General features: G+C 32.8%; 6 protein-coding genes across 11 annotated transcripts; 3 read left to right on the top strand and 3 right to left on the bottom strand.

Annotated features, from left to right (window-relative positions):
* Positions 1 to 7799: 7799 nt before the first annotated feature.
* On the bottom strand, positions 7800 to 8563 carry LOC11440896 (uncharacterized). The gene has a single exon (XM_003627494.3). The coding sequence runs from the start codon at positions 8515 to 8517 to the stop codon at positions 7894 to 7896; it is 624 nt and encodes a 207-aa protein (XP_003627542.1). The 5' UTR covers positions 8518 to 8563; the 3' UTR covers positions 7800 to 7893.
* A 21522-nt stretch (positions 8564 to 30085) lies between these two features.
* Positions 30086 to 33035, top strand: LOC11446172 (protein TILLER ANGLE CONTROL 1). Its single transcript, XM_003627475.4, has 5 exons — positions 30086 to 30172; positions 30334 to 30382; positions 30518 to 31164; positions 31486 to 31615; positions 32797 to 33035. Exons 1-4 carry the CDS (start codon positions 30167 to 30169, stop codon positions 31612 to 31614), a joined length of 831 nt encoding a protein of 276 aa, XP_003627523.2. The 5' UTR covers positions 30086 to 30166; the 3' UTR covers position 31615; positions 32797 to 33035.
* A 6119-nt stretch (positions 33036 to 39154) lies between these two features.
* On the top strand, positions 39155 to 64540 carry LOC11445694 (cytochrome b5). Of its 6 annotated transcripts, none has more exons than XM_024773268.2 (6): positions 39155 to 39313; positions 39473 to 39568; positions 43748 to 43814; positions 44273 to 44543; positions 47788 to 47849; positions 64318 to 64540. In XM_024773268.2, the coding sequence occupies exons 2-6, from the start codon at positions 39482 to 39484 to the stop codon at positions 64494 to 64496; spliced, it is 666 nt and encodes a 221-aa protein (XP_024629036.1). In that variant the 5' UTR covers positions 39155 to 39313; positions 39473 to 39481; the 3' UTR covers positions 64497 to 64540. The 6 variants fall into 6 exon arrangements, with proteins under 6 accessions (XP_024629036.1, XP_013444579.2, XP_039685301.1 ...); XM_013589125.3 differs by having other exon boundaries at positions 64338 to 64451; XM_039829367.1 differs by lacking the exon at positions 47788 to 47849 and having other exon boundaries at positions 64338 to 64466.
* Positions 64541 to 70191: 5651 nt separating this feature from the next.
* LOC11444024 (cytochrome P450 78A3) lies at positions 70192 to 72123 on the bottom strand. Its single transcript, XM_003627469.4, has 2 exons — positions 70997 to 72123; positions 70192 to 70813 (listed from the first exon to the last, which is right to left on the bottom strand). Exons 1-2 carry the CDS (start codon positions 72020 to 72022, stop codon positions 70199 to 70201), a joined length of 1641 nt encoding a protein of 546 aa, XP_003627517.1. The 5' UTR covers positions 72023 to 72123; the 3' UTR covers positions 70192 to 70198.
* A 31129-nt stretch (positions 72124 to 103252) lies between these two features.
* LOC11446916 (disease resistance protein RPV1) lies at positions 103253 to 103738 on the top strand. The gene has a single exon (XM_024772851.1). The coding sequence runs from the start codon at positions 103253 to 103255 to the stop codon at positions 103736 to 103738; it is 486 nt and encodes a 161-aa protein (XP_024628619.1).
* Positions 103739 to 117368: 13630 nt separating this feature from the next.
* Positions 117369 to 118857, bottom strand: LOC11441913 (homeobox-leucine zipper protein ATHB-12). Its single transcript, XM_003627463.3, has 2 exons — positions 118327 to 118857; positions 117369 to 118064 (listed from the first exon to the last, which is right to left on the bottom strand). The coding sequence occupies exons 1-2, from the start codon at positions 118711 to 118713 to the stop codon at positions 117705 to 117707; spliced, it is 747 nt and encodes a 248-aa protein (XP_003627511.2). The 5' UTR covers positions 118714 to 118857; the 3' UTR covers positions 117369 to 117704.
* Positions 118858 to 144179: the final 25322 nt, after the last annotated feature.

Below are 144179 nucleotides of genomic sequence, written 5' to 3'. Positions count from 1 at the left end.
TTTTTGTCTTCATTGTATCTCCTTCTTTTCATTTAGATGGAACAACCATACAAAATCACAATGAAATTGGACAGAGAAGAATAATGGCTCTTCCACTTCCTCCTCAACCTCTCCCTTTCTTTCCTCTCAAATCTCATCTTCTTTCTGTTTTTTATTTTTTATTGGTTGATGATTGATGATATAGATCTAGATATCAGATTGTTGATCCTGGTTTTTTTTCCTGAGCTTGCAAACAATCTTTGTTAATAGTTATGTTGTACCCGCATACACCGACCCGCGTAACCCGTAACCCGTGTTACCCGAACCCGTCTAAACCGAAACAGAAAAATGGGCAGCGAGGGGTCTGCATATGTCAACCGCGGGTTGGGCTGGGTGGGTGCTTTGGACCCGAACCCGCCCGAACCCGCCCGATGTCCACCCCTAGTGGTGTGGGTTGAATTCGTGATGATATCAATGAACTTCTGATGATTATAACGAGAGAAAAATAAAAAACTGACATGAGAATTGACCCATGGTACTAGCTAAAGACAATGTCAATGATTAAAAAAAAAAGCGCAGCAATCAAATGGTTGAAATCTGCGCAGCCGGTAAAGTGCAATAGGAATGCAGCTTTCAGTGACAAATGTATTCGCCTTGGTATGTGTCTTAGAGATGAGTACCGGCAATTTTTAAAAGCTAAAATTATTTCCATGGTAAAGAAGGGGGTTAAACTGAGCTAGACTACATTATTCAAAATTGTATTACACTAAAAAATAGCTAAAGTTGTATTCATTATATTGTGTTAGTGGGACAATTTCACACCTCTTTTATGGAGTGCCATCGGTCAAAACAGCCTCTTTAGATGTGATATTTAATTCGCATGATTCCAGGTACATTCCTTTTAATAAGTGGTTAGAGGAAAATATCATTGACGTCGATGAGGATATTTATAGTCCATGTTTTAGCCTTGTGTTATGAGATATGGTGTGCTAGAAATAAGAAATGTTTTGAGGGGATTGATGTTGATGTGGCTGCCACTATTCAAAAGGCACAAAGATCTATTGTAAATTTTAAGAGTGCTGGTACAATGTTGGTGGAGACGCTAAGTAGAGGTCCAATTTTGCCAATATCTGACGTTCATTGGACACCTCCTTTTAGTGGTTTCTATAAGCTAAATATTGATGCAGCAGGTCCGATAGAGGGTGATAAAGGGGGTATTGGTGTTGTGGTGAGAGATAATGAAAGTGTTGTCCTTGATGCTAGTTCCTGACAAGTCTTTTCATTACCAGATTCAGGGGTTGTAGAAGCTTTAGCTATGCGAAAGGGTTTGAAATTTGTAAAAGACGTGTGTTTTCTGAATCTTATAGCAGAATCAGATGCTTCTAATGTTGTTTTAGCGTTGAATGCTCATCAACAATCTCCCAATTATGTTGGCTCTATTATTCAAGACTGTATAGTTTAAATTTTCTGCATGTTAGGCATGAAGCCAACCAAGCTGCACATTATTTAGCTAAATATGCTCTTAAGAATTTAGATTGCATATGGATTGAAGAAACTCAGCCTTGTATTTCAGTAGTCTTGGCATTTGATTTATTACAAGACTTTCATTAATGAATTTCCTGCCGTGAGAATATAGCTATAACGTTTATTAAATGATTGTAGTGCTTTAATATATTAATTTATTACATCATGCTAAATTTCATTCTTTATGGTGGCTTAAGGCTAACAATGTCACATTTGTGTACGTTCTCAGAGATGGTGGTCGGACCCTTTAGTTTGTTTGAGTCTTGACTAATGTTGTATCTTGTATATACTTTGTAAGACGGTTTGTCTTTTGGGGTGGTCTCTTTGGTACATCTTGTACTAGGGAGTTCTCTTCGCCATTCTTAATATATCCCATTTTGAATTCTTAAAAAAAAAAAAAAAATTTAATTTATTAAAAAAGAACTGAAAAATTCACCATTAAAAAAGTAAAAAGAACTTGAAGGGGTGTGTGTTGTACATGTAAAAGATACTCCGATGTCAAAGGTGTGATAGTGGATAGAAAACAGGGCCGTCCTTGAGGGGGTGCAAACAGCTCTACTGAGCTGGACCTTCAAATTTTAGGGGCCCAAATGTTATTTTTTTTGTATACTGCATACAAAAATATAATATATACAAGTAGCGCGACAAAAATATCACAATTGTTTTCTCGTCCTAGCGGTATGAACGTGCGATCCACCAGGATACCTATTTTTATTATTATTAATTTTTTGTTTCCTTTTCTTCTTTGATTAATTTTTTTTTTTTAGCTTTTCTTCTTCTTTTTTCTTTGATTGATTTTTCTTTTCCTTTACTTAGTTTTTCTTCTTTGATTAATTTTTCTATCCCTTTTGTCTCTTTCCTTTTTTTTTTCTTTTATTAATTTTTTTAATTTGAGTCTCGTCTATCCTCAATACTCTATTTTTTTTTTGTTAAATCAGAATACTCTATTCAATTCAACCAAATTCTCCTTAACATATTACATTATATATTTACAAATAAAAACACAATATAATTTTTTTAGAGCATTACTTGTAATTTTTCGTCCATACTTATCGTATAAAATAGCAAAGCTTTAATTCTCTAACAACAATCATCATAATTTTTTTTAAAGAACAAACAATATAATTATTCTCTCAAATAAAACATTATAAACCTTTTATTTTTACATGTGTGCAAATTAACTAGAAAAATTAACAACCTAAAAGATTGATAAAGATTTTTTTTTACAAGTACAAGATTGGTAAAGATATTAGCTTGCAGTTGTATTTTTATTTTTACAGATCTTATTTTCAATTTAAAAAGATATTGCTTTTTTAAAAAAAGAATTACATTTTTATTTTATTAGAGGTCTATTTTTGATCGAGAGCCGAACCTCCAAATATATAGGGACGGCCCTCGTAGAAAATGAGTAAAAAATATCATGATCATACATGAGGAGAAGATCCTCTATTTATAATGTCTCTTCAAAGTTATACGCTCTTTTTACTCATTAGTTTGCTTCGGATATATTCAGTTTGTTATGCAACTGAATCCAAAATGGGAGGTGGAACTTGTCTAATTTGAATGTGTCCCTCGATGCTACCAACAATGTTGTGCCTATCTGTCAGTGCTTCTAGAATTCTGAGTTTTCAAGGATGATGTTAGGGGGTAGATTTCCACAATTTATCATCCTTTATGCTACTATGGTCAAAACCTCATACAAGTTTATATTTAGACCTTGATATGGGGCCATTCTTGAACTTTCTTGCTAGACAATATTTCATGAGATAACTAGGTTTGGCCTTTTCTGGTCCATACCATTACAATACCAAATTCAACTCTATTTAATATCATATTGTTCGAAGTTTTTCCTTTTATTCATTTCTCAATTTTTTTAAGATGAGGACATAGTTTCAATAAAAAAAATGAATTTGAAATTATTAGAGTAACCGGTATTTTTCTTATAAAAAAAAGAGTAAATGATAATTTATTTTATTTTATTTTGGTCAGTAGTCTAATACCTAAAAATTCATATTTTTAAGGTAAACTAAACATTCGACCCGTGCGACGCACGGGTCCTATCGACTATAATAGAGACATATATATTTTTATTGATGTTAAATAAGTCATGGTAAAAAATTGTATTACCATTTTTTTAAGAAGCGAACCTAACCAACCGAAATTGACAAAAATGAGAATAGACCTTGTATTACCATTAAACATTAATTATTATAAGTTACGAAATACTTCCCTATAGACCACATTGAAAATTACAATTGCATCTTCACCGATTATCAATAATGAATTGGTGATTGAACTTAGATGTCGAAAACAAAAAGACACGTGAATTTGGTAATAAAGGAATTTTATACTATTATGAAAGATAAGTAACTACAAAATAAGGAGTACTACTATCCTTTGTGCTTGTCATTTGATTTTTCTCCATTTTCAATCCTCGCCATCAAACACATCATCCACATGAAAAAACTTAAGGGTATTTTCAATGGAGAGAATTCATTTCCATTACATATTCATGAAGAAATTTGAACCATGAGAGGTGAAAGCTTACAAACTTAGTAAATCACTAAGAAGCCACATATAAACTTAGCCTTAAATCATTATCATAAACACAATTTAATACCCTTCTCATATCTATTTCCACGCATGAAAATAGTCAAATTTAAAGCTTCGATTATTTTTACCGGATTTTAGGAGAAAGATTATACCACAGTATAGATATCAAATAACCTACCAGCTTCAATATATATATTTTAGAGGAGCTTCAACATATTTTGTTAGGTTCTTTGCAATATATTCAATCATTTATCTTAAACAATTGGTAACAGGTCCATTTTTGGTATGGAGCCCTACAGTTCTTGCATTTGCATCACATGCGCTTGTTAAATAATAGAAAGAAAAAGATGACACAAAAACAGAAGCTGACTTTTACTATTAGAATCAAAATAAAACTACATGATACATGAATAAGAATAAACAATCAAAATGCCACCCCAAACTCCTCTGCATCAGCTGCCAAAAATCACCATGACAAAATCAGTGTGTAAGAAAATCAAGAATTATCAACAAAAATGAATGACAACTATTGCACAGAAATATAAGTATATGGTAGTTCTATTGTCTACCAAAATAGGGCGCTCATAATTTTTTTTTCCTTTACACGGGGTACCATCACAAAGAGACCGATCCATGAGTCTTGGATATGTGAATGACAACTATTTTATGATGATATACTTTTTTCTTTTTGTTTTTAGTTTATATTTAATGTTATCGTTGTTTATGTGTAACCATCAAAACTTATATTATAGGTATATCTGAAGAATAGGTGTCCAATTTCCACCACATCTCAACTATGGGATCACCACCTTAGAGATGGTACAGGGCCCTATGAGTCTAGATATATCCATAAGATGATTATTTATAATAAACACAATCGTGTTGCAGGTAATGTGATAGTCGGAGACAATGATGTGGTGATAGTTAGAATACCTAAAAAAGGATAAAGATAATAAGAATGTAGTAGATGATGGGAAGGGTGTAGATAGTACAAGTTGAAAATAATAATAGTCTTGAAAGTGATGCTTGGGGTAACATAGACCTTGCCTAAGATTAGTTCAAATGTATATCATTAAGGAACTAAACACTAATTATACATACAATTATTTTTTGATATAACTATAGATGTTTCAGTTGGTTAAATCTTGTACTTTATGAATATTTTCTAAATCTACATAGATATATTTTGCTCATTTTTTTTTACGTATATATACATACATTTTTTGTTGTTTGCTGGACTCTGGTTGTCATTTGGATTATATAATCTGAAAATACCAAAACTAACTTCTGATTACATAATCTGAATGGAGTAAAATTGAAATTTTGGAGGATGCGCGAGGACAGAGGGTTGGAAAAGAAAATCTTTTTCTATTTATTTTGATAAATCAATCCAACATGTTTTTTTTATTGAAAATTGCTCTTCTTCCATCAAGATTTGCTTACTCTCATACAAACTGACGAAAATATCCTCAGCGTGACTTAACTCACTCAGGTTGTAATCCCAGCGTGAGTTAAGTCACTATGAGATTACAATCTGGGTGAGTTAAGTCACCCTGAGTTACAACCCGAGTGAGTTAAGTCACTCTGAGTTAACTCACGTTGAAAGTATCGAGCGTGACTTAAATCACGTATGTTGTATCGCAGAGTGACTTAACCCACTCAGGTTTTAATCCCAGGGTGACTTAAGTCACGCTGGGGGTATTTTCATCAGTTTGTATAGGAGTGAGCAAATCTTGATGGGAGAAGGGCAATTTTCTTTTTATTGTGCCATTTGATTTTGGACCTAATTTCTTCTATTTTTAAAGGAAAAAACTACAAATTAAAAATAAAGAATTTGAGACTTCATTGTGTTAGAGTAGAAACTATGTTTCTGATGCGCAAAAGTGCTTATTGAAATAAACAGTTGTGAGTAAGATTGAGAAATAACAAGAATATAATAGAAAATATGAAAAGAGAAGAATATAATGATTTCTATGAATTGTGTACTCTCATTAAGACTTGAAGTTTCACAATACAAAGCCTTTTATAGACACAATATTACTTGCTTGTAGAACAAGCTATCTAACTAACTAACAAATTTTGAAATAAACATAACTAACTTTTAGTTACAAGCCAGTTATTGATTAATATTCTAATACATTGCAATCCCTCTCCATAGCCAAAATTAAATTCTCCCAACTTGCATTTTGCTTCAACCAACAAGTTTTCTGAGCATTAAAAAAATGTTTTCTATAAGCAGCTCAATTTAAAATATCTAGTTGCGTTATGATATTATTAACAGAAGAGATTCAATGAAGGAAAAAGGGCATATATGAGATGACTGGATTAGTACAAAATTATCTAGTACAAAATATTAAATAAGCATTGAGATGATTTGTCACATATGATTATTAATTAGTAATACTTTTTAGATTTAATTGCAATTTTAGTCCCCCATTTAATCAATTTTTGGATTTTAGTCCTCCAATTTTTAAATTCACGATTTTGGTCCCTTGATTTTTCTAATTTTTAAAATTGAATCCAACATTTCAATTGAATCATGCTTATGAAATTTAGAGTTATCATGCAAATACCGACAATATGCAAAATGTAAACAAAGTACCGATGATTCCATCAAACCACAGTCGTAGTAGATTACATTTTGCTAAGTAATCTCATACTCCAAACATCTTGTAATTTTTTTGAAAATCAAACGACTTATTTAAAATAAGAAATATTATGTTGAAGGAGAAGATATAAAATATTTGTTAAAAGAAACCATCAAAATCCCATGGAAATCCTTATCGTAATCTCTCTCACTCTCCGTCTGTTTCTTTACCTTTGTTGTTTAATTCTTAAGTATTCTACAATGGTTTTATGACCTTTTTTTGTTACAAAATAGTTTTGATCACACATATATGTTATGTGTAGTTTAAATAGTTTTGGTTATTCTGTAGTTTGTTAGAGGGCTACGATTTTATCCAAACTCTCCTTCACATTAAAAGTTGTACGACCTTAAGATAACATATATAGGTTGCTACTTACAAGTGCTTTGCAAAACTGCTGCTTGAATTGGATTCTATGAATATTTCACTATGATACCACCAGAAATAACAAACCAATAAAATATGGGTGGTAAGAACATAAATACTTTGAATGTAACTTGAAGGAAAATGACAAGAAATCTCATGCTATTAACGAGATCAGGTATACTCCATTTATCTCATGCTCCATTTAGTCCATTTAGGGTCAATGAAAGACATTGATAAAAAAATTCAAGGGTTGAAGTTTAAAAATAAATTAATATGTGATGATTTTAAAATACAGATCAAAAGAGATGCAAAAACCAAATAAAAAAGAAATAGCAGCGGTGAGACAACGGTTAGAGGAAGAAGGGGCAATGAAAAGAAGACGGGAGAGGAGTGATCTTGTTATTGAGGGATGAACGGCTGCGATCGGGATGAACGACGGTACGATCGATGGATCTTGAAGGTGATGAGAGGGTAGAGGAAAAGTTTTTTATTTTTGGTTATTTCTGACGAGGAAGGTGAAAAGAGGGAAAGTGTTATGACTTTTAAAATTATATTTTATTAAAAAAAATACATGTTTAATTTATTTTTAAATCTCAACCCTCGAATTTTTTTATCATATTTCTTTCATTCATGACCCTAAATAAACTAAATGGAGCATAAGGTAAATGGGCCATAAACTCGCCATTAACAATACTATAAACCATATTAGTATAGTAGAAAACACAACAGATTCCAATGCAAAAGATAGATTATTTCACTACTACTTGTAACAATACTATAAACCATAACAATACTTGAAACACCGCCTCCAAATCAATTAATTTCACTACCACTTGATATAGCCTTTACCAAATGGCTTCTTTGAAAGTGTAAGTTGCACCCCTGGATCATGGTGGGTACAAGAAGCATGTAATAACAATGAATTATTCACACACTGCACATTGCTATTCATGTACACACCAACCATTGGTGGTGAAGATATTGTTCTTACTTTCTTACTTTGATCATCATAGCCTTTGATCTTTAAATTTTCCATTTTGTGAAGTTGATTTGGTTTTTTCCTAGTTTGGATTATTTTCATACAAGCACCTTTGTTTTCACCACCAATTGTTATCTTCCTTATACCTGAGTACTCCTCAGAATCAGAAGAACAATTTTTGTTAGGAACCTTTTGCAATGAATCATTTCCATTGACATTAGAATTTTCGATTTTTGAGTTTGGGATATGAATATGTTCTGTTGTTGTTGGTTGAGATTTTGCGGCATTCGAATTTGAATTGTTGAGAATAAAGGAAGTGTTTTTTTGTTGGGATTGGGATGTTTCGAGAGAGGGATCAGCTACATTTTGTGCTGAAGAAGGTTCAGGTGTTCTGCCCTTTGCCTCAGTGACAGAGCGCAATGAGGCAAAGCGCGACCATGGTCGAAGTGAGGGTTGATGGTTATTAGCCATGTTTTTTTAAGAAATGATAAAATCAAACCTTAGTTGAAATGTATAAATTATGTAGCTTATGCAAATGTATTTATAGATACATCGGTGAGTGAATGTTGATGATCTCATAGGAAATGAACTAATAGTGCAGTACAACTTGTAACAAAATGGAATTTTAATTACACGGCAGGAGAAAATTTTAAAAAGGAATCAGATTCAATAAGCATTTCATTTTCATATGAGATTCATTTTAACTTTGTTTTCTTAGGAAAATAATCAATTAATAATATTGAACCAAATATTCTGTAGTTTTGTCATTCATTTTAACGGTGCATTGTGCATTAATCTGATGCTATGGTATCCCATTTGGGTAACACAAAGGGTGATAAAATATGCATGTTTTGGAATAAGTACTGCATGGTTTAATTGCAGTCTTAAAAAGTTTTATGCAAGTAACAAATCAAGAGAAAGTGTAATTTAGTGGTTAGATTAATTTCAGAACACAATCTTATCATACACTACTTACTAACACTAGAATTTTTTTTTTTTTTTACACCTTCCACCACTCTTCTCTCTCCTTCCTCCCCACCACCAGCAACATCTAACTCACCACCGGATGTTTTCTTCTATTCCGAGCAACAAAAAGGTTTGTGTCCTGCTGTGTTTCTAACCAACTTAGAAGCAAATTGGTAATGCTCTTGTGAAAATTAACTATAATGAGTATCAAATAGCAACAAAAATAGAATATCTAGTACTGTATTTCAACAAGTGTTCACTTCTAATACTCAATTTATATACCAACCCTTCAAACCTTTTATATACAGTGATTAGTCATATCTCTCCTATAAAACACCAACACAGTACACTGAAGTACACATTGGACATGAGTGAGACCATCATAAGCATGTAATAGTTTAACAAATTAAATTAAATGTAATCACCACCAGATGGGTCTCTTGATTTTTTAATCAAGAAGTATAAGATCAATTTTTACAGCTTATAGAATTTTTACATGTTGTTTGATGTTGCTGTGGTGGGGAGGAAGGAGAGAGAAGGGTGGTTGAAGGTGGAAAAAGAAATAATCTAGTATTGAAAGTGTATGATAAAACTGTGTTCTTCATTTAATTTAATGGTTAAAGTAAATTTTTTTATGGTGGGAATGTTTTATACCTTCCAATGTGAAATGCCACCCAAATCATATTTCAGCACATAGATATTTAAAAAGGTTTTTCAGTGATAACTAAATAACAACGTACGTGTACCTCTAAAAAAGAAATATATATATATGGGTTTGCTAGGATACGCCCATTAATTTTTATTAAAGTGTGTTTTGGCAAATATATAACTAAAAAGTTGTTAAATACACCTTAAGGTGAATGTTGCTAAAACACACTTTCTAAAAAAATAAGTGGGTGTATGTTAGCAACTCCTATAAGCATTTGTTAAGATATACCCACTTATTTTTTAGAAGATGTGTTTTAGCAAGTTATAACTAAAAAATAGTTAAATACACCTTAAAGCTTGCTAAATTCTAGCAAATCATATATATATATATATATATATATATGGGGTTTGCTAGAACACACCCACTAGTTTTTATGTGGGAGTATTTTAGCAAAGCTACACCTTAAGGTGTATTTAACCACTTTTTAGTTATTCACTTGCTAAAATACTCCTTCTAAAAAATAAGTGGGTGTATTCTAGCAAATGCCTATAGGATTTGCTAGAACACACCCACTTGTTTTTTTAGAAGGTGTGTTATAGCAACATACACCTTAATGTCTATTTATTAACTTTTTAGTTATAACTTGTTAAAACACTCCCACATAAAAACTAGTGGGTGTGTTCTAGCAAATCCATATATATATATATATATATATATATATATATATATATATATATATTGTAAGTAGTGAGTGAAAAAAGAGAGAAAGTTTAATAACACCCTCTAAAAAATAATTCAATAAATAAAAATAATTTTATTTATCATTTAAAAACTAGTTTTTTCATTTAATTTGTTTACTTTATTATTTATTATTTTATTAATAATAATGATTGCGATGGAATATGACCGGACGATGTAGCTCCGCCACCGAACACCGTGATCAACTACCGTCAATGATGTGGTGTCAAATCGGATAAAAGAGTAAAGGTTGAACACCTTATAAGTAAGAGGACCCATAAACCCATTGTCTTAAGGTTTTGGGTAAGAGTGTGGTGTCTCTTTTGCTCGTGCGGTTGTTCTAGCCTCGATGTGGACGGTTCCCATAGCTCCCCTCAGTATCCCAACAATGGTCAGAGCCCCTTTGGACGAAGGGTACAACCGAGGCAGTCGGTCCGTTTGCGCAGAAAGCAGCAACGGCGGTACAAAGCAGTGTCGGTCCGTTTGCGGAGAAACCATCAACGGCGATATAAGCAAGTAAGAGCCCATTCTGGAGTAAGTGTCCTAACAATGGTATCAGAGCCCCGTTCGACGAAGGGTACGACCGAGGCAGTCGGTCCGTTTGCACAGAAAAAAGCAACGACGGTACAAAGCAGTGTCGGTCCGTTTGCGGAGAAAGCATCAACGGCGATACAAGCAAGTAAGAGCCCATTCTGGAGAAACCAGCAACGGCGATACAAGCAAGTAAGAGCTTCCGCTTGAAGGGGGCACAGTGAATTGTTGGACTCACTTGAGGGGGAGTGTTGTTGTGTACAAGTGAGTTATATGTTCCACATGGGATAAAAGAGTAAAGGTTGAACACCTTATAAGTAAGAGGACCCATAAACCCATTGCCTAAAGATTTTGTATAAGAGTGTGGTATCTCTCTTGCTTGTGCGGTTGTTCTAGCCTCGATGTGGACGGTTCCCATAACTCCCCTCAGTGTCCCATCAATTATCATGTGTCCATAGTGGCTAAAGTTACAAGGGTTAAGTTTTTATTTTGAGACCAAAGTGGCCTTGCATTTCATTCGAAGTAATATTTGCAATGTAAGGTGGAATATAATCAAACTTGACGTCATCGATGACTTTTGAATCACTTTATTAACTTGTCGCCTAATAAAACTTATCCGAAAGTTATTATTGAGATTAAGAATTTGTTTACGAATCTTAATTAAGCCCCCAAACTTGGAGACAATCCGTTTCAACTGAAACCGGGAACAATCAAGATTTTGGAGCCATTGTAGTGCCATCAATTGCTTCTGCTTCCTTTGGTTTTAACGCACCTGGTTAGCAAGCTCCGAAAGCTTGGACCAAAGCTCCTTTCTCATTGCATAGACAAACTCCTACCCCAAACCTATTTGTGAATAAAACTCTCATTGAGTAAACCCTAAACCTTATCTATGAATATAGTAAAATATTTGGTGTGTACCTTGAGAGAGAAAGAGATAAAAGAGAATGATGTAATAGATATAATATGTTGATTTTTTTTAAAGAAGATGTAATATGTTGATGATATGGTAAGAATATAGATAGGAATAAAATGAGACGTTGAATGATAGTAAGAGAATATAAAATGTTCAAATATAATAGTCAATAAACATAAGATTGTTGAATTTTTTATATGTCACTTTTTATAAAAACCCATTTCAGGTTTCCAAATGTATTAACTAAGTTACCAATAAATTTTTAAATATGTTACATCTTTCTCTCAAACTTATAATAGATCAAACTACTACATTAGACAATAATTTATTTAAAGACAACATATTAGTTACAAAAGTCACACTAATAGACATTACTCAAAACAAAACAAAAAAGTCACACTAATAGATTATTAAAATAAGGAAAATATTTTGTGGACATTGGTAATCAAGTGACCACTTGAGCGATAAAAAAAAATGTGATGCGATAGATTTTATATATTGATGATGCGATAAGAATGTAAAAGATTAAAATGTTGAATACACATATAAAAATAAGGGGTGTCAAAATAAAAGAGTTTCAAATTAATGAATACGACATATGTTGTCATATTCCAATCCAATCCAACTTTGGACGTTACAATGAAGTTTTGTTAATTGACATTTGGCAATCCGTGATTAAGAATATTATAATCTTAATAAAGTATAAGTAAGAGAGGTTAAGTTAAATTAAGTAAAGAATGATTGAGCCACTTCTAGCACAGTAAGCAAAATGAAAAGCTATGATGTGAATTGACAAATAAGGCACTCAACAATCCATCGACTTATATTGATTGAGGTATATTGAAATGATTTCTCCTATAGTATAGGAACTGTATTTTTACATGAAAAAATTCCTAACTTTGTAAACAAAGCCAAATGAATCTCAGCTAAAAGTGAAGTGCCTATTGAATCTGATTCCTTTTACAATTTTCTCTTGATGTGATTGAAAAATCTATTTTATTTGTTACACACTGAACCAAAAGTTGCACTGCACTGTTAATTTTCTATCATCAACATTCATTTTCCTATGTATCTATAATACAATTGCATACACCTCATAATTTCGTAATGTATAAATGTTTACCATGTCTATTCTACAAAAAGGTTGTTTAGTTGTGTCTAATTATTCTTCAATGATATCTTAGATACTATTTAGAACCATTTTATGGCTACTGTGAAATACGTAGAGAAAAGAACAAAAATGAAAGAGAATATTAAATTGTGTTATTGTAAGGATGTTAAATTATTGTCTTATGGAGGAGGGTAAGAAAGTGTTACAACATATAGTCCATTATATAGCTAGAAACCCGGTCTAGATTCAATGATATATATGATTGTGTTTTGCATAATAGTGTTAAATTTGAGGGAAATATTTGCCTATTATTATAATCACACAAATTTAAAATTTAGATAAAAATAAAATAAAAAAACTATAAAAAAAAAAAAAAGTCAATTACCGGCATTACATCCAGTCTACATGGAGATGTCACGTGTACAGTTAACTGTCACGTTGCTAAAACAAATAGAGGGGGTGATGACTAACATTTGACAATTTTAGAGGGTTTTGAAGTTTCTTAAAAGTTAGTTATGGAGTTTTTGACGAAAGTTACAATTTTATGAGAATTTTTGCATATTCACTTTTTTAATATATAGTTTAAATTTAATTTTTTATTAAAGTATCATGGTCGTATCGTATTTTAAATTTTAAATTTTTGCCATATCAATGTTTCAGTGTCGTATCATATCTATATCGTATCATATATCTATATCATTAGATAACAATTTACAATCATTTTACCTTCTACTGTTAAGCTGGTGATTGTGTAATGTGATTGAAAGATTTTGACATAAAAGTTAATGAACGTCGGCATTAATGTCAAGAAAATGGGAAGAAGAAAACACAAGGAGGTCAAATCAAATATGTAATAATTTATCATTACTCTCATAATTTTCTTCTTAATTAGGAAGAAAACACAATTTCGATGTCGTTTAATTTGTAGGCAATATTGGACCATATATTCAATGGCAAGGTAACCACCTACGACAAATAACAGTATCATATTATAAGTTTCTTCAGAAAAACAGGTTAAGAAAGTAATCAACGAGAGTAGTTCAAATAGTAACACCTACAGTTAAGAAATTTGCTTGTCCTGTGCACAACAGATCTCACTCTCTGGCTTCCTTTAAGTATATGATTGTTTTAACTAATACCTAGATCCATGCATGCACTAAAACGTGATTATCTTAATGATTAATATTTGTGAGATTATATCTTATAAAAAATAATAAGATTAATCCATCACATCTTTGAATCATATATAATTTTGTTATTATAATCATTATCCAAAAGTTAAATAAAATTCATAAGCGTAAAATAAGATTGCGTAATACTCTCAAGGGAAATTGCTTAAAAGACGGTATTTCTTTAAAGGGAAATTGATTAAACAACTTTTATACACACACAGAGAATTTTGCTAGAAGCCGGTTATGAATGTGTCTTTTAACAACTCACCCCTTAAATTGTGATTTCCACTTTTTAGTTATAACTTTGTTAAAAGACACTTTCATAAAAATTAGTTTGTGTCTTTTAGCAAATGCTCATAGAATAACTTGCTAAAAGACACCTTCATAAAATGTGTCTTCTAACAAAACCCATATATATATATATATATATATATATATATATATATATATATATATATATATGTGGGGTTGCTAACTTACACCCACCTAAAAACACTAAGGTGCAAGCTGCACCCACTTATAATTTACTAAAACACCATTTTGTTTATATTCTAATTAATTTTAAATAGAAGGGCAATTTTGTAACTAGCTTAAAAAAGATCCTTAAAAAATGAAACAAAAAAGACAATGACATGCTTAAGGTATAAAACATATGATAAAGACAGACTTTTAAGGAAACAATATTTGGAATGATGAAAGTGGGTGTTAATTAGTGAAGGTTGCTAACTTGCACCTTTATAATACTTATAAAAATAAGTGTAAATAATAAAATGGGTGAAGGTTGCTAACTTGCACCTTAATAATTTTAGGTGGGTGTAGCTTGCTAACTTGCACCTTAGTGTTTTTAGGTGGGTGTAAGTTAGCAGCCCTTATATATATATATATATATATATATATATATATATATATATATATATATATATAGGTTATGCTAGAAGCCACCCATGAAGATATCTTTTAGCAACCCACACCTCAAAGTGTGATTTCCACTTTTTAGTTATAACTTTGTTAAAAGACACCTTCATAAAAATTAGTTGGTGTCTTTTAACAAATGTTAATAGAATAACTTGCTAAAAAACATTTTCATTAAAGGTGTCTTCTAACAAAACCATATATATATATATATATATATATATATAATGTTAACCATGATAAATTTGTGTGGTATCAATAACGCTTTTTTTAAAGAAGTTATATAATGTTTGAGCTCAGAAATAGGGTGATAATAATATTTTATTGATATTTGTTGCTCATATGTCATAGAAGAGTTATTTTGTTGCACCAAAGGAGGTTGATAATACCACTTGAGCTGGAGAGGAGATTGTTAGTGATGGAGTATAATATCGTGATATTGCTCCTCTATTAAATTCCATTTTCAAAAATTCAAATGAGATTGAGGAAACTGATAATATTCATTAAGTTTTTTGCAGCAACAACTCATATTGTGAATCAAAACTCTTGGAAGATATATTCATATAACGAAGAAAAATCATCTAGCCAAGAGAGATGAGAGGCTACATGGAAAGGAACAAACTTCCCAATATGCACATTGTTGGTTCTGAAGTGATGTGGTGACAAAAGATAACAATCAACAAGATTATAAAAAATGGTAGAAAAATCCTTAACGTGAATGGTACCGATGATATGCGCGATTTGGAAGAATTTTGTAGAATTGATCAAGATTTTATTGAAGTAGTATCAAACTCTAAAATCAATATGTCCTCGTGAGTTTAATTCAGTAGGGATGGACAATGCATAATGTATGCAAGGTCTGGGGATCAAACCCTGACCACCACTGTAAAAAAGACTCCAAAATCAAAAACTCAGATGAAGAAAAAAACCCTAATATGTTTGGTTGTTCATAATACCCGTTGTATGAGAGATCTTCGTAGTACTCTAGTTTTTTTCCTTATTTTTTATGCTTCATATTTTTGTCATTTTCTTTGCTTGAGTTATGGCTATGTCCCCGATCAATTTTCTGCTTTTTCCTTTTGCTTATAAAGCTAGACCTAAATTTTTCACTCCAAACTTCCATGTAGGTATTGTAACCCTATTATTAAATTATATTCTCTTACATAATTCATATAATTTTGAAAGTGATTGATAACACTTTGAAACCCTGTAGTGACCTGGACTGTAACATCCTAGATCCCACAAATTACCTAATTTTGTCACCACTACATGCTCCTAGACCCTAGTGGTTATCCAACATTAAGATGTTGTTTATATACAGAGAATACATTCCAACTACATATATCATGCCACGAACCAATTACTATCAAGATTTCTATGTGGGTCTTATGTGATGTGAATAATCTTGCATATCCATTGAACAAGATATAGAAGAACACATATTTTAGAAGGTTCATACCTTCAAACTCTATAAGATATAGAGTGGGATAAAAAGATAGGAAAGTGCATTGCTTTACTTCCATTATATGGTCAATGATTATGATATGCCAACGTGACATTCATTCTTATGGATCATTGAACTTGAACATAATCACTTAAATGATCTATTGAGAATCATATCTTGATTTTAACATTCTCACTCTTCAAATAATTCAAAATCCATTTAGGGCTTTGTCAACTTAGCCAGTTTTTCTTTTATAAAAAAGTTGCACAATTTTTTTAGCAACAAAATGATTAAGCACTTTTTAACATGTTATATGATATTGAAATGATATAAGGTAATGCATTTTCAGTCGAGATCTATTGACAACAAATGTAAAACTTATTATACTTATTACTTTAAAAAATCTTTGTAGAAGGCAATTAATCTATCCAACCGTTAAATTAAAAGTTCTCGTTAAGTTGATCAAGTCTAGAAAATTTCATCGAATTTTAAGACTTTGATATTTCATCTCGCATCATCTTATTTGGGTTGATTTAGTTCGTATTCTACAAAGAAATATTGTATAAGTATACTAAGTAAAACAATCGGTGTCAAATAATTTCTAAAAACTAATAATTTATAATTCTTTTTTAATCTGTTAAATACGAACCTATAATTAGTCTTTGCAATCCTTTCAAATTTTGTAAATTAGTCTCTATTTTTTAAAATTTTCAAATTGATCCCTATGAATTTTTAAAGCATTGTAATTTGGTTCTATACATTTCCAAAATTTGGAAATTGATCCCCAACATTTAAAATGTTGTAAATTGGTCCGTTAACCTTTTAAATTTTCAAATTTAACCCAAATCTCTTCACATTTAACCTAACAAAAAAATGAATATTGTTTTCCTTAAAAAAAATGAATATTATGTTGGACTGAAATTAGTTAGAGGTAAATAGGCATGGCAATGGGGCGGGATGGGACGGGTAACCCGTCACCATACACACTCCTATATACTTACTTATTACTCCACCCATATCCAGCGGGGATGAGAAATCGAATCTCATCCCCGTCCCCAACGGATTCGGGTATACTCACCTAATCCCCACCCCCGCAATGGATAATGTTTTTTTTAATAAAAATAAGATTATTTTTCAGTCCCGAGCGCAGTGTTGTAATGCATTATCCAGGACAGAGATGATAGCGATCGGTAGCAATGGTGATGGAGAAGAGAGAGGTCGAGAGTGTGAGATGTGGAAGTAGATAAGAGAGAACTATGATAAGTGTGTGTGACTAAGACTCTGACTGTGTGAGTGAAATAATTTAGAGTTTCAATTTCTATTTATATATAAGGGGTAATAATTTAATTTTCTACATTCGGGATGGGTTTGGGTATGGGTTCGAGGTGGGTATTTATATCCCCGTTACTTGTCCCGTATCCGTTTTTTGAAATCGGGGGAAAATCCATATCCATATCCAAATTCAATCGAAACAAGAAAAACTCGTTAAAATGGGTTTGGTTCGGACGGATACCCAGAAGTATATGTTTTGTTGTCATGCCTAGAGGTAAACCTTGATGCCTTTTGAAGGCAATGGGTAAAAGTGAATGGGATGTGTGCCAAAGAGCTGGAAAGTGATGAGGTCCATGTGTTCAAACTTTAAACCACAAGAAGTGAACAACAATTGCATGTGTACGTGGATATAGTGTCTCTAAGTGTCTTTGTCCCATCATTAGTAAGATTACACAATTTAAAATAATGGAATCCAATAATATTAATTATAATTGTTTATGCATTTACACCATGTCCCTAATTTTTTGTTATTCAATGCATAATTGCATTGAGGTTAAATTAGGAACACTTAACAAAATTGATCTTAAACGATGCCCCACTTCTCCTTTGTGAATACTATTTAACTTTTTCATTAGATATTCCCTTTTGTGCACAAAAAGTTACAAAAAAAATTAAAACATCCTTCTTAAGGGGTCATTAAAATGTTGTGTCCAAATTTATACAATTCCAGTTATCACCATAGAATCATGTTTCCTTCCAACCATAGATTTTGCTTTGGTAGTGACTAAAGTTTGTATGCTAGTAAAATGGAAGCTAGTATTCTGCTCATATATATGGACCCACTTGACATTATATACATTATGTGTGACATATCCTTTCAAATACTCAAAGATAATATACCAATTAGCTTTAACAAGAATCCAAAGCATTTTATTTGTTTTTAAGGCAACACTAAGACCCATTGAAAGACAATATATCAAAGGTGTCATCCCTATTGTTGCATGGAATTTACTCAATGCTTGCAACCTGACAATTAGCTAAGGTTCAAAACTCAAAACAATGTAGCATGATCAACTTTTTCAATTGCTCATCACGAAAAATAACAGCTTGTGTTATAAATCATATGATCAAAGAGATCAAGATTTATCTAGTAGAAAATTAAATTTGAGAGCTTGATAGAGAGAAAAACTCTTTAGAATTTGTATTGATTGGTAAAAGATAGTAAATGTTTACATGAGATTCAGACATAGAACTTGTGGGAAAATAACAAACTAACGACCTAACTACTTATTAACAACCACTAACTAACTCTTAAGAGAGGTGTAACTAACTTCTAAGAAAGTGGTAACTAATTCACTAATTAATCAATATCTTTATTAGTTTGTTCAAATTCTACTAAGTAATTGTGCGATAACACTGTTATAGCGGCTATTTTATAATATTATATACTATAAATAGTATCGTGGAACAATAGCGATTTGGAAAGAGAGAAATAGGCTTATTTTCCAACATAATGAGGAACATATTCTTTCCATGGGAGTTCAGGGTTAAGCTTCTTGTGTTTTTGTGGTTTAAATCGAAATTTGTTTTATTCAATTTTGACTACAATTTTTGGAGGCAAAATCCTATGTTCTGCATAAATCCTATGCTCCTTGTTTTTGTTTTGTTTCTCTTTTATGGTTTTGTAATTTGGATCTTTTAAGTCTTTCTTAGCACCTTTTGTGCTAGATGACTTTTTTATAGTGATAATATACTATTTTAGCCTCTTCAAACAAAAAAAATAACGATTTCCTCAAATTCCGATATTTAACAACGGTGAGCAACATTAATTTGAAAAGCATTCAAATTTCCCTCAACTTTGTTTCCTCTTGGTTAATCTTTCTTTGAAACCTTTTGAAGCTAAGCTTTCACTTTTATGGAACATTCTTTAAGTGAATGTCTAGTTTGCCCTTGTGGAGCTATGCCAGCAATATTATCCCTCTTTTGCTTAGTTAGCACTTTATATAATCAATTAACTTTTAATTCCTAACTAATTATAAACCCGAGCTTCGCACGGGTTGAATAACGTATTTTTTTTAAATTTAGTTTCGAAGGAGAAATCTTATAAATTACGGAAAATTGTTGTCCTTTATAAATGTGAAAATCAAAGCTGCGTAATCCAAAATTTTACAACACAGAGCCTAAAACACTACATAAAAAATAACATAACAACTATTATAATATCTTATTCCTTAAAGTTAACCCGAACACAAAATTTTGCCCAAGATTTAACCTAACTTCTTTGCTTAATTTTACTGTATTAACCCTATTTAATTTAATCAAAATGTTAACGTTAATTGTTAGGGAAATCAAAATAAACAAATCGCTTCTAATTTTTCTCCTTAATTTTACTAAACAAATTATATTAACCCTAGATTTAATTTATGCAAAATGTCATCTCTTATTTATAAACGTTAACCCGTGACGCAATATTAACCCTAGATTTAACCTAATTTTTTCGTGTGACTTTACTATATTAACCCTAGATTTAATTTATGCAAAATGTCATCTCTTATTTCTAAATGTTAACCCGTGATGCAATATTAACCCTAGATTTAACCTATTTTTTCGCGTGACTTTACTATATTAACCCTAGATTTAATTTATGCAAAATGTTATCTCTAATTTTAACCTAATTTTTCCCTCCACACTTTTGCATTTAATGTTTATCTAAAGTAAAATAAAAGTATGTTCCCAATTATATGATGTTTTTTTGGAAAGGAATAACCGTTAACCCGTCTAGCTATACTTAACTTAATCTCTTACTTATAAATGTTAACCCGTGTTGCTATACTTAACCTATTTTATTTTATTTCTTAAAGTTAACCCGGACGCAAAATTTTGCCCTAGAATTAACTTAACTTCTTTGCTTAATTTTATTGTATTAACCCTATTTAATTAACCATGTTTAATTTGATCAAAATGTTAACGTTAATTGTTCGGGAAATCAAAATAAACAAATCGTTCCTAATTTTTCTCTTTAATTTTACTAAACAAATTATATTAACCCTAGATTTAAGTTATGCAAAATGACATTCTTATTTCTAAATGTTAACCCGTGACGCAATACTAGCCCTAGATTTAACCTAATTTTTTCGTGTGACTTTACTATATTAACCCTAGATTTAATTTATGCAAAATGTCATCTCTTATTTCTAAATGTTAACCGGTGATGCAATATTAGCCCTAGATTTAACCTATTTGTTCTAAAAGTACTTTTTTTAGTAAGTACTTAATTGATATTGTGTTTGACCTAACTTCTCCTTAAAAATGTAGAGAAGTTTGAAAAATGTCGGGTCAAACGATACCTTAATCTTCCACAACGGCAATGTAGAAGCAACTGAATTTGGGAGAAAAAATTGAAAAAGTTAAAAATATAAAAATTGGAAAATAATTAAAAGTTATTAAAAATATAAAAATTAGAAAATAATTAAAAAAAATTGGTTAGGGGCAAAAATGGAAATTCATAGGCCATTGTTAAAAAAAAAATATAATATTAAAAAATAAAGAAAAGGTTCTCTGCGTAAGTTGAAAGGAGGTGTTTGTGAAATAAATTGTCGAGAAGTAGTTTTTTAAAGTCACATTCAACATCTTCTGGTCAAAGCTCATTCTATTCAATTTTATGCGTTCAAAAAAAGTATTTTTTTTAGTAAGCATTTAATTGATATTGTGTTTGACCTAACTTTTCTTTAAAAATGTAGAGAAGTTTGAAAAATGTCGGGTCAAACGATACCTTAATCTCCCACAACGGCAATGTAGAAACAACTGAATTTGGGATAAAAAATTGAAAAAGTTAAAAATATAAAAATTGGAAAATAATTAAAAGTTATTAAAAATATAAAAATTAAAAAATAATTAAAAAACATTGGTTAGGGGCAAAAATGGAAATTCATAGACCATTGTTTAAAAAAAAAACTCAACCAATAAGTAGATTACCAAATTGCCCTTATAGAGGCAAAATGGTAATTTCAAGGGACATTTCTTTTCTTATTAGTAATAATAAAGTAATATAGATAGATGGGCATTAATCTTGGCAGGAATGTAAATTCAAAATTGTCCTCCTAAAAACTACAAATTAATTACATTGCTGTTAAAGACATGGTAGCATTGATAAGACATTGTTGGCCTATAGCTTATATTGTTGTTATCTTGGACAACTAGAAAATAAGAAAATGAAGACCTAATTCATGTAAGCGAGCAATAGTTTCATTGAATATATAATTATTAGCACCTTCTGTTTCTTAATTATTTGCTTCCACATGATTTTCAATATTACTAATATCTATGTGAAGAAACATTTTTCCACAAAGATAAAACCAAATTATTAATATCTATGTGAAGAATTTTTTACCCACAAAGATAAAACCAAAAATTGAAAATTAAGTATTGATGAGGCCTAGTTGCCCTTCAATAATAATCTGAAGGATGAAGCCACAAATTGTATTAATTTTGCACATGATCATAGTGAAGAAAATATCTTACTTAAATCCACCGTGCAAGTTCGATAATTCATGGAAGGAAAAAATATTTTTATGTTGTTCAGCATATCCTTGTGAATGGAAAAGGAACACCTACCATGTGAGCTTAACTTATTTCATAGAGGAAATTGCATTATATATTTAGGCATCAGGGTTCCAATATCAGATTCTTCAATTATTCACTTTAAGAGTGAAAGTATATAGTCACTAAACCATTTGACAAAATAAAAACACAAGATTACCTTAATTTTGCATTATCTGCAAATGCTGCTAAATATTTTTAATTTAAATAGATCTTACACTATGTGTCCTGTGATATCTTAGCAAACTTGGTGGTATTGAAATTTTATTACAAACTTATGACATTGAAGTTAGTGCAAGGTAATTTTAAAATATATATATATATTTGAAGAAGAGGGAAAATTGTAGAGATGAAAAATAATTTTAAATAAATTATAATATTTAAAACAGCTACTTCAAGCAAATAATCTTTATAAATATAATTTATAAAAGGAAAAAAAGGTAAACAAGCATGTACTTTTACATTATTTTAAATTTATCTTATTTTTTTTAACGGTTAATTCTACCACCTCCATCCCAAATTGTATGATGTTTTGGGCATTTCACACATATTAAGAAATGCAATTAATATTGTATGGAAAAGAGATATTATGAGTTGTTTTACAAAATTGTCCTTAATAAATAATATAGGAAAGATAAATGAAAGAATTGAAAGAAGAGAGGGTAATAAATAATTAAGGTTATAATAGGAAAAGTAACATTAATGTTGCATTGGTATTTTAAAGCGACATATAATTTGGGACAATTTTTTTTCCTAAAGCGACATACAATTTGGGACGGAGGGAGTATAACTTTTCAGCTATCATCCATCAGTATAAGTTAACTTTTAGTTTATACTTATTTTTACCAAACATGCAAACATTAATGACCTTTATTGTGTAAGGTGAATAAGTTGATTTGGAGGAAGAGAGATAAGAATTGAAGTGATAATGTAACACACTATGTATGTGCTAAACTTTGCTATTAAAAAAACCAGACAAAAAAGTTCTCATACAATGCGATAGAATAGAAAATAACAACAGCAATAAGTTCATCAAAGTGACTGTGCACCAACCAGCAATATCTCATGGTCGGATGTTCTTTGGCAACCACATTATAAGCTCAACATGAAATTGGTCCTTGATTTAGAATTTGTTTCTGCTTAAATTTAATTCTTTGTCAGTGTAATTTTTTTATGCTATCAAGCAATCACAATCAATCCTATATCTAAAATTTAACATCACTACATTTTTTTCTTTGGAAATGCTAACTTGTGATTATCCATGTCAAGCTATGATATTAATTAAACAAATTAATTGTCTTTTAGTTATTCAAATAGAAACTTCATTATCAAGATTATCATAATTGTAATGTTTTAGATAAGTTTTAAGATATTTAAAACAAAATTTCTAGTCATTATCAAAGTGATATAAGTATTTTAATACTAAACAAAGATTTTAAAATTTCCACATATGTCTCATACCACTCAAATATTACATTAAGTGATTAGAAATGGGAGATTAGTGAATTTCTTTTTTTGAAGAAGACTAGTGAATTTCTTGATTAACCAAAAAAAAACTTCCTTGAGCCATAGTATTTTCTTCAACCACTGCTATATACAAATGGGAGATATCTCGCGTTTAAACCCAAAACATCACAAAAGTTTTCCACTATAAACTCAAATATAATTTAAATCATATAAATGTTTTTATCTTCCTCAAAAAAATATTTTTTTAGCATTGTCTCCATTGTTTTTGCCAAAAACAATTTATTTATGCATACGAAGTAAATGTTTTGTGGTGTTCTTGAAAAAACGGGGTCATTGAAAGTCGTTTATTCAAACTGTAAGACCACCAATACACAACAGTACATACAAATTAAAATTAATCTAATTACCATCAAAATGTTTAAAAGTCATTGTATAGTCTATACCAAGACAAAGTTTATGTCATTGTTGGATTATCACAGAAAATGACGTTTAGAAGGACTGATTTATGTCCATGAGTTTTCAAGAATAAATTTTATGTTTTAAAAAAATTGTAGATTAAATTAGGGATTTGTTCTATATACAATTACTGTTTTTGTAAGGAATCTATTCATTGAAAAATTTCAAAGATATGAATCCAAAGACTCTTCATGACTCCTTCCCCATAGCTAACTATACGTGATAAGTGTTTCTATTGGTTTAAATGAGTCAAGTTATTCGTCAATTTGACTTGTTAAATGTTTTTTTGAGGGATCTTGTTAAATGTTTGGTCATGATCATTTTATTATTTAAATAAACAAAACTATACCTAAAGTTCCCCTCAACAAAAAAAAAAAAACTAAACCTAATGTTAAACTAACTCTTTTTTTTTTTTCTTTTGGTAAAGAAAAGAGGGCAAAACTCAGAGAAAAACCAAATTAAGAAATTAAACGAACATTTCTAGGCATGCAAGCTCTAGAAATGTCCTCAAATAAAATACTTTGGAGCTCCCATGAAGGGACCTTTAAAACAATGGGCACAAAAGAATTTTGTGTAAGACAATATGCAGCTAACCAAACTGCACTTCTGTTTTATTCACGCAAGGTGTGGTTTATCTGAACCTCCCCAGGAAGTTCAATGAGATCTCGGATTCGACGGATCAGAACGGGGATAGCCCCATTAATCTTGCAATTTCATGTTACCATGTCCACTAGCAGTTTGGAATCGCTTTCCACAATGAGTTGGGAAAAACCTTGTCTTTTGGATATCCTTAAGCCCTCATATATGCCCCACATCTCAGCATAAAGAGCATCACATGTTCCAATCTTCCGAGCATAACCTTTTAGCCACTGACCATTAGAGTCTCGAATAAGGCCCCCAAAGTCTGCGATGTCCACTGACTCCTTATAAGCTACATCACAATTCAGTTTCACCCAATCTCCATGTGGTCTCTTCCAACCAATGTAGATAGTATCAAAGTTTAGTGACACTTGTGGCATGTGAGGATGCTCGTCCCTACCAATGGCTTGGACAAGTTCAAGAATGATACGAATAGGATCAATAGGTCTATGAAAGTCCTCCTCATCATGTGCTTCGTGCTTCTCACGGGTGAGGTTATTGAAGATCCAATCCCTACAATTCAAAGAAAAGAAATTAGTAATATGGTTTTATGTCACTAACCTGATCCAAACCTGGGTTGCATAAACACAGTCACGCAAAACATGGATGACTATTTCATCTCCATTGCCATAAATAAGGCAAATGGGTGAAACTCCAATTCCTCATCTACTTCGACGGTAGTTTGTTAAGAGGCGTTCATATGTCGTTATCCACATGAAGGTTTGGATTTTATGAGGACCTTTCCAATCCCATATCTTCTTCCAATCCCCATCAATATGATGATAATTTTCCCCATTGAAGATCGTACGCACTTTGGATTGTGAAGTGGCGAGTATTAATGTTTTTCCATCCAATAGTCTCAGGACCATCATCGTCCATGTGAGCTGGAAGGGTCAAAACCTGATTAGCCTTGTCTAGAGGAAGATGGGAATTTAGAAAGTCAATATTCCACGACCCATCAACCGTAAGAACATCTTTCATACCGAGAGTTGTGTCAATTAACTGATTAGTAGCATTCAGAAAAAGAGATGAACCACAAGGAGCCCATTTGTCGAACCATAAATTTATGTGGTTCCCATCTCCAAGATGCCACACAATGTGGTTCTGGAACTCCTCCCAAATGCCAGCAAGGGCTTTCCATAATGGTGAGTCATAGGGCTAAGAACTAATAGCGCTTCAAAGATCATTGCCTCTTACATACTTACTATAAAGAACCTTACACCAGAGGTCTTCAGGTCTATTGATCATGTTCCAAAGTATTTTCATGAGGAATGCTTCATTCATTTGATGTGGGCTCCTGATCCCAAGCCCTCCATTCTTCTTAGGCAAGCAACAAACATCACAACTAGTCAGATGAGGTTTACAAATTGATTAAATTAGATAAGCTCAAGACATTAAAAAAAAAAAATTAGATACCACAAAAAAATTGATTTACAGATTCGACATCAATAATTCACGAATAGTGAGTTATAGACCTTTAAATCCTCAAAAAAGATTCAGGCTCTTAAACCTCCAAAAAAGAGTCCCCTCTTTTGGTTCCTCAAGATTCATATTTTTCACCTCTCGTAGGAACTAAAAATCCTTGCCTTGTATATATATAGGTGATAGATATTTGGCAAGTGTACCAAAAGCTATCGAAGTAGTAATAAAGTTCGTATCCACGAGGACCGTTGTTAATTTCTTCTTAGCAAGTTCGTTAAAATAAAGGATGTAGTAAATTTATCAATTGCCCTAGGCAGTTGGATTTGGATGCAGTAATACAAAGTAAATAAAATGGTTTGATAAAGGGATTAAAACAGATGATCAAGACTTTCGAGTCCTCTATTGCTCACTCTGAGTAATTTGGCTCTCTTATCTTTTAAAGAAATTAACCTAGCTTTACGACAAATTAACTAAGTGTTTTTGATCAATCTCTTGACTCAAACATGGTGAGAACATTAATCCATAAGTCATAATCCTCAATTTCCTATCTCTAGGTTCCTATGTTGAATTAAACAGAATTACTATTTCAGGATTAAAAGCTAGGGTTAGTAGTCATTCAATTCCTAAGATCAATTTATGTGATTGAAAGAAGTTAGGGTTAGTAGTCATACAAACAATCATAAGAAAAGCATTAAGCACAAATAATTATGAATAAAGACTGGTTTTTCATTGATGTCAAAGAGAGTTCTTAACAAATTACATGCTCAAAGATCACAAAGATTCATCTCATGGCTTAATCAATTTAAGAGTTTAGCTACTCATAACTAAACAATCAAATACATAGAATAATATAACATACATAAATCAGAAGCAACTATGAGTTGGGTGAGATCCACTGTGTGTTCTTCAGCTTCCTGTTGCCGTCTATGCTCTGTTTAGGTCTCCAAAATCGCACCCATAATCTCTGGTCGTTTCTGACTTTTATAGACACAAAATTAGGGTTTCAAAAATCCCACCATCGTGGCACGATTTGCTCAGTAATCCTATGTGGCAGCAAATTTACTTAACCATCGTGGCACGTTACACATCCATCGTGCCACGATTTTTCCAGCATCTTTAGGTAAATTCCACGCTTCAAACGTGCCACGATTCAGGTCCATCGCGGCACGATTTCTCTAGTAGCTAAATTCCTGTATTCTTATCCAATTTGTGCAAAACTTCTCTTTTGTGAATCTTGAACTGATTTATCCATGTATTCAAACATTTGTTGACGTACTGTCATCAATAGGCATCAATCAACTTGTGTTGCATTTCAAGAAATAGCCTTGCAGCTCATATGCCTTGCCAAGCAAGAAAACACCTTATATTTATGTTTTCTTGAGAAACAAGTAGTGTTTTCAACTTTCTTTAGAAAAAGCAAAAAAAAAAATCTCCAACAAGATTTTGAGTCACACAACACAAAGAATAATGGAAGATTGAATAATTAAGGAATACTCATACTCCCTGACTCTTTGGAAGTGTAACTCAATTGTATGGATAAAAGCATTGTAGAAATACTATGTAGAACATCAAGTTCAATCTCTATTTTCTCTTATTAAATTAACTAATAACATTTCTCATTTACCAAATGTCCACAAGAACTATACTATAGATGACTACATTTTCTAAAGTGCATATGTAGTACATTTAATTGCATTTTTTCCCTATCTTTTGTTAATTGTGCGATTTTGCACCCCCTCTTTTTTTTTGAGCAATTTTGCACCCCATTTTTTGCCAATTGTGTTTTGTTCAAAATCATCATTAAAAGAGGGGAAAAGGGGCAAAAGATGAGGTGCAAAATCGCTCAAAAAAAAGAAGTGGGGGTGCAAAATCGCACAGTTAGCAAAAAGATAGGGGGCAAAAGTGCAATTGAACACAAAGATAGGGTGCAAAATCGCTAAAAAAAAGACGGGGTATAAAATTGCACAATTGACAAAAGATAGGAGGAAAAGTGCAATTAAGCCTTTTCGTTATTGATGACTTGCATATATAATAGTACATCATATGTTAAGTACATTTTTTTTAAGAGATAATTTAAGTATTGTTAAAGAACTAAATATTATAGGATCAAATGTACGGAAAATGAATTTTGTATAGACATAACTGAATTTCGTTATTCCGTATAAAATGACATATTTTAATCCTTGCAAAGGAGAATATGAAATTTAAAGATCAAGATTTGAGATCAGGAATATAATGTGAAGGCTAAAGTATGTTTTTAGTTCCTGCAAATATAGTGAATTTGGGTTTTAGTCTCCGGTAAAAAAAAAAAATTGAAATTCATCCCTACAAAATTTTTTGTTTTTTAAAATAGTCTCTGACCCCACTTTATTGATGATTCGGCACATTTTTGTATACGTAGCATTAGCTGACTGCGTCATTTTGTCCACTTGACATTTATTTCAATTAATTAATTAATAAACATTTTTAAAAAACAGAAAAAATATTTTTCGATTTTAAAATAAAACAATTAAATTTTAATTAATTTAAAAAACAATAAAACTGTAGAAATGAGAAAAATCTTAGGGTTCCCCTATTTTCCCCCTTTCCTTCCCTGCTTATTCTTCGATGGAACTCATTCTTCTTCCTTCATCATCATTCTTCTTCCTCTACGTGTCAAGGATGAGAGCTTCACCATAACCCCACCCCATTTTGGTTGAATGTGCTTCATCTTCCTCTGCGTGTCAATCTTCTTGTTTTCAGATTTGGGTTTGAACCGGCGGCGGCGATGAACAGTAGCCACTATCCCTTCATCAGTAGCGACAATACCTTCACATAAATACATCACCGGAGCTGTCCACGACTCCAGCGATGGTCACATCTTCCTCCCTGGTGACGCAGTTTTTGTGAGTGGTTATTGAAGATGGAAAGAACAAAGATTTGTTCACATATGAATTTGTTTGTGATTTGGTACCGAAAATGTTTTTGTGAGTGGAATTCATTTTTTTGGGAAGATGAATGTATGTGTGAAGGTTTTTTTTTTTTTTTTTTTACAAGGTGTGTGAAGGGTTGTAGATGCAGACCTGGGAATTGGAATTTGGGAGAGGAGGATGAATTTTTTATTCTGTAAATTCTGGGCAGCAAAGATATGAATGAATTTTTATTAATAATTTTTTTTAAGGATTAATAAAATTTGCTTGTTTTATTTTAATTGCAAAAATATTTTTTCTGTTTTTTAAAAATGTTTATTAAATTCGTTACAGTGAGCTAATGCCATGTATGCAAAAATGTGCCAAATCATCCGTAAAGTGGGGTCAGAAACTATTTTTCAAACATTTTTTTTATTAGGGACCAAAAGCATATTTTAGCCTAGTATGAATTCTCTACGGCCGAGTGCACCGTAAATCACATTTATTCATGCAAAAAAAAAATGCATAACTGGACCAATGCCAATTGGTTAATATATTGCACACCAATTGCTTGATAAAAAAGATAAACCCATGATCATGAAGGAAATTAAGCAAATTCAACTTCCATCTAATTGAGCATTTTCCACATGAGAATGTGCAACTTAAACATAAAGAATAAATGACTATAACAATGTGACTAAAACACATCACAACAACATTGTTGTGACATAAACATTGCCAAACTACAAAATCCAATTGTAAGGGGTCAGTGGGGTCTAATGACCACGTGGCAAAACCTAATTCAACAACCCATGTTGGTCCCCCATTGTAGTTTTCCCTTTTTTTTCCTCATTATTTGGACCCCCTCATCCCCCCACTCTTCATTTCAAAAACCTTCACCACACCAAATTCTCTTGCCAACTTTCTAAGGAAATTAAACCATGAAGGTAAATCACACCATGCACATACAACACAGCCATTATATTTCTCATGCATATGCATTTTCAATTTACTTTACTTTTTTCCTTTATTGTCTTAAAAATTGTGATCATAAATAGTATACACTTCGATATAAATTCATGTGATCATATTGAATTGTTTGTTACAGATCTTCAATTGGGTGCACAAGAGGTTTCATCCTAACAACACTCTCAACGGTTTGAATTCTATAAATTAATTAAACTTCATTCCATTTACAACTTAGGCTCCAAATTTTGTGTCGAAAATAAAATCAATAGTGCATTTTCTTCACTTTTTTATTCTTTTATTTAATCGATTGTTGTTTTTCTTAGATGGATTTGCTTCAAACATGAAAAAGAATGAACCTTCAATCAACAACACTGATAATCAAGCTTTGTTGAAACAAGTTGCTTTGACCGATATGCTCGGTGATTGGAAAGACGGAATTCTTACCATTGGTACTCTTGGCTATGATCCTTTGAAATCCATGAACAATCACAAAGAATACTTTGCTTTGGAAGCTGAAAAACAACATGATATAGTTGTTGATGATGATGATGTTGAAAATTTCTATGATGTTGAACAAGAGGAACTGAATCCATTGATCAACAATACATTTGATGAGAACAACTTTGAGGTTGTTATTTGTGAAAACCATGATGTAGTTGATGATGATGCTAGAAAAGAGGAAGAAATGATTATTAGAAACTTTAAGGAAATTGTTGAGGTGCCACCTATGATTTGTCATGAAATCATGGAGGCAAATGATGTTGAAGCTGATCAAAAGAAAAGGATCACATTAGCTGATCTATTCCTTGCTGATTCTGATGTTAAGACGAAACTTGATTATTCTGCAGCCAAAGTCTTGGTTGAGTCAAGTGAAAAACCAAAACTTAAAGCAAAAAATGGATTTTCTTTTGCTAAGAAGATTATTCCCCTTGTTAAGGAAAATGCACGTCCAATGAAAGACATCAAGAAAGTAAGTTCTACTACTAAATCATGCACTTCCTAAATGCTATATATGTAGTTAAAGATTATTTCCCTTGTTAAGGAAGCTATGCAACATTGACACCGAAGACATGTCTATTGTCTGACACGACACTCACACGTGTAATTACGTTCATTAACTTCCATTTTTACAATGGTGTCAATGTCGTGTCTGTGTCAGTGTTTCATAGTTTGATTAGTGATGAGACTTTTGTAGATATGATAGTGTTGAATGTTGAATTTGAACTATGCCATTAATTAATTATTTGCTTGAAATTAATTGGTTAGGTTTAACTGATTTGTAATGTTGTAGCTGATGAAGAAGATGCTAAAGAGGAAAATTCATCCAGATATTGATCTCAAGAATCACAAAGCAGAAGAAAACATTATTAATAACCACATGAATGAAGGCAATGGCTCAAGGTCTTTTATCGCAGTTTAAGGTATAGTAGCTTCAATTTTCCTTTTCATGAACTGTCTTTTTTATATTATCATTTGCTTGTGATGGAAGGTTTGTGGCAAACAACTAAGTATGACTAAACTGATGCATGTCTCAAATTAATTTGGTTTTCTTCTTTGTTTATTCATTACATGACAAACACATACCTTAGGTTGAAAAGGTTATCATTAGAGCACTTTTTCTCACATTTGTCTTTTGCATTTATCTTTACACTAAATAATCATTTGATTTAGGTAAACTCTTAGATACTTTAGGGTTATGGGTGTAGACAAATTTCATTCAAATTTAAATTTATTCTAAAATAAATTGATATAAAAATATCATATGATATTGAATGATAGTCAAATAGATACATATCCAATTAAACTTCAGGATACTTAAATGTTCATCTTAATTTTATCTTCCTTATGTGTTTACGATAAATAGATATGTATACAAAGAAAACAAATTTTCTCCTTTGTAAAGAAAAAAAAACAAAACTCAAACAATGTCCACTTATCAGCGAATATAAATCATTTTTTTAAACTCTTTTTCTTAGACGGTAACATCCAATCAATTAAACAGTATACATCATAGTCTTAGTGAGTGTGTATTTCGCACTTAGATGTCTTAGAAATGCTTTTCAAGTGCCAAAAACATTCTAGCTCTATAAAATCATGTTTGACATTTTTTTTTATTAATCAATTTTGAGGACTAAAAGCAATATACTTTTTTTTTAGATCTAAAAGTAACTATACTTGAAGCTACTGTTTGTTATAATTCAACTCACTTTTATATGAATGTATCCAAACACAAATCACTTTAGTTGCAATTCATTTTAGTCAGAATCAATTTTAAATAATCAATTAACTCAAAATCAATTTTCGTCGAAGTAGAACCAAACATTCACTTGGTATTATTGTATACAATTGCACGCACTTTCAGTGAAGATAGATGCAGGGATGAAAAACCTGTTTCCCAAATTAATTTTTTTCAATTCATGGTTCCATCCCACGGAATTACCCTAAAACATCCAAACAAAGAGGTCAATATAACACGTGCTAACCAATCTATAGACACTTAATTTAAACTCTTGATATTTATATGAATAGTTTTATTTTAATTAGCATCATATATTATGAAATTTTTGGGTTTATTTGGATTAACCTTTCTGGTTTGTTGCAGGTACTAGCTAGTGTTGAGCCATGGGAGTGTCACTGTTATCTGGACATGTATATTTATTTATGATACGTATGAGATTAAATACTTAGGTTTTCTTTGTGTCTCATATGACCAAAGAATTGAACCATGTGATTTTGTAATTTGTGTGTTCATGTTGTTTCTGTTGGCTTTAGTTTACGTAATTAAGAACATGTCTGTTATCTGTGACTAAATATATATGGTTGATGTTTAATTTGGCACTATTTTTTACAAATAATTTGGCACGCCACTGTTTTTTTTTTTTTAAATAACAACGAGTGTCTCAGAGACATTCTTTAAGACTTTAAAATAGTAACTTTTTATAAAAGTTTGTCTAATTGGTAACATTAAAAATGAAAGTATTTAACTTTTTTATAAAGAATTTTCTTATTTTAAAATCCTTAAAGAATGTCTGAGAGCACTAATTAACAAGAACTTTTTTTTCTTTTGAAATTTAGCATACCACTAATTATGTATTACTTTGGATAATTTTAATGCACGTTAGTTGAACACTAGTATTTTGCAAATAAAGAACAATTCCACCAAAATTTCGAAGGGAAATGTTAACGAATGCCCCTCGGGGCACTCTTTAAGGACTATAAATAGTAAATTAATGTATTGAAAATCGAAATGTTTGACTTTTCTAAAGAATAATTGCTTGTTTTGGTATGCTTAACGAGTGCCCTCGGGGCACTCGTTAACAAGACTCAATTTCAAAACATACAAAGAATATCAAATTCAGTCCGCATGTAGATAGGTAATCACACATTTGAGATATCTTTGGCTGATCTTGATCAAACTGACTAAAGAATGCACTTTTAATTTTTAATTTGTGATACCTAGGTTGATTAATTTTTAATTTATGATTCAATATACCTAGGTTGAATATGAACCGTCCGACATACTTGACAAAATCATGATCCCACTAATATTGTTTAGGTATTGAAAAAATGTAGATCGAATAATCATAACACATATTGTAAGATCCCATCGAATAAACGAATTAAAAATAACTAACAAAAATAACTTAAAAAATTTAGCTTAATTATGCAAATGGGGCTTGTCCGTGCTAACTATGTTTTGCATTTGTTGGCTCGTCTAATTTCCTAATGGAAGGGCAAATAATTGAACCTAAACCTAGAAATTCACCATCTCCTTCAATCCAAAATCAAGAAATTCATAAAATAAAACCAAAAATCCAGAACCAAATATCATAAGGCAGCAAACAAAATACAAAGAGGGACTAGCCAAACACTTTGAAACCGAAGTACCACCCCAAACTCAAAACACTACACAAATAAACGTCAGCTAGGAAACCAAAAATCATCTCACCTTTGCTTCCATTCAGATTCTTCTCTAACCTTTTTTCAAAAAAAAAAAAATGTTGAGAAAACGAACTAAGAAAGATGATGAAAAGAACACTAGATCCAAAGGAAACAAGCCGATCAGTTGTTGGAATTCTGCTCTCCATCCAGCACATTTTGCTCGCGTCTTGCAGCCCTTCCAAATTTACCTCTTCCAACGGTCCTTCTTCGTTGATCTAGATTTTTTGACACCATTATTGTTACCTTTTTAAACTTTTTATCAAGGTTACTGTTTTTTTATTATTGGTATTATTAGTTGGGTAATGTTTCCCGGTGTCTTAGCCTCAAGGTTTTAATTAAAAAAATAAAAAAGTTTTAATTAATAGAAAGCAATCTCTTTTTTAAAAAATTTAATGCAATTCTAATATATTTGTTTCTTTGACTAGTGTATCCTGACATAGTTAGCATTTTCCTTATTACTCCATCCGTCCTATATTAGATAACATGTTTGATAATGTGCATTATTGATGTGATAAAGTTTGATTATATTTTTCTACTAATATATAAAGATAAATAATATCATATAAAATATTGTTAGATTCGTCTTAAATAATATTTTCAAAAGAGGCAGGATCCGTTGACACCAGTGTAAGTCTAATAATTTACACTAAATCTAAGCCGTTAAATTAATTTAATCCAGCGGATCCTATTTGTCAAATTCAATGAGGCATATGCAACTCCTTCGTTGATTTTGCCTTCAGCCAAACCTAATCTTCTCAACAAAAAAAAAAAAAAACCTAATTTTTCAAAGTGCAGATCTATTCAATCCATTACTAAAGCCAGTGCTTTGAATTTTAAATCATCTTTAAGAATAATATTCACTCACGATTATCTAATACGATCCAAGTGATGTGAATTTACTCTATTCATTGAAATCTAAATCAAAGACGTGTCTAATTGAAGATTTCAAATGGGCATGGACATTGGGATATGAAGAACTCCAAGCAATAAAACAATATATGATCAGGGAAGAAGAAAGGAAACCATCAAATGATGGAAAACATTATATGAACATCCAAACAAGAAAATATTTTCTGTAAATTTGGGAAGAGCCAGGAGAAGAGGATCGAGATGGAATTGTATGTAGCTAGCTTTTTATTTCTTTTAATTTGACATATGTATGCCATTGGATTAAATTAATTTAACGGCTGAGATGGTATAAGTCATTAGAATTAGGGGGGTGTATTGGATTGAGATTTTAAAAGACTGTTTTGATAGAAAAAATCTTGAAGATTTTAAAAGACTTTGTTGGATTGTATTGATTTTGTGGGATTTTAAAAGACTTTTTTTGAAAGACTTTTTACAATCAAGATTGTTTGCAAGATTTTAATGGATTCATGATATAGATTTTAAAGGATTTTAAAGATTTTAAAAGGGTCAATAAATTTAAAGATACAATACAGACAAAAAAAATCTCAAAAACAAAAGTACAGTTATAAATCAACCGAAAAAAAATATTGAATCAATGAGTGTAATATTTCTTAAAAAAAAAAGACTATTAGATAATATACTACTAGCAGGTTGGTTAATCTTAAAAATCATGGACATATGATATCAAAATAAATAGACCTAAAAATAAGTTATGTTAGTTTATTGATTATTATAATTTAATTGAAAAATGCATGTTGCATTTAGAAAAATGCAAGTAGAAAAATTATTATAATACCAATGAACGTAAAGTTGTGATTTTTATAATAATTTGATATATAGGTAGATGGTAAATTAACCACAAGATTATACAGTACATTCTTTTTTTTATTGAACGTAAAAGTTATGTTAAGAAAAGTGCAAGTTAGAGGCATGATGATTTCGACAAAAGTTTGCCAAACAAAATATATATCCTGCCATTGTTACGGTAGAACAGAAAAGAATTTGGAAGAAACGTAAAAAAAAAAAAATGAATTTGGAAGAGTATTACAAAATCTCAAGGTTAGGTGTGAGATTGTTAGTAGGTACATTTTACACTAAACAATCTCATAAAATCCATTACTCACAACAATCCATTAAAATCCGTAGAGTTTTGAATACCGATAGACAATTTTTAAGTTATGCAAAATCTCAATTGAATACCACTGGATTTCATTGGACTCATTAAAAAATCTTGAAAATTCTAAATGAATACCACAAGAATGTTTTACATTCCTTCAAAATCTTGATTGAATACCACAAGACTTTTATAAAACAAAAATGTCTTTTAAAATCCTTTGAAATCTCAATCGAATACACCCCCCTTAGACTTAGTGTCGGATCCTGCCTCTTTTCAAAATATTAAATTTTTATAATTCTTTTAATAGATAAATAAAGATATTAAAGCATAGTTTTAAAAATCGGATCGGACCGGGCGGTCGAACCGGTCCGCCCGGGAACCGGATAGGCAAGCGGTTCGAGGCAGCTAACGGATCGGCTAAGCAATCAAATCGGTGTGACCCGGCCAGAACCGCTAAAAACCGGCGATTCGGAGGTTTTCGAACCGGACCGGTTCACTGCTTCGAAAAGAGAGAACAGAAGAATGAAGTGTGAGTGTCAGAAGAAAGGAACCGACATTATGAAGAAGAGCATTCAGATCCATCTTTGGAAGGATAAAATATGTATGAAGAAGAAGAAAAATTAATAGGAACAAAGAAATGTGTCGCAGGCAAAGAGAAAGAGAGAGTGTTTTATCAATGAAAGCTTTTGAAACGATGAATAGGGTTTGGAAAACTAATTAATTAAGGTAGTAGTGTATGTTTTGGGAGGTGTATATTTCTTGGAACTATGTAAAATTGGTTAATTTTTTCTTTGAAAATTTCACAGCAATTAATTGGTAGTAGTAAGGTTCGGTTTCTACAAAAAAAAAAAAAAAAAAAAAAGGTTCGGTTCCCTCAAAAAAAATAAAATTGGTAGTAGTAAGGTTCGGTGTATATATTGTTTTTGCTTTACAATTGTGTATCTCTAGTCTAGAGTAATGTGCATCTCATTGGTAAAAAAACTCATCAAAATATGGTAATCCCGTTAAATGCAAAGTGATTTTGTGTTTAGAAATTCACTTATAAGTATTTATAAATTGCACAAGATAAAGGGTTATTAATGCACCATTTTATGAATTTTTCCAAATCTTATTAATTAGTTAATTAATTTATTTTTTTTTAAAACTGGTTTTCTCTCTCTCCTGCCTCGGTACTGTTTCATTCTCCATCCGCTTACTCTCTGGTTAGTAAATTTCACTCCAGTTTCTTATGCTGCCAAATTTTCTTCCTTTGTGTTTCTTCTTTTGGTCATTTATTTTGTTTATTGGCCTGAATTTATTTGTTGGGATTTTTGTTGATCACATAGAATAGCTTCCAACACTGAAACAGAGTTTCAAATCTAATATGATCTTCAAGAGATGTATTTTGCCACTTTAATTACTTAACTCTAAATACAAACTTTTACATAATAATTCTTCTTTTATTTTGAATTGGCTAATTCTGCTCTATCCAAAACAATATATTACTTACATTACAAAACTGGGCTCAATTAAGTACACTTTCATAAGGGATTAAGATTCCTCAAACTGCACTAACCAATGTAATACTATATGAGTACAACATATATATGTCGAGAACAAAATAACAACAACTAACTATACGAGTACAGATGGATGGTTCTTTTTCACCTGCCATATTCTTGATAAAAAATTTCAAATTTGAAGGAGAAAATGACGTGAGAGAATAATAAAAATGTTTAGTCTTAGTGTGTTATGGGTTTGTAGAATATGACTTTTGACTTTCTTTGTATTTAGTGGCACTGCAATAGTTAATAGAGGAGAGAAGGAAAAAAAAAATTCCAAGGAAAAATCTCATTAAAAAGATTTTGAAAACTCATAAAATAGTGAATTAATTACTCATTATCCTATGCAATCTTGCACAGGTTAGAAAAACCCTTATAAATTTACAAATTAAATATATTGTTTTGTCAAAAGATAAATAGTAGTAAATGTTATTTACAATAGCAAATAAATAAATGTTGTGAGATTTTATAAGTAATTTTATTAAAAGAAAATTAGACATCAATTCAGTTTAATACATAACAATTATTCCCTCCGTTTCTTTTTAAGTGTCATTTTAAAATTTTAACACAAAAATAGCAAAGTGTATTTTTGCACACTTTTTTCTATTATACCCTCATTTTAATACACTAATAATTTCTTACTTTTTTGCACACATTTTATTTTTCCAATAAATTTAATATGTAACAAACAATTGTTAGTTACTACTCTCTTTCTCCAACAAATTTTTATTTTTTTGCGCGCTTTATCTTTTTCTCATAACAAACTATTTTCAATTTTCTAAATATTGTGCATAGCTCTTGAAATTTTAACAAGTACTACTAATGTTATTTATAGAATTTTAATTCTTCATGAAATTATTATAAAGGTAACAAAATTGTTTAAATTTGAAGATAACAAGAAAATAATTTGTTTTAAAACGAAACAAACAAACTTTATTTTTTCAAATATATAGCATTAATTAGTTTTATTGAAAAATATAAGAATAATTGACAAATGGTATAATTGAAAAAATCATACATTTAAAATACCAAAACGACAGTTAAATAGGAACAAAAAATTCAACCTAAAAAGACACTTAAAAAGAAAAGGAGGGTAACTGAACCGGTTTTTAAAACTATGTACTACTATTAAAGATCAAAAGATATGCATGACTATATTTAACAGAGTCAAACCCAGCCATCCAACACCCTCGCTGGTTGGTAACTGAACCGATTTTTAAAACTATGTATTAAAGATCAAAAGATATGCATGACTATATTTAACAGAGTCAACTGTATCGATTAATATAAATCAGATGAAATATGGATGGCCGGTGTCAACCTCATACACCAACTTATTCAATTCTAATTCTAATCACGATATTTATTTATTTTTTTGTATTTTTAATTTTGGTCAAGAAACGTATAGTTTTAATGTTCAACTAAAAAAAATATTCAAGTCAAAATTCAATGAAACGAGCGCGTTATAAACGAGGTCGACTAAAACGACATCGTTTCCCATGCATAAATCTAGTAATATTTGTACTTTAAGATCAACAAAAACATAACATAACATCATCGTTGCAACAACTACCGTCTCAAAACTCATCACCAACCTCTGTCAAAATCTTGTAAGCAAAATTTCCTCTTCAATTCTTTTTCTTCATTTTCGTTTCTTAAAATCTGAAATTATTTTTGGGTTTTCACTGTTCAACATTTTTTTGTTCATTTTTGTGTGTTATATTTAATTTTAATTAATTAGATGAATAATTGTGATAATAATCTTGCAGTTGAAGAAGATGGGTTCAAAATCAGAGACTTTAACCTTTGAGGATGTGGCTAAGCACAATCACAAGAACGATTGCTGGATCATAGTCAACAAAAAGGTCAATTTTTTGAGTCAAACTTGAATTTTGTATGCGTTTTTTTTTTATTGATCTGTTTTTGTTATTTGATCTGTTTTAGTTTCTGGGCTGAATCTGATTTTTGCATGTTATACATTTTTATTTAGTAGAAGACTTTTTCTTTACTTGATTTGACCGAGAATGATTATGATATATGAATATGAATGTGATTCATGGTATTAGGGTTTCAAATTGTGGTTGCAGTAACGATTGTGGTCACATCACGAGCGATCTAATGGAGCTGATGTGGCCTCAATTGTTGTCGCATTGCTGTATCGGCAACATAAAAAAACATTATGTTACGGTCTAGTTTTGGGTCGCAGATCTTTATTCAATACCCTGGATTCAATGTGTATTCTAAATATTTCTGCTTCAGCCACAGTCCACAAGTGTATTTTGATCTGTCAATAACTTTTATGGTTTTGAATTGACATCACAGTAATGATTGTGACCATATCGTGACACGATTAATGCAGCTGATGAAGCCTCAATTGTTATCGCGACACGATCTAATGCAGCTGAATTAGATGATCTGTCCATAACCTTTTATTCCAATTTAGTTTTTTTCTTCTCAATTTTCTTGGCTTGGTATGATATTGTCTTTTGATCAATTTCTTCTATACTCAAAACTTTCTGATCCTTGATCTTAATACAAATTAGAATGACTACATTTTTTAAATCTTGTCATATTAATTTTCACCCGAAATCAAGAAACTTTAAAAAAAGAGTAGTGCTAGCAACACTCTCTTTAATACTCACTCTCTAATTGGGTTAAATCTATGTGGGTCATACATTTTGAAAAGGGAACCCACGTAAAGTGATGGGACATGCATTGGTTTCATCCAATAAGAGAGTAAGGGTGCGTTTGGCCCTACTTTTTCAAGGTCTAAAAGTTACTTTAAGAATAAAGTTAAAAATTAGAACTTAAAAGTGAAAGTTAAAGTTGTTTGCTATTTGTTTTTTTCAATTTTATTAATACTTTTAAGTTAAAAACTGTTTGGTAAATATTTCTAAAAGAGCTGAGATTTTACTATAAATTATCATAAATAAAATAATGTCCATTTTCTTAAGATCAAACTAATGTTTTATTTGAGTACATATAATTAAATTAATACTAAATAAAAACAACATTCATAAATAAATCTAAATACACAAAATATAATCTTAAAAGTATTTTAACCAATTCATTTGATCAATAATGAGTCATTTGTTTTTCTACTCTTAGGACTTTTTTATTTTTATAAAAATATTATTTATCATATTATATTATCTCTATATATTATATTTATCATAAAAATACTGTCCAACTACCCTTTTTTTTAGAACACTGTCAAACTACCTATCATTGATATTTTATCTCTATATTGTAAATATGTAAGTAAACAAAAAAAAAAAAAGAACGTAACCAAAATCTTAGAAAAAAAAAAAAAAAAACGTAAAAAATAATATTGTAAATATGTAAACAAACAAAAAAGATAAAAGAACTTCAACAAAATAAAATAAATAAAAGGAATCTGGTGTGGGTGATTTACACAATAAATAATAAAATAAAAGAAAAAGTGTCCCATGTGGGAATCGATGGGTGAACCGCTGTTGCCTAACCTCCGTGTAAGTTGTTGTAAAGTTCATTTCTACAACTTATTTGAAAAGTCACTTCTACATGATTTTCTTCTATACAATTAAGAGACTTCTTTTGATAAGAGCTTTTTTAAAATTGTGTTTGGCCCTACTTCTCCTTAGAAGTAAAAAATAAGTGGAAAATAAGGAGGGCCAAACATGCTCTAAGTATATGAGAGTGTTGAAAAGAGAATGTTGCTAGCATTCCTCAAAAAGAGTAAAAATTTCTAGAACTGCTAACCTCATTTCCTACAAAAATCCATCAAATTTCCATGATGTTAACCATTATAGTTTTTTTGCATCCCAATCCAAATGTCTATTAACCCCCTGTTATGAGAGGTAAGGAACTATAACGCACGGACACCTTAGCATTAAGCGTGCCGCGTTATCCGACACTCTTAATATGTACGCTGTGGTGTTGTGTCAAATGTTTTTTACATTAGCAGTGTCGTTGTGTTCTGCTGTGTTGGATTCCGTGCTTGACAGGTGAGGATATTGGGAGTTTTAGGCACAAGGTTATTTTAGTTAAAAAAAATTGGGGGACCAACATTTTGCTTTAATATTGTATGTGGCATCTAATTTTATACTAATTGGTTTAACTTGTTTGCATTAAAAGGTTTCCCCTGATATAAATAGAGTTTAATTTGAATTTGCTGTAAAAATTGGATAAGTTACATGGTTTTAGAAGGAATACGCTATCAACTGATTTAGAGAGTTGCTTCGTCTAATTATCAAAACATATTTATACTGTGAAAATTGGATTGTCCTTTTTTTTTCTCATCAATTTGACATGGAAACATTTGCAAGTGTGGAAAATATAAAGATAGATCACATTCTCAGCTTGTTATGGGAGATGGATCTTGATCTTAGTTTATTACAAACCTATCTGTACCAAGTTGAATCTAGCTTCAATGAGTCGGACCCAGTCACACCGTTCTTCACCTTTCAGCAATTTAAAGCCTTGTGATTTGTCAATTTGTCCATTGATTGTTTAACTAGTGCATTTTTGTGTGATTAGATATGAAATTGTGATTTATAAACTTGTTAATCAATGAAACTATAATGCTAGGTCTTGTCTGGTGAGGTCAGGTTTTTTTAAACATTAGTATTGTGGTTTGTTTCATTACTAAGTTGGAATGTTGGATATTTACTATACACACAATAAAATGTGTTTAAATACTATGGTAGATGTTTTAAACACTAATTCTATATTTAAATTAGTAAACTCTTGTGGGTAGTGTCTGAAATTTTTTTGAAGTTATATAGACTTGAGTTGATAACCTTGCTTTGGAGAATCTAATCTATAAAGTCAACATTACAAGCAACCAGCTGTTAATAGATTAATCATGTTTTGTCCAGTAGTATGGTGTCCGAAGTCGCTCCCACACCGTTTAGAGTAGCAAAGTCTTCGATATCCCTGGTTAAATCTTTTCAAATTCAGTCCATAACTTGTCCTGTAAGAAGCCCTGTTCACTGAAGTGAAGGAGTTAAAACCAAAACAATCTTCATAATCAGCTGCACCAACCCACCCACTTCAGTAATAGAAGATGATGAAATCTTTGAACATATGATGCATTTGTATTATGATCGGTTTGGCACAATGAGGGCATAAGTAATGCATGAAGTCATCTCCCTTCTCATCTCAAAACTTTACATCAAAATATTTGTTTATGTTCAAATAAGTTAAAGTGTAAAACCTATTTACTTTTTAAAATCTCTTAGAGGAGGATAATGTAATTTACTCTGAACACTTGGGGAGGGTTCCTTCCCTTAAAGTGTGCTGTCTAGGGGGAACAACCAAGCCACTGAAATATGCCACGTAGTATTTCATATTACTCAGTGTGGGAATTTGGCACATCATGGTGCTCAAGTCCCTACATTGCTACTAATAAATAACTGCCACTAAGCAGTTCTACCACTAATTATTTGTTTAAGAACTAGCATCAGGCAGTTTTGCATTCCCATGTCGCCAACTGTGCACCTTCCAAATGGGTGGATTGGCTAGTTTATAGATCAGCGGATCTGCCTCTTTGGTCCCCTCAGTAACATGATAAATACGATCTTTCATAGCTATGCTGTTGTTTGAAATTGAATGTTATATTTAGACCATTTTAATCCTATAGAGAAATATGAACTCGTCATTGGTTACTTCGGCAAACTTCGGATAGGTAATGATATCTGGCTTATAAATTTATGTTGTAAGATGACATAAACTACATTGGAGACTGAAATATCCGATTGGGAATTGGCTGACCAATCAAATATTTGTCTTTTGCTTTACGGGCGTTTATTTAAAGTAATGAAATTTATATTTAGGAATAACTTCCCCAGGAACGCAATGATGGGAATTCTATTTTTTATATCCGAGAGTGAATTCTCTAACACCCTATAATAAACTTGGGAGTACACATTTGCTACCCATTTATTCATGTGAATGTGTTTAGATAAATTGAAACAAACACTCTTAGATTTTTACTTTTATTGTTAGTAGGAGTATATACACACATTGAGATAGTGTACCTAACTTGCATTCCATTGTAACAGGTATATGATGTTACCCCATTTTTGGATGATCATCCAGGAGGTGATGAGGCTTTACTGTCTGCTACAGGTAATTAATTTCTCTTGTTTGGTTCATGTCATTAATCTGCAAGTTTAAAACTAGAGCGAAGACCCATTTTATTCATGAGAAAAACGGCAATGTCCAATTTAGTCTATGAGAAAAATAAAAACTTAGTCCCTGGGAAAAATTAACCAAGACAACTTAGTTCATACCAGGACAACTTAGCCTCACATCTTTAAAGATGGTGGGGACTAAGTTGTCTCAATTTATCTTTTTCTGAGATGAAGAGTTGTTTTTATTATTCTCAAGGTTTAATTTCAGTCTCGTAGTTTACTTCAGTGACTCAGTTGGGTCTCGCAGTTTTCTCATGTATTAAAATGTGTTTTCATTCTAACAACTATTACCTCTGTCATAGCCTGTGTAAGAAGAGAGCAAGAAAAAATTAATCAATAGAGAAACATAGAAAATAATACATTCAACCAACAATCTTGTGGTGTTTTACACAGGGAAGGATGCTACCACCGATTTCGAAGATGTTGGTCACAGTGACTCAGCAACAGAGATGATGGAAAAGTACTATGTCGGGGAGTTTGACGCCAACACTCTTCCAGTAGAAGCTAGGAACAATCCAACAGCACCAATTCAAGCATCTACCATAAACAGCAATCAATCTTCTGGAGTTTTGTTGAAGTTCTTGCAGTACTTGGTGCCATTGCTGATATTGGGTGTTGCATTTGCTCTTCAGTACTATGGAAAAAGAAGCAAATCCAATGAATCGTAAGTAATGATTTTGAGCTTTGGCTATAGTTTTAGACTCTTTGGTATACTTATATTATCATCATTCATAATAATTTATATCAACATAAGACGGTGTTCTTTTTGGAGTATTATTTTAATAATGTGTTTCATTATCATGTAGAGGGATTTTATGTTCTTGATTTTCTATGGCCTCTTATTCATGCTAAGATTGTGTCCATGACTCAGATTTAATATCTCAAATATTTTGAAATGGATTTTTGTTAAACTAAGTGACTGATGTAAAAGGAATATGATGTTATCTTTTTGTATGTCACTAGTCTGTATCTTTGTGCGATGCACCGGTAAATTTTTCTTCATATCACTAAATTATATGTTTTGCATAATTTTTTTGATATTCCGTATCCACAACTAAATAAATTTCAGAAAAATAAATGTTTATGGTTTCTGTTTTTTTTTTTTTTAACAAGTTTATGGTTTCTGTTAAGTTATTACATTGAGCTAATGTTATTTTTGGCCTGCGGAATTTCACAGTATTCACTATTATCATATAAAAATTAATGGTTTGTATTATTTTTATCAATTCTTTTGAATGAAAATAGACTGTTATTAGACATAGACTTGGTGTTGTAATAAAAAAAAAAATAGATTTATGCTCATTATCCAAATGGTTTCACTCATTCTCAAAGTAAAAGTCCAAAATGCCCCCTCCTTGAATTTAAGAACATCATGATTTTTTTTTTCCAGAAGAAAGTGGCTTTATAGCAAAGTCATTTATTCAGAATAAATAACTATGGAGGTTTCACGATTGATACATAATTCCTTGACGAGATCACCATGACTTTTGTTGCTTATTGCATTTGGATTAGGTTTTCCTCAAAACTCTTGTGCTGCTTTTGCTTCAACGTGACTGTGAGATTTTGTTTGTTTTTTAGCGTAACTTAAGTCACGCTGGGCATATTTCATGCGTGAGTTAAGTCACGCAGAGGTATACACTAGCGTGACTTAACTCACGTAGCGGTATTTTGGTCATTTATCTTGGGAATGATCAAAACCTTTTGGGTAAAGAGCAAAATTCAAAAAAAAAAAAAAAAGACATAGACTTGGTGTGCAATAGCACTAGGAGTCTGTTTTATCCATGTGGGCCTTAAGTTTTCCATTACATCCCACATGACTAAAATTATATTTTCCGCCCTCCATACTCTTCGTACACCCTCCAAAATTTCAAAAATGACCCCAGGTTTTTTTAAGAAATCATACTAGTTTATCGAAATTGACAGCGGAAACAATCGAACTTGATAATTTGATAGGAGTTCACTCTAAGGTTTCGATCCAACACCACAAGAACTTTAGTCACAATTGAACTCTGGTTAAAATGTTTTTTTCTTCTTGAGGATTTTTTCCAATTCGGATCCTAAAATCCGAACAAACACATGTACTTTAGATTTTAGAATCCAAACTTTCCATTTACATGTTTCAAATCCCTCTTATGCCAAAAATAATCATCGGAATAAAATGTGAAGTTAATTTTGACCCAATAGGAGTTCGAAACATGTAAAATTGGTGTTCAGATTCTAAAATCTGAATGTTTAAAAACACTTATTTTATGTCAAGAAAAACCGATTTCATATTGTATGATGTGAAAGTTTGTAGGACATTTTGGAAATTTAGGATACCGAGAAGCATGAATGATGGGAAAAGAAGTTCCCCTAAAATTAGTGTAAGTAAATAAACATGTCACTTCTTCTTTCAAAAAAAAAATAAAATATGTCCTTCTTGAAGCAATTTTGCTGTGGTTTATGAACTACAAACGCGGGAGAAGATTCTCTCATGTGACATTTTCCTCTAGTGGAATCTCATCCACTCATCTTTTTTTACCAATTACAATTTTAATTATCAAAAAAGTTAAAGGTGGACTTAGCACTAAACTCCCTCCGGTGAATAATCTCACATGAGAGGATCCTATTCAATACAAACTATTTCCCCTCCATAGAATGAAAGGCTTTGACCCCCTGAAAGAAATTCTTCTCATAGATTGTCCCCTTAAACCTTTTCCATTTTTGGAAAGTATTTTACTTTTCTTAAGGAAATCATTTTCCATATTTAACGATTACTTTTGTGTTGACCTTTTGGAAGCCAATAATAGAGCTATGGATAGATGAAAGCAGGGGGCGGCTGTGAGGGTGGACTGGAGGTGTGGCCACTCAGGGCCTCAGTTTTTCGAGGCACCAAATATTTTACTTAGTGTGTGTTTTAAAATATACTTGGTTAAATGTGCCGATTCGTTACTTGTTTCACTCAAATCGTATATGAATATGCATGTATGTGTGATTTATTAAATAATAAAACACCGAGTTCAAACTTTTCACATACATGATATTCATAATTTCAAGGATAAAAGCTTATATTTAGTTCTAAGATTTGGTCCCCCACCCTAATGCATATCCATGACAATATGTGTCATTTTGTTATAGACATAATTGGACCCCCTCTCCCTTTGCAAAGCTAGAGAGCAATAGGTAGACGCAAAATCTTGTTTGTCCCACTTTGTTTGGCTCAAATATCAACTCATAATCATAATCATAATTAGTAACAACACAATCCACGAATGAATTTGTCCCGCTTGTTATGTATCATCATCAAAATATTTTGTTGGGGTCATGTTGCTATTTCAACTTTATATTGTTCCCATAATATACATTTAATAATTCTAGGTCTTTTCATCATAATACATAGTTCCTTTTTTCTTTTTTATCTGTATGTTTCTTTTACTCACCTTCCTTTTTCTTTCACAATATAAAAGATTAAAAAGAGATGGATACGGTTTTAGATTTTTGTGAATGAAATAGGAACATGATAAAGACTAATGACAATGAGTGAGACTGTTTTTTATTAGACGAATGAGTGAGACTTTGTTGAATATTAGACACAAAATTATACGAGTTTAATAATGTATAACAATCTTACACATGTATTTAATAATGTTCTACCAGATTAATCAATGAATACGACAACTCATGTATTTTTATGTTTATTAGTTAGCGTGACAACATATCATTGGATATGTGTAAAATAATTTTACAAAGACAAAGTATACTAATTAATTCAAATTATATAACGTATGTAGCTTACTGAATGATTGATAATATACATTCGTATTCTTATTGAGAAAAAAAAGAATACTTGTTATTATATCAGAAGAAAAAAAAAATGTGTTAATTTAGATATGTTCATGGATAGTGATTCACTACATTTTTTTAATTAGGGAGATGATTAGGCATTTTCGCAAAGGCACAAGACAAAGAAAAGGATACAAGATAAGTCTTAGTAATACATTTTCTTTAACATATATGTGTCTATTAGTTGAAATTTAAATGAATTTCATAAAATTAAACCGTCTCCGCATAAATTTAATTGGATCTAAATGAATTTTAATTAATAAAAAAAGTGTGTTAGAGAGTGTATTTTTTTAGCTCTTAGAGAGTGTGTTTTTGTTATAATTAATAGAATTCAAAAGAAAAGTGAAGACAATCCTTCATGACATTAGAGTGTTAAATAATTTGTCAAACTCAAAATAAGTGATCTAGGTAATCAACTCACACATATTAAAACTACGCAATTAAATTTAAGTGGTTGATAAGTTTTACCAAAGAATAAATTGTTGAGGAGAAACCGCGTTCCATTTGTGGATGGAGCAATTATTTATCAAATTTTACTTATCAATATCTCTTTCACATGAGAACGGATGGTTAATAAAAAAAATCATAAATTGTATAAATGAAAAAGAAAGAAAAATATTGTTACTGAAGTAATATTATCACCCTTGGTGTATTCACCTTCATCATAAATGTAAGAGAAATAAAATTGAATTTTTTTTTAACAAGCAAAAATGGATTATATTAACACCGTTAAAACAATCTTCTCAGCACGAGATATACCAAAAAGACTTTAAAAAACCAGTGGATCACAGAAAATACAACAAAAAATCTAGTCAATGCCTAAACACGACAATGGACTCGACCACCACAATTGTTCACAAAAAACAAAGACAATCTTATTGGCTTTCAACCACCACAAAAAATAATATTTTACTTTGTCTAGTAGCTGAACTATTGAACATTCCTTTTTAAATAATCTATTAGTATTACTCCCTCTAAAATGAAAAATAAACAAAAATGGTAGGAGAAAAGGTGATGTATGTAGACAAAATTTTTAACCACGTATATTTATTTTTTAACTACCATTTTTCTTATATTTCATTCAAGAATTAAAGGATAAATGCTTGTTGTTTTGGAAACAAATCTAACAAAGGCGGACAAATACATCTCAACCGTCAATTCTATTTGCATAGCTTCCATGTTTTCCACCACATATCTAAATTTAATTTGATTCATGTTAAAGAACAATTCTGGCATTTCTTATGGGAGATAGGAGCACCTTTACTACAATTTTTGGTATAAAAATCACATAAATGCATAATATATGTCACATGTTTTATTTTAAAGTATGGTATATTACTTATACAAATAACACGACATAACGACATCAACTTCATACTTCTCATTTGTCAAAAAAAAAAACTTCATACTTCTCACCTTTTTATAAAAAACTTCATACTTCTCACATTTGTCAACAAAAAAAAAACTTCATACTTCTCACAGATAACTCATTATAATTTTTTTTCAAGCTTCATCTCTTTTTAATATGGAAAAGACAATATGTAGGGTTGTTATAAAATTCTTTGGAAACCAATTATGATTAGTCTGTGAACATGTGTGAACAAGTAAAGCCACATTTTGTTGAATTGTTACAGCATGCATGGCAGTAAAATCATGTGGACAATATGACTTTGTCTTTGAAAGTAATTTTTCGGTGCACTATTGTCAACAAAATAGGTTGGTTGTTGTTCTAAAGTCCATGGTGCCTTAAATGCAAGTTGTTGAGGCAATGGATTTTGCTCCTATAAATAGCTAGCCGTGAATCATTGTTCAGCATCCCAAATCAGTAACAACACAAGAACAAGTAAAGCTTGTTTAGATAGTGAGAGAAAAAATATAGAGAGGAAAAATAGTTTCTCCTGTGAGGTTTCTCCTAGTTTGTGTTAGTTAGTATTCTCCTATTTATAAGAGAGAGTGGTATTTGTACTCTCCTTGTAGTTAGAGAGAGGTCCTGTAATTTCTTCCACTTAGTGAAAGTTCTCTACTCTTGCCCCGTGGTTTTTTCCCCTTATTTGTTGAGGGGTTTCCACGTAAAATATTGTGTGTTCAGTTCCTCTTTTCTCGTCTCTTATTTTAGCTGCGTGATAATATTTTGTTACTCTGGTACCTAACAGTGGTATCAGAGCCGCTGGTTCGTAGCTGTTATTCCGCTGTGATAAACTAGTGGAGTGGTAAGAAAAATCTTAGTATGCTCTGTGGTTGCGGTTTAAACTGATCTTCCACATCAGAAAAGAATTCTTATTATTCCGGTCTAGTTTGAAAGAAAAATATTTGGTGTAAAACCATGGCAGCGAAATTTGAGATAGAGAAATTCAACGGGAGAAATTTTTCCCTATGGAAATTGAAGATAAGGGCAATTTTAAGAAAAGATAATTGTCTAGACGCAATAGATGGCAGACCTACAGATATCACTGATGAAAAGTGGAAAGAGATGGATGATAATGCCGTTGCCAATTTGCACCTAGCAATGGCGGACTCGGTATTGTCAAGTATTGCTGAAAAGAAGACAGCAAAGGAGATCTGGGATACACTAATAAAATTGTACGAGGTCAAATCACTCCACAACAGAATATTCTTAAAGAGAAGGCTCTACACTCTTCGAATGGGTGAATCCACATCCGTAACAGATCACATCAACACCCTGAATACGCTATTTTCTCAACTCACAGCTTCTGATTTCAAAATAGCGGAAAATGAGCGTGCTGAACTTCTACTTCAGAGTTTACCAGATTCGTATGATCAACTCATCATCAACATTACAAATAATAACATAGCTGATACTCTTCACTTTAATGATGTCGCCGGTGCAATCCTTGAAGAAGAATCCAGGCGCAAGAATAAGGAAGAAAGGTCAGAGAGTTCAAAGCAAGCAGAGGCTTTGACGATGACGAGAGGCAGATCAACGGAACGTGGCCCCAGTGGGAGTCAAAATCATGGTAGGTCAAAATCTCGAAGAAAGAAGAATATCAAATGCTACGGTTGTGGCATGAAAGGGCACGTAAAGAAGGAGTGTTGGAATATCAAGAAGAATGGAGAGAAGAATTCTGAAGCTTCAACATCTCAAGGATGTGTTGCAAGTACCTCAGATGACGGGGAAATCCTGTATAGTGAAGCAGCAACCAGTTCTAAAGGCGAAAGACGACTCAACGATGTCTGGATAATGGATTCAGGTGCAACATGGCACATGACTCCACACCGAGATTGGTTTTTCTCTTATGAGCCTATCTCAGAAGGATCTGTGTACATGGGAAATGACCATGCCTTAGAAATTGCTGGAGTCGGTACTATCAGATTAAAGATGCATGATGGTACTGTTCGAAAAATACAAGGAGTGCGTCATGTAAAGGGGTTGAAGAAGAATTTATTGTCTGTTGGACAATTGGATGATCTCGGGTGTAAGATCCACACTGAAAGTGGAATCTTGAAAGTAGTGAAAGGCAATCTTGTGGTGATGAAAGCAGAAAAGATCACAAGTAATCTATACATGCTTCTGGGAGATACATTGCAAGAGGCGGATGCATCAGTTGCAGCAGCAAGCCAAGAAGAAACAACGATGATGTGGCATCAAAGACTAGGCCATATGTCTGAACGTGGCTTGAAAGTCCTTGTGGAACGCAATCTCCTTCACGGGCTCAAGACAGTAAATTTACCATTCTGTGAGCACTGTGTGATAAGCAAGCAACATAGATTGAAGTTTGCTAGAGTAACTACTAGAAGCAAACACATACTAGACTTGATACATTCTGATGTGTGGGAGTCACCAGAATTATCTCTGGGAGGAGCAAGATACTTCGTGTCATTCATTGATGACTATTCCAGAAGATTATGGGTGTACCCAATCAAGAAGAAGTCAGATGTGTTTCCAGTATTCAAGGCATTCAAAGCACAAATAGAGCTTGAAACTGGGAAGAAAATTAAGTGCTTGAGGACAGATAATGGAGGAGAATATGTAGATGGCGAGTTTCTAGCATTTTGTAAACAAGAGGGTATTGTAAGGCAATTCACGGTTGCACATACACCTCAGCAGAATGGTGTGGCAGAGCGGATGAATAGAACTCTCCTAGAAAGAACAAGAGCTATGCTGAAAACAGCGGGAATGGCCAAGTCGTTCTGGGCAGAAGCAGTGAAAACCGCCTGTTATGTAATAAATCGCTCACCATCAACGGTGATTGATTTGAAGACACCGATGGAGATGTGGAAAGGAAAGCCAGTAGATTATTCTTCTCTGCATGTGTTTGGTTGTCCTGTGTATGTGATGTACAACTCCCAAGAAAGAACGAAGTTGGACCCAAAGTCCAGGAAATGTATCTTCTTGGGTTATGCTGACAATGTTAAGGGGTATCGCCTGTGGGATCCCACTGCCCGCAAGGTTGTTGTTAGCAGGGATGTAGTCTTTGCAGAAAATGAACTGCAAAGTAAGCAGAAAAATGACAGCACTTCTAAAGAGACTGCTATTGTGCAGATGGAAGAAAAATCCAAAGAAAGTGATTCTTCTGAAGCTGAACCGGTGCACGAAGAACAAGAACCAGATGATGTCAATAATGGTGTTCGTCGATCAACGCGTCAAACGCAGAAACCATCTTGGCAATCAGACTATGTTATGACGAGCCACGATGCATATTGTCTTATAACTGAAGAAGGTGAACCGTCAACTTTTCATGAGGCGTTGAATGGTTCGGATGCTTCTCAATGGATGACAGCAATGCATGAAGAAATGGAGGCCTTACATAGGAACAAGACATGGGAGCTTGTTGAACTTCCAAAGGGTCGGAAAGCCATTGGAAACAAATGGGTATACAAGATCAAACGTGATGGCAATGATCAAGTGGAACGGTATCGTGCAAGGCTGGTTGTAAAAGGATATGCTCAGAAAGAAGGTATTGACTTCAATGAGATATTTTCTCCGGTTGTCAGACTTACTACTATCAGAGTAGTGTTGGCGATGTGTGCTTCGTTGGATTTACATCTTGAACAGCTAGATGTAAAGACTGCTTTTCTTCATGGAGAACTTGAAGAAGAAATTTATATGCTCCAACCGGAAGGATTTAAGGAACAAGGAAAAGAAAACTTGGTTTGCAGGTTGACCAAATCTCTGTACGGTCTAAAGCAGGCGCCCAGATGTTGGTACAAGAGATTTGATTCTTTCATAATTAGCCTCGATTACAGCAGACTTAGTTCAGACCATTGTACGTACTACAAAAGGTTTGATGGTAATGATTTTATCATTTTGCTGTTGTATGTGGATGACATGTTGGTGGTAGGCCCCAACAAAGATCGAGTCCAGGAATTGAAGGCACAGTTGGCTAGGGAGTTCGATATGAAAGACTTGGGACCAGCAAACAAGATTTTAGGGATGCAAATTCACCGAGACAGAAAAGACAGGAAGATTTGGCTTTCTCAAAAGAATTATCTAAGGAAAGTCTTGCGCCGCTTCAACATGCAAGACTGTAAGCCAATCTCTACCCCACTTCCTGTGAATTTTAAATTATCCTCAGGTATGAGTCCTAGCAATGAAGCGGAGAGGATGGAAATGTCTCGAGTACCGTATGCATCGGCGGTGGGAAGCCTTATGTATGCCATGATATGTACAAGACCAGACATTGCACAAGCAGTGGGAGTGGTTAGTCGGTTTATGGCGGATCCGGGTAAAGAGCATTGGAATGCTGTTAAGAGAATCATGAGGTACATTAAAGGAACCTCAGGTGTTGCGGTATGTTTCGGAGGATCAGAGTTAACTGTCAGGGGTTATGTTGATTCAGATTTTGCAGGTGATCATGATAAAAGAAAATCTACTACTGGTTATGTGTTCACGCTTGCAGGAGGAGCAGTAAGTTGGTTGTCCAAGTTACAAACGGTTGTAGCTCTGTCAACGACAGAAGCGGAGTACATGGCAGCTACTCAAGCATGCAAGGAAGCTATTTGGATGCAAAGGTTAATGGAGGAACTCGGGCACAAGCAGGAACAAATTACTGTGTATTGTGACAGTCAGAGTGCCTTGCATATTGCAAGGAATCCAGCTTTTCATTCAAGGACGAAACACATAGGCATTCAATATCATTTTGTTCGCGAAGTAGTAGAGGAAGGAAGCGTGGATATGCAGAAGATTCACACTAATGATAACCTAGCAGATGCAATGACAAAGTCGATCAACACTGACAAGTTTATATGGTGTCGATCTTCGTATGGCCTATTGGAAACGTAGCAACTGGAGTTGGCAAGGTAGAGAGACTTTGAATACTCACAAAAGTGACTTTAAGTGGGAGATTGTGAACATGTGTGAACAAGTAAAGCCACATTTTGTTGAATTGTTACAGCATGCATGGCAGTAAAATCATGTGGACAATATGACTTTGTCTTTGAAAGTAATTTTTCGGTGCACTATTGTCAACAAAATAGGTTGGTTGTTGTTCTAAAGTCCATGGTGCCTTAAATGCAAGTTGTTGAGGCAATGGATTTTGCTCCTATAAATAGCTAGCCGTGAATCATTGTTCAGCATCCCAAATCAGTAACAACACAAGAACAAGTAAAGCTTGTTTAGATAGTGAGAGAAAAAATATAGAGAGGAAAAATAGTTTCTCCTGTGAGGTTTCTCCTAGTTTGTGTTAGTTAGTATTCTCCTATTTATAAGAGAGAGTGGTATTTGTACTCTCCTTGTAGTTAGAGAGAGGTCCTGTAATTTCTTCCACTTAGTGAAAGTTCTCTACTCTTGCCCCGTGGTTTTTTCCCCTTATTTGTTGAGGGGTTTCCACGTAAAATATTGTGTGTTCAGTTCCTCTTTTCTCGTCTCTTATTTTAGCTGCGTGATAATATTTTGTTACTCTGGTACCTAACATAGTCAAGCTATTGATACTTTTCCATCTTTAGGATTATATAGATCTACAAAATTATTGATACTTTTCACTTGCTGAAAATAGGCATGCCATTCACATGCGTCTGTCTATACAAAGCCTAATGCAATTTACATCTTTTCATTTCAATTTTTGCACTCTTAAGTTTATGCAATTTAGTTTTTCAAAGTCATTTACATTGTTGCACTTTTATTTTCATCTTAATTTACATTTCAAAGTCATCTGCATTTCTTGCACTTTAAGATTCTGTCAAATTACTTAACTTTACTTTCAACATGTTATATTTTTCAGCTGTTTAAATTTAAGTTAGTTCGCTTGCAAAAATATTTTACGCTCAAATCATTTAAGATGTTAAATATAAAATTTAATCAATTATTATAATTTCTACTTCATTTTTATGTATTTTGTTACAATATTCAAAATAAATATTTAGAAGTGATTTCAAGAACTACAAAGTATGTAGTTATTTTTATTTTATTGTATTCTTAATGTTCCTTCAAAAAATTAATTGGTTTTTATGAAAAACAGTATGAACAAAAATGAGATTTAGTAACACTTGAAAAATGTTACTATTTAAACTTAGTAACAGTTGAGTAAATATTAGGTAAAGCCTCTATAGTTAAAAATCAGTCGGGACCGTAGAAATTTCTTAATGATGTCTTTACACTTCCCCTAAATAAATGATGTCTTTATAGTTCAAACTTTACTATTAAAAAAAAAAAAAAAAAAAAAACTCTAGAGATATGCCACATTAATTTGTTAGAGGCCAAATTAGATTAGATTAGTCAAGTTCACCAAACAGACAAAAAGGAAAGAAGAAAGGTTGTCACGGGATGATTATGTTAAAATCAGCAAGGGAACAAAATCATTAGTACAATCCATCTTGATCATGTATCGTAATTAATAGTAATTTAGCTGAGTTAGGGTTGAGAACAATTATATAGTACTAGTACAATTATACATGCATATCTTTTAGTTATTTTTCTGATTCACTGTCCTAATGAAATTTCATTCACCTACGTATTAATATACAGCTGCAAAGTACATAAATAAACGCTGCATTATTATTGTTGAACTACCATAATACCAAGTTTCAATAGTACAACTCAGATGATAAAAGACTGCATGAACATTTGATATGTTAGAACGCAGGTTTCAACGCACAATTTTCTATTTTTATGCACTTATTTTGTGAATTTCGCTGCTAAGTTCATTGAAACCAAAACAAATTCTTATCAAATTGCATCCTCTACTCGATATCTATATCACTTGTTTTGTCGTAAAGTCAATTGAGGTCTATTGCAAATCAATTGTAATCATGTTTGATTTTTTTGGTCAGTAGACCTCAAGCGGAACGTTGTCTTTGAAGATTTGGTAAGACTACCTAAAAACACACAAATACTCAATGAAAATCAACGAGTGGTTGAAAAGAGTGACAAGTAGTAAGAATATAACTTTTTTTAGGATTATTTATAAATGTAATCACATTTGATTTTATTTTTGTAAGAACTCGATCATTTTGACTTAGACCTCGCTTGGATAAATATCGATTGGGTCTTAGTCCAGTTCAGAACAAGAATATATTTGAATGCACCTTTATGTACTAAATTTAAACTAACTACTCAAAATACTTAGCAATAGTAGCTAATCCAAAATAATATAAATTGTAATACATCAATGTCCAATGATAAGTGATCCATAGGCTCAAAACCCTTCATAATTAACAACAATTAACCTGATCCGCATGGCCTAATAGACAAATATTTGAATACATAGTTTAATTAAGATTATATTATCATTAAATTAAAACAATAAAATGACCACAAGCATAGTTATCAAAACATCTAGTCTAGTCTAGTATATTAAAATTGAAATGGACTTAGAACTGTACATGGAATATTGAAAAGCATCTCAGTTTAAGTTCCCTTATCCAAAAAATGGAATTTAATTAACAATTTGTTCCTTACTCAATTGGATTTAAATTCATGTCAATGTCTATGTCTAGTGAAATTCATACCCTTCCCTTAAATAAAGGTTAAGGCTTTACTCAAGGCTAATTTTAAATTGATGTTTTTGGAAACAGTTGGTAAGTCTTTATCAAATTTCAAAAGAAAAGAGCTAATTGTCTCTTAGATCATTATCATGGGCTCCATTTGTTCCTTCAACCGTCTTAATAACATGATCCAAATAGGAAAAACAAGTTGCTAGCACGGCACAAGCAAGGTCTCAATGTTTAATTATTGTTTGATTTCACTATTAATTCAAATTTTAAACATCATCAAGTGAACTAAGTTTAGACAACACTACTTATCATCAATAATATTTAATATAACAAATGGTGATCAATGTCTCACTTGATTCATTTTACTTATCCTGATAAGTAGAGCAGAATATGATTTTCATGACTAAAAGTGAACAAATAATGTTTTTCTAGATTATATTATGTTTTTATGATACTTGAGGTATTAGTTTAGTGATAAGAGTTTAACCTTGTAATTCTATTCTCCTTTAGACGGGTTCGTTCCTTTGAATTTGGATGTCATGGGAAAATCATGAGAAAAGTGCCCAAATAAGGTTGTTCTAGAATATATTATGTTTATATGATACTTGAGGTATTAGTTTTGTTATAAGAGTTTAACCTTGCAACTCTACTCCCCTTTAGACGGATTCGTTCCTTTGAATTTGGATGTCATGGGAAAATCATGAGAAAGGTGCCCAAATAAGGTTGTTCTAGATTATATTATGTTTTTATGATACTTGAGGTATTAGTTCTATTATAAGAGTTTAACCTTGCAACTCTACTCCCCTTTAGACGGGTTCGTTCCTTTGAATTTGGATGTCATGGAAAAATCATGAGAAATGTGCCCAAATAAGGTTGTTCTAGATTATATTATGTTTATATGATACTTGAGGTATTAGTTCTGTTATAAGAGTTTAACCTTGCAACTCTACTCCCCCTTTAGACGGGTTCGTTCCTTTGAATTTGGATGTCATGGGAAAATCATGAGAAAGGTGCCCAAATAAGGTTGTTCTAGATTATATTATGTTTATATGATACTTGAGGTATTAGTTTTGTTATAAGAGTTTAACCTTGCAACTCTACTCCCCTTTAGACGGGTTCGTTCCTTTGAATTTGGATGTCATGGAAAAATCATGAGAAAGGTGCCTAAATAAGGTTGTTCTAGATTATATTATGTTTTTATGATACTTGAGGTATTAGTTCTGTTATAAGAGTTTAACCTTGCAACTCTACTCCCCCTTTAGACGGGTTCGTTCCTTTGAATTTGGATGTCATGAAAAAATCATGAGAAATGTGCCCAAATAAGATTGTTTTAGATTATATTATGTTTCTATCATACTTGAGGTATTAGTTCAGTGATAAGAGTATAATCTTGCAACTCTATTTCCCTTTAGACGGATTCGTTTCTTTGAATTTGGATGTCATAGGAAAATCATGAAAAGATGCCCAATAAAAGAATTTGCCAAAGCCTCTAAAACTATTTAAATATCATCCTCTTTGCATCTTTCGATGGAAATCGTTAATAGTTCATTAATAACTGATGTTCTTTAAAATTTAATAATTTCGATTCAGATAAATTCTTTTCAGCAGATGCAACTGTAATAGGAATAATTAATATTATTCTATATGATAGGCATGCATTAGGAAAACAATTAAACATAATTAAAGAACTCAATATCATATAATTTGCTTTTTGATTCAACCGTTAAAACTTCTCTAATGACTTTTAATTCTTTAAATAAAATTTCACCATCAAGATCAAGAGATAGAAAGATTTGAAATAAAATATTGGAAAGAAAAAAAAAATCACCTATTAAGGTAAAAATAATCTGACTTGTTAATACTACTGTATATATAAGAGGTGAAAAAAGAATCATACTCTTCAATGTCCATGTGAATGTTGTTCTAATTTATGTGCCCAAATTTGACCCTCCAATTGTTAAAGTTGTGGTTGTAACGAATTAAAACATAAATTTTGTATTGTATATATTTTTTTTAGTAAGTATTGTATATAATTTAAATAATACAAAATTTTATTTTAATATCCATTTATAATATCTAAGCCAAAAATTATAATTACTTTTTTGTCCCTAAAAAATGAGGTCCTAGGTTGTTATATGGCAACAATACCCGTTCCCATGGGTATCCGCCCAAATCCACCCCGATTTGACGGGTATTCCCCGCTTTAATTGGATTTAGGTATGAGTTTTCTCCGATTTTAAAATACGAGTATGGAACGGGTAACGGGTAACGGGGTTATATGTACCCATCCGAACCAATACTTATACCCATCCCAAATGTAAAAAAAATTATTTTTTTACCCCTTTTTATATAAATAGAAACACAACCCTAGATCATGTTATGTTATTTGGTTTAATAATTCCCATGTTATAAAAATTGCCTTTGATTTTTAAAGGAGCAACCAAATCATTATGTTGAGGAAATGTTAAAAGGAACATAATGCTTTACAAAATTATCATTGGGGTTGGAAAAAAAACTTTTTTTTATTAAAAACTAATTCACTATGGGTACGGGGATGGGATCCCCGAACCCGTCGGGGACGTGGATGTGGTTTGATTTCTTATCCTCGTTGGATGTGGGTAAGGTAACGGGTAAGTATATGAGAACAGGGTATGGGGATGGGGAAGGTAAAACTCGTCCCCTCCCCGCCCCATTGCCATGCCTTGTTGTTCGCCTCAACCTTGCTCAGTGCCACTACTGCCGTTAGGGACAGTTGAGGAAGAATCACTAATAATTATCATCTCCCCATATGAAGAGTATTTGAGACATTAAGGGTGTGTTTGGATTGAGGGTTTACGAGGGAATAGATGGAAGAGTTCACTTTTATTTTTTAAATTAGGAACAATGTAAAATGTTTTTTTTTTAATAAATTAAGTGGTTTTGAAGTATTATATTATCATTTATCATGTTGTTAATTCAATTTTTTAAAAATTATTTTTATAATATCCGTAATTTTTTTAAAAAAAAAAAAGGTAAACTCTCTCCTCCCCTTCCAAACCCTCCATCAAAACACACCTTAAGAGTACTGGTTAAGGATGAACACAAAAGTCGTCGCTATCTTTTATCGTATGTTTCATATTACTTTTGAAAGACCTTTCATCTTTTGTAGATCTGTTCAAATTCAAGCTAAATAGTTTCTTCGCTTCCACTATGGTTATTGAGACCTAATTCCAACATTTATTTATATATATTAAACTTATAACGTTCGAAAAAAATAATATTAAACTTATAACGTTCGATAGAGTTTAGCTTATGACATGTAAAACTGTTTTTTTGTGAGTATTTTAAGACAGCTTATGAACACAGCTTACAATTTATACGAAAACAAACCATCTCTTAATAATTATCAAAATAGTTTAAATATAAGTGCTTATACGATAATTGTTTATTTAATAAGTGCTAACAAGCCCCAGGTTAGAAGGCGATCCATTCTAGTGATTAGTATGTGACAAGAACTGCTTTAATGTTGTCATAATCTGTAGTTGAAAGGAACCTTTTTTTTTTTGTGGTTCTTGCTTTTTCTTCTCTCCATATTGTTCCTTGCAAGCTAGAAATAGATGGCTCAACTGCTTAAGTGAATTCTTCTCACGAAGAACATGCTTTTCAAGGTCTCTCATATTTTGAGAATAAAACCAAGCTTGGCTAACAAAATAGTTTTTTTTATGAGTTTCAAGTGTGAGTGGTTAAGTCTCATATATTTTATCAATGTAGAAAATGTTTGATATATTAGAGATGTGACTCATATACGTAATATTTTAAGGTTCTTGGTGGGGATGTGATGTCTCCTCCTTTATGGTCCTGGAGTATTGGTTTGTAGTTGCTCTCAGGTTCCCGCATACTCTCTTTTAAGTGGTATCCGAGTCCTCATTCGGTTTGCTATAAAGGAGTCGGAATCATGTGTTGGACCGTGATATTGGAGGGGGTAATTCACACTTGACGAAGAAATTGTTGGGTTTTAAGTGTGAGAAGTTAAGTATCACATCACATATAATGAAAAGTGTGAGAAATTAAGTATCACATCACATATAATGATACAAACAAGTAAAATGTTGGATGGAGATCTAGTCCATATAAGAGATAAAGTCCATACAGTTTATACTTTAAGATTTTAGATGGAGATGTATCATTTCGCTCTTTTGTGGTTGTGAATCATCGACTTTTTATTGACTCTCCAGCAAGGGTTATATATGATGGAGTTTCACCTCAAAATGTTTTAGGGCGGAATATTTACGGGATTTTCATTTAAATAATCTTTTTCTTGTGTTTTGTTTTATATCTTTCATTGCTATATATTTTTCTCTCTATCTTATAATCTTTAATATTTGGGTGTGTTACTTGGCTAGTGACGGTTGAAGTGTCAGCCTAGTTTTGATTTTAATTATCATTGAATATTCAACATTCCTTTTGGTTTCTTTTAAAAGAAATAAAAAGTGTTTTTTTGTCAAATAATTCAGAAATCAGATTTACACACTTTAAGAATCAGAAAATGAGGAATCTTGTATTCGACTTCCAACCATTACAGATAATATTTTTGATAACTATGAACTGATCTAAACTTACGACCATTACAAACAATATTTTTTATAACTACGAACTGATCTAAACTTACGAGACAAAAAAAAAAGTATTTTAATGACAATTATAAAATATTGTAAATGGTATGCTAGTTAACAGCATATATAAATACTAGTATTAAACAACAAAAATATTCTTCCGTGTTGGACTAGAAATACGATCAAGCTGCAGAAAGGGACTCATTACATAGAGTATATTAATGCATTATTAAAAATAATTAGTCGTTAAATACTAATAATGGGAGGTGTTCTTTCTAGTAGTGGTGAAAATTTTAATCAGGATTTAAATAAAAGTTGATGTGACAATTTGTCATTTTAATATAAACATATATTAATGCTATTGTCAAGTTTTTGCTTATTTAATATTGATGTGTTTTAACTGTCCTTAATCAAACTTGATTTAAGCTAATTCTACTATGATCAACTTTTCAAACAAGCATCATTGTAGTCCTAATTCATAGAATACAGTAATGAGTAAATAAGACATGTTAATATATTTATTTTGTATAAAGATAGAAAAAATCTCAAGGCAGACAGAACAAAACATGAGTATCTTTTTCTATGTCTTGCATAAAATTGGAGTTGTCATTGCAATATTCATTTGTTTCCTGATATGTGGGAACCTAGTATTTAATGGATTTGGAATTTTTACCCAAGACAAGTTTCCAATATGGGCCCATTTAATATCACAAACGTGCTAGATTTGATGAACTAGCCGTATAGTTCTTATCGTCTCTCTACTAGTTAACAAAGTTGATGATAGTGTTGTCCCAATGTGTCGATTTGTTTAGTCCAAAAGGTTTCTTGTTATGGTTCAAAGGACTTTGAATTCCATTTCACATTCAAGAAGAAGAAATTTTGTTTATTTAGATGACTTTTTTCCTTAAAAATAATGATTGAGAGTTTTGTTAGTGTGTTGGCATAGAGTTTTAAGGTGAGGTATCTCATTTGATGTACGGACGAACTAATTTCATTAATAATGATGGTGAAGATACCAGCAATGTCGAGACACATGATAGTGTCTACTTGTAAAGACTTCAACACATAAGTCAATCTAGGTTTTTTAAGAGATATTTATGTACTTCGACTTTAGATCAAATTTAATTCATATAGATACTTCTTCGAATTGTTTGCCAAGAATCCAGATTGTTTACCATTATTAGAAAGTCAGAGATAAACCATAGTACGAAGTTAGTTGCTATAATTTGAACCAGCTAAACTTTGTACAATTGAGATTATAATGGAAAAATCTCACAATCTCTGAAGGAGTTTATAAACGACGTCTCTTATAAATGATGTAATCTTTCATGTAAACACATTTTCCCATTTTCAATAATTGATATGAAATCCAAATTTCACATTATTGTCGGAGGAATTTAGAAAAGAGAAATGATCTTTGTACAATCAATTTCTAACAATTTTTTGACAACTTTCTCTCTCATACTCACATTACATTCTTATTATCTCTCTATCTTTTTCTCTCTCTATTGATTTTGACCAATCAAAATAGAGAAAAACAAAATTGTCATAAAAATTGTTTAAAAAATGTGTACAAATATCACTACTCTTTAGAAAATGAAGTTATTTACCCTAAAAAAAAATTCACAAACAAAGAAAAAGTTAGAGAAATAGCAAAAAGTAATCGACAAGAATGAGATTATTGAAGACCATGGTCAAAAATTCAAAATTGAATTGACTTCAATGCTTATTAGTTAGTTAACTATAGGTACAGAAAATTGCTGCTAGTAATCATTTTTAGTCACTTTTATCTATCATATCATCACGATGGAAACCATTTTCATTGAAATAGGGCAAAACTCTTTTACATGAAATCAAAGTGAAATTGACAAAAACAGGAAAATAAGATTAATAAAAACCATTGTAATAAATAAAACATTCCCCTCATGTATATGCTAAATGGAGTAAAGTTGTACCTCAACCCTATCAATTACAATTATAATTACATGTAGACACACACTCGAGGTGGCTACGCACACATATCTTGAAATTTTTTTATTTATATATTATTAGTATCGGTATTTGGACACAAAATTTGACACCATATAAGATAGACCCAGCTTCAATGTATTTGAATTCTAATGAAAAAAAATCATAAACATTATAAAATATGTTGAAATATGATGTCCGAAGTCAAATTTTAATGTTTGAAGAACATTTTTTTCATATATTAAACATGAACAGTTCTTAAATAGTTACAACTTAAATCAAAAATATTTAAACACACAAATAAAATAAAAAAGTAAATTAAACACCTCAACGTTTTTACTTTTATTTGTAAAAGAATTCATTTATGTGTGTGCCGTAAGTATTTTTGTTTTGTGTTTATGACACCGTATAAAATAGACTCAGCTTCAGTGTGTTTGTATTCTAAGAAAAAATAAAATCATAAACGGTGTAAAATATGTTGAAATACGATGTCGGATGTCAAATTTTAAAGTCTGAGAAACATTTTTTCATATATTAAACATGAACAGTTCTTACTTAGTCACAACTTAAATCAAAAATATTTGAATACACAAATAAAAAAAATTAAACACATCAAATTTTTAATTTTATTTGTAAAATATTTCATTTATGTGTGTGCCCTAAATATTTTTGTTTTGTGTTTATAACACCGTATAAAATAGACTCGGCTTCAGTGTGTTTGGATTCTAAGAAAAATTAAAATCATAAACGGCGTAAAATGTGTTGAAATATGATGTTCGATGTCAAATTTTAAAGTTTAAAAAACATTTTTCAAATAATTAACATGAACAGTTATCACTTAGTCATAATTTAAATTAAAAAAATTTAGACACATAAATAAAAATAAATAAAAAGTAGACTAAGCACATCATTTTCTTTTACTTTCATTTGTAAATTTTTCACATTTCTATGTGTTAGTTTTTTTTTGTCAGATAGTTTATTGGTAAGATTCACACACATTATATATGGATAAGTGGAAAATCTGAGGTTTAAATCGGAACCCCTACATATAATATCATTGATAACTACTAATTGAACTACACTTACCAAATTACGTAGTTTTTATTTGTGTTTATGACCGAATAAATTAAAGAAATATATCAGTTATTGTGGTCCAATTTGTGACAGAGAAAGAGGTTGTGTTACAGAGCGTCAAAGGTGGAAAGAGGACAAGTAGAAAGGCAGTGGTGGTGCCCCCATCCACAGTAATGGAGATGTCGTTTATGTGTAAGAGTCACAATTGCCAAGAAACTAGAAAGCTGAAGAAACCATGTACTTTGTGTAAAGCTAGATTTTTGTCTGTGTGACTTAATAGTGCCAAATTGCCAATATCATTCAAAATATTGTTTAATTGACAACTCTTGCATGATTGATTTAACACTACCCAAGTTGCAGACACTAGCACACATGATCAAGTACTTAATCTTCTGTTCATGACAAAAAATAAGTACTTAATATTCTGTTCATCAAATATAATATTATTTATATATTGCTAAAAGGTAATCAAATTTTAGTTAATGTGTTTTTAATTTGGCTTTTGTGGCTCCAAAAGAACAAGGTTGAAACACATGTAAAAAAACGTAAATATCCTTCTACAGTTAACAACTGTCGGATGCTTTTTCCTCGGCAATTAGTTGCTGTCAGTTTTGTTATTTCTCAACAGTTAACTATTGATGCGTCCTATGTCTTTGCATTGGAAGAAGTTTCATTTTCTGAACCTATTATGAGTTTAAAACACATAACACAACATGTTGAAATGTTTTTTTGCACATAATTAAGCCTAAACACAACCGACGGCATTTAACTACCGATATGATATTTGCGTATTTTATTGGTGTTTTTCAACCTTATGTGAAGTGTCAACAACAATTTTCATATGCAATTCTATTGTGATTTTGAAAAAGGTATATTATTAAACTTTTTAATAGACGTGGAAAATTACTGCAGTTTAGTGGATGTTTGGAACAGCGGTAGGACTAAAATTCATATGTTCCGATGTATATTTGTCGTGAAAATATGGAAGCTTCAATTTGTAGCTTGACATTGGACGTATATTTGGGGCCATCTAAACGTGCAAACAAAGTGCTTAGACGAGTGCAAGTTTTGTTTGAAATAACTTTTGTTCAAACTTTATTTATCTTGAATCAAACTTCAAATTATGATAGAAAATGCAAATTCACTTATAATAGTTAAATGTTGTAAAGTTACTAGTCCTATATAACTGATCATGTATAATTGTAAAGCTAATATAAAATCATTTTATATATCATTTAATATGCCAACATAAAGGTTTATCCCAAACATGAACGGAAGCAAAAAAATGAAGGGGAAAAAAAAAAGTAACTTCTGTTTGTCCTTTAGAGTAAAGGTTTATCCTAAAGATGAATGGAAGCAAAAAATGAAAAAAGTAACTTTTGTTTGTCCTTTAGAGTAAAAATGAAGTTCAGGAGTCGTTTTCTTGTAGAATGACCCTTTGAGAGAACAAAGGGGGATGCAGAAAATTAGTTGTAAGGATACCAATCATGATAAGAGGTGAACATAAGTATTATATTCACTCTCGTCACATTTATAAGAAAAAAATATTTTTTTAAGTACATTTAATAATTAATGTATTTAGTCACATTTATAAGTTATATATTTAATTATTCAATGTATTTAAAAAATTATTTTTTATTTATAAATGTGATCAGAGAAAATAATTATTATTTTAATTATATTTTTTGTTCAAAAAGTCTAGTAGCGAAATTCATGTTAAAAAAGTAAGGATTTACATATTCTATCTTAACATATCAAATGTATTTTCAATTTTACCATTTGAATTTTATGTATATTATTTTTAAATTTTCAAACAACATAAGGAAAGAGATAAAAAAAATTGGGGTTCAATATAGTAAGCATATATATTAACACACTTAAACGATTACGTTATTTGATATGAAGCATCAAAGAGGGCTAGAGATTTTAGACAAAATAAAGTGTAGACTTTTGCATGATAGTTCAATTTATTCAATCAAATCTTAATCGTTGAATATGGATTGCATCCAATTTCAACAAGCAGGATTTGGTTGAATGACCGCAAATGAAGTGAGTTTCTTTTATTGATAGTTTGAGTAAATTAGTAGTAATTCATAACTTCATATTTCTTTTAATATTTATTTGCTTGTGAGCTTGCTTAGGACAAAGTATGAACTAGTTTGAGGTCAAGATCTAGTACATATAAGTTGTTAGTGAGTTTGCTTGGGACAAAGTATGAACTAGTTTGTAGTCAATTATCTAGGACAAGGTATGAACTAGTTTGCAGTATCTAGTACATATAAATTGCTTGTGAGCTTCCTTAGGACAAAGGATGAACTAATTTGTAGTCAACTAACTAGTACTACTAGTACTTTTTTATTTATCGAGAAATGTTAATTATACTTCGAGGATACTGATTAAAGAATCAAATACTTTCTTCGATGTTAATTATAAATAAATTTTGATTTTTTAGATTAATTCAATTAATAATATATATGATCAATACTATGGATCATATACATCATTGATTGAATGAATCTAAAAATTAAAGTTTGTTTATAATTGACAACCGAAGGAGTATAGCAGTATTGTATTGAAAGTTGTGCCGATAATTCATAAAAAAAATGTAAAATGTTACATTTTTAACTTAAAAACGTTCATTTTTAGTTTTTTTTAATCAGCATTCAAGATGCATAGGTTAACTATATGGGTCTTGCTAGCAGGTGTCATGAGCAATGGCGGAGACACCACCCGACGACCCCAGGCACTCGTCCAATAGTCCATTAACCCACTTAAAAAAAAAGGCCAAACTCTAATATTTTTCCATTACGCACACACAACACAACAAAAGCCGGAAAAATGCCTAGAATCTACAAAATTCCTGACTCCGTTACTGATCATGATCATGAGGGCAATGGTTTTGATAGTTTAGCCAATACAACAAGGACACTGTTTAGGATTCTCCTAACTTTATTTATATCTTTATTTCTATTGTGAGGTTAGGATAAAGTATGAATGAATCAAGTTGTAGTTATTGGATCTATTAAGACATTAAGTCGGTACAGAATAATCAATAGTCCACTAACCCATTTATAAAAACAAAAAAAATGGCCAAACTCTAATATTTTTCCATTACGCACGTACAACACAACAAAAGCCGGAAAAATGTCTAGGTTCTATAAAATTTTTGACTCCGTCACTGATCATGAAGGCAATGGTTTTGATAGTTTAACCAATACATCAAGGAGATTATTTATGATTCTCTTAACTATATTTATATCTTTATTTCTGTTGTGAGGTTAGGATAAAATATGAATGAATCAAATTGTAGTTATTGGATCTATTAAGACTTTAAGTCGGTACAGAATAATCAATAGTCAATAGTACCCTATATTTGGTGTCTTCCTTGGAAGGATAGTTGTAGCAAGTCCTACATCCGACAATGAAACTCATTCAATTGTGCATGTACAGTAGTTAGACACATTAAATTTTTTAGTTGGTCTGAAACTTCAAAGATTTACTAGTATTCAAACAAACAAAATAAATTCTGAGACCAAAGCAATTAAACATGTCTCAGATAGCAATTCGTCATTCTGACATTAGTGTGTGAAAATCACGTGTGCTAACTTATGAATGGCTAAACACGTCATTGGCAAATGGTATGTACTATACTCCATCAAGTACAGTAGTGTATTAAATAACGTGCCAGATATTAAATTAATATTAAAATATTAAATCTACTATTCATGAAAGAGAATTATATTATTGTTACGTTATTTGAACAATCATTTCAACGATAGCTCATTAGGCAACCATAATTTACAAAGAAATTGAGGTATTAATAAAAAAACCAAAACAATATATAAAGAAAGTAAAAGATATGATGTGAGTATAAGATAAATTTATCACAAAAATTATTAAAAAATAATTTATAAATATCATTTGTTATTATATAATACGATGATTCATTCGTTCTTAAATATAATCAAAAGTTAAATCAACAAAAATAGATTTTTGTTAAAAAATATGTACACTAATTTTGAAACAAATATATCAATTTTTGAAAATAGATGTATAGTATAGCTAATGAGTATAATAAATACAATTAATTTCTTTTGAAAGAATCGTATAAAATGAACAAAGAATATTCTTTTTAGTGTCTTATCCAAGAAGGGAGGGGTCTAACTTCTCAAATAAAGAGTAGAGATATAAATGAACATCATAATTAAATTTTGTATAAATATTTAATTAATGTCACAAATTCTACAAAAATATGCATTTATGTCGGTTAATTAATTTTAAAATTATAAAAAATATTAAAAAAATGTGCATTTATGTCGGCTAATTTATTTCAAAATTATAATAAATTTCTTTCGAGAAATGAAGATGATTCTAATCTATAAGTAAGTGATGCATGATTATTTTACACAAAAATGTATAAATTAGATAGTAGAATTGAAAAATAAATACTTCATCCGTCTTTTTTAACAAGAACATTTTACAAGAAAAGTTGTTGAATCATAAATTTGTTTGAAATATGAGTGATTATTAGTAAATTACTGCTTGTATATACATTCAATATTATTTAGTCCGTGATTGGATTGGAGTATCTAGGGCTGATCCGTATAGGATTGCTGACCATTTCCTTCAATTTACTTATTCGACAGGTTGTTCGGTAACTAGAAGCTCTTTTATGCAACTCGTTTGGCTTGTATGTGTTTGGGTGGTATGGAACGAACGTAATAATAGGCTATTTGGAAACAAGGCAACCAATATTTATACTTGTTGGAAAAAGTCAAAATTCACTTGGATTGGTGGATGAAGGCAGCTAATGATGTTTATGTTTTAGGGGTTCATAGTTGTTTGACATGCTCGCTCGCTTGTTTGGACATTAGCAAGCCATGTCTAATTTCGGTTTGGACTCTCTTTGTGAACTCTAATCACACTATTTTGACACGTCTTGTGCTGGAGATGCAACCTTGTTGTTGTTAATCTATATTCCATTCTTGTTTGTAAAAAAAATATGTATTGAAAATTGTGTTGATGTATTGTTTAAAATGTTTGATATTAATTTTTTTTTAAATAAATTATTACCATTAATGAAATGTTTAACATGTATCATAAGAGTACAAGTTAGCATAACACTATTTCTTTTGATCGGGTCTATAGTGTCATTCTATTAAACAGAAAGTAAACATAAGTGATTTTTAAACCAAGTTAAATTTAACTGAAATGATTATGTTTCAAATAAATTAAGATTCAAATTTTTCAAAAAAAAAATATTTATATTTAATGTCTTACACTCTCTAATAGAATTAATCAAGGTAGTAATTCGATTGACCATAAAAACCGTTCTACGACAAAACTGGGGAGTGAACAGGAAAACCGGTGAAAAATTGGCAATTTGGCCGGTTTCACACGTTGAACCGTATCCCTTTTTCTTTCTTATAATGAAGCCAGTTTCACATGTTTTTGCTTCATATTAATGTGTTTTCTTTGAGAGGAGTGGGAGAAGAGTCGGTCTGCATAGGTTCAAATGAAAAAGGAGGCTTACGCAAACACATTTCGGTTTAAGTAATAAGATAATATGACTATAGTAGTAAACATAAAAGTTGTATTAATATCAGGCAATATTTACATGGGCAACAGATTTTTCTTTGAATTATCGATGATAATAACAACAATAATAATAAGACAACTTAGACTTAAAACTTGACTGTCAAATGAAAAAAACTAAAAAACAAAAAAGTAGAAAACCTGATGACCCATTATAATTAAAAGAGACAGGGCAAATCCAATCTAATCTAGCTTGACTTGTTTCTTTCATTCATTCATTCACTTAATATTTAGTGGCTCCAATTCATTCGTATATCTGCCACCAAGCCCCCTCCACATGCTAAAGCTTCTCATTTTTCACCTCTCTTTTTCATTTCTTTTTGGTTTTCACATAACAAAAGAAACGGTTTTTTTTTTTTAAAATTAACTAACTAAATAACTAACGCCTCGGGCGCACTTGAACGGTAAGAGGGTTAGCCATTTCACACGAAAGCCTCAGCACCTCCGTTAAATCAACTCCATTCACTTCATCCAACGGTAACCATTCAAACTCGTGCAAGAGTTTAGCTACCCAAAAAGTCACGGTAGCTAAACCTAAATTCTTCCCGGGGCAACTTCTCCTACCCGATCCGAACGGGGCCAACCTAAGATCTGATCCAAGTACTGAAAACTCAGCTCCTTCGCTCACAAACCTCTCCGGATTAAATTCAAGTGGGTTCCTCCAAACATCGGGGTCCCTAGATATGGCCCACATATTAACCATAGCAGTAGTCCCCGCTGGCACATGATACCCATCAATTGTCGTATCAGTGATGGCTAATCGGGCCCACGATAGAAGTGGACCCGGTGGATGCAACCTTAAAACCTCCTTAATTACCGCAGGCAAATAAACCATTGCCGCCACATCCTCCTCCGTTATAGCACATGATTCACCACTTGCCACCTCATCAAGCTCCGTTTGTACCTTCTTTTGCACGTCAGGGTGAATCACCAACCTTGCAAGTATCCACTCTATTAAAACAGCCACCGTGTCGGTCCCTCTAAATATCATTTCCTGCCAAAAAAAATATTTTTAATGTCTTTTGTTATATTTTTGTCACATAAGAACCAATGAATACATATAAAAGTGTAACATTTTTTTATGTAACAGAATAATAATTTAATTGAAATTCCTTCAAAAAAAAATAATTTAATTGAAATAAAAAAATTGTGTACTATATTTTTTTAATGAACTTACCCAGAGGACAGCAATCATGTCGGAGTCAGACAATTTATCTGGTTCTTGAAGAGAGAGCAAAACATGAACAAAATCCTTGTTGGTTTGGTTTTTGTCGGCTCGGTGGTCGGAAATAATTGAACCAACGAACCGGTTCACTTTAGGAACTAATTCAGAACAACTGAACCGGATTTTCTGAACATCAAAATCTTTCAAAAATGGAAGATGATCACCCCAATTAAGACCACCCAACAAATCATAACCTTGTTCAACCAACCCACTAAGTTCCATCATTCTCTCATTAACTTCATCAATCTTAAACCTCTGTCCAAAAACAGAGCACATCATGTTATTAAGCGATGCTTTTTTCAAAACATCTCGAACACAGAAACCGCCATGCAAATGACGGTTTCTGAACAAGTCAATCATCTGGGTCGCAATTTCACTCCTCTGCGGCCCAGATGATTTGATTTGCATGGGTGAAAAAAGATGATTAGTAGAAATTTTTCTAAGGGTTCGCCAATAAACACCGTAAGGTGCGAATCCTATGGCACGGTTGAACATAAGAGAATAAGCTGATTCTTTGATAGGACGATCAGCAAAGACAGAGCTATGGAGAATTTCTTTAGCAACATCTGGATTGCAAGTAACCATGGCTCTTGTGTCACCAAGACTAAAAGCCATGAGTCTTGTTGCTTTGCATGTTTTTGCTGTGGAAGCTATACGGTGGTGTGCTAGTGATGAAGACATAAGATTCATGCTTCCAAATAGAGGATACCCTTTTGGACCAGGAATGAATATTGAAGAGGAAGTTGTTGTACTAGGTTTTGTAGAGGAATTAAGGTTGTTTTTGTTGTTTGTTTTTGTGGTGGAATAGTTAGAGGAATAATAGTACTTGCCCCAAGCAGGACCACCAGGGTGAGACCAATAAAAGAAAGTCATGGTTATCCAAAGTAAAGCCATGATCAAAAGAGAGTAAGCAATGTTTTCTTGTGTGCATTTGGAAGCAAGAGCAAAAATCCAGAGGTTGTCAATGTTGGTTGACATGTTTCAGAAGCTAGAGAGAGAGAGAGTTTGGTTATTGAAGGGAAGAAGAAGAAGAAGAAGAAGAAGTGTGGTGAGGTGAGTAAGTAAGAGGTTGGTTGAGGGGAATATATATAGGGAGAAAAAGAAGAGAAGAGAAGAGAGAAGGTTGAAATGAAAATGAAATCATAACCGTTATAGTTATGTAATGTAAACATACTTTACACATGAGATTAAAATACTCTACTAGGACCGTATGTAACGGATAAATAATAGGTATTATGGTTATTAATTGGTGGTAATGATTTTGTTTAGTGGGGGGGGGAGATAAATAAATGGGTAAGTTTTAATTTTTGTTGTTTTTGGAGAAATCATTGGAGCTCCGCCGCCACGAATGCATGACGAAATCTTGGAAAAGTATGCTCCTATAAAGTTTTTGTTGCACGCGCTATCATGCTTTGCTCTTAAATGTTCACTTGATAACTTTACTATATAGAAGACTCTTCATATACTGTATAAAAAAATTAGAAGACTCTTCATTTTTCTCTATCGTTGTTACTCTATTCGTTTTTAAATATAAACAAAATTAACTTTTAAGATTTATTTATTTAATGATGTATGTGGTCCGTATTATTAATCACATACATTATTATATTAATGAATCTAAAATATCAATTTTAGTATGTTTCTTGTAACAATCATTTTTCTAAAATATCACATGTAACGTTGGAAAATAAAATTGAAATGAATGCCTTAGGGAGATAAAATAACATAGAATGAAATAAGGGCATATTAGGAATAATAGTATTAAATAGTTTAAAAGTGGTTAAGTTTTGTTTATAATATTGACCCAAAATTGAGGTGTGTTTTTTGCCTATAAATATAATCAGAGAGAGTAGTAAGGATTTTTTAAGCAACTAAATTCATTTCATTAATAACAAGAACATCAATATGAGGATGAATTATTGGGTTATTAAAAATTGATGACACTCTAAATAGGAAAGGTATTATGGTTCAACTAGTAATTCAATATAGGGAGACTGAACACTTGGAAAGTTGAAAAGGTGGATATTAAGTGCTAAAATAATGACTTGTTTTATTTTTCTGGTTAACATTGAACACTTGGAATAATATTCCCTCTGTTCTATAATAGATGATCTATTTGAAAATGTGCATTATTGATCTAACATATTTTGATCATGTGTTTTTACTAATATACAAAGATAAATAATACTCCCTCCGTCCTTATTAGGTTCTTTGAATAATTAATGTACCTCGTTATAAATATAGACCAGATACATTACTTATACAATGAATCTAAAACGTCAATTGCTGCTTATAATAAGGACCGGAGGGAGTATTATATAAGATGTCATTAGATTCGTCTCGATGAATATTTTCAAAATATTAAATTATTATAATTTTTTTTAATAAATTAGTAAAGTTATTTAAAATCAAAATTATATATTAGTATGTGTGAAAATGATACGGAGGGAGCAGTACTATGTGCCACAAAACGATGCCCAACAAATAAGAAGTGGCTAGTGTAGGGAATTTAAGAATTGACAAAGAATTGAAAAAATTTGTAATGTGGCTTTTTTTTTTTTTTGAGCAAATTTGTAATGTGGCTATATTAGATAATGTTTTATGTCATTGTGTCAATGCCTCCGTTTCAAAATGAGTATCATTTTAGCAAAATAAAATTATTTTAAAATGAATATCATTTTTACCTTTCATTGCATTATTAAATACTACTTTTTTTCAATAGTACCATTTAATTATTATTATGCGCACTACTTTCAAAGTACCACATTTTACTTTAATTTATAATGATGGGAAATGCACCAATAGTTAACAAGGCTATTTTAGTAAAAGTGTCATGTTTATAGACAACACTATTGCATTTCTTAATATGTGTGGAACAACTTTAAACGACACTCATTTTGAAACGGAGGGAGTAGTTATTTTGATTTAACTCAATTAATTATAAGAAAAATAATTTTTAGAGGTCGGGTTACTATAAGAACGATAATTTTTAGAGACCAAATTATATGACCGAGTTAATCGATCTAATATGGTTTAGTCATGCAGTTCGACCAGTAACTCAATGGCCCAATGGCCTTATCGAGTCGATTACTGAGCCGGTTTTTAAAATTATGCTCATAACAAACTCCACACAAGTAACTCAATTAATCATAGTAAAAGTCTACAACATAAACAATACAATGTATTGATCTAACTACATAAATAAATAAATAAATATTGAGTATAACTCGTGTAATTCGAAAGAGATTTGAAAATAGCTCTTGTAAAAATAAAAACACAAATTTCACCACTATAATTTTGGATTCTTCATATTTCAACCCTTCATAGTGGCTATTTTCATACATTTTACCTTTTATATGGACCATTTTCAAACTTCTCCCAGATAAGTTTCGGATTTACACTCAACTCGTGTTTGAGGGTGTGATGATATGAACACACTCACAATATGTGATCCACGAATCTCTTATGAGCTGGAGTGTGTTATAGATGAAGAGATTATGATATTTGCACTTGAAAATGAATTATGGTTAAAATCAATCCCTTAGCCTCAAAGTCTTCTCAATTCATGTTTGAGATTATGATGAAAAAACTCTTGATATTGATCAAAGATATAGTGAGAGAGTTGAAGTTTGTTTATATGTGAAGAGTTTTTCACAGTAGTGATGATTTCACTTGAGAGATTATTTCTTTCTTGTAAAACTTTTGATTTTTGTCTTAAAAGTCTTCCTCTATTTATAGGAATGAGAGATTTGGTGACCACTTCATAAAATAGTTGTTGGGATACGTTTTTCCATGTAGCATGTGTTTCCTTTGGTTGCTTGGAGAGAAAGCATGAATTTTTGCACTTGCAAAACGTTCTCCAGAACGTTATGGAATTTCCAGCTAGCACAAAGAGGAAGTCCACGTGTGATTACACATTGTAATGAGTTGTTCTCTTGATTGTAGAAGCTTGGAGGCCACTTACGATGATGTAATCTTGATGTCATATGATAGTAACTTTGGAGATATATTCTTTAATGGGCTAAAAATAATGAAGGCCTTTTTGCTGATTTTATTTGAATTCTGTTCATTATCCAAATGGTTCCGTTCATTGTAGGTTTTGGTGCATGCTTTGTACCAGATTTAGAACCAGCGTGACTTAAGTCAAGTAACATGACTTAAGTTGCGTGTCATTTTGCACTAGCGTGACTTAAGTCACGCTACCTGTCTTAAGTCACGTTCCAATTTGCACTTGCGCATGTTAAGTTGCGTAAGGGTAAAATGGTCTTTTACTTTGGGAATGAGCGAAACCATTTGGGTAATGAGCAGAATTCATTTTATTTTCTTGTAGGTTTCATGGCCCATGTGCAATAATGCCTTGATTTGTTTTTTGATGTAAATGATTTATTTGCTTTGTGAAACCAGAATGTTCTCGTAACATTGACCATAACATTCTCCATATCATTCTCACTGAAACATTCTCACAAAATACATTACCGGATAACAAAATAATAATTGTAATATTTTTGTTATCTTTTAAAACATCAAATGAGGATGTTTTCTTCACTTTATATGAGCAGAATGATATTTGTAGGAACATGATAAACCTTTCTTAAAGTCAAAATTCCTTTGATTGATTTCTATTCTCCAAATTATATCTTGAATGTGATGGAAGATTCTTGGACCATCATAAATATTTTATGATAGAATCTCCAAGCATATGATCATGAATTTTCTTCTTTGATATTTCTCCAATCAATATCATTAATGAACGACTTAATAAATAATTCATTTATGAATTGGTTTCTCTTCAAAGTTGATTCTAATCATTTTGATGAAATGATTAGAATAATTTCGAGTGTAATATGCATCTTCATCATGAGAACATTCTTTCATCGGAGTTGATAATTTTCTCTTCTATATGATATGACAATACATTCTCGGTTAATTAACCTTGAATTATTTTGTTGATGATGCAATTTATCTCATAATTTTTCTTGGTGATTGCACACAATGTTTCTTGTCCATTGAGTACCTTTAAGATGTTTTAGTTTATGCATGCCTTTTCTTCCTTGAATCTTTAAGGCATTGTTGAAAACCATGCGGTGATGATGATGAATAAATTACTCATAAAGTTCGTCTTCTCGTGGAATCTTTACTGCACACTCTTTTGATTCAAACAATTGCTACATCTTATGTGAAAAGACTCGAGTGCAAACATCTGTAGATCACCATTTATAAAACTTAGTGTCTATTTCATAAGGTTTGTTATCATTAAAACATTCATCAAAAAGATTTTTGTTTCAACGGTATCAATACTAAAATATTTAACTAAGTGATTGAAAGAATATAGAAAATCAAGATTTGTAAATTTTACTGTTAATGCAAAAAAAATTGTCAATCAAATAAAGAACGACCGTCTTCTCTAAAAAAAAACATGAAATGCATTGAAAGTATAATTCCTCAAGAACTATTTGCAAATCCTTTTGATTTAACTTTGGAGTCGATTCTCTTGCATAACAATCCGTTTTTAGTTAGGATTATTTTATTTATTTTATTATACGTGTTTATTCGCTTGTTTGTATATTTGACTTGGGATCAATGAATTTTTAGCCTGGAAGGGTATTTTGGTCATTTTAAGGCTAAGGATATTCTTGTCATTTGACAAGTAGGGTAAATTAGTAATTTCACTGGGAAGGTTATTTTTAGTGCCTTTCGAGATGGCAATTATTCGATTTTGGATTGGTGTATCCGGTGTTGATCATTATAATCTTTGTGCTCAAATTTTACAGTTTACTAACTGTTTGGATGCCACAAGGGCACGTAGATCATTTTTCCAGCTTTGGTTACTTTGTGTATGGCTAGTGTACAATAAGCGTAATAATAAACTTTTTAATAGTTCTCACACTCCCAATGTGGAGCTTACTGAAAAGGTTAAGTTTCATTCATACTGGTGGTTGAAGGCTAATAATGCCGCTTTTGTTTATGGTTCTCAGCAATTATGGTTGGACCTGTTAACTTGTTTGGGTATCGGCTGACTGCTAGTTTGCGTAATTATTGTCAGGAACTCTGTATTTTTGAGCGTCCTATTTGGTACGTCTTGTGCTAGAGAGGCGTCTATGTTAGTGTGAGTATATATATCATTTTTTATTCTTCAAAAAAAGTTAGTGAGTAATAACTTTTTAGAATTTGTTAGTAAGAGTTTAGGCCCATTGTGAATATTAGAAACTTTGTTTATTTGAGAGTAGTATATATACTTAACTCATGAAGGAAAATTTGAGTTAGAATCATTTCACAATTCACAAAGTTAGAGAGGTTAGAGAGAGAAAGTAGAAAGAAGGATAGAAGAATAAAAGAGGAAGAACTTGAAAAAAGGAATGCTAGCGATTGGGGGCTAGAAGAGGAGAGTGAAGTGATAGCTAGAAGAATTTGAAGGTTTAAGGTAAGGGGGATAGTTATGTTTTATCAAATAAGCTATGATCTTCTTTTTCTACTTATGCGCTATAAGTGCTTTTGTGTGAATTATGATTTTCATGATTCCGAATGTTGATTTTCATGCTCTTAGTTAAGTGATGATTTTGAATATGTGAAATTCGTTAGAAACTTGTCGTAGGTACTTAAATTGCATGGTTTAATTATGTTGAAATGACCATGTTGAAATTTTAGCATAAAATGTTCAAAATGATGATGTCGTTGCTATTTGATATTGACTTCACGATGAATATGTGATAATTGTTCTTGGGTATGTGTTGTTGATGAGAATTCATGAATTTGAAATGATATTTATGAAGTTTGAATAAGTTGTTGGTGTTTTTTAAATTTTATTTTAATAACACTAACAATATAACTTTTATTAAAAAAATAATATAACATTAATACAGAAAAATTTATTGAAGGCTACAATTGAATTAATAAAAATTTCATCCTTTTATATATAGTTGGATAATATTGTTCTTGTTGTGTTGGAATACATATTTTGATGGAAAAAATCGAACATACACAGTTTGTCACATTTTATTTTAATATTTATATTTACTCTTATCTATTTTTTATTTTTTTTACCAATCTTATCTATTTACTATATGTGTTATTTGATGATAGTTTTAAAAAAAGAAAAAGTTAGTTCAAAAGAGAAAACATATATATATATATTTTTATATATATATATATATATATAGTATATATTACGTATTAGACCATCCCCAATGATAAGATCTTCACCATTTAAGATCCGATAATCAATATATATTCATATTGGAGTTTTTTTTTTTTTTTTTGGGTCTTCTAAAACTCAGTGTCTCACTTAAAATCCACATTCTTAAGTACACACCACATTACTTTTTATTAAAATAATAATCATTATATTGTTGAAATGTAAATGATGAAGAGTTAGTGGTGAGACCGATCTAACCATTTTATTAGAGAGTCTCAATTGAAGCGACTGAATACTTATTAACTACTGTTACTAAAAAATTATAAAATAGTGATGCGTACACGTAAAATTCATTCAAAAACTTTAAATTAACAAACTTTATTATAGATGCTCTCATAGACACACAAAAAAGAGCGCTACCCGCTCATTCGTGCGCACCCTTGTCTAGCTAGTTAAATACAGTTAAAGATTTGCATGCGTTTGTGATGGACGAGATGTAAAGCGCGTAGGAGAAAAGAAAGACATGCTGGGATGACAAATTAACGTGGGAGCAGTAAAAAATCAGGTTAGTATGTCTGACACGTGGGGGGTCTTATGATGCGACTAAGTAAAGAGGGTCTTCAGGCACATGAGGCCCATCCACTTTGGCTCTCGTACATTGCTTTTAGGCATTCACTATACCTGAGTAGAGTACTCAGTATCATATCTCAGTATGGCGATTCTCTTTATTCATCTATCAATTTTTACTCCTTAATTCATTAATGTATAACTAACTACTAACTACTACACCTAAGAAGCACAGATACAGATACGACACAGACACTGACATACCGACATAATTAATAATTAAAAATAATCACATAATTCAGTGCAATTATAAGTGTTGGTGTCAGACACGACACGTGTCCGAATCAAGACACGCCTAATTCAAGGAGTGTTTATGCATAAATAACTACTAAACCAAGTAGTTAATGAAATTTTAGAGTTAGCAAGAATCCGAATTTAATTTTTCTTGATTTTTTTATCTTCTGAACTTCAATTTTTCCTTAAAACTTAGATAGAGGAGGGTAAGTAGAGTATTAGTGTTGAGGTAAGAGATGATGAAGGTGTTGTTATCTTTAGTTGTTGACAAGTCTTTTCTTTATTAGACTCGGAGGTTGCAGAAGATTTAGCTATGCGGAAGGGTTTGAAATTTGTAAAAGATATGTCGACATTGAATGGTTATCAACAATCTCTCATTTATGTCGGCTCCAATCTACTATTGAAAATTGTATTAGTTTCAATGTTTGTTTTTGAAGTTTATTATTATTATTTTTTTACATGTTAGCTATGAAGTCAACCAAACTGTTCATTATTTAGGTAAATATGTTATATATAATTTAGATTACATATTGATGAAAGAGGTTCTACCTTGTACTTTTACAATCATGACATTTAATTTAATACAGACTTTCATTAATAAAATTATCTTTTAACATAAAAAAGTATATTCTTTTTGATATGGTACACCAAAAATTTCATATTACTTATAAAATGAGATCAAGGGTAGTTATGTCCTTTGTCAACATCACACTCTAATATCCATCAAAATGTCTTTTGCAAATGACAAAATTGAGAGATACCACAAAGCAGAAAATGATTTGAAAATATGGACTTGAGGTAGGAGCACTTTTATTCTATTTAATATTGTTATTCTAGAAATTAAATGAATATTTAAGTAAGGGATTTGCTAGAACACGCTCACTAGTTTTTATGTAGGAGTGTTTTAGCAAGCTACACCTTAAGTTATATTCACCGACTTTTTAATTATAACTTGCTAAAACATACCTTTTAAAAAATAAGTAGATGTATTCTAGCAAATGTCTATAGGAGTTGCTAACATACATCCACTTATTTGTTAGAAGGTGAGTTTTAGCAACATTCATCTTAAGATGTATTTAACAATTTTTTAGTTATATTTTTGCTAAAATACACCTTAATAAAAACTAGCGGTACCTAGCAAACCCCTTTAACTAATTACTTTCTTAATAGTTTGATTTGTATTCATGTAAAAAGTTTCATACTTATAAAAAATCTCAACCAAACAGATAAATCATTTTAAAAGTAGTTATAAATAAAGTCAACACGATTATGATTGATTGAAAAGGTAAATCATCTTTACATCGACACATTGACAATTTATACGAACTCAATTCATTTCCTAGCATATGTTTAGTATTGCACCATGTTTCTCAAAAGCACGATGATTTTTCACGTTGATGTGGAAACTTGCATTGATGCTTCATCAAATCACGGTGAAAAGGGCATTGGGATGCAAATTTGTCGTAGGAAACGCATAACTAAACATAATATTAATGGTATGTAGGGCTGGAAATGAGTCGAGTCGAACTGAACTTGTCTGAGCTCGACTCGACTCGATAAGAAATGGTTCGGCTCGAAACTCGACTTGAGTTCGACACGAACCTTTTTTTTAGCTCAAGTTCGGCTCATTTAAAGTTCACGAACGGCGCGATAGGTTCATTAACTCAATTGAAATAATTCTAAGGTCATTTTAAAAAAAATAAAAAGAGAGAATAATTAGATCCACAATTTTTTTTTGAAGACAATAATTATTTTAATGGGCAAAAAAAATCCCATAAACAATTATTATTTGGTTTCAAAACCACTTGAACGGAATAAAAATAGCACCAACAATTAGCTATTAATTGGTTGTTTCAAAACCATTTGAATGGAATAATAATAGCACCAACCATTAGCTATTAATTTTAGCACTACATGTCCATTCCCATTTACTTAGCAGTTTCAGGCTTTGTTTTATATATGAGTCTGCTTTCTTCGCATGTGAAAACTTTCGATGTGGGACTTCTTTGATTGCACTCAGTAACTTATTTCAAAGTTTAAAGTAATAAGATATCAACATTTAAGGTTTCTCACTTCCTCTTAAACTCATAAAGCTTCTTGTATTAACACAAAGTTTTAATATTAATAATATAAACATAGAAATAACATATATAACTTAATGTGTATATATATATTCCTTCAACCAAAAAAAAAATTTAATGTAACGAACTCATGAATTAAACGAGTCGAATTATATATAACTCAAATTCAGCTCATTTATGTAACGAATTTAATTCTCAACTCAAGTTCAGCTCATTTGGTTCATGAACCAAGTTCAACGAGTTCATTGTCGAGTCGAGCTCCAAACTATAATCGAGTTGGTTCGGTTCATTGCCAGCCCTAATGGTATGTAATGTAAGCTATTTGTTTTGATCACAACTCTTAGATCAACTGGTATAAAGTCAAAATTGCTCGATCATACGTTATGATCGGAGTTCGAACTCCATCTCTTTCTCTTGTGTGTGTAAGTTCTCAAATGACTATTGTCATTTTATTTATTTATAAAAAATATAAATTAGCTATTGTTCTAAAAAGGAAAATCCTTAATTTTATAACTTAACGTGGTGATCAAGCTCAAGTAAATTGCATGTGTATGGTCATAGACATTTTCCTTCCCAGATGTAATATATTTTGATAGAAGAAATTTTGTTATAACATAAAATAAACTAATTCAAACATAGACTAAATTGAACGATAGAGACATCATTACAATGGACTAAATGTTGACAAATCCATTAATACTTTTCTACATGAAAAAGATTTAAAATTCATTCTCTAAGAAGAAGAAAAGAAGTATACAATACTGTCAACATGGATGCATGTTGTACGGATGACGACATTTACAATATTGAATTATCCATTCTCCCCAACCTCCAGCCAAATTTGTTTTATTGAAAAACACTTGTTCACCTAATCAATATTTAATCAAAATTATTTACTTTTGCTTGTAGTAATTTTTTTGACCAAAAATGTTTGTGATATTTTAAAGAGCATGTAACCTAAGAGCACTACGGGAACATATTTAGTTCGATCTCTTTCAACTTAACTAAAGATCGAGTTTTAAATAAACTTGTCATTGTTGTCTGCATTTTGTGGCTAGTTTTTATGTTCCGTGAAAGTATGTTTGTGCATGTGTTAAGCGTTTCAAACCAAACAAGATGAATTGTGTAGTCAACAACATTTGTAAAAAAGAAGATTACGTGGTTCGAATTCAATCATAAAAATGCAGTACTTTTTCAGTTTTGGAAGATTGTTTTACCGTTCATTATAATCTTTTAAGTTACATTAGAAGAGATATGATTGGTTCCCACAAGTTTTAACTCAGTTGATAAATATAATGCATAATAAATGTAAGATCTTTGATTTGAATTCCGCACACCATAAAAAAGAAAGATATAATTGAATAGCAATTTATATGAATTGCTTGATCACCAACTCCTAACAATTTAAATTATATAATTCTGATTTCATATGGTGGAGACAATATTTTGCTTCTATAGAGTTCGGAAAGGTTCGTGCCTTTAGCTTGATCCAGCTAATTAAACATTTAAACATTCTAAATCAAACTTTTTAAAATTACCCAAAACCAAATCAAAATTAAGCATGAGTCAGCTGTGTCTATTTTATTATTAATCCGATAAACAATTGTGGTGTCCATTTATAGGCCATTAGATATTTTAATAGATTAATTAACGTACCTATACCAAGAGTATATAATTAGGCATAAATCAATCATTTTATATACTATGGCATTGTCATTACCGCCAACAAGCTACCAAGTTTCTAGGAAACTTTCTATTATACGATGATAAATCATTAGTGGAAATTAAGCATTGAATATCATTTTCTCTCAAAAAAAAAAAGCATTGAATATCATTTTATTGGGTCATGACACGTACGTGTCAATGCTAAAATCTATACTTTATTTGTTAGATTACGAATTGGAATTGGATTAACCATGTTTAAGGTATATTTGTCTCGGATCTTTCCACGATGCCGGTAGTTGCCTAAACTTCTATAGGTTATAAATTTTTTAGTGGAAAAGAGTGAAAGTTTAGAAATTTTTATATACTTGCTATATATATATATATATATATATAAAAGGATAACTCATCATATGGTAAAAAAACTGTGGAAATATTTGATCTTTTGGTCGTACATGTGAACTTGCAATACATCTCTTAATTTTGTGTGTTTAGTGCTTTAGTGCATGAGTTCATATGACTTTAGGAATTAAACCCGTGAGTAGAGATCTAAAAGATTAACCTAATAGATGGGAGAACCTCATGGTTTAAGTATTACATCAAACACTTTGATCTACTCGATGTGAGATTCCTAACATTGCCACGCTCTGCCGACGTCCACGACGACTTGCACTCTATCGGCACTGATCCGATGGTAGCATTTTCCTTTTTGGCGGCTTCACTCACATACCAGTATTTGGTGGAACACCTTAATTCAGCCTATAGGCAGCTCTTTCCGTGGTCTAACTCTCAATGACTATGAAGCCTCGATACGGATAGGGGTGCTGGTACGATACGATACGGGTACACGGATACGCGATTTTTTTTTTTAATTTAGGATACGATACGGTTAAGATACGTTAACAAAAAATTATAATAAAACTTATATGTATGAAAAATACTTGAAGAAAATTAACATTGATTACTCTTCATTATTGTATTATTGTAAAAGTTACAATTTTTAAAAATTATACATGTGATCAAAATATTTTTTTTTTAAAAGAACTCAACACAAAATTTATCTAATATTGATTAACTGAATCACATCTCTCGCTACGTTCATCCACAAGAAGTATAATTTTAAGTGTTTCATCGAGAAATAATTCTATTGATGAATATGTAAAATTGAGTCATATACATCTATAATGAATTTTTACAAAAGTCTTACTTTTTTACTCTTCATTTTTTTCTAGGATACATGTCTCTGAAGTATCTTAGAAGTATCCTTGTGTATCTGTGGAGTATCCCATAAGTATCCGATAACATATTTATTAAAAATTAAAATAATTAATTATGATACTTCGTGGATACGTATCCGTGAGTATCCGTGGAGTATCGGTATCCGATACGTATTCGGTACGGGTACGTCTCTGTTTTGGAATATCCGGGCTTCATAGTTCAATGAAAATATCAATTGTTGGGACTTAAACCCATGAGAAGGGTTCAACCTAAAGGACTAATTCAACAAGTGGGATAATCTCATTTTTGGTTAAATTTTATGATGTGATATTTTAATTTATGATATGACAAGTTTGCTAGACCACTCTGAAATCCATGTTAGTAAAATTATATTTAATAAGTGTTAACAGGTCATAAGTGAATATGTTGTATTATGAAAGAAAATGACCTTAAAATGAGTAGAGAGACCTATTTTTTATTTTTTATAAATAAAAAATTGAGAGATCAAAAAACTGATTTTAGAAGAAGGGGACAAATATTTATAAAAAAAATAAGAAAACCGAAAGTGTTTTTAAAATAAACTAAGAGTATGCATAAACAAATTATTGATGGAGGTGATTCCAACTAGGTTGGAACTTTAGACCCCTAACAATCACTAGAGAATACCTATATAAATTAATAATAAAAAATATAAAGAAAACAAAATTGGTGGAACATAAACCAAAACTCAGTGAAACAAATAATTATTGTTAAAGAGAATGATATATTTTGAAACACCCTTAGAACTAAGAGATATAGTTTACAAGTGTTATAATTTACAAGCATTATTAGGGAAGATATCCTATTGAATCTTAAGGCCAACATAGAAACCTAGGAAGAAACTGCATTTGATGTATATTTTTAATGATAACCTAATATGTTCTTAATATTCCATTACCATAGGTTTCGATTATTTTCATGTAATGTAATATGCTTTGTCTATGATAAAAAAAAGAGTAATATCCTTTAGATTTAGAACTTAACGAAAAGGTATTACCCTTTGGTATATTAATGAATTGAAAAAGAAAACTTCATGCACAGAAAAATAGTACGATAAACATAAGATATTTAACTGTTCATGCTGATCAGTCACAATAAAGAAAGAAAAGATAACTACTGTTGTGGCTGAAATTTAGCTGAACAATCGTACATAGAGAAATAATCATTGAATTCAACTTGGTGTACGAATGGTCAGTCATTTAGTGAGTTGTAACTTAACAGTGTACGAACGTTTGGATTCGTATACAGGTGTAAAAATCCCATATCACTGTACCATACAAAAGTGATAATAGAAAGAAAGAAAGAAAAAAAACATTAAATTTCATGAGGGGGTTATAAGTACAAAAGAGATAATAGAAAAGAAAAAAAAACATTAAATTTCACGAGGGGATTATAAGTACAATGGAAAAAACACGTTTTCTATTTTGTAAAGTAATTCTTAATTAACCAAGTTGCTTGAGCTCCGGTAGCAAGGAGTTCCTACCAAAAACGTAGCGAATACCGAGTTTGATTCTCAGGAGGGAACAATGTTTGGCCAATGCGCATGCCTCTATGCATGAGTCATATTAATCGTTTACATTTAATGGGTCGGAAATCGATCCAAAAACAAAAAAAATAAAGTAATTCTTAATTTACCTTTTTCATATAAACTTTATCATCTTTCTCGATTCATGTAAAATTTGTTAAAGTGATGTATATTTTAAGATGAAGGAAATAATTTTTTTTATGAACTAAAAACGTGGTTAAGCATCAAAGTGAAATGCCGTGACCTATGTTATTGCAATGGAAGAGAAAATCTGGAAGCCTTTCGTAAAAACCTCCACCTTGAAGGAAAATCCATCCATTTCTACGCCAATACTCTTGAGGCAGCTCCAACAGTCGTATCCATATTTCGCCATGAGTTTGGCAATTGGTATGAGGATTAAAATTCTTTGTCCATTGAGAAAGACGAAGGACTCCAAGCTTCAGGTGTAAATGGCTTCCGTGGCCAAGAGCATATAAACGTGACAGCGCAAGATGTCAAAATTGCCACTGAGCAGAAATCAAACACGATGGATTCAACAGTCAAGATGCCAAATTCACGATTCCAACTGTGAATAAAGTAAGAAAATAAGCACAGAACAAAGCAATCACAATTGATCAATTAATGATTCCAAATTCAAGATTCCAAAGTCAACATTGGAACGTTCCTTAAGATGCCAAATTCACAATGCAATTGTGAGTAAAAAAGTGAGCATTGCACAAAGAAAACACAATTGATCAATAATGGAAAGAAATCACGATTTCAGGTGGAAACAATCAATTAGAATCCCAGGTGAAGCAAGCAAATCTATGAATGATAATAGGGTGACACTCATGCTAGGAAAACCCTAGTATAAGATTTTTTTTTTTGGTCAAGTAGTTTAGTGGCTAGAGCTCACACAATTAAATTGTGGAGAAGTGAAGTGTTCTGGGTTCGAACCTCGACCCTGCATATAATATGCAATATCCCTATCAACCAGGTTAACCTCATGGGGATAAGGTTCTCTTGTTTTTGGTTCCTATAAATATACAAACTTGTTATTTCAATCCCCTAAAATTGTACTTAGACTTTTAATCCCCAAATGTTTTCCATCACTACGTTTAAGTTAATTCATGTGTATCAGTCAAAATTTCAAATATTTTATGTTGTTATGTTTAGAATATTATAAGAGTCTCTCCCGAAAATAATTAGAATTTTTTAACAAAGCATGAATTAAATATGAATTTTTATGTTTTTGGCGCTTAAAAATTTATATTTAATTCTTGTTTTGGTAAAACTTTCTATTCTTTTTGGGAGAGATTCTATAATATTCTAAACGGTCATTAAAAAATATAAAGGATATAAGTGGCCTAACATAAAGGTAGAGACTAAAACTGTGGACGGAAAATTTTTTAGGGACTAAAAATCAAAGATTTTTTTTTAGTTACTATTATAGAGATTGAAAGTTTCAAAAAACAAGTTAAGTAAACATCTAAATTGATAAAACATGGCTCGGTCTAGTGTGGGAGACCTTAATAGGTCTCCTACCGTGAGCAAGTGAATGTAAAAAATTCTAACCATTAGATTGTGAAGCTATATGTCCAACTATAATAAACGACAAGAACCGTTCCTATGGCCATATATGTTTTATAGTCCATTTTCTATTCCCTTCTCAGCGAGATTCGATGGAGAAAATTAGTGGGTTCGTTGCTTTTTTCAGCATAAGGTTTGGTTTTGGGTCTTGTTGAATCTCTGATGGGGTTGTCAATTCTGTGTTTCTCAATTTCAAACTAGTCTCATTTCACTCTCTGTATTTGAGTTTGTTTCAACTTCCCTGTGTTTTAAAACCAAATTCAAAAATATAATAATAATGACAATAATAAATGGGTAAAACTGAGTGCAACAAAGTCTGTAGGATAAGGAGGGAGATTATATCCATAGCCAATCAAACTAGCAAAAATAAACAAGGAAGAAGATGCGAGAGAGGAGTAAGAGTATAGATTGATACGGTGTGGTTAGGTGTACCATGGACCAGCAACTTTTTCACTCACTCACGGTAGGAGACCTATTAAGGTCTCCCACCCTAGAAGGCGCCAGAAAACATTCAGTGTGTAGTTATCGTAGAGATTGAAAGTGTCAAAAAAAACAAGTTGAGTTTAGTTAACCTGTTCTTTTCTTCTAGTTTGTGTTAATTTTAGACTTAGATTTAGTTTGTGGTAACTAAATATATATTATTGAGATAACTAAATATACATCTAAATGTAAAGAAAAAGCATGTTAGCTGATAAAAGGAAAGATCAGAAAAGACCTTGAATATTCATATAAAAATTAAGTGTTTACTCTCTACGTTGATAGTATTAGATGAAAATGTAAATTAAAAAGCAAGTTTTCATTTAAAAATAATAATTAAAAAAATTAAGCTCAATGTAATTAACTCCCTAAGTGATTTTATATACTTGGATTGATATAGGTATGTATTTGTAATATTCACTCAATGATGAGATTTGATCTCCTATGAGCTTTAAATCACTATAATTTATCAAGGATCAATGCGAAATTGGAGTATTCTAAGGGTTGAAGAAGAGAAGAAAATGGATGATAGGGTTTTAACATATTAATTTGTCGTGAAGAAATGAAAAAAAGAATTGGAAAAAATCTGATGAAAAAACAAAGATCGAAGAATAGAGGAAATGAAATGAGCTACAACATTGTTCATGCGACGCAATGTAAAACACTACATTTCAATTAAAACTTCTCCCACATAAAAGAACGAGTATTATAGAAAGTGTTCAAAATATAGTGTTGCTAACACTTCTCTTTAAATTTGGCTCGCACATGCAAGCCAATACTTTATGGGTGTATGTGTGTATGACACTACTAAGATATGGAACCAAAAAATTTATATTTTTTTTCCTTTATGTGTTAGCTCGCACATGCGAGGAATATCATAATTGATTTTTGTCTATTTTGGTTGTTTTTAACTTTCTTTTAAAGAAGTTTTAATTTAACCTACTAATTTTTAAACTAATCCTCTAGGATTAAAACACTATAAACACAGTCAAATCCGTATATACATGTTCAAAAACATATCCTCGCAATGTATAAACACGGCGAGTAAACTTGCTCGCTATGGCGAGCTGCGAAATGCAACTCGCGAGGCGACCACTCCTGCTCGCGAGGCGAGCGATGATCTTCATCACTCGCTATGGCGAGGTTCATCACTCGGGAGGCGAGCGATGAATAACAGTACGGTCAGGTTACACTTTTTCTCAAAAATTCACCCAATTCCATGGTTCTAACCTTAAAACTGATTCTAAACATCAATATATGAATTATCTAAAGTCTGCTCATCATTCCTACATCAATTCACCCTAATTTCATCATTTAATCATCAATTCTCTCCTTAACCCTAATTCCCAATTCTCCAAATTTATTCATAATCTTTATTAAACAGAATCAGAATTTTATAAACTAAAATCATTGCAAGTTAGCCTCACCCTTACCTTAGATTGATGAATAATGCTTAACAAAAATCTGAATTCTCCCCACTTGGCTCTTCTCTTGGCTTTTCTCCCAAAAACTGCTTCCACGTGAAAATGTTTTCTGACTGACAGTTACCAACTTTCCCCTATTCTTAACTTCCCTCAATTATAACACTTAACTCCTTCTTAATTCCTTTAATTAAAATATAACCCCCAAAACTTCAATAATTACTAATTCCCACTTATTCTATTAAATAGTAAAATAACTCATTTAATAAAATATAACACACCACATAATCAACATAATTATATAAAATCATATATATATATAAAAGACCTTAAATCGACTAATAATAATTAAATAAAATTGGGGCGTTACAACTCTCCCCAACTTAAGAATTTTCGTCCTCGAAAATATACCTCAGATCCGACGATCCCCAACTGCTGTCTGAGTACCAGCTAAAGCAAACACCTTGCCACCTGTCCTAACCTTCTTAGGTTGTGTACACTGTGAACTGAGATGTCCTTCTTCGTCACAATTGAAGCAAACAATATCACCACGCTTGCATTCAGCTATCGCATGCCCCTTCTTTCCACATCGGAAGCACTTCTTCTCCTCACCATTGCAGACATTACTCTTGTGGCCCCTCTCGCCACACTTGTAGCAAACAATCTCAGCATGAACATCTCTTCTCTTAGGTCTCCTCTCATCATTCAATCTTTGCTCTCCTTTGACAACAGGAGCACTGTAGGGCTTCGGCCGATCTTGTTGACCCTTGTTCCTCCGCTCATTCCTAACCTTATAGTGAGCTTTCGTATCCTCCTCGTAAATCCTACAGCTGCTCACCAATTCAGAAAAATTTCTTATCTTTTGGTACCCAATGGCCCGCTTAATATCAGCACGCAGACCATTTTCAAACTTAATACACTTTGAGAACTCAGCAGTCTCAGCGGTATAATGCGGATAAAAGTTAGCAAGCTCTACAAACTTTGCAGCATATGCAGTTACAGACATGTCTCCCTGCTTCAACTCCAGGAATTCAATTTCTTTCTTACCTCGGACATCTTCCGGAAAGTACCTGCTCAGAAATTCCCTCCTAAACACAGTCCAGGTCACAACTTCTCCACCATTCTCAAGATTAGGAAGCTCACCTACCCACCAGTCATCTGCCTCTTCAGCCAACATGTGCGTCCCGAACCGCACCTTTTGCACCTCGCTGCATTGCATGACTCGGAAGATTCTTTCAACTTCCTTGAGCCACTTCTGAGCTCCATCAGGGTCATATCTACCTTTGAAAGTTGGTGGATGATTTCTCAGAAAAGTTTCTAACATCCTAACCTCGGCATTTGCACCAGCACCAACATTTGGTTGTTGCCCTACAGCTTGAGCTACAGCCTCAAGTGCAGCAGCAATAGCAGCATCATTTCTTCCAGCCATCTCAAACTCTACACCACAAACAAAAATCAGAACAACAAAAGACATATTAAAGTCGACACACTACACTACGTGGCTCAACACGACTCTACTACTTGGCCGGACGGACCAACCTGCTCTGATACCAATTGTAACACCCCGTTTTCCAAAAATCAATTAATTAATAATTCATGCATCAGAGTAATTCCCAAACGGGCATGTCACACTACATTTTCAAAATTTCTTAAATAGAATATAAAATCTATTTAATAAACGTCCTTCAAGTCATTATTAAATTTGCAGCGGAAAATTTGCCTCAAAACAACGATAGCAATAGTTTAAATCTCCATAATTAAATCTTTGGCATAAAGCCTTATCAACATAAATTCAACAACCATAGGGCTACGTCAGCAATATTCAAATTTGATACATAGGAATGAAAAACAATAAGAAAATCCCATCCCGTACGTATCAGAGCCCTAGACACTTTGAGCCACCACTTCTAATAAACTTCAATACCTGCAAGTTACCCATACGAAGGGCAACAATTCCAAGCAGAAGGGGTGAGATTCACAAACAATAATAATAGATATATAAATCATCAACTTAATTAAATAACGTAATAAGCAACATATAAGTCAACAATAATATTCATACTTCTTCGACTTTAATAACTCTTACTAAATCAACCAACAACGACAACATCATCCACTACATCAACGACAACGAACGACAGGGTACTATTTTCAATTCAATGAATGACTAAGCATTCCGAGGCATAAGCCCCCAACAATTTGAATGATGAACATTCCAGGGCATGAGCCCTCAACAGATTGAATGATTAACATTCCAGGGCATGAGCCCTCAACAGATTGAATGACAAGGCATTCCAGGGCATAAGCCCTCAACGGTTGAATGACGAGCATTCCAGGGCATGAGCCCTCAACAGATTGAATGATTAACATTCCAGGGCATGAGCCCTCAACAGATTGAATGACAAGGCATTCCAGGGCATAAGCCCTCAACGGTTGAATGACGAGCATTCCAGGGCATGAGCCCTCAACAGATTGAATGACAAGGCATTCCAGGGCATGAGCCCTCAACAGTTTCCTAATCATGAAAGGACTCCACTTGTGTATATCAGCATACAACTCAACTACGACAACGACAACAACTGTGCATAATAACTTATGACTTACTCCCCAACTTGGTCAACATCAACAATCTATGACTCCGTTACTTAGAACGACAACTTGCAACCTTACAACCTGAACCAACATCTTGTATAATCCAATTGAATGCATGTATGCATACACCAACAATCAGCAGCAAATCATATTCAATCAACAGCAACATATAATAACAAGCAGTGAGACAACAATAATAATAATCATCATATACAACAAGTAGGACTCATATCAACATCTTTCATATTATATAACTATCCCCTCATTGTTCATCAACCTAAGTCGATGTCATTAAACATTATAAACATCCTCTCTGAATCTCCGTATAATCAAGAATAACTTCTCCCCTACCTCATGGGTCTACTCATATCATCACGTGCGACAAATGATCGCAGAATCCTAAACAAGGCTTCTGAAATGGGACAACTCGCGAGGCGAGAGGCTCTACTCGCCATGGCGAGTTAGGGTAAACTACTCACCATTCCATTCTGACACCATTCCAAGTTCAATCTCATTCTAAAACTTTGCCTAATCATTAAGGTATATGTTCAGGCCCTCATAAACACCCAAGGTTAAACTCACAGCTCAAAAACACGAAATCTTGCAAGCTCTCTGCCCACACTCGCCACGGCGAGTAAACTTGCTCGCTATGGCGAGCTGCGAAATGCAACTCGCGAGGCGACCACTCCTGCTCGCGAGGCGAGCGATGATCTTCATCACTCGCTATGGCGAGGTTCATCACTCGGGAGGCGAGCGATGAATAACAGTACGGTCAGGTTACACTTTTTCTCAAAAATTCACCCAATTCCATGGTTCTAACCTTAAAACTGATTCTAAACATCAATATATGAATTATCTAAAGTCTGCTCATCATTCCTACATCAATTCACCCTAATTTCATCATTTAATCATCAATTCTCTCCTTAACCCTAATTCCCAATTCTCCAAATTTATTCATAATCTTTATTAAACAGAATCAGAATTTTATAAACTAAAATCATTGCAAGTTAGCCTCACCCTTACCTTAGATTGATGAATAATGCTTAACAAAAATCTGAATTCTCCCCACTTGGCTCTTCTCTTGGCTTTTCTCCCAAAAACTGCTTCCACGTGAAAATGTTTTCTGACTGACAGTTACCAACTTTCCCCTATTCTTAACTTCCCTCAATTATAACACTTAACTCCTTCTTAATTCCTTTAATTAAAATATAACCCCCAAAACTTCAATAATTACTAATTCCCACTTATTCTATTAAATAGTAAAATAACTCATTTAATAAAATATAACACACCACATAATCAACATAATTATATAAAATCATATATATATATAAAAGACCTTAAATCGACTAATAATAATTAAATAAAATTGGGGCGTTACAGGTTCGTTGCTTTTTTCAGCATAAGGTTTGGTTTTGGGTCTTGTTGAATCTCTGATGGGGTTGTCAATTCTGTGTTTCTCAATTTCAAACTAGTCTCATTTCACTCTCTGTATTTGAGTTTGTTTCAACTTCCCTGTGTTTTAAAACCAAATTCAAAAATATAATAATAATGACAATAATAAATGGGTAAAACTGAGTGCAACAAAGTCTGTAGGATAAGGAGGGAGATTATATCCATAGCCAATCAAACTAGCAAAAATAAACAAGGAAGAAGATGCGAGAGAGGAGTAAGAGTATAGATTGATACGGTGTGGTTAGGTGTACCATGGACCAGCAACTTTTTCACTCACTCACGGTAGGAGACCTATTAAGGTCTCCCACCCTAGAAGGCGCCAGAAAACATTCAGTGTGTAGTTATCGTAGAGATTGAAAGTGTCAAAAAAAACAAGTTGAGTTTAGTTAACCTGTTCTTTTCTTCTAGTTTGTGTTAATTTTAGACTTAGATTTAGTTTGTGGTAACTAAATATATATTATTGAGATAACTAAATATACATCTAAATGTAAAGAAAAAGCATGTTAGCTGATAAAAGGAAAGATCAGAAAAGACCTTGAATATTCATATAAAAATTAAGTGTTTACTCTCTACGTTGATAGTATTAGATGAAAATGTAAATTAAAAAGCAAGTTTTCATTTAAAAATAATAATTAAAAAAATTAAGCTCAATGTAATTAACTCCCTAAGTGATTTTATATACTTGGATTGATATAGGTATGTATTTGTAATATTCACTCAATGATGAGATTTGATCTCCTATGAGCTTTAAATCACTATAATTTATCAAGGATCAATGCGAAATTGGAGTATTCTAAGGGTTGAAGAAGAGAAGAAAATGGATGATAGGGTTTTAACATATTAATTTGTCGTGAAGAAATGAAAAAAAGAATTGGAAAAAATCTGATGAAAAAACAAAGATCGAAGAATAGAGGAAATGAAATGAGCTACAACATTGTTCATGCGACGCAATGTAAAACACTACATTTCAATTAAAACTTCTCCCACATAAAAGAACGAGTATTATAGAAAGTGTTCAAAATATAGTGTTGCTAACACTTCTCTTTAAATTTGGCTCGCACATGCAAGCCAATACTTTATGGGTGTATGTGTGTATGACACTACTAAGATATGGAACCAAAAAATTTATATTTTTTTTCCTTTATGTGTTAGCTCGCACATGCGAGGAATATCATAATTGATTTTTGTCTATTTTGGTTGTTTTTAACTTTCTTTTAAAGAAGTTTTAATTTAACCTACTAATTTTTAAACTAATCCTCTAGGATTAAAACACTATAAACACAGTCAAATCCGTATATACATGTTCAAAAACATATCCTCGCAATGTATAAAAAAAAACTCACATAATTACCAATGATTAAGTGAAAATCGAGGTGTTACACGATATTTAACTAAGTTAACTCAACTAGACAATGTTGAGGAGGTGCAAATGTAAGAGGATGATTGTTATAGACATACCTATAAATGGTCTTTATAATAGAAATTGTGTATTGTGTTAATTTATTGCTCAAAATGTTTAATATTAATTTTTTTTTATTAAATTCTTACCATTATTGAAATGAAAATAATGCTTAACATGTGCCCTAAGGGCAGAAGTTAACATGACCCATTATTATTTGTTTAAATCTTTTTCTTGGTAGATTTGGATTTTTTTTTTGCTAAGCTAGGAGAATGAACATGCATTGGGGAAGCAACGACATCCAAACTAGATTTAGATTTTTATTTCTATTCATGCTAAAAATGTGGTTAATAATATACAATTTAACGATTAATAAAGTAGTCAAATTAGTTTTTTTTTTTGAAGGAAAAGTAGTCAAATTAGTTAATTACGCCACTCAATTTTTGTGTGATAAAAGTTCTCCTCTATATTTAAAAAATAAAAGTAAAAAAGTATTGCACACCGTAAATACTTTATACGGTTAACAATGTAGATGTACTGTATTTGTGTCAATTATGTGTGTTCAACCATCATTTTTAAACTTGGTAACTGGATTCTTCAAAAGAGCCCCAAAAAAGCAAATTGAGATTGAACTCATCCCTTCAGTTTCCATGTAAATAGAAATAATAACAAGTATACATATAATTCTTATTCCATATTTTTTTATCACAAGTTCCACTAATAAAATGAGACATAACCAATCCCTAGTTACAAGGAAGAAAAGTCACGATGAAAAATGATTTGGATTCGATTACCTCAAACATTGAATATTAATTTCAAGCATATATAGTTTAGCTGACCTGTCTTGAAGGGACCTAACCTAACCCACTTGCATTTAAACAACTCAAATATCATGTATGATAATTGTATTTACGATGCCATATATATTCTCAGTTATATATGAATGATTTTGGAACTATGAAACACGAACACTCCTCGAATTATGTATGTTTAGGTGTCGGATACGCATCAGCGTCTGACACTGATACGATACCGACATATATGATTACACTGAATATCCGTGTTGTGTTCGGTGTCCCTCTCAATATCATGCTTCTTAGCTTTTGAGGGACTATAGACATACTTGACTTCCATACACACTTTTTTCTTTTTTAATAAGAGAATTGGATCTTTGAACAAAGAAAATGTTCAGCAACTAAAATCCGTGGTCCTTTAAGAGCATTGCTTTTTTGTAAGGGTTGCTAAGACATTGCACTAATGAGTTGATGATAGATCACACCATGCTATATGCATGCCACTTTCTTTTTGACCTATATGTCAAAATTAGTCATGATACTCAAAGCATAAATAACATGAGGCTATATTTTAGTGATGTGAAATAGGGTCCTACTCTCATATTTGCATGTTCTGATTCTTTCGAAATATCATTATACTTTGAATGATTTCAATCATTTTAATTACTTTTATAAAAGTTAGGAAGTGTTTCTGTCGGCTCTAGATATATCTATACTCCTTTGGTGATATTTTTAGCAAAATTTGTTACATTTTATATCTTGATATCTCCTTCCCTATAAATATAGAACTTTGCATGGCTAAAACAAGAGTATTAAAAAAGTTGATAATATCATTAAACTTGTTAACAATTAATATTGTGCTTAAATTTACTCTTTATGAGAGAGGATGAGTTTATTTTTCCTATATCAGTTTTTATTGTTTACTTTGTTTTCAACAAAACAAGACAAAGTAATTAAGGGTATACTGTAAATAATTAATATAGATGAAAATTTGAAAGAGGTGTCATAAAAGAGACAATTTTGTTGAAGAGAGTCTTATATTTAGGATGGGATTTAGGATGGGAGTAGTACAATATAAACAAAGTATTATTTATTGTTTTCTTATTAATGTTTTATTTTTATTTCCTATAATCAATTCAAAAGAGAAACTAATAGTTTACTAAAGCACACAATAATTTTTTTTTTATGAAACTTATAATATTAATTGAATTTATTAATTCATGTGTTCAAACCTTATAACGAATTAAAATATGGAACAAAATTGACAAAATAAAATATGGAACAAATGGAATACTTTTTAGAGCCATGATTTTATGTAAAAAGTAAATTAACTACATACATTTTCACTAAAAATTTGAGATGAAAGTAGAGTGTGTGTGGAAGCCGCTTTCCCCACTAAAACCAAAGCCTAAAAAATTGGTGGATATTACTTTATAGGAGATCAATCACCTATGAATTTTGAGCACTTTAGGCATTGAGCATAACCAAAGTGCAACCAACAATATAAAAAATAGAAGCATTATCTAGACCTCACAATATTCTTATTTACTTTCTAAAGATTTGATTCGACATGCAAAATGAATTATTTTAACCTTTAAATAAGACCTTTGTTGCTTAATAATATACATATTCACCACCATCCACATATATCATAATTAACTAATTAAGTTACTTTTTAACGTTGATTCTGTTAGTATGTTATGTTAATGTGCCAATTACCAAACGACATAATCTTAGTTATTATATACAAGCTTCATCTGCAATTTTGTACTTCGTATGGTGTAATCCAATAAATCACGTAAATTCTTTTGGGATAATGTAAGAAATGTTTAATCATATAGGTAGGTCATGCTATTTTATTGTAAAATCAATAACATTTGCCAGTTGTTAACAAATCAATTAAGGTATCAATCTTTTCATGTGGATAAAATTACAATTTAATTAGGTGATTTGTTAGACTCAAATCATATCCTCACAAGGATTATGCATGCTATAGCACGTTATGTACCAATCAATTTTCTCTCTAGACAATACGTTTATTGTGCACTGCAATGTGTCTTAGTTTTTGTTACTTGCTTTACTAATAAAAAAAATGCTAAATCACATCGGAGATCTTTTAAGTTTGAGGTTTGTAACATATTGATCGTTTAAGTTATTTTGGTCACACATAAATTCTTTGAGTTTGAGGTTTGTAGCATGTTGGTCCTTTAAGTTATTTTGGTCACACATAAGTCCTTTTAAGTTTGTAAACCTTTTCAATTTAGTCATTCCGTTAACCAAACATTACAAAAATGATCATGTGGCATAATGACTAAATTGAAAATGTTTACAATCTTAAAAGCTTATGTGTGACCAAAATAACTTAAAGAGTCACTCTATTACAAACCTTAAACTTAAAGGACTTACGTGTGACCAAAGTAACTTAAAGAACCAATATGTTACAAACCTCAAACTTAAAGGACCCCTAGTGTAATGTACCTTAAAAAAAAATACAGTATGTTAGGAGAATCTAAGTTTCAATTTTAACCGAAAGAATCATTTATTAGACTTTAACTTTCGATAAGATTCCATATTATTATGGGTCATGTTAACTTGTGCCCTTAGGGCACAAGTTAAAGAGCTAAAAAAGGAAATAATAAATAAATTTTATATTGGAAATGTAAATTATTAAACTTTTACAACATTAAATACACAAGTTTATTAAGGGCACATGTTAACATTTTCCAATTATTATAACCTCTTTTCAAGAAGAATAGGGGTTTAAGACTAGAAAAAATTACAATTTTTTTAGTCCATTCTTTAATTTGTGCTGGTTGATTACTCCGCCACTCGCTCCTAATATTGTAAACTTAATATATCCCCAAGTTTTAGCTCCACCGCCAAAAATCTTGAAATTGATAGGCGTTGGAGGCCATGGTCGGGGTTTGAACCCTAACTTTATGCGAGTTTCAATAATTATTTGTCATTTCGTTTATCTACTCAAAAAATTTTGAATTCAATGTGTATAAAAAAAAACTCAATATATACAATAGGTTATCATGTACATGAGAAATAAGTCATAAAACAGTCTCAATCCAAGAACGAATTTAGTGTGTAGTGGCAATTGGGTCAATTGACCCCACTTGCTTATTATATTTTTAACAAATGCTTAGATATTTATGCATTGTGACTCCATTTATATGGTATTATTATCTTCATTTGATCCATTCATAACACTACATCAGACTATAAAACTAAGAAGAATGATAAAAAGTTTCCTATAATATTGTAATTATTAGATTGATAAAAATAATAACTTGTATTTTTTATGATATGACTTTGACCCTATTTATTAAATTTTACTGAATTGATCCATCACAATTATTCACTTTTGATGTAGTTTATGTCTAAAACATTTTATGGACTAACACTTCCCTATCTACATTAACTATTACCACGAAGTTTCCTGCACATTTCTTGTTACCAGCAGCATATTGCAGTGCGTATGGGAATATGCATGTGAACTTCTTTGATATAACAAGGCAACGTATATAGCACATTATATTTTTGATATATATATATGCAGAGGATCTTTTTTGATGATCAAGTGTGATAGGATCTTTGAAATCTTGAAAAAATTCAAATAAGAAATAGTCAATGGACAAGTTTAGGGTATTTAGAGTTTATTCCATCATAACACCGACTACATGTTGGACTGAAATTCCTAACCAATATTGAAAATTCGAGTCAAAAAACCTAAATTAAATTAAAAAATTGAGCAAAAGTATAGAAAGAGAAAGTTAATTTGGGGGGACATGCATGGCAAGATATGACCATTGAAGTTGAAATGTAAAGGGAAGTTGGCCAAATCACTGTAAGAATCTTCAATCGTATTTGAAGTTACAAGATATAGTTCGATATAAAGATTTGGTCTTTATTGATGCAACAAGCCAAATATGTCACCTCACCTTTAATGGATTGGTCAATTTTCGTATATATATATATATTTGTTGAGGTTAATATTTCTTTTGATCATTGTAATATTTCCCAAATCCAATTTTAATCTTTATTAAAGAAAGAAATATGATATATATAAACAACTCAAAGGAGTTATCCCACATCAACACCGTATATTCTCCTCCAAATGAGGTTATTTCTCATCTCATAAACCGATTTTGTGAAGTTGTGTTAGATCCAACCACAATTTTGAAGATGTCATCAGAGCCTCTTTAGGATCCATCGGGCTACTTGTTATCAGGTTTTCGCTATCAAACCACCTACCATTTATATCCACAAACCATTTATATCAACCCTCCAAATGTTAGAGTCTCACGATGACCTGAATAACTGTTTACATGTGGGGCTATTTTCATCTCACAAGCCGATCTTATGGAGGTGAGTTAGGACCAACCGCAATTTCTAAGATGATTTCAGAGTCTCTCTAAGATCCGTTGGACCATCTGATATCAGGTTTTCACTATCAGGCCACCAACCATTTGCATCCACACACTAAGCCCAATTGTACTAGGAGTGAGGGGATGTGTGAAAGAATCCCGATGTTCCTTTTGAGGGATGTGCTGGTCCATTTGGTGTTGTTGTGTGTCAGTTTGCGAGTTGGGCTGGACTATGTGAGGAGATATTAGGAAGGGCTTGTCGTTTGGTGTGTTTGGCGTGGTGTAACCTAAAAGTTGTAAGATGTAGAAGAGGGAGTATGCAACTTTGAGAAGGGAAATTCAGTTTCATCAAATAACACATGGCGACAAATGATAATTTTGTTTGAGGATATATCATAGCATTTGTAAACACAATGGATTGATGGATATTTGAAGAAGACACATGAGAAGAAGAAATGATAACGCAAGCAACCAAAGACACATAAGTGAGATATGATGGGTGTTTTTGATATAGGATTTTGAGAAGTGGGTGATAATGAAGATTTTGACTTTCCTTAAAAAAAATGAAGATTTTGACTTGGTAAAATATCTAAGAGATATGTGGCCATGCTTCTAAAACATGATGCCAAAATTACAGTGGTAGTGAAGCATGAATTAATAGTATTCGAATGATATTATTAACAGAAGGCATATTTCTTTCGACTTTACCATTTTATGGCAATGTACGAGGACATGATAAGAGAAAATCAAATTATTTTGCTCCATAAAGATTTTGAAGCTTACCATATACATATTCTCCACCATTGTCACATTGAATATTTTTGACTTCCGGTTGATATTGAGTTTTGATATACAATCTTAATTTTTAAATTGTTGAATAGGCTTGAGATTTGTTTGAAATTGAAAATGTCTATAAAAAAAATTGAGCAATCACCCAAAAAAGAACATAATATTTGTTACTCAAAGAGCTAATATGAGGAGAAGTCCACACATCATTATGTAAAATGTCAAATGCAATATTTGTAGAATTATGAGAACTGATAAATAAAAATTTAACATGTTTACCATGAAAGCAAGAATGACAAAATAATGAATTCAGTTGTGGAATTTTATTACACTCGATCAATTCATTTCAACTAAGGGAGTCCATAACAAGTGCTCCTGAATGACCTAAACGATCATGTCAAATAAAAGAAGACAATGCTGCAAAGGAAACCGAAGACACAACTTTACTAATGGCGGAGCTCGTCTCAACTCTTACATCTCATTCAAGGCTTACTCGTATCGACTAAAACTTTGTTATATGTAGTGAATTTACAAACAAAAATCAGTTTCTTTTTTCTTTTTATTTTTTTTTAATATCAATTTAGGGGCATGGAGTTAGGTTAGCACTACCAAAACCATGAATAGGGAGTATCTTTTCTAAAAAAATAAGTTGTAAGCATCATTGTTTGAAGACACTTTTTTTTTATTTTTTTTTATTTTTAATATCAAAACCAAAATATTGTGCTACCCTTATCAATCGATGACTTTATTGCTATTACTCTCATTTTTTATGTTTGATTACAACCATCATCAGTAAGTAATCAAACACAAGAGTAATAACATCAAAGTTATTCATTGTTTGAAACATATTAAGAAAGTATCTTTTAGTCAAATTATTGTGAAAAACCATATCAAGACCAAATTGAAGGGTTAGGCGAAAACCATGCGCGTCAGCCACATTTGGTTTGACTAAAATCTTTCAAGCTGCAACAACTAAAAATGACAATAATTCTTAAAAATTATTATCCGGACCAGACGTCAACATTATTTTGTACTAATCCAGAGGAAAGGGAAACTAATTAAAAAGAAAAACCCTAGTCTTACATCCCATAAATTTTTTAAATATATGTATAAAAAAACATATATAAATATATTGAAACCAAGTTGCTTGGACTCCAGTGGCAATGAGCTCATTTCAAGGATGTATCTGGGGAATATCGGATTCGATTTCAGAAGAAACAATATTTGACCCGTGCACATGCCTCTACGCACAAATCGAATTAGTCGCCTATCATTGGTGGGTCGAAAACCGATGCGAAAGGAAAAAAGAAATATATTGATTCATGATAGATAGTAACATTGCGTCTGACTTCCAAATTGAGAAATTTCAACTCTAACTTCCCATGTGACTTGTTAGCAATAAAAGGCAATTTATATTGAAGTACACAATGGTCCCTCTATGTGTCAGCAAAGGCTTCTAATATATATTAGAATGCATAATTTTAATAAACCATTCCTAATGCAATTTCTCGATGCTTTCATCATTGGTTAAAACTATAATGAAGACCTAAAATGTAACTAGTCACCCTAAGAATCTTAGGAATATACAATGTTGAAAGATTAAAATATACGAAACTAAGACTTTTGGGTGTGAAGCTTTCATTCTCCTAGTCTTAGGTTGACTGGTTTTTTTTTCTTCCAATGTCATTGAATTTATTTAGAATTGTTCAACACAAGAAAACCAGTGGCGAAATTGAAACATGAAAGGTATCTAAATAACGTGCACAATTATATAGAACAAATGAAGTGACATCAAGGGACCTTAACAAGAATTAAATATAAATATGTCCCATCTGAAGTTTGAACAAAATTTAATCTACCAACTTGCTGTTTCCCCTTATGCACGCTAGTTTCATTCTGGGTAGACAACATTTGATATATAGTCAAATATGTCTATAGTGAACTATATGCATGCATCACAAAGATGCAACTATCCATTAAGAAAGAACAAAAGAAGAAAGAGAAATTATGGACATCAACCTAACTCTGAAAAATACAAATAAAATAGAAAGCTAAAAATTAAATTAAAATGCAACTAATGTTATAGGTTTTCTAACATTTGAGCGGATATTTTATACCTGCAAATTTCTATGCTTATTTTTGTTTCTTTACCTGCAAATCACCTCCCCAATATTTGCACTAGAACGATTATGTAAATATAAATATTTTTTTCTCTTTGAACTTTGCCATCTTTTAAAAAAAAAAAAAAAAAGCGGTAAGCAACATATGAATTTGGAAAAGGACCAAATCTTGGTATATTATTAGTTCAATATATCAATTGGTGTATACGTTTCACTTGTACCGTTTCTCTAATGAGGGAAGACAAAAATACAATGTGAAAGGCAATGATAGTCTCTCTTTAAAACATAGATAGAGAGATATTTGAAGCAATGATAGTCCCGAATCTGAGTACTCTTTGTACTTCTATCATGTGACCTCTTTCGTTGTTTATTTTTGAAACACTTGTCGCTTTTTGCTTTGTTCTTTATTTTACACACGCACATGCACGCACACGCATACTATCTGCCATTAAAAAAAACACTTTGAGATGAATAGGAGTGCCTTTATTTGTAACTTGATTTCTCTTCTTTTGGTTTGGTGGCGTTGTTGTTTCGGTGTCTTTGTGTAATTTTTAACTTTGTAACTTTTCAATCTTTTTTGTTTTGTTTTGAAAAGGCTTGTAACTTTTAAATATTAACACTCATCTTCTAAGTTAATAGCGGAAGATCTTGGTATTGACACTCCCAAAGTAATATCATCTATGGTTATGTAAAGACTCAAACACATGAAAGCTTTCATTGTACTAGACGACATTCATACTTTAAAACTTCTAGAAAATTTGATTGGAGTAGGGCATGATTGCCTTGGAGCTGGTAGCAGAGAAATTGTGACAACCAGAGATAAGCATGTGTTGATAGGCAGAGGGATTGACGAAATTCTTCAAGTTAAGGAAATGAACTTTCAAAACTCCATCAGGTTGTTCAGTTTGAATGCTTTCAACAAAATCGTTCCGAATGAGGGGTATGAGGAGATATCAAATAATGTAGTTTCTTATGCAAAAGGCGACTCTTTGGCTTTGAAAGTTATGGGTTCATTTCTTCGTACAAAAAGTAAAATAGAATGGGATAATGCTATAAATAAACTGAAGAAAATTTCCAATACTGAAATTCAAAAGGTGTTGGGCTTAAGCTATGATGAATTAGATGATATAGAGAAAAATATATTTTTAGACATTGCAAAAAATTTCAAAGGTTGTCGAATCAGCATCTGAGTAACAAAAATATTAAATGCATGTGGTTTCTTTGCAGATATTAGGATAAGAAACCTTTTAGACAAGACTCTTGTAACAATTACTTCATACAATTACATACAGATGCATGACTTGATACAAGAAATGGGTAGGCAAGTTGGTCATGAAGAATCTATCAAAAACCATGGACAATGCAATAGATTGTGGAATGCTCGCAAAATTTGTGATGTGTTGACAAACAATAATGTAAGAATGATATATACGTTGACTTGCATTCCAAAAAACATGTATTTATATTTATATAAAACTGCAACTTACCAAAAAGTACTAACATTGATTCTAATTTTCATTTATGAGGGGACTAGTGCACTTGAAAGCATATGCTTAGATATGGATCAAATTACCTGCATAAATTTGAGCTTTAAAGCATTCACGAAGATGCCAAACCTAAGATTACTTGCTTTTGAAGGCCACAATCGAGATGTTAAGGGAATGAATTTTGCGCATCTTCCAAGGGGGCTTCATGTTTTGCCTAACAACTTGAGAAGTTTTGGATGGAGTGCATATCCATTAAATTCTCTACCATCAAATTTTTCTCCATGGAATCTTGTTGAACTTCGCCTTCCATATAGCAACATGGAAAAACTTTGGAACATAGTATATGTATGATGTATTTGTTATGTTTTTATTTATCTTTTGATAAGAGAAAAGCTAATTCTATTTCAATAAATATTGAATATTTCTTAGATTAGGAAAAAAAAACACATACTTACTTGTTCTTCCATTATATATTGTTACAGAATTTGCCTAGTTTAGAGAGAATTGACCTTGGTGAGTCTGAACGCTTAATAGAGTGTCCGAATTTTTCCAATGCCCCAAATCTAAAGGATATAATACCTCGAAATTGTAAAAACATGTCTCATGTTGACCCATCTATTTTCAATCTCCTAAGGCTTAAAGGGTTACAATTATTTTAGTTGTACCGTTTCTCTAATGAGGGAAGACAAAAATACAATGTGAAAGGCAATGATAGTTCCGAATCTCAATACTCTTTGTACTACTATCATGTGACCTCTTTTGTTGCTTGTTTTTAAACTCTTGTCGCTTTTTGCTTTGTTCTTTATTTTACACACGCACGCGCACGTGCGCACACACTATTTGCCATTAAAAAAACACTATGATGTATAGGAGTGCCTTTATTTGTAACTTGATTTTAGTTTCTTCTTTTGGTTTGGTGGTATTGTTGTTTTAGTGTCTTTTTCTGTATTTTTAACTTTGTAACTTTTCAATCATTTTTTGTTTGTTTTTGTTTTCATAAGGCTTGTAACTTTTCAATCTTAACACTCATCGTGATTTGATTCTTTCATTTTAATATATTATCATTTTGGTTTGTTGAAAAAAAAAATAAATTCTTGAGCTAAAGCTTTAATTATTATCAATTATTTATCAAATGTGCGAATGATACACACATCCATGATCATGAGTTTAGCTTTCCTCTATTTACTCTTTTTTGATGCATACGTGTGTGACATGTGGCAAAACAATTCCAAAGGTTGGGATTGAAAAGTTACAAATAAGAAAAGAAAAATAAAAAGAACAAAAAGGTAAGTTTTTTGCAACAATTCCATTTCCCTCTCATCAGTGCATCTCCATCTTCTTCTTGATGGCACCAGCGCCTGCGCCGCCACTTCTTAATATGTCCTTTTGCGATGAGTAGATCGTTGAAACTGTGGGCGTCGCAGTTGGTTGAGGATTCAAAAAGTAATTGGATTTAAAAGTAGACCCGAATCTGAAATTGAAGTTGAGAGAATTGGAATTAGGGTGATTGGAAGATGATTTTGATGGAGGAGCCATTTGACCAGATTCACCTTTAGGTTTGAGATTGAAATCGAAATCAAAAGGCCATAGAAATAATTCATGTTGGTTAGGGATTTCGCTACGGAATTGAAAGGGGAATGAAAAAGGTGGAGGAGAAAGGGACCAAGTTTGTGAGAGTGGAGAGAGCATGTCGTAAGGCCTTTTAATCTCATCCATTAGATTTAATTATGTCTCACATCGCATATGAATGCATCGAAAATGAGCAAATAAGAAAAACCTAAATGGGTTCGACTACCGTATCTAGTTCTAAATAACAATTATTTGAAAAAGTAAAAAAAAAAAAAAAGAATTATTAGGTAAAAAAACTTTAATTATCTTTTTTTTTTTTGTCATAAAAACTTTAATTATCTAATAAGGAAAACATTAAATTAAACAGTAAATAAAATGAAATATTATGTGAACATGTTACATGCAGCAAATAAGACACAACACTAGTTAGAGAAATTCAGGTGATAAGACAAAAGGTGAAAGTGCAGGGTGCAAAGTTTAGTTTATCGGGGTTTATATAGAAACAAAGTAAGGTAGGTGGTGCAATTTTTTATATTGTGAGAGTTAAACAATCTAGGCTCGATGTGGCTCCGCCCTTGAACTCATGAACCTGTGATTCAAAATATTGCTACCTGCACATATTCATTTTGGTAGAACCTAGCTTCAAATATTTTTGGAGAAGTAACTTTCTTTAAATGCTAAGATGGTTTCCTTTGATGGTCATATCCGACTTGAAAGATTAGTCTTTACAGTTAAACGTAAATGATACACAATTCACTCCAAAAATATAATTCTTATTCTTTTTATGTTATATGACCAAATAGCGATATGGTGAAAATTATACAAATATTGTTGTTGTCTTTTGATCCAATCCATATATGTGGAAACTTTTATTTACATCTCTTAACAAGTAAATATCTCCTTATTTAATTTTGAATGATTGCAAGTTTTCATAAGTTAACTTCTTAATAATCCTTATGACTATAAAAAATAAAAATGTTAATTTTTTTTTATATATACATATTTTATTTTATTTTATTTCATACTTAAAAACTACTAAAAATGCACAACAATACTCATTCATTTAGAACTGTTTTATTTTTCATATTATTTTTCTTTTTACTATATTTTTCACATTTAGACTCTGTTTGATGAAATGTAAGTGATAGATAATAACATGTTCAAAAAAAAAAAAGTGATAGATAATAAGTTAACTCACATCGGATAAGCTTATAGCAGATATCGCATAAATAAGTTGATAGCAAATAAGCTAACAATTGAATTTATAATATTTGTTAAAATAAACGGTTGAACTAAAGGATAAATATGAAATAATATAAAAATATATTTTTAATTATATTTAATGTTTCAATTGAGATAATAAGAGTAAAGACAGTTATTTAAAGTAATTTAATTTTAAAACCCGCAGTGGAACGTGTAATTTACAACTTGTGAGAAAATTGGTCTTGCTAAAGAGAGTCTTAATTTAAAGACGCACAAATTGATTTTTTTTTTAATGAAGGACGCACAAATTGATTTATATGTCCAAAGTGTTTTTTTTTTGTTAAACTGTCGTTGGTCCAACGGCAGTTAGTTGTCATTTAATTTTTCAGCGGCGGTTAAGTTTCATTTGACACTTTTAAAAACGGTTAAACCAATTTAAAAAGTGATTGAACGATTTAAAAAGTTTCTAACGACACCAAAGCTGAACAACACCGCTGGAGTATGTTTTTGAGAAATTTGAGAAGTGAGAAGAACAAACATTATATATATGATCATTGATCCACAAAGAGCAAGGAAAATTTATCATGTACCCTTACACTTATACCTTCACCCCTACAAACCACCAGACTTTCAATATTAACACTTTTGTTATATGACTTCGCCCTAATAAAAAAATCCAGTTTGTAAAAGTTTTCCGAAAAACTTGAGTTAAATTTTCCGATAGGTAAACCAATCCAAAATTCCAGATTCTACATCTCTTTATTTTCTTCTTTATATTTTCAAACTCATACTCTTTCACATGCTATTGCTAATTGACACTAGACGTTCTTTAGAATAGTTTAAAAACCTACAACTTAGAATCATGGTTCCTTTCTGAATGCAATCACTTGATCTAAATAGGGGATCATTGTCTCAAGTGCCAATTAGCCTACATATCATCTTATTTGTTGAGGAATCCATAAATCAATGAAGTGCCAATTAGCCCTATCATAGATCCACTCAACTAAGCACCGAATTTTGCAGGACGACGACAATTCCGTAAACAGTTTAGAGAACTTCTATAAAAAAAAAAAACTCCCCCTCAATTTAGGCATGTATAAAATATTAATTTGAAATACAAATATTCAATGATTAATTGAATAAGAATTACTAGATTTTTGACTCGTGCTCCGCTCGGATTTATTATAAAAGGATTGACATACGAATAATAAAATGCAATATATAATTGGTAACGGTGAAAAAAAATAAGTTGTAAGGTCACATCTTTTTATTTGCAAAGCTCTAAATATCAAAATATATGATTTTTGTGCTGTGTGAAATTTTTACACAATTTAGGGATTTTTTTTTGTTGAGAGAAACACGTTTAGGGCTTGGTATATATAACCAAGTTTACATGAAAATTAAGGTAGCCGAGTTTGCATGAAAATTAGGGTATTCTATTTGTAAACGTATTAAAAAAATGTAGAAAATATTGTAAAAAAAAAAGCAACAGGATATGAATGAAATAAAGGCATAAAATTGGTTAAAAAAAAGTGTACAAAATAATGTAAAAAAAAAAACATGAAATTAGTGCGATGAATTTTTCTAGTATTGTGTACAAAATATTCTCAAAAAAAAGGTAAGAGGATATGAGTGAAATTGATGCGATCAATTTTTTTTAGTATTAAATAAGTTTACGAAATATTTGCTTAAAAAAGAAAGTGTACAAAAAATTGTAAAAAAAAAAAAGGGTATAAAATAGAATGCATCAAACATGATGATTGATATGCTCATAATTTCTACAACAAACGCGTAACATCAAATAAATGTAAAAAATATTTCCTTAAAAAAAAGGGCAACATAACATCATAATTTCCAAATTGCGTTTGATTCCATAGTTTTTACATGGAATGTAAACATTAGATATACACACAAAAAGTTCCAAACAATAGCAAATTGATATACTACACTCAACTTCTGATACCCTCCTCTGTGAAACAAACAAGGCAACATAACATCATAATTTCAAATTGCGTTTGATTCGATATGCATGCAAAATGAAATTGAGGCTCTTGAAAATAATGACACATAAGACATACTACAACAAGAATTGAAGAAATCATGGACCTAGCTAGTACATGGATTAATTTAGCTAGTTTCCAGATATTTTGGTCTTGATAGAAAGGAATCATACTATAACTTCATGTCAATTTATATTCTCTATTTACTTTGTAGGCTCTTGATTGGTATGTGAAACATTTAAAACCCGTAAATATTCTATCATGTGACAGAAAAAGAGTTATTCTCTTTGATGTTGACAAGGATAAAGAAACATTGCATGAACCTGAATAAGTGTCACAAATAGAATGCTTAGTTTTCCTCATTAACAAAAGAGATATGCTAGACATCAAATTTTTTATGTCAAGTACAGTGTCATTTTATTTTTATGTATATTTTTGAAATGCGTATAAGTTGTATTAATATGAGAACTGCTAAAACAAGCAAAGATGTGATGATGTCAAACTTAATTGGAGGAATTTGGGATTTTAAGAGATTTCTTTGTCCATTTCATGTGTCTAATCCTTAATTGGGTCAAATGCGGTATTGATGGTTCTGCTAAGGTTGTCTTGATGTCAAACTTAATTGAAGGATTATCTAGGTAGCTTTGCGGTTAACCTCCCTATCATTACTTCCTTTCAAGTTGAGCTCCATGGGCTGATGAATGATATTGAGATAACTTATAAGAAGAAGAATTCTACTCATTACCTAAATGGTTTTGCTCATTCCCAAAATAAAAGACCTTTTTACCCTTATGCAATTTAACATGCGTTAGTGCAAATTGGAACGTGACTTAAGACAGGTAGCATGACTTAAGTCACGCTAGTGCAATATGAAATGCAACTTAAGTCACGTTACTTGACTTAAGTCACGCTAGTGCAAAATTAAACGCAACTTAAGTCACGTTGCTTGACTTAAGTCACGCTAGTTCTGTCTGTGGTACAAAGCATGCACCAAAAACTTCAATGAGTAGCGTGAGTTAAGTCACGCTAGTCTTAACACTAGCATGAGTTAACTCACGCTGGTGCTTCTACTATGCACGCTGTAGACCAGACTGGCAATGGCAGTGGCAGTAGTTGCTGCCTTTGTTCCTTCATTTCCTGTTTAGTGAACATGCAATTATTCAATAATAATTTTGGTACAACCATTAATTGATTCAACCAGAACTCATAATTTAGAGAACGAATAATTTTAGAAACACAATTTTAACGAAAAATAACGTAAATGTCATAAATAAGCCCAATCGTGCAAATGTAAAAGTAGTACATTATACAAACATCCAAAAAGTCATAAAAAAACAAGTCATAAACTAAGACCCTACTGCTGTTGCTCCTGCGGACTAAGACCTCCTCCTCGGAACCTGTTGATTGTCAAACACGCTATAATCGGTCTGGATGCCCTCTAAGATGCTGAAGAAGAGTAAATTAGAAACCACCTCTGGAATCTCCATCGCATGCTCCACTCTGCCTCTCATGCTGCTGATGACCTGCAATGGGTCGGAAGGATGTCTGGCCTACTCCTGGTCAACAAGAATATCCTGGTAGACAGGTCTTGACATGAGAATGTCAGGCTCTGGAGCTGGGTTGATGATGAGAGGATGGAATACACAGTAGAACCACCTAATGTAACTCTCTGAATGCTTTCAAGGCTCGTCCTCCGGGACCTAGAGACTCCTCTGCTACTGGGAAACGACATGCAGAGCAAACTCCAAGAAGGCAGCAGCCACATCTGCTGGGGCAAGAGGCATAACCCTAGTAGGAGGTCGGGGAACCCTCTGAACATGTCCGTACTGCCTCAGCACCCGCTCCGGCAAGTGACGCACCATCCTTGTCTTCCAGCCATGATCCATCCAGAGTACCAGTACACGTCCTGAAAAGGTGTCACGTCTCGTCGGTGCTCGTACGACCTCCAGGTGACGTGACAATGCTCCATCGAAACCAGCAAGCCTCTGAAGTAGTCAGTATGTTTAAACCCCCTTTGTGGTCTCCATCTACCCACATACAGGTTAAGCCGTTCATACTCTTCAAATTTCTTCCTTAGAACCACATGTCTGAAGTGAGTTATAACCCATCCCTGCAAAAACAAAGAGACAAATCTATATCAGCACACGGGTGTCATACAAGAAACTATACATTTACGTTTAACTTAAAAAAAGAAGGAAAAATATATTACCGCAAGCAAGCTCATGTAACCACCAACTGAGCCAACATTTGAGTATGAGGTAAGATTCGGTTGCTCATACAAGAAAGCAAGTCCCATCGCGCCCCATGACCACGTGCCTATGTTAGCCAAATCCCGAATCGCAAACATCCACAACAGACTAATGATTTTGCTGTTCTTGTTGGCAAAAAGGGTGTAGCCAACCAAGAGTAACAAGAACGCCTTGACACAAGCGAGCCTAATACGACTCAGCTCCTGCTCATTCTCCTCTGATAAATCCTCCCCCAACAACTGATTACACCTGTTCAACATGTACTCATAACGGTCTTTTAGGGCCGTGAAAGTGACAGAGGCACCAAAATCAGTCACTTGCTCAACCGCATCCTCCACCGGAAAGAAAAGGTGAGTCACCAGCAGATCTACAACATGGTCATGATCTAAATCCTCCTCTTGAATGAGCCGTCCAGCGACGGGGATGTCTAGGAGACAAGTAACATCATCCAGTGTGATGGTCATCTCCCCAATAGGCAGATGGAAGCTGCTGGTCTCTTGATGCCATCTCTCAGCCATGGCACACACTAATCCGTGGGAGATGTTCTCGTACCCAGTCAGAAGGAGGGACCTTAGACCCGATCTATCCACCGGTTCCCAGAACCAAGGGTTATCATATACCAGCAACAGAAGGGACAAGGCAGAAAGCTTCAGTTTCATCCCGTGCGAGATGTCAGTCATCTTACGATCCACTTGCAACCGAAATACAAAAAAAATAATTAAATATGTAAAATAAACAGGAAATAATAAAGTACAAATATACTTAAATACGTAAAATAAACATGACATATTCTACGTAATTATACTTAAATTAAATAAACATAACATATTCTACGTAAAATAAATTTGACATAATAATAAACTATATATATATTCTACGTAAAATAAACTTGACATAATAATAAACTATATATATATTCTACGTTAAAAATAAATCAATTATACTTAAATATGTAAATAAGCATGACATATTCTACGTAGTTATATTTAAATTAAATAAACATAACATATTCTACGTAAAATAAACTTGACATAATAGTAAAATATCATTAAATTAAATAAAGCAAATTATACTTATTGATTTATCGTTCCAAAGCTTGCATGCGACGTGTTTACCGAAGTCCGGTAAAAGAGACAACTCGTAAGGCCCCCATGGGGATCCTCATCCTCCATAACATGCTCTACATGCTGTTGCTCAAGATGCTGCTGCTGAGGAGGCTCGACATACTGCTGCTCAGGCTGATACCCCTCGTGAAACTGAGGCTGATACCCCTGGTGATACTCATACCCCTCCTGATACTGATAACCCGGCTGAAATCTATACTGCTCCTGATAAGCCTGCTCCTGATAATGTTGCTCATGCTGGTACTGTGGCGGGTCCACAATATGGGATGCACCCGTCTGTGACGTCGATCCCCCCGCAACTATGTAATCTTACATTTTCTAAACCCTAAACTACCACATTGTACCCTAAACAACATCTAAACAACAATTCCTAAGTTAAATCATCACTAACAATCATAATCTTTAACATTAAAGACAATTTTTTAAAAACCTAAAAATGTGATTTTTCATCAAAAATTTTGAAAATTTAAACCAAAATAATGCAAAGAAGTAGTATAATAGTCACTTACTTGATATTGTGGACGAAATTTGGTTTGAATGGCGCAAGAATGGTGAAATTCGGATTTGAGGGTGAAAATTTCGTTTTTTGAAAAGTTGAAAAATGGATGAATGGAGGTTTTGTGTTGCTGGAAACTGACTTAAGTAACGTAGCGCATGTTAACTCACGCTACGCATGTTAAGTTGCGTAGGGACATTTTGGACATTTATTTTGAAAATGAGCGGAACCATTTGAATAATGAGCAGAATTTTAAGAAGAATTGGAGCACATTTTAGTTAGAGATTGACTCTTAACTTGTTACTATGGCTTTCAGAAATTCTAGTATTGTTTCCTGCCACCTAAGGAATAGATGACTGATTTGTATGGAGTTAACAAGAAACATATAGTTTTTACATTTCTCATATTTTTAGAAAGGCAACTAGTGTGCTGACAAAATTACTTCTATTGGCCTTTAGCAAAACGGTCCAATTGGGATGAATTCTATTATGTTGTGCATTTTAAATTCTTTAAATCGTAATAAATTAGGTTATTCTAAATTTAGATTTTGTTGATGTTGATCTTTGTCAAGGGTTATCTTCCTTATAATAGAACAATTATTCATAGACACTTTTTTTTCCCATACCATCAATATACACCCCTTGTGCAAGGGCAATTTAGTATTTTCATCTTGCCACTACTCTCTCTTTCACCTGATCCTCCACCTTTGATGCCACGTGTCACATTCTTGTGTGCAGATTGAAAGTGTGTATGTCGGATGGGGGTGTCTATATATCATTGCTCTTATAATATCCGTTGTTTTCTATGTACTCCTTTTTCCTTGAAGAATTTTATCCCTCTAGGTTTTCTTGACCAGGTTTTTATTTTTATTAAAGCAGATGCTAAATTTTGTTGGTTATTCTGATTTAGGTTTTGGTCTAATCCCTTAAGTGCCTTCGCATCTTTCTTTTTATTTTAATAATATTTCTCTAGTGTTGCGGTTAATAGGTGGCAGCTAAAGGGTGCCAAAATAGTTTGGATGTCTTGGTTTGTTGTCTTTAGACATATTTTTTTTTTTTTAAAAAAAAGAAGTTAGTATTAGCTAAAGATATATAGGAGAGATAGAAATAAATATATAAAGTGTCACATCACATATATTGTCTGTATTTTGATATTCAAATAACACAACTCTAAATAAAATAGTATCACTGAAAAATAGAAGACAATCAAAAGTAATATCGAGATTTTTAACAACCAATAGTGATATCTCATATAGCAAATAGACTCTGTACCTTAATGTGAGTTTAATTTCAAATAAGATTGTGCTCTGAGAAACAAGTATAGATCATGGCATTTCTGTAGTGGAAGGTGATTCTTCAGCCTGACAGAAGGAAAAAATTGGAGTATTGGAATACATAAGCCATGTATAATTCTGATACCATACCATCCAAGAAAAAAGAGAGAATGATATGTGTGAATAGATTCATGTATTGATAATAGTATTTTTTATGAGCATATAATCTGATTCAAAGAGCAGATACAATATCTATACATATAGACATGCGAATTAAGGTAATTTACGTTGAGAATTTGACAAAATTAGGAATGTTTATGTTCTAAAGGTGTGAAGAGCTTGTCCATAGTCAAAGATTAATGGTGTCATAGTTTGGTATTATTATTTTCAGCATGTAGGAGGGGTTGGATCTGGATTTAGGATATCGGTGAGGCACAATTTTTTTTTTTGTCAAATAAATAAAGAAAACTAAATTTAATAAGAATGAAAAGGGTTTGATGAAGTGAGAAGCTATGAAGCACGGACACTGCTTGGATTAGGCGTGTCCTGTGTGTTTGACACCGACACGACACAGACACATAATTACATTGAATTATGTAGTTTTCTCAAATTATTCATGGTATCGGCGTGTCAGTGTCCGATGTCCGTGTCGGTATTTAAGTTTCATAGGTGAGAAGTGGAAAAAGTGTTTACAATGTACTTATGTTTTAGGCTGGGCTTATGGACCAAACAATTTTTTTTTTAAGCTTCAGCTTGGGCTGGTGCTGCACTTGCCACACCAGGACCTATTCAGATCCACCCCTGGCATGTAGGATGAGGATATGCCAGGTCGGTCTACATGAGCTTAATCTACGACAGAACGTGTCAATTTTTTTTCCTTAAATAGAGAAAACTTTGGTTTTTTTTTTCTTCTTTCAAATAACCAGGACCGACCCTAGGCCATAGGCCATGGGTGCGATGGCCTAGGGTCCTTGCTAGTAGGGGGCTCAATTTTTTTAATGGTGGTGTATATAGAAATATTTCGCTTATGGGGAGTATATCTAGAAAAGTTCACATAAAGGCCCAAACATTTACATGATGAAGTGCTTGGCTGAAGCCTATTAATGTTTTTTGGTGCGATATGCATATGTACCCCCTATTGCACAAAGATTTCTATACACACCCTCCCTATAAAAAAATTGGTTGTTGTTCTTAATAATGTGCTAAAAAATTATTATCCAAGAAATTGGTGATATTTTTTTGCTCCCTTTATTCCTAATAATGTGCTTCACTAATATTAAAAATATTGGTGATATTTACTATCTAATGAATTGGGATAATTTTCATAACAAAACAAATTATATTTTAGTTGAAAATGGACCTATTAGAAAAATTAATTTTAATCTTTTCTTTCAAAGGTTCCAAAAAATTAAATTACATCAATATAGTAATGTCAACTTTCTTGAACTGATTGAGAATTTAACTATGCGATCCTTTATTGAAAGTATTGCATAGTTAAATTTGATAATCAAGATCATGCGAGACACATTCATGTATCATCATAATGAACTTGTTAGCTACCTGTAGCATATAAAAATAAGAATGATGTACTTCTAATATACAAAAGAGTTCTTGTATCTATGATTCCTCTAAAAAGTCTAACACTAATTTTGTAGTAGTATCATGTATTTTGCATCCAAAAGTTCAAAATTAAGTTAGTTAAGCGTTGTTGATATACTTTTACTTTTTGTGTTATTATTCTTAGGTGCTAAAATTTCAGTCTACTTCGCATGTGCTATTGTTCTATACTTCTACGATACTTTATTTTGTTTTGGTGTCTATGGAGTATTTGATTTATTTTTCAGATGTTGCCAAAAAAATCATTTAATTGGTAGTGAAAAGCGAAAAAATATTAAATGAAGAGCTAACAAAATCACAACAACGAGCTAACAAATTTTATGATGTATTATGTAGGGGTCATTTTCTCATATTATGCCTAAGATCCTTAAAACTCTAGAAACGGCCCTGCAAATAACCATTTGACTCCAAATTGATGACAAAATTTAATAGGTACGTAAATTTTTTGGTGTTAATCTTTCGATTCCCAGAAAAATGAAATCCGGCAATATGAAGTTTGACCGTGAGATAAATATAACCTAACCAAGAGTTGTTTCATCCAGGAATCGAACTCGGGTTCTCTCGTACGATCCGTTCTTTGATGAAACTCATTAATCCTTTGAGCACAATCATTTAGTTAATAGGCACTCAGATTTCGACAATGTAAAAAATTCGGGACCCCAAAATCCAAAAGAAGAAGAGACAATGTAAGATCAAGTTCTATTTGTGTAGTTGCTTCTCATTCATTCAACTGTTAGTATGATCCTACTTTCACGTTTCAATTGTAATCACATAATGATGCATACAGATTCATATACATGTATAAATTTATAACCCTTGATCTTTTTCACAATAAATTTGTCGGTATAACTCAACTGAAACAACCTCTTGAACTAGAAATTTGCTATGATGTGATTTTTCAATTTGATATTTTCCACCCTTAAAGTGTCTGCATAATGTGGTAGTACTAGTACTGCATAGTCAGCATTAATTCACATCTTTGATATATCAATAATTATTTTAGCTCTATAGTAATATGTTATACATTAGGATAGACACTTCTGTCCTGAGACTTTGAGGAGAGGTACATTTTCAGATCTCAAATCAATTTCATCAGACCAATTCAAATGCGTTTTTTTTTTTTGGTTACAAAAGTAAAGAGATCAATCTAAATGAGTTAATAATAAACAATATTAATTTTGTAACTTTAGTTTTAATTTAAATGAATTATGTATTTTACCTATTTAACTGAATAGAACTGCTACAACTACTACAGAATATTCCCACAAAAATTGCTTACTAGTCAATTTTTCATACAAATCCACACAAATTTTGTTTGTTCTGTTTTGAATATTCCCAAATTTGTTTATATACTTCATGATGTTTTCAAAAGTCAATTTTGTCTATTGGTATATTTTCCTTTTGGATAAACATCTGATGTTTTCAACTTTAAGTAACTTATTATACTAGCATGCATGCATCAACTGCATTAAAGAAGCAATATATCAAAACTAATTTTAGAAGTTGGTTTTTGGGTAAAAAAATTGATTCATTACCAACTAATTAGTAGGTTTTTTTTTCCTTTCCAATTGCCATGTGTAGGATCTTTCACTCTTGTAAACACATTTTATTTGAGTTTTGCCAAAAGAAAATGATAAGTTGAAGCTTTCTTGGCTTCCTTTATTCTCAAGTACTCATCTCCTTTTGGTTATGCAACCAAACATTTTTATTTGTTTTAATTGAACTAAATGCAGTAGTAGACTACATTAACTATTCACGAATATCAATATTAAAAGAACTTTAGTTATCACTTAAAGGGTCTGTTTGGTTTAACTTATTTGTACGCATTTGTATAACTATTTTGAAGAACCTTTCAAAACTGCTTATGAGATGTCCGTAACTTACTTCCATAGACTCTCCAGAATAGCCTACAAAGCTTATAACTATTTATACTATAAGCGCTTAATTAAGTTATTTATCCAAACAAGATCGAACCGCAGAGATGAAAATCATTTCCTACAAACTAATGATTATGTTGTACAAAAAACAAAATGTCCCTTGATTTTCCTCTGACAACTTCTTCAACAAAACAATGATGATTCTAACATCATAAATTTTGCATATATTTCCTCCACACATATTTTCCTCCTCTGTTTCATTCAAGACCAAAAGTCCCACCATTGATAATCACAACTTGATTGGCCTAATAAATCATTTGATTCAAAAGCACTCCAATCTTCTGGTGATGTTAAAGAACCATCAGCATGTTCAGCAAAATTCATAAGACCAGTTTCATCTTCTAAACCAAAGTATTCAACCTTTATGCTTGTGTCATCATCTGATAGAACATCAAGTACATGTTCTGATCTTTCCATTGAAGGACTTGGTTTCACCTCAGCCTCACATTTGTTTCTTCCTCCATTTTCTGATGCACTTTCCATGCTCTTTGCTTCTTTAACTTGTGAACTACTCTGACTTTGCTCTATTGGCTTTTGTATTAGATCATTCAGCTTCTGCAACTGTTGAACATGGAAACTAGTCAAATTTCTATATAATTAACTATATGTTAATAATCAATACAAAATGTAATATATTAGTAATTTAAGTGACACTAATAACCATTTTATAACTATCTTGTTCATCAGGTGTCAGTTCAGTGATAAGAGATTGACTTTGTAACATCAGGGGACAGAGTGTCACCGTTATTAATAATAATTTCGCCTAAGATCTTATCAACATTTCAAAATGGATTAAAATTTAAAATTGAACTATACTAAGTACCTGTATTAGTAATGTTTGTCTTTCCTTCTTCATAGATTCAAACTTTGAAGCCAAATTATTGTAACTATTTTGAAGTTTGTTGTATTCTCTTTCAAGTTGCTTTGATTTCCATCTAGCTCTTTTGTTTTGAAACCATATAGCAACTTGTCTTGGCTGCAATCCAAGCTCTCTAGCTAACTGCAACTTCTTTCTTGGTTCAAGTCTTGTCTCAGTTTCAAACATAGTTTCCAATGATTTGATTTGTTCATCAGTAAACCTCTTTGTATTCTTGTTTTTCTTCTTTCTCATGGAAGATATGCTACTAGTTGTGTATGTTTCTTCTTCTCCTGCTTCTGCTGAATAACTACTATATTGGCTATATTCCATGTTTTCTAATTCAAACATCATGTGAAGGAGAGGAATGTTTTTTGAGGTAGAGAGTGTGTTTGTGTTTGTGTTTGTGTTTGTGTTTGTGTCTTTGCCTTGTGATGATATGCATGTATCTATATATATTGGCTTTAAGTTATTTGAGTTCTTATCATGAGGGGAAGATTAAACTCATCAATTGCTAGCTTTATATCCAAAACTTATTGGTCCTGCTACACAATTTTCTTCCACCTGTGCATTGTGAATATTACCTATTTTTCCTTTTTCCCATCTTTGTTGTGACATTTATGTATATTTTATTTCCAACTTTTTTTTATTTTAAAAAATATTTTTATTTTAAAATTTTGATGTCAAATACGACATTCTTTGGTTATTTTATGTAGTTTTCACATGTGTGAATATTGTAGAAGATAAAACGTAGCATATAAGAAAAGATAACCACGCATGATGTGACACTGTGACATACCACGTATGGTGTGACACTGTGACATACATTATTTGTATTTTGATGTTCAGATAACATAATTTTTTTTATGAAAATTATTTATTGATATTAGTTGAGTAAAAAAAAAGTTTATTAGCTTTTGAGATAAACTCTGAACATGCACTGTTTTGGAATCTGAGCCATCTTTGGTAGCTTGGCTTGTGTATGGCTAGCTTGATGCTTCAATAATGATATTTTTGTACTATTGTGTGATCATAGGATACTTTTATTATTTCAGTGTTTAATCACAATTTTAATGATTTATGTGAGTGAGAATGCTACATTTGATATTCATATGGTCATTATCAATGTCAACATCCAATTAACCTCAAGGTTTTGTCCTAATGAAGTTATGTCGGTTACATGAATCACGTTCTTTATTAAAATTTTGTTTATACTAGTTTAACAATTTGTAGAGTCTATATAATAATTTATATTTTGGTGATGCCATTGATGATGCACTATTTCTTCACATTTGTTGGACTATTGGTGTAGTTAATCTGTACATTTAAGCCTGTGTAAAATGATTATGCTAAAATATTATTAGTTTGAGCAATCTTCTAGGTTTGGTCAAATTTTATGTTAATACTTTTTTATTTAGATTGAAGCCTCAGTATGTAACATGAGTCATGTGTGTGTAAAATTTTGTTCACTTCAAAAGTAAATTAGAGAAGGTAATCGTATTTTTGGTTCTAGTCTAGTGTGAAAATCTAAATGATATTGATTGAAAATAAACAAATTAATAAAGTTATAGTTATCTAGTTAAGTTAGGTGATTAGTCTGGTCTTCTTTAAAAAAAAAGTTAGGTAATTAGTCTGGTCTGAATATAAGTCAAAAGTAAATTATTATATATTTTACGTTAGTTTCTTCTTAATTACTCTTTTTATTTTTTTATTTTTATCCCTATTTACTTTATGTTTTTAATATTTGATTGTCAATACTACTTTTATTATCTATTGCAACGAGAAATAGTGGAAAATAAATAACCAAAGATATTATTGAAAAATAATAATACTTGTTCGGGGAAAATTAATGTTACGTTGAATTTGAAATCGCAAATAAATATGAACAAATTGTTTACAAAAGCGATAGTTTAAAAAAAAAAAAAAAAAAACCGACTTCGTTTATATAATAGTTTACATCTCCCTTACATTCAAAACAACCTAAGCAAGGGAACCTAATAGGGTTTCTTAAGGATTTTTGGGGGAGCTTAAACATGATTTTATGAGGTTTCTGAATGAGTAATAGCTCTTATTCTGAACGAGGCAAGTTGTCAACAACTTTTTGATTTTCGCCCTATTTCTAATATTGAATGTATGTACGGTTCTTGCGAAGGTGTTAGCTGATGGACTTAGGTTAGTCATTGGTAATGTTGTTTGTAAACGTCAACCAATTTATGTGAAGGGGAAACAAATTCTTGATAGGATTGCAATTGCTAATGAGCTAGCGGACGATGCCAAGAGACGCAAAGGAGGAACTCATTCTATTTAAAGTGGATTTTGAAAAAGCATACGATCATGTAGAGTGGAATTATTTGAACTCTATTACGTTGAATATGACTTTTTTGGATAAATCATGTCATTGGATTATGGAGTGTATTGGGCCAACAATGACATCAGTGTAGGTTATATGCAATCTGACTGATGAGTTTAATATGAGTAGGTGTTACGTCAAGGGGACCTTTTATCACATTTTTTTATTCTTGTTAGCTGTCGAAGTTATAATGTGATGTTAAAGTCAGCCGTCGAAGTTATGGTGTTGGGTCGAACTCTGAGTTATGCATTTTGCATTTACAACTTATCGATGACACACTGATCGTGGGGGAAAAGAGTTGGGGTAATGTCAAAGCTTTGAAGGCAAATTTGATCTTATTTGAACTCATTTCAGGGTTAAAGTTGAATTTTCATTGAAGTTCGTTGGTAGGGTAAATGTGGCAGCGTCTTTTAAAATTTAAGCTGATGTGGTGTTGAATTGCAAAATTGATATTATCCCTTTTATGTATCTAGATCTGCCTATTGGTGGTAACCCACATCGTCGTTCCATCTAGAATTCTCTTACACAAAGAAAGTATCTGCAAACATGTGTCTGGTTGGAAGAACAAACACTTACCGATGGGTGATCATATTATTCTTATTAAATTTTTGGGTTAAATATGTTTTTGGTTCCTATAAATATGTCAACATTTTGTTTTAGTCCCTCTAAAATTTTCCTTCAACTTTTATTCCCTATAAAATTTTCAATCACTATTTTTAATTTAATTTTTGTATTTTTTAATGAAATTATGCAGAAATGTGTCAAATATTGTAAAAAAATTCCTAAAAAAAAATTAATTTTTTTTAACAAAACACAAATTAAATATGAATTTTTAACCGTAAAAAATATATAAATTCATATTAAATTCATGTTTTGTTAAAAAATTCTAAATTTTTTTGGAAGTCATTCCTATAATATTTTGAATTTTTTTGGAAAATTTTATTAAAAAATATGAATTTTAAATATGATTTTACTTTAAAAGAGGGACAAAAAATGAAGGTTGAAAATTTTATAGGGACTAAAAGTTGCAGGAAAATTTTAGAGGGACTAAAACGTAAAGTTGACATATTTATAGGGACCAAAAACATATTTAACCCTAAATTTTTCTTGTCTTTATTACCATTTTACTTTCTTTCATTCTTCAAGACTCACTGAGGTATAATGTCTCTCATTGAATCTCTTTTTATTTTTATTTTATGGAATGGGAGGAGGAGGAGCACAAAATTTATTAGATCTATTGGGGTAAAGTCTGTTATGATTAGGAGTCAGAAGATTTTTCTTTTCCCTTTTCAGTAGATTTTGGATATTATCTCTTACTCCTTAATCTTAAGTTAATCCTAGAAATTTGGCTCCAAAACTGCAACATTAAATGCTAAGTGAGATAACCCTAAAAAAATTTGGCCCTAAAGTGTTTGGAAATTTGAATTTCAAATTATTTTATTGGAACAAACCTACTAGCATTTACCAATATATGTTATTAATAACAATGATATTTTCCAAAGCAAAAATTTGACCATGATATGCTATTTGAAATTCAATTTCTCCCTCATTCACTCCTTATTTTGTGTATTTCGAAATTAGCAATTAGCCTAGCTATTGTTGTGTCCCTTCCTATTTTCATGCAATATTTAGTGCATTCTTTACTGAATAATTGGACGGTTCCATGATATCAGACTTTTAGAATGCATTGAAATTCCTCAGCTTTTAATATTACGGTTCTAGCTAAAAACGAATTATATCTCTTCTTCCTCATCACTCACCACTCTGTAGTCTCTCTCTTTCTACTAATCTTCTTTCATTTGCTTCTACAATATTTTCTCAGCAACGAGCAACTCACCATTTTCTCATCGGAAACCTGTCCCTCCACCTTTTCATCTGTGTCGCTGAACTCACTGGCGGGTTGAAGTAATGCTAGATATGCTTCTCTAATGGTAGCAGATCATTTGCTGTTAAATTGGAGAAATTGAACCGTTTATTTTTCTTTGATTTTTATTGTTCTTACTAATTTGTATTTTCTTTTTTTTTTTTTTTTTTTTTTGATTTTGATTTGAACTGAAGTACCTGTAACTTTTGATTTGAACGGAAGTCACAATATATCATGGACGACTTTGTGATTTTTTAGTTAACAAAAATAATTTTTTTTTCAAAAACCAACGCGTCCCATATTGCAACATATTACCTTCTCCTTTGTTTATGACCCGGGCGGTAGCACGGATAAAAGTTCTAATTATATTAATTTTTATTCATTCTTGCTGGATTATGTAAATGTGAGTGAATCTTCTCTCGTGTGAGAACAAAACTTTATCTTTGTAAACATCTTCATCTAATATCTGTTTCAAGTTCACCTTGTTGGATTTTTTTATGTAATGCTTTTGCACTTTCATTTTTCTTAAGAAAATAACAAAAAGCTATCATGATTACTTTCACTCAAATTTGAAGAGTTCAGAAGAAGAAAAAATAAATAATAGTACTAGCAACACAGTATTTAACACATATTTTCTAACACACTATTTTTTATGATTTTTTTTTTTTAAAGCGTGTTATAGAGTAAATATTAGTTGAAAGTTAAATTATTGGCTAACTTTATTGTGCACAAGTAAAATAAATAGTTTGCTAAAAAAAAAAGTAAAATAAATAGTCCTTATGAAAAGTATAACAATTCTTGCATGATGTATAACCAAATCTAAATCTAAATTATATATGAAAGTTTTATTTACGCATTCCCACATGAAATTAGCCTTCATATAACACGCGTCACTGTGTACGCATGTAGATATCCAAAGTAAAAAATTGACCAAAGTGATGAACAAAATGAAGCCAAAGCCTTGAAAATCATAAGCCTAAGTTGAAGCCAAATTCATTCAGCTAACACTTCTTGACTCTGAGAACGATATGGTTAGGTTAGGTCATTGTCACCTACAGTCACAACACATCGTGCCCATCTTTCATTCTTCACTTGGAATATTTCCTTTTGACAAAGAAAATAATTAAAATAAAATTCCCATTCATAGATTTCTTTTTTATAAAATAAAGTTTAAATGAATTGAAGTTCAAAGTTAATCAATTTTTTTTTCTTATGAAATAACTAAATTAATTCATCTAAATTGATATTAGAAAGAATCGAATCAAGATCATAAAAAAAAGCACTATTTCAAATCTAAAATCAACATCATCAAATCAACTCCATCAAATTAACCTAAATAGGTTATATTACATTTACTACGGATCAAATATATCCTTACACCAATGAAAGATAAACTTATACATCTATCTATTGGATATGAATCAGCTATTTATCAGCTAAATCAACTTTTTTTTTTGTCAGCAGTCCAGTGACTAGAGTTCACCTTATAAGATAAATAAACGGGATGTCTGAGATTCGAACACTAATCTCTGCATATAATAATACATTGTACCACCAACTGAGGTATAGTCTCGGGATTGAATCAACTTATTTTATCATCCTTTAAAAAAAACTTTATTTGCTCGCAATATATTTCATTATCACAATTCAAAGTTCACAATATTTTATCATTAAAAAAACTAATATTAAAACATATCATGTCCAATCAAATAAGTTCCCAAGGGACACGAATTTTAACTCTGTCAAACATCAACCAATGACTTTAAGCCACATGGTATAATAACAAAAACATAGAATCCCATTACGTTGTCTTTTTCCATTGAGTTTTGTGTTTCTCTCTTGCGACGTGGCACTATAATCGTGGGGCGTACGATCAAAGCAAAAATCAAATCCATACGACACGTGGAATTATTGGTAATATCGTAGCTTCTTAAGACTCTGATTCTGAGCTACATAATTTTAACCGTACACGTGTCTTGATATTATTTTGTTTGCTCTTTCTTCACGACACGTAACGTACGTCCTTTATTTCCTTTTATATAATCAACAATGGGTATTGGGAGATAGTTAGTTGATTAGACCAAAGTTGTAAAAATTAAGTAAAATCAAATAAAATATGATTAGGATGCATTTAGATAAATTAATGAATTAAGTATTGGTTGAGTAGGCTTAAAATAAAGATTAGTTGAATAATTATTGTTACATACCTTTTTTTTGAGACATGCCAGTTATTTTCAAATTTCATTAGACATTTATAGAAGTGATTAAGCTATAGAAAACAGCTTATGGAATAATGTAAATTATGAACTTTGTAAATTTATTTGAAAGAAAAATCTTAATAAAGTGACTGTATATAAAATGGTAACTGTGTAATTTTTTTACTCATATAATTCTATGATATTAGACCCCAACTTTTGGTTGTTTGGAAGAACTTGTTATGGCATTGCTTTTGAAAAACTTTTAAATCTAGTTTCACAAGAATAAATGGGGTGATATGGTAATCAACGAGTGTCGAGTCTAGCATAATATATTAGTTTCACACAACATGCCAAATTAAGTTTTAAATTATGTCTGAGTGATTTGGAAGGATCGCAACAACCGTGTCTTTAACAATACAGGTTCAAATCATTCGGTTTTATTTGAGAAGGTTAAGTTGAATTCCTTTTTGTGGCTAAAGGCTAAACGCCCGTCCCTAAAATTTTGTTATCATGACCGGTGGCAACACCCATTTCTATGTTTGGGTGTGCGAATGTAATTTTATTTTCTGGAGGTGCCTCTCCTTTCTAGGCACTGTCAGTTGTAAACTTTTGATCGTAGCCTCTCTTTAGCACACCTTGTGCGGGGATTGGCGTTGTTGTTGTTAATATATATATCATTTTGGTTTGTGCAAAAAAAAAAAAGTTTTAAATTTAGGTTGTCTATTAAAGATAAAATGGCTCGCTTTGGTATTTGGTTCGTGGTTGATTGGAGTTCTCTTCGATAGACCTTGCTCTATTTCAAACCATTTCAATTATTATACTATATTGATCGGGGTTCGAAAGGGAGGTGCTCTTTTTTGCACTTAATTTGGTTTACCTATGTGTGGGTTATCTGACAAGACCAAAATGACCTAGCTTTTAATCATAAGGATAAAATGATGCATCAATTGCTTAATAAAGTTAAATATTTGTCTTTGTGGTTGCTGAAGCATAAGACCGCAAATGTTTCTATTGAGTTTGCTGCTTGGTGGCAGCACCCCTTTGATTGTCTGTGTGTTGGATAATTGTGTTGTATATTGTTTTTTTACCGCTGCCCTATTCTTTAATGGATGTTGGTTAATTGTTGCATATTTGAACTCTTTACTTCTTCTTGGCACACCTTATACTAATGAGGTAACTTTTTGTGGTGTTTAATATATCCTATTTTAGTTTGTTAAAAAAATTGTTTTAAATCCAATTAAAAAATGTGTTTATATTTAATATTCGATGGTATCTCGAATATAACTACTTTTGGTGGATAAAGAAAATTAAAAAAAAAGTTAAAAAAACGAAGGGATAGGGTTACATGCAATTAACATGATAACTAACAATTAACACTTTACCTAATAAGCCTACATTATAATATCAGCAATCGCACATATAGTAGGTGGTCATCATCATGTAAAGATGACCATTTGAATATTGCATGGATGTATTAGTTGATCACTAAAAATTGAATCAGTAGCTTCTAGATCCTTGATAAACCATTTTTCTCCTTTTTTTTTATTTTTTATTTTTTATTTCCTTACTTCATTATAATTTTAGAAAAACTTTAATACACTTGGTATAGACATATTGGTTGGTTTGGATGGATTATCAACATGCAGTTGCTTCCAATGAGGTAAGGACATTTTTTTTAATACCAATGAAAACGAACATGTCTGATGATACTATTAGCATAATTGTACAAATTAGAAGAATGTATTTTTGTCGTTTTGTTCTTTTACTATTGTTACTACGTTTGCTCTAATTTCATGTCTTTGTCTAATTGCTACAATTTTTGGTGAAGCTAAGTCATTAGTCAATCAATTTCATGTGGCCAATTTATTTGTGTGAAAACGGAGGTGTATCATCATTATACTACTGTTTGGATCAGATTTATCACCGCAAGTAAGGAAAATTGTGATTAAGATAATATAAGGAAATGATTAGGTGAGGTTGACATGGTTATTTTCTTATATGCAGTGCGTGCAGGGTTCAAAACCAATGACTAAGCTATTTTATGAAGAAGAAATTGAATATAAAAAGTGTGACAATTCTTGATCATTTATAGGTTTTGTAGTCTTTTTAGTCTTTATTTGATAAAGCTAACCGAATTATAAACGAAAGTCCTAAGTATACCCTTCTATTTGATCGCACATAAGTGGAGATTGGCTTTATTTGATGGAATGATTGTGATGAAAAACACCAAAATCGTATAAGAATTGCAACTTTTGAGAGAATATTGAGGATACTTATAAGTTAGTGGTAAGATCACTGAACGAACTTATAGCTTATAGTAGATAGTTTATAAATTCGTCCGATAAAAAAAACTCCGTTTAGTAATGGTCTTTTATCACGAGCTTATAACTTTATTTCACGAGCTTATAAGCTATTTTTCAAAAGTTATTTCAAGTAGCGTTTGAGCTTATAGCTTATAACTTATCATCTTTTCTTTCAAATTTACTCTTATGTTTATTTTATAGCTCACACAATTTAATTGTGGATAAGTGAGGTGTCCGGGGTTCGAACCCTGACCCCTGCATATAATATGCAATATCCCTACCAACAACTGAGCTAAGCTCATGGGGATCACTTTTGGGCGGTGTCTAGGGTGGGAGACCTTAATAGGTCTCCTACGGTGCATAACCTCTTTTTTTTTTTTTTTTTGGAGCAAAATAACCTTTTAGAACTGCTAGATTGATCAAACTCACTAGTTTATATTATATACCAATCACATTTGATTATTACCTTTTTGTCTTATTCTCCCACGGCTAAGCTTCCAATCCTTTCCCTCTTCAATCTCATTCCTCTGCACTTTTTTCTTTCTTTTACAATAGCAAGCTTTCAACACTTTTATGTGCATATTTCTCAATCATGTAAAAATCAATTTGTTCCTTCACCACTCTCTATTCCTATATTTAAATAATTGTTTATATGTCTCAATAAATTAATCCTCACATTTTGCATGAATTTAAAAAGAATGGTTTCAAATTTTCATATCTATTGAGTAAAAAAATTCAGAGAAACCTATTAAATAATAAGATTGACACTTTACTAATCATTAAAGGTAAAAGAACAAATCATTGATGTATATTGAGGAATAAATCAAACATGATTCACACTTTTCATAAACATTCAAATGAAAAGATTACATCTGCAACAAAGAACACAACCCATACAAATTACAACAAAAAATCAAATTTTCCAACCATTAAAGAGTTCATTATTCTTCCCACACTTTATGGTACAAACTTTCGCTGTTAGGAGCGACCCTCTCCGCACCTCTTTGAGTTTCTATCATCCAACACGAGGGTTTGGAAATGGTTATGGTTTTATTTGGTTCATCAGTATAACTTGTTTTCCTTTTATCTCTATGGATCTTAAACTTGTCACTGCACCATCAATGATGCAAGCTCCTTTGTTGTTGGTTCTGCAGATCTAAGTTGTTTGAGAGAAAAAGAAAGAACACGAAAGTGTTATGGAAGAAAGAAAATGATAATGAAATAAAAGAAAGTATTAGGTGTAGACACATATATAATAAGATTCATAGTGAATCATAATCCAACGGCTAATAGAAGTTTCACTAATTTCTTTCAAAAAAAAAAGGTTTTACTAGCTTGCTCACGGTAGGAGACCTATTAAGGTCTCCCACCCTAGCCTCACTTTTGTCCTTTTAACTCAAACTAAAATAGTTATGAAATAATTATTAGTTGTGCTTCCGTTTTTTTTTTCTTTTGAGAGAATGTCTTCCATAGTTTTTTTATGGAGTACGTTCTGTTGGAACAAAATGTGTTTCACAATGAACCTTATTAAGTTTTGATGATAACAAGGTATTAAAAATTGTCAATTGGTTATTACTAATAATTGTTCAAGTGTACAGGACCAAAGGCTACTCAAGTTATTTCAATAGGTCTTGGAAGAACAATGGAAAGAAAAAAGAAATTCTGAGCATCTGAAGAAAACTGCTCCTGAAGAGATGACGTCATCAGAAGCAGAAAGTCATCAGAAGCAGAAAGTCATCAGAAGCAAAAGTTTTCATCAGAAGCAATATCTTCACCAGAAGCTACTTTTGATCCTTTAATCAAACTGAAGATTCAAAGTTGCTGATTCTCAATTCAGTCTTATCAAAGAAGAACAAAGAATTGAAAGGGAGGTATCAACGGATATATGGATAGCACTGAGCTCTTGTCTCTCGTTAATAGAGTTGACAAAGTACAAGTGTACAACCACTACCTCCACTACTCTGTTTTCTGTCTACGCTACAAGACAAAACAACAGCCATGCCTGCAGAATTTGTACACTCAAGATGGGAATGAATTTGAAGTTTATTCTTCAAAGGACTACACCCAAATCAGGCAAAGGATCACTGGTGGATAATCAAAGGATTTCAAACGACTCTTTAGACGTGCTGATTATCTCAACGTCTCTTTCACGCCTCTATATAAAGGAGTGAAGACTTGAAGATTGTAGATAGAGATACATAAGTTCAAAAGCGCCAAAACTCTGTCAATTTGATTCTACAAAGCACACTGAATTTCTGCACTGATTTGATACATCTTAGAAATTCAAAGTCTAGAGTCTTTTCTGTATTGTATTGTGAACACCACTGATTGTATATCAAGTGTTCAATTCAAACTCAATTCTCTGTATTTTTGTTTGATTAGAAGTCTCTTGCCTGCGTGCTTGAGCATTAGAAGTCTCTTGCTTAGTGCTTGAGCATTGGAAGACTCTTGCGTGTGTGCTTGAGCATTGTTTTGTGAAGTCTCATACTTTGAAAGTATTGAGCAGTTGTAATCTTGTGATTATAGTGAAATCTCCTTGGAAGTGCAAGGGGGACTGGACTACTTCCGTGTTGTGGAAGGAACCAGGATAACTGACTGTGTCTTTGTCTTTCTTTTCTCTGCTCTGTTCTTTTCCGCTGCAATCTGACTCTGATCATTTCATCAGAAGCAATCAAACTGCTTCTGAAGTTTTATCAGAAGAAGAATCCTTTTTTAAGAGAAAAAGAAAACACAATTCAACCCCCCCATTCTTGTGTTTTTCACCTTCAATTGGTATCAGAGCCTGCTCTGTTATCACAGCACTTAACCGTGTTACAGTTCAAGATCTATTAGAAAAACATGTCTGGAGATGAGGAATCAGTTACTCCAAAATACACAAGTGTCAAGCATGACTATGATACTGCTGACAAGAAAACAGACTCTGGAAAAGCTCCAAAGTTTAATGGAGATCCAGAAGAGTTTTCATGGTGGAAAACTAATATGTACAGCTTTATCATGGGATTGGATGAAGAGCTATGGGATATACTGGAAGATGGAGTTGATGATCTGGATTTGGATGAAGAAGGAGCTGCTATAGACAGAAGAATACATACTCCTGCTCAGAAGAAGCTTTATAAGAAACATCACAAGATAAGAGGAATCATCGTGGCTTCTATACCTCGCACCGAATACATGAAAATGAGTGACAAATCTACTGCGAAGGCCATGTTTGCTTCTCTATGTGCAAACTTTGAAGGCAGCAAGAAAGTAAAAGAGGCTAAAGCTTTGATGCTAGTTCATCAGTATGAACTTTTCAGAATGAAGGATGATGAGAGTATAGAAGAAATGTACTCAAGATTTCAAACTTTAGTTTCTGGATTGCAAATACTGAAGAAAAGCTATGTTGCCTCTGATCATGTTAGTAAGATTTTGAGAAGCTTACCTTCAAGATGGAGACCCAAAGTAACTGCTATTGAGGAAGCTAAGGATCTAAATACTTTAAGTGTTGAAGATCTTGTTAGCTCACTCAAAGTGCATGAAATGAGTTTAAATGAGCATGAAACCTCTAAGAAGAGTAAATCCATTGCTTTACCATCTAAAGGAAAGACCTCAAAGTCTTCCAAAGCCTACAAAGCCAGTGAATCTGAAGAAGAATCACCTGATGGAGATTCTGATGAAGATCAATCTGTAAAGATGGCTATGCTGTCCAACAAGCTTGAGTATCTGGCAAGGAAGCAGAAGAAATTTTTGAGCAAGAGAGGTAGCTACAAGAACTTCAAGAAAGAAGATCAGAAGGGATGCTTCAATTGTAAGAAGCCTGGTCATTTCATTGCTGATTGCCTTGATCTTCAGAAGGAGAAGTTTAAAGGCAAATCCAAGAAATCAAGCTTCAACTCCAGTAAATTCAGAAAGCAAATCAAAAAGAGCTTGATGGCGACCTGGGAAGATTTGGATAGTGAATCTGGTTCTGATAAAGAAGAAGCTGATGATGATGCTAAGGCAGCCGTTGGGTTAGTGGCAACAGTATCATCAGAAGCAGTATCAGAAGCTGAATCAGATTCAGAAGATGAAAATGAGGTATATTCCAAAATCCCTAGACAAGAACTTGTTGATTCTCTAAAAGAACTTTTATCACTGTTTGAACACAGAACCAATGAGTTGACAGATTTAAAAGAAAAATATGTTGATTTGATGAAACAACAAAAATCAACTCTATTGGAACTAAAAGCTTCTGAAGAAGAACTCAAAGGGTTTAACCTTGTTCTCATGGTTTTTGGGTGCCAAGCCATTAATTGGACTTGAACCTTTTGACCGTTGATATCTCTCTTTTTTCTTGGGAAGGGTAAAAGGAGAAAAACCCTTAAAAAGTTCTAGATTCGGGGGTCGTTTTCGCTACGGGAAGGTGTTAGGCACCCGGAGCGATTATGGTATTCCATAAGAACCGTTCTCCTAAATTGATTTCTACGCTTTATTTTTATTGCTTATTTGTAAAAAAGAAGGTGTGATTAGTTAAGAATGGAGGTGAGAAGAAGTAGAATTTGATTTTTACTTCGGCTTGGATGAGTTTTGACTCATTGCCTACGTACCCTTTTAAGGGATCAAAACCGTTCGTAGTTCACTCTCAAAAATGGTTTTTGTTTTTGTTGGTTGATTTTAAGTTTGAAAAGAGATTTTGAAGAAAGGAGATGAGAGGCCTCAAGGGCATAAGATTTGGAAAGTGTGAGGTGGAATTAGTCATTTTGCAAAAATAAAGTCCAAGGAGGATTAAGATTTATTGAAGATTTTACTTAAGAAAATAAAGGGGGAAATAAGGAGTTTTGACTCCATTTTATTTTCAAAAAGGTTTTCAAGTGTTATTTGCATGTTTTAGAAAAAAGTTGATTTTTATCTAAGTGTTCGAAACTAAGCGTTCATCTAATCATGCAATCCTAGCCATACATCTATGCATACAATCCTAAGCATACATCTAGGGTGAGTGTGTGCGTGTCGGTGCGTCATAGTGTCCATAGTCCATATTACAAAAATTGCCTAAATACATTCTATGGCCCCTTTGCCAAGCTACAAACCAATGATAACAAATTACACCTCTAAATGAATTAAAACTTGTAAAAATAAATGCTAAGCTAGAGAAGGTGGAGGAGGTAGTGAAATGCTATGAAATGTATGGCACATGAGATGAAATAGTTAGTAAAATAAAGCATAGAGTAAAAGGAGTGCACAAAAATATTAAGAGAAAAGACATAAAAGAGACTAATAAAGTGACAAAATGTGCATGAAAGTGGTTATAGAATTCTAGTACATGCATGACCCCTAATTCCTTCATTATGACAAATTTTAGAGGTCTTGTTTGGTGTCGAAATGAGGGAAAATAGGACACATTTTATGCTAGAATTTATAGCACACTTTCACAATATTTTGGCACTTCATTAACTAGTAAAAGTGCATGTTAATTGCAAAGCAAAGAGGGAAGTAAAAAAACACTATACACAAGCAGCAACTTGCACCCATAACCAGTGATAATTCATCACAAAAATTGCATCTTAAGAACTCATATCGCATGCCAACGTTTTCATGAGGAATATACTACTAAAATGCACAAAATTATGCCTAAGCGCTCTAATTAACCAAGAAATATCACATACTCTCTTTTATCATTTTAAAACCATTGAGAAGCATCAAAAAGGCATGAAAATTTATCAAGAAATATGTGATAATTTTTGGAGATTTTTTAGAGCAAATTTAAGCATGCAGAGGTTCAAACAGCAAAGAAACATGGTGCAAATAGCAAAAAAAAAGCAAAAATTGAAAATAATAGGCCCAAACCAAAATCAGAAAGCCTGGAAGCACAGGAAGCGTTAGATTGATCTGAAGGCTGAGAATGAGAGAGTAAAACCGAAAATAAACCGGACCGGTTTAAATCTCTATATATATATGTGAAATCCGGTTTTTTCTCATTTGTTACTCCTCTTTCTCTTTCTTCTCTCTTTTAGAGAGAGAAGCTCCTCCTTCTCTCTAACTTTCCGGTCATCTTCTCCGGCCAGCTCCTCCGTTCCGGCGCGGCGGATGGCGGCGGCGCCACCGTGCCGGAAAATCAAAATGCTCCGATTCGAGAAATTTTCACATTTTTAGATATCCTTTTTTATATACTTCTCGAATCCGAACTTAGATTTTTCGAAAAAAGCTTGAATCGGAGTAGATCTGAGTTTGAATCTTGATGGAATTTTTGTAAAGGAATGGTGGAAAAAGGAAGAGATACGAACGAAGAGGATGCTTACCTCTTCTTGTTTTCTGTTACGGCTCTTGCTGCTTGTGCTTCGCGTGCTTGCTTGCTTGCTTGCTGGCTTGCGCGCGTGCTTGCTTGCGTGCGCGTTTTGCTTGCTTGCTTGCTGGCTTGCGCGTGTGTTTGCTTGCGTGCGCGTTTTGCTCTTTTGCTTGCTGTTTCTTTGGTTCTGTCTTCTTCCCCTTTCTCTGTGCAGATTCGGTTTTCCTCCTTCTGCCTCTACCGTGATCGGTGCTTGAGTTCTTCACTTCCGGTGAGGAATTCGCACCTTGTATTGCGGTGGAATCAATTCGATGATGAAGATTCGTACACGAATCTCTGAGAATTGATGATGAATTTCAGTTAGGGTTCTTTGTGTTCTTGAGGAATTTTCTGCTTTGATCTAACAGAAAAGAGAGAGAAAATGGGAATTTGTTTTTTTTGGTGATGTGTATTGTAATGAGTGGATCTCATCCATGTGGCACTGTGAACAGTATTTATAGCTGACATGTGTGAGTGATTGGACCATTAGAAAGCTGACATGTGGCATTGGAAAAAAAAGAGGCGCTGCCCTGTAATTTTTGACTTGAAGGACCTGTTTGCAATTTTAAAAGAAATAGGGACTGGACTGAAAAAAAAGAAAATAAGGACTGAAATGAAATTAAAAACTTTTTGGACAAAAAATGCAATTTTAGGACCTCAATTGAGGGACCAAAATGCAATTAAAAATAAAACTGAGTAAAAAATGTAATTTGACCAAACGTAAAGCGAAACAAAGATAAAATTGACAAAACGGACTAAAACGAACCAATGGCTTAAATGAGGTACTTCAAAGTAACCTCTCTATGCCAAAATTTTGTGTGAAATGACCAAAATGCCCCTAGGGCTAAAAATGACCTAAACAGATTCAAATTGACTCGACACTGACTCAGATGCAAGTTTGAAATAATTTTAACCAGGTTTACTGACGAAAGGTTAAAAAACAATCTGAAAAAGACTCAGAGACAGTCACAAGGATGAAAATGGGTCCCACTGCAGGAAATGACCAAAATACCCTTCTGTATGACTTTTTTGCAAATTTTGAAATAAACTGAGGTAAAAACAATGTAATGACTCAGAGACACTTTTGAATGACTTACAAGACAAGTAAAGACATTTCGAAAGGTTTTGTGCAAGAAAAACATAAGTAAAATTGTGATAGAAAATACTGCGAGGCAGAGACAATTTGAACTGTGCAGTTGAAATTTTGATAATTGACAAAGTTTGAAATGAAATTGGGCCCAGTATTTTTAGGTCCAAAAACAGGGTATAACAGCTGCCCCTATTTAAGTTTCTTTGTCTGGAGAGTCAAGAGACGGAGTCTTTGGCTTGACAGGACGAAGATACTTAAATATTAGCATTTGCACTGTGTTTGGACGTAAAAATACGCCTACCCATTTTCAAATAATATGCATGCCATGCATCATTTGGATTATGAATGCAAGACCTCATGGGGATTGGAATTAACAAAATATGTCGTATCCATTGCGGGATTGGTAGACATTGGCCAAGATAGTGAATAGCAGAGTAACGGGAAACTAGAAACAAGTTGGACAGGTACAAGCTGTTCTTGGATTCAAACTAGCCACTTGACCGGGAATGACACAAACAGACAACTGCGAGTTGTTCTTATGGATTCGAACTGGTCACTTCACAGGGGATAGAGGTTACTGGACAAACATGAGTTGTTCTTATGGATTCAAACTGGTAACTCACTAAGTACGAGTTGTTCTTATGGATTCGAACTGGTGACTCGACTGGAAAAAGAGAAAAGTGACAAGTACGAGTTGTTCTTACGGATTCGAACTGGTGACTCGACTGAAAACATGTAAAATTGGCAGGTACGAGTTGTTCTTAAGGATTCGAACTGGTTACTCGACTGAAAGCAAGGCAAATAGACACGTGCGAGCTTGTTCTTGGATGCGAACTGGTTACTCCACCGGAGACAAATACAAAATAGACAGGCGCAAGCTGCTCTTGGATCGAGCTAGCCACTTGAGCGAACAGAAACAGATAGACGGGTACAAGCTGTTCTTGGACTTGAACTAGCCACTTGACCCAAAATCATAGACACATAGACAGGTACGAGCTGTTCTTGGATTCGAACTGGTAACTCGACCGGGGTCATGGAAAAGTAGACAGGTACGAGTTGTTCTTGGATTCGAACTGGTCACTCGACCGAAAGCAAAGGCAAATAGACAGGTGTGAGCTTGTTCTTGGATGCGAACTGGTTACTCCACCGGACAGAAACAGATAGACAGGTACAAGCTGCTCTTGGATTGAGCTAGCCACTTGACCAAACGGAAACATATTGACAGGTACAAGCTGCTCTTGGATTGAGCTGGGCACTCGACCGATAACATAAGCAAATTGATAGGTACAAGCTGTTCTTGGACTTGAACTAGCCACTTGACCAAACAGAAACATATTCACTGGGGATTGGTTTTTTTTTGACAAAATATAGATTGAGATTGACTTGACGTCGATTTGAATTGAAAGGCAGAAATTGACCGATATTATTGGCTCACAAGGTTTTGACAGAGAACCTGACATGAGTATCGAATTGAGACTGATGTTGACATTGGAAATGCAATATGCACGGATGATATAACAGTTTCATTAAATGCATGGGCACGTAATATGCATGATTATGCATGTATGAATGCTTGTAATGCATGACTGTTGGCATTTTGTAGGCACGACTTCACGGGGAAGACAAGACATCAGAGTATTGGGCACGTAGTGGCTCGTGCTATATTACACATTCTTGAAAATCCTCTTTGGAGATGACGTCGTTGGGGGACGTATCGGACCATAGCTGAGGGCCGGTAGGTATGTAACTGGCTGGGGATAGAGTCTTGAGAGACTCCACCGGGGAAAACGCCGTTGTGCTGGGCATTTCAGTGCTGGATACGTCGTAGACATTGCATCTGTGGTCAATGCTTTTTGCATGTTATATTCTCATTTTTCATCATTCATTTTTTGCATCCCATTTTTGCCTGGATCGCCCTTTCGGGTTTTCGATCCACCGGGGAGATAAATTTTTATTGCCCCATTTTGCCTGAACTGCCTTTTCAGGTTGTCAATCCAGCGGGGTGCTCATTTTTGCCTAAGTCGCCCTTTCGGGTTTTCAACTTAGCGAGCTCATGCATTTTTGTTCTGTTTTTTCATTCTTGCCATTGACCACAGACTATCCTGGAGGAGAACCTGCTTGTAACATATATTGAAATAGACATCAACATACTCTCGCTCATGCATGTTTCATTTGAATGTACCCTGTTGCTCAGGTTTGCTTTTCAAAATAGACAAAAAGTTTTCAATTTTCAAAATGTTTGTTTCAAGCATTGTCATTATCAAAATAGAAAGAAAATGTTTTGTATATAGCTTTGAAAGTAGAAGAAAATAGAGTTTTCAAACAAAAGCAAAGGCTCAACTTGATGTATAAGAGTGGTGGTCAGCCAAAGGCATGACTCCACGGATTCACAAAGCTTGGAAAATGGTAATTTTATTGGTTGGTGGTACATTGGACACAGTAATCATGACATCTCCTAGAAACTTTGAATTCGCAAGCATAAGAGCTTTTGATGAAAATGGTCATTAACAGCTGCAGATGTCCCAAGGGGGACGGTGGTTGGCCAGATATAGTTACTTGCCTTTTGTTTCAATCTCATTTTTGCATGAACCGCCCTTCCGTGTTTTCGGCTCATCGAGACGCTCATTCTTGCCTGAGTTGTGTACAATCTCAGCGAGCTTTTCATATTTGTTTTTTGTCCCTTATTTTTGCCTGGACCGCCCTTTCGGGTTTTCGATCCACCGGGAAGCGCATTTTTGCCTAGGCCGCCCTTTCGGGTTTTCGACCTACCACGCTGTTCTTTTCATATTTCTAGGCAAAGTATTTCTTGACTATATCGGCATTCACTGGATTTGGAAGTTCTACACCATCCATGTGTGTAAGGATTAAAGCACCACCGGAGAAGGCCTTCTTGACAACATAAGGACCTTCATAGTTAGGCGTCCACTTGCCCCTTGGGTCGGGTTGCTGGCTTACCCTCCCTTTCAATACAAGTTCCCCTACCTTGAATTCTCGAGGATGGACTTTCTTGTCAAAAGCGGTCTTCATTCTTGCTTGATATGACTGTCCACGAGCCATGGCATCCATACGTTTTTCCTCAATCAAATTCAACTGATCATACCGGCTTTGGCACCATTCAGCCTCAGATAACTTTGCTTCCATGATCACACGGAGAGATGGGATCTCCACTTCCAAAGGAAGAACTGCTTCCATACCATATACAAGAGAGAAAGGGGTTGCCCCGGTTGAACTGCGCACAGTAGTACGGTAGCCATGCAGAGCATAGGGTAACATCTCATGCCAGTCCTTGTAAGTGGTTACCATCTTCTGGACAATTCTCTTGATATTCTTGTTGGCGGCCTCAACTGCACCATTCATCTGAGGTCTATAGGGAGAAGAGTTATGATGCTCAATTTTGAATTCTTCACAAAGAGCTTGCACCACATTGTTGTTCAGGTTTGTACCATTGTCGGTAATAATCTTGCTGGGAACACCATATCGACAGATGATGTTATTCTTGATGAACTTAGCTACCACTTGCTTGGTCACATTGGTATAAGATGCTGCTTCAACCCACTTGGTGAAGTAGTCAATTGCTACTAAGATGAAACGATGACCATTTGAAGCCTTCGGTTCAATCCTTCCAATCATATCGATGCCCCACATTGAGAACGGCCATGGGGATGACATAACATTGAGAGCGTGCGGAGGCACATGAATCTTATCAGCATAGATTTGACATTTGTGGCACTTTCTGGCGTATTGGTAGCAATCATGCTCCATGGCCATCCAGTAGTAACCTGCTCGTAACAACTTCCTTGACATAGTATGCCCTGTAGCATGGGTCCCGAAGGTACCGTCATGTACATCATGCATTAACTGCTCTGCTTCATGTTCATCAACACATCTTAACAGTACCATGTCATAGTTTCTTTTGTACAGAATATCTCCATCTAACAGGAATTTACTGGCCAATCTTCTCAGGGTCTTCTTATCTTGTTTGGAAACACCCGGCGGATACTCACGGCTCAGCAAGAACTGTTTGATGTCGTAGTACCAGGGTTTATAGTCAACCACATTTTCACCAGTCTGATCGATCACATCCCCAATAGCAAACACATGCGAAGGTCTTTCAAGGCGTTGTACTTTGATTATTGGCACATCATTCCAATGGTTTACTCGAAACATGGAGGATAGAGTAGCAAGAGCATCAGCCATTTGGTTCTCATCACGAGGAATATGGTGCAGCTCAACCTTTGTAAAATATGTCAGCAAACGTCTCGCATAATCACGATAAGGAATCAACTTAGCATGGTGGGTCTCCCATTCACCCTTTATCTGATTGATGACGAGCGCAGAATCTCCATAGATGTCGAGGTGTTTGATTCTCATGTCAATTGCTTCCTCGATCCCAAAGATACATGCTTCATACTCAGCCATATTGTTTGTACATTCGAACAGAATTCTGGCGGTAAAAGGAATGTGATGCCCTTGCGGGGATACAATGACTGCCCCAATTCCTTTGCCATAAGCATTGACAGCACCATCAAAGACTAAACCCCACTTGCTATTGGGATCTGGGCCTTCATTAATCAACGGTTCTTCGCAGTCTTTTGATTTTAAATACATGATTTCTTCATCGGGGAAGTCGAATTCAATCGGTTGATAATCATCAAGAGGTTGGTAAGCAAGATGATCTGCAAGAATGCTACCCTTGATTGCCTTTTGAGTCTTGAACACAATATCATATTCAGACAAAAGCATCTGCCAGCGTGCAATCTTTCCAGTAACGGCCGCTTTCTCAAAGATATACTTTATCGGATCCATTCTGGATATCAGCCAAGTTGTATGATTCACCAAATAATGACGCAGGCGTTTGGCAGCCCAAGCTAGAGCACAACAAGTCTTCTCAAGCATTGTATACCGAGTTTCACAATCGGTGAACTTCTTGCTTAGATAGTAGATAGCATGCTCTTTCTTTCCAGTTTCATCTTGTTGACCAAGTACGCATCCCATGGATTCATCAAATACTGCCAAATACATGATCAAAGGCCTTCCTTCCACGGGTGGGACAAGGATAGGTGGTTCCAGCAGGTAATTCTTGATGCTATCAAAAGCTTCTTGGCATTCATCATTCCATACAACAGGCTGGTTCTTTCTGAGTAGCTTGAAGATTGGCCCGCAGGTTGCGGTCATGTGAGATATGAATCGGGAGATGTAATTCAAGCGTCCCAGGAAACCTCTGACTTGCTTCTCTGTCTGTGGAACTGGCATTTCTCGGATGGCCCGGACTTTATCAGGATCGACTTCAATGCCTTTTTGGCTGACAATGAAGCCTAATAACTTTCCGGACCTGACACCGAATGTACATTTGTTGGGATTCAATCGCAGCTTGTATTTTCTCAACCTTTCAAACATCTTTGTTAAATATTCAACATGCTGCTCCTCATCTGTTGACTTCACAATCATGTCATCCACATACACCTCAACTTCTTTGTGAATCATGTCATGAAACAGAGTGGTCATTCCCCTTTGGTAGGTAGCACCAGCATTGATTAGGCCGAACGGCATCACTTTGTAGCAGAAAGTACCCCATGGAGTGATAAAAGATGTCTTTTCTCTATCTTCAGGAGACATTTTGATCTGATTATAACCGGAAAAACCGTCCATGAAGGAGAACACCTTAGATTGAGCAGTATTATCAACAAGCACATCAATATGAGGTAATGGAAAGTTGTCTTTTGGACTGGCTTTGTTCAGGTCTCTGAAGTCAACACACATCCGGACTTTACCATCCTTCTTTGGCACAGGCACAATATTGGCAACCCATTCGGGATACTCAACTGTCATGAGGAAACCCGCATCAATCTGCTTTTGAACTTCATTCTTGATCTTGAGGGCCATGTCTGGATGAGTCCTTCTCAATTTCTGCCTGACGGGAGGACATTCAGGCTTGGTGGGGATCCGATGCTCCACAATCATAGGATCTAGACCCGGCATATCTTCATACGACCATGCAAAAATATCCGGATATTCCCGGAGGAGCTGGATGATCTTCTGTTTAACCCCTTCCTCTAGAGCAGCACCAATCTTGATTTCTCGCTTGTTCTCCTCGGTACCTATGTTGATAAGCTCAATCTCTTCTTGGTGAGGCTGAATGGCTTTCTTTTCTTGCTCAAGTAAACGAGTGATCTCATATGGTATGTCATCACCTTCCTCATCTTCGGCTTCATACACAGGGAAATCAAAACTTGGAGGAACCGTAGGATTACTGTGTTCAACGGGTTTATTATGGTTCAACCTGCATATAATGATTGGATGATTTTAGAAAGAGTTTTTTTTTTCATGCAGATTTTTGAAATTAATAAGAAAATACAGACGTTTTGGTTTTTTCTGGCATTACCATTGTTTCCAAGGGAAAAAGCACTAAAAAAAAAAGTAGTCGTGGAAGAAACGACAAAATTTTATTAATCAACGGCAACGCCGAAACAAACATGCCCTTACAGAAAATATCACCCTCGCTTTGGGCAGAGCGAGAGGATTGTTATTTTGAAAACAAAGCACTAAAGCAACAAGACACATTACTCAGAAACATGCATGATTGATGGAATGTCAATGGCATCCCAATCTGTCGCAATGCCTCCTGGTGTAACAAATACAGGCCTGAGACCAGATCCAGTGGCTTCTTCAGAGATAGCATTAACAAACCCTGCACTGTGGAAGACTCCCGAGGAAACCCTTGATGACGGGGAGAACCCGAGACCTTCTTTACGCTTGTTCTCACAGAGCTGTATCACCTTGCCCCAGCCGGCAGTCTGACCTTCTTGGATGGCTCTCTGAGCATCCTTCAATGAAGCCATAGCAGCCCCAGCTTCCTTAGACTCTGCACCTTCAATGGTCAAACCTTGGAAAGCAGTCCCTTCAGCAGACCCTGCTTCAATACAAGAGAAAGAAGACAACTGGCTGACTAAGTATGCTTCTTCACCATGGATTGTAACGAGTTTTCCATTCTTTACAAATTTCAACTTCTGATGTAAGGTGGAAGTAACCGCACCTGCATCGTGTATCCACGGTCTTCCCAGCAGGCAACTGTAGGATGCATTAATGTCCATCACTTGGAAGGTAACCAAGAAATTCTCAGGGCCAATGGTTATCGGCAAGTCTATCTCCCCCAGCACATTCTTTCGAGATCCATCAAAAGCTTTGACCAAGAAAGTACTTCTCCTCAACGGGGTCCCACGGTAGCTCAACTGATCTAGAGTTGTCTTGGGCATTACATTGAGAGAGGAACCGGTATCCACCAACACATTTGATATCATGTCTGATTTACAATTCACCGAGATGTGCAAAGCCAGATTGTGACTCTTTCCCGCTTCCGGCAACTCTTCTTCACTGAACCAGAGGTTGTTACAAGCAGTAATATTTCCCACTATGCCGCTGAAACGGTCTACCGTAACTTCGTGGTCAACATAAGCCTGCTCCAGCACTTTCAACAAAGTATTCCTGTGAGCCTCAGAGCTTAAGAGCAATGACAATACAGATATCTTCGAAGGAGTCTGCAGCAACTGATCAACGATCTTGTAGTCGCTCCTCTTTATTATCCTCAGAATCTCATCTAAATTCGAATCCTCTATAGATTTGCCTGACTGATTCACATCTGTAGCAATGGGCGAAACAACGGTTGGAGTTGCTTCTTCAACTGGTGGAGTGATTGGCGTAGCTACCTTCTTCTGAAATAATGGCGGACGAACCTTCCCGCTTCTTAGCGCTGCAGAAGTCCCTTCGGCAATATTGCTTACTGTGGCAAAGGAGGCTAGAGGCACCTCTACTCCATTTTCTATCATAGTAGCATTGTACTTGTATGGCACTGCCTTGTCCGAAACATAAGGAATTGGTCCTGGCAACCTTATCACCAAAGGCTCAGCATTCTTCTTCAAAGGCACACTCTTGACAGGCGGATCGTGAAAAACTGACACAATCACGCAAACATCACTGACAGTCAGAAGATTATCATTCATCAGGCTTTGGATGTCGTCCTGAACAGTATGGCAACCCAAGGGATTACAAAGGCATCCTAGACACTTGGCATGATCATGGCTGAACAGAGAAGCTTTGCACAGCTTGATGTGTAAAGGCACCAGAGGAGTTGCGACGTTGCGGACATCAAGTCTAGGAACTTCCTCACACACTTCGATCATATTCACAGCGGCATGATTTGGAAGAGGATTGTCAAGGACATGTGGAACATTATTCTCAAAGGTCAATTTTCCTTGGTCTATGAGTTTTTTTTACAATGTACCTCAACGCGTAGCATCCTTCGACGTCATGACCCATAGCACCTTGATGGAAATCACACTTGAGGTCCGAACGGAACTTGGGAGGCGATGGATCAGGTGGAGGCTTGCCCTGTCTGGTTGTGCAGTGCCCTTTGAGGAGTAGAGTCGGGAGTAATTCAGCATATAACATTGGTATCAGAGGAAAGGTAGGTCTAGCCTGTTGCTGCTGTCGTTGTTGAGCTGGAGGCTGTTGTTGCATTCGCTGGACGACGGCATTAACGGGTACCTGAGGTTGACCCGATGGCAAAGGATACTGATGATAGAATGGTGGAAAGAAGGGATGCTGAGAGTATTGCGCATACGTGTACGACGGAGGTAGCTGAGCAGCATTGATGTCCATGACCTGGAACGTGATCAGAAAGGTTTCGGGACAGATAGTTATTGGCAGATCTATCTCCCCAAGAATGTTCTTACGGGATCCGTCGAAGGCTTTAACCAGAAAGGTGCTCATTCCCAAGGGAGTTCCCCGATAGCTCAATCGATCCAGAGTGGCCGTTGTCTGAGGCAAGGTGGTATTAACAGAGACATGGTTCTTCCCAGGAATCTGGCCATTATTGACAGTACCAGAAATGCCAGCTGCAGTACTGGGAGTGAAGAACGGTGGAAGCCCATACGGAAACCCAGCTGTCATAGCAAAGCGAGCGTCTGCAGATGTGGTTGGGAGCACGCTTGTAGTCACCGGTGCAGCTGTGGCTATAGGGATAGCCGTAGCTGATTGTTCTTGAGCGGCTAGCAGAGCAGTCATGACATCATTAGCTTTAGCCAATTCCTCCCTTAGAGTGGCTAACTCGGTACGGAGCTGAGCGTTCTCTTCTTCCATAGCCTTTTTCCTTCTTCTGTACTCTCTGGTTCGATCGATTCTATCAGGTTCGTAGACCTTCTGAGCACGAGCCACTTTTCAAACTGAAGTTGAGAAACCAGGAGATAGTGAGCACTTGGGAGTCTTTGTGACCGATGTATGATGCATATGATGCATGATATGCAGATGCAAATGCAAAAACGACTCTTTTTAATGTCATCGAAGGACTTTTTAAACAAATTCGAAACATTGTAAACACTGTTAAACAAGCAAAATAAGGTTTTACAATGGTAAACTTATGAATACAAGTTCACACCTGCGGTGTCTTACAATGTTTCGATCTGTCTAAAAAAATCTTCGATGTATGCGTGAAAAAAAAACTTATGCATGAATGCATGTATGCATGGTTGTTTTGTTTAGTTACAAAGAACAAGGTGGGTTGAGATTCAAAGTAACAGGGCCACGGATGGACACGGCGTCCGGTGAACTAAGGCTTTGGATAGTAGTAACCAAGGTTCTAACACAGTTCCCAAACTGCAACCTCTCTCACATATATCATGGTAGTACAGGACGACACCCGTTCCATGATTATTTGTGAGAAGGTCTAGTTTGAGTGTAGTA

Source organism: Medicago truncatula, chromosome 8 (genome assembly GCF_003473485.1).
Source record: "Medicago truncatula cultivar Jemalong A17 chromosome 8, MtrunA17r5.0-ANR, whole genome shotgun sequence".
In the NCBI taxonomy this organism is placed as follows: domain Eukaryota; kingdom Viridiplantae; phylum Streptophyta; class Magnoliopsida; order Fabales; family Fabaceae; genus Medicago; species Medicago truncatula.
This window is presented reverse-complemented; position numbering and strand designations above follow the sequence as displayed.

Excerpts from the sequence above, each read along its gene's own strand:
- LOC11440896 (XM_003627494.3), bottom strand. The coding sequence starts at position 8,517 with ATGGCTAATAACCATCAACCCTCACTTCGACCATGGTCGCGCTTTGCC.
- LOC11446172 (XM_003627475.4), top strand. Across the intron at positions 30,383-30,517 it reads TCCTAACAACACTCTCAACG|ATGGATTTGCTTCAAACATG; the intron begins GTTTGAATTCTA and ends TGTTTTTCTTAG. Across the intron at positions 31,165-31,485 it reads CAATGAAAGACATCAAGAAA|CTGATGAAGAAGATGCTAAA; the intron begins GTAAGTTCTACT and ends GTAATGTTGTAG.
- LOC11445694 (XM_024773268.2), top strand. The coding sequence starts at position 39,482 with ATGGGTTCAAAATCAGAGACTTTAACCTTTGAGGATGTGGCTAAGCAC. Across the intron at positions 39,569-43,747 it reads GGATCATAGTCAACAAAAAG|GTATATGATGTTACCCCATT; the intron begins GTCAATTTTTTG and ends CCATTGTAACAG. Across the intron at positions 44,544-47,787 it reads AGAAGCAAATCCAATGAATC|GGAGATGATTAGGCATTTTC; the intron begins GTAAGTAATGAT and ends TTTTTTAATTAG.
- LOC11444024 (XM_003627469.4), bottom strand. The coding sequence starts at position 72,022 with ATGTCAACCAACATTGACAACCTCTGGATTTTTGCTCTTGCTTCCAAA. Across the intron at positions 70,814-70,996 it reads ACATGATTGCTGTCCTCTGG|GAAATGATATTTAGAGGGAC; the intron begins GTAAGTTCATTA and ends TTTTTTTGGCAG.
- LOC11446916 (XM_024772851.1), top strand. The coding sequence starts at position 103,253 with ATGAAAGCTTTCATTGTACTAGACGACATTCATACTTTAAAACTTCTA.
- LOC11441913 (XM_003627463.3), bottom strand. The coding sequence starts at position 118,713 with ATGATGTTTGAATTAGAAAACATGGAATATAGCCAATATAGTAGTTAT. Across the intron at positions 118,065-118,326 it reads GACAAACATTACTAATACAG|TTGCAGAAGCTGAATGATCT; the intron begins GTACTTAGTATA and ends CATGTTCAACAG.